The 144,179-nt window shown below is 40.7% G+C and overlaps 2 protein-coding genes across 8 annotated transcripts; both read right to left on the bottom strand.

Moving 5' to 3' along the window:
* Window positions 1-30,395: 30,395 nt before the first annotated feature.
* BBS10 (Bardet-Biedl syndrome 10) lies at window positions 30,396-32,622 on the bottom strand. Its single transcript, XM_074902838.1, has 2 exons — window positions 32,438-32,622; window positions 30,396-32,364 (listed from the first exon to the last, which is right to left on the bottom strand). The coding sequence occupies exons 1-2, from the start codon at window positions 32,620-32,622 to the stop codon at window positions 30,426-30,428; spliced, it is 2,124 nt and encodes a 707-aa protein (XP_074758939.1). The 3' UTR covers window positions 30,396-30,425.
* A 471-nt stretch (window positions 32,623-33,093) lies between these two features.
* Window positions 33,094-128,137, bottom strand: OSBPL8 (oxysterol binding protein like 8). Of its 7 annotated transcripts, XM_074902831.1 has the most exons (25): window positions 101,132-101,193; window positions 97,682-97,744; window positions 95,204-95,303; window positions 89,827-89,863; window positions 84,715-84,852; window positions 65,358-65,428; window positions 60,754-60,834; window positions 59,824-59,925; window positions 58,382-58,585; window positions 53,826-53,910; window positions 52,526-52,697; window positions 49,118-49,352; window positions 47,556-47,740; window positions 46,730-46,811; window positions 45,938-46,036; window positions 45,405-45,501; window positions 45,004-45,102; window positions 43,598-43,695; window positions 42,162-42,251; window positions 41,458-41,594; window positions 40,924-41,109; window positions 38,343-38,430; window positions 37,843-37,945; window positions 37,145-37,250; window positions 33,094-36,890 (listed from the first exon to the last, which is right to left on the bottom strand). In XM_074902831.1, exons 3-25 carry the CDS (start codon window positions 95,243-95,245, stop codon window positions 36,755-36,757), a joined length of 2,673 nt encoding a protein of 890 aa, XP_074758932.1. In that variant the 5' UTR covers window positions 95,246-95,303; window positions 97,682-97,744; window positions 101,132-101,193; the 3' UTR covers window positions 33,094-36,754. The 7 variants fall into 7 exon arrangements, with proteins under 7 accessions (XP_074758932.1, XP_074758931.1, XP_074758933.1 ...); XM_074902830.1 differs by lacking the exons at window positions 97,682-97,744; window positions 101,132-101,193 and adding an exon at window positions 128,028-128,137; XM_074902832.1 differs by lacking the exon at window positions 97,682-97,744 and having other exon boundaries at window positions 101,132-101,228.
* Between the last annotated feature and the right edge of the window lie 16,042 nt (window positions 128,138-144,179).

Raw genomic sequence — 144,179 nt, 5'->3', positions numbered from 1 at the left:
CCTCGTAACTGCAGATTCTTATTAGGCCTGGGCAGAAAAGTGCTCCAATGTAGATGTTTCAATAATTTTGCTTATTGCATCAGTTAGCAACAGCCTGAAATAAAATCCCACCTTACTACAAGAAGGCTGTTTCCATCCTGGCAGGCAGGAAGGGCCATTGGCAAGGCTGTACCCCCCAAATCCCGCAAAGCAAAGTCCCCTGGTGACTGAAAATGTCCCTTGGAGACACAGAGGCCTGATGTAAACAGCTGTACACAGCCAACCCTGGAAACACTGGAGGAGAAGTAGCTACAAAACTGTGATGTATGGAGGCTCTGGGCTACTCTTCTGCATGTAGGAACAAGATGAGTAAGGCTGCACTGGCCACCCTCGCTGGCTGTGGTTGATACTGCAGCCACGCATCTCAATGCCACAGAGGTGGCTTAGAGCAAATGTCCCTGCCAGGCTGGTGTCTCCAGGACTGTGGCACAAAGGCTGAGCAGCTCAGAGGCATGGGGTCATCAAATCCCTAATCCGAGTGCTTGGGACACCCCCCTTGGATGGCTGGGGGTTGGTCCAGCACACACACTAGCAGCACATCAAAGTCAGGCTGGGACCAGCCTTCACGGGCTGTCCTGTGCCAGCAATGTGGATCTTCCACAGCAGAGGCAACTTTGACAAAGCAGTGGTTGATATCACCAATATGGGTGGACAGGCAGCCATTGCCCCATGCCTGGTGAGCAACAGGGGCCAAATCACACACTCGACAAATTCTCTTCTAGAAACAGAATCCTGTAGTTACCCTAAATGGGATATTTCCATATCCAGCTGGGGGGTTTCTTTTAAAGCATCCGTATGCTCTGATCTGCAGGCAGCAGAAAGCTCTGATCGAGACACATCCATCATAAATAAGAGCTCTTTATTTTATGTCCAACTCTTCTTATTTATGTCCGTGAATGGTAATTTATGTCTCAAGATTTATTGCTTTGCCATCACCGATGCTGTACACGCAGCTGGGTGCTCGCTCTCCTGCCGCAGTGCCACCCAGCATCCGATGCTGGCACCCAGAGGTGTGCTGTGGTGTGCAACAGAATCAGACAAAAACAGGCTGGCTTTATTTCTGTGCTCATTATCACTTCAGACTTGTAGGTGGCCTTCATGTTGAAGTTAGAGCAGGGTTCAAGTCACATAAATTCAAATCCCAGCCTTGACAAATGTTTCCAATGTTCTCTGCAGGGAGTTCTATAAACTCCTAAGCTGCAAAATGAAGACAAACCCTCCCAAAAGTTTGTTGTCCCTAATGCTTTGTCTGGCTGGTCTGCTTAGACTAGTCCCTTTGGGCCATGAACTGCTTCTGGAGAGGTGTTTGTACGTCTGATCCTGAATATGGCTGAGATCTTGCCCTCCACATATGACCATATATGACAGATCAGTGAATAAATACCTCACTCCTTCTGGGCTTCAATAAGGTGAGAGGCTGCATAAAAAGCCTCTGCAGGGCCCAGGATGCAGCAGCCCTTCTGCCAAATGGGGTACAGCAGTCAGGCACCGCAGGCAAGCAGGCGACATTAAAACAGGTAAGTCAACAAATAAAACTGTGCTCTTGTGTAGCTGGAGAGCAAATTGATTGATGCTGGTCCTAAGCACCTGTGAGAGGACAGAAGGATCCTGTTGGGAATTTGCCCCTCCTAGATCCATGTTTCTGCCCTTGTGGATCACTAGTGCTGTTCAGAAACATCACCCAGGGGGATTTGCAGCTTGTGCCCATCAACTGTCAGCAACTCATTGGCAGTGCATGATGCCGAGGAGGTCAGGGTAGCTTGTGACAGCTAAAACTTTGTCCTCCTGTCAAAAGCCATACGATCACAGCAGCCTACCCCAAGCTCAGAGGAAACAGCAAGGCCATGCTCTGGTAACTGAGAGCAGAGGACAGATCAGGTTTGTTTGGGTTTTTTTGATTTGTGGTATGCAAATGCAGATGCTGCAGCAGCTGTTCTGTAGTCTTTAGACAGAATATGTTTTCTGAATGTCACATTAGTGATTTTTTCTGCTTTTTTTTGTCAGGTTGCTGATCCTCTGTATTATATTTCTTTTTAGTGCTTGTTTGTTATTTTGTGGCAAAACAAGCATTTATTCTTTTAGAGGTTAGTGTGATCCGAACATGATCTGGCCCATTTTATATACGTATTTTGTGAGAATATCCACAACCTTCTGCAAAGCTGATGTAGAGACACTTCTGGTAGTCATCAAGCCATGTGAAAAAAATTATTCCATTTGGGGAATTCCAACTGGAAAGATGACACAGACTGATGCATTTCACTCAAGTGTCCTTGAAAATGCTTTTTTTCTCATCGCTTTCATGTCAGGAAAGTGCTCAAAGCGCTGCTGGAAAAATTCCAGTATTCAACCTGCATTGTCTGAGAGCTTTCCAGCAAACATACGGGAGTGCAGCAGAAGTCTCTATTTTTATTTTAATATTTGCATAAAACTCCTTGTCAGAAATTAGTTCCAGATGTGCTCAGAGACACTAGTGAGCTGCAAGAGGGCTGTGTCCAGTTAGCAAATGGGAAAAACATTCCTTAGTGCAAAAAAACCATTAAATATGTTTTTCAATCTTCAAAAAACCACAGTAGGCCCTTTGGCAGATGGTCAAAAAGTTGGAACAAGGTCTGGATGCTTTCCCCTGTCTTCTTCCTGGGAAACCTATGAATTCAGAGAAAGAAGGGCTGAGGTACCACGTACAATATCTCCATGGGCCGTGAGTTTGTAGCAACGTGGGGAAAAACTTCAGCCAAATGTGAGTGAAATTTTCCCTGTAGGTCTGTAGGGAGATTGTGAACCTCCCCTTTGTGTGTCAGTTTGAGAGTTCCCTTGCTTCAGCCTCTCTGCTTGTCGTTGTCTCCCTCCGGGGTGCTTCTCCCAACAGGCTGTTCTTCCTCCTTCTGTGCTTCGGAGTCAATTTTGTGTCATTTCTGAGTCTCACCTGAGCAAGAGAAATGTAACAAGCTTCTTTGTCTATAAAATTATTTTAATTAGCAATAATTTATTTAATAGTTCTCATGTGAACAATGAGAAAGACTAATGTAATGCATTGAAAATACATTCAAGCAACAAATAAAATTTTTCATACTTCTTTTATTTAATGTTCTATAAAACAACATTCGACTGCACTTCAGTTTCAATGGGCACTGGAAGATTAGTCTCCAGTAAATATGGTCCTGATCCAAAGCTATATTACCAAAGGGGGGGGAAATGTCTGTTCATTAGAGTGAGGTATTCATTACTCTGTCAGTTGCTTAGCTAACCTGAAATCTTAATCATCTGAACAGATTTCTCCAGAAAGTTTGGGTGAAAAAGGTATGATATGTCCAGCCCAAGGGGCCTTCCAAACTAGATGTTTCTGAAGCCAAGCCACGGTACAGAGGGTCCTTATAAACTAAGATGTGGGCATTTTCATCCTATTTGCTGTGGCAATGATCAGGAAGATGTGCCTGGAGAAATTTCTGTTTGCCTGTGTGAACCATTAGCCAGGGCCAGGCTGCAGGAAGGATTGGGTGGGATGGCAACAGATGCTGGGAACGCATGAGGTGGGGCCGGGCCACAGGCTGCAATTTGTGCCTGCTCACCATGGCAGCCAGGTGCTCGGGTATTTGTGGGAGGATGTAGCTCACACACCACAAAGCCATTAGCACTAAGGAGAGGGAAGCGATGATCACAGCAAACTGCACCATTGCCCCCCAGGGCTGATCATACCCTAAAAAAAAATGGGGGAAGGTGGCCCCCACTGGTCCCCAGCCCCAGCACCACTGACCCCTCGCATCCCCATCTGCCTGTTGCAGCAAGAAGGAGGGCAGGCTGCTTTTCCCCATCCTGATTAAATAGATGCCATCTTTTCAAAGTTTCCTGCACAGTTCCCCAATTCAAGGACAAAGCCAGCCCCCTAAACACGGACCTTAAATCCCAGTGGCTCGCTTTGTCCCTGCTCAAGCTCTGCTTCCTAGCACTGCCCAGCCACAGATGGAGAGCCTAAACAGCTGGATGAGAAAAGGAAAGGGCTCCTCAGAGTTTTAGCAGGGATGGAAGAGGAGAGCTGAAGAGCAGTGCACATCGGTCTCTGTGGTCAGGGAGGGACCATCTGTGTCTGGCACAAGGGGACAGGTTGCAGGTCACGGTCTGTGTGCGCAAAGCATTAAGGTGAAGTGAAAACATCCCCAGCAGCATTCAGTGTGTCCCACCCCAGCCCAGTACCGCTGTTTATAGAGGCTGACGACTTAAAAATACAACTTAGTGCCTAATGGTTGCTAGCAAACATTACCCACAAGTCTTCAAACACCACCACCACCACCAATATCTGCTTGACAGTGATAGGAGTCAATGAGAGCAAAATGCCTCAGTCTTGAACAAGGACATCCCAGTTGTTCGGGCTTAGCACTGCTTAGTTCAGAGCAGGACTGGAGTCATCATTATGGACAAAAATAAACCCCGGTGGTTGTTGGAAGCCTTCACAACAAAAGCAACCTCGGAGCACAGCCGGTGCCTTTCTTCTCTGCTGTCTCTCCCCCAAGAAGCAGTGGGAAAGACACAGACAAGTGGGATTTTATTAATTATTAATTACTTGCAAAGGTGTTTCCCCTCCATCTCAGACTGTCCTCCCCGAGGCACACAGTGGGTGTATTTGCCTATCTTTTTGTTGTTTAGCACTACATATATGTGAAGAAGCATGCAATGCTAAGTAGGCTTTTGTTACTGCCATGGTCTAAGGTCAGAGGAGAGGCAAAATTTGCAAGGAGGGGTCATGTCTTTTATTAGAACAAATTATACACTCAGAAAAAAACAGACATCCCGATATGCTCCAAAACTTGCCAGATTTTTTTCTCCTGCCTGCGTCTGATGGCCTAATAAAAGTTATGAGCTCTCCTGACAGAGCCCGTCCCCTGATGCCAAGGGATATTCTCTTAGCCCTAATATTTTTGGCAAATGTAGAGACCACGGGGTACTTTGCCCCTGCGTTCTGCAGCCCCATGGGAGCCTTCCCACATGCTTCAGTGGGTGCAGACCCAGAATTCTTGAGCTGAAGAGGCCTCCCTGTTGTGCAAGACGGCCCTTAGAATAGCCGGATGTGTTATTGGGGTGCACCGAGCTGCCTGGTAGGCTAAATGTCTCCAAATGCCTTCCCGCATATATAGACAAACTCCAGAGCAAGGAGGCCCCATACGTATTTAGTGATGTGCTGTGGGAAACACACAACCAGCCAGTTGTCTTCATCACCGCTGGCCTGCCATGACAGCTAAGGGTGCAAAGACAGGCAGGTCCTAGGCACAAGACTTGCACTGTTGGGCTGGAAAAGCACTCGGTACACGGTCTGGTTTAAGTGCAGAGGACAAGCTCTGCAGGGCACTGCGTTTTTTCCACGCCGGGACTATCCTGCTTTGGGCTGCGCAGGCCAAGCTGGCCCCTGCTGAGTGCGGGCTGAGGTTCCTTGGCCGGGTGTCCCCTCCGCCAGGGATGGGCTCTGCAAAGCCGGAGCCCCCCGGGAGGCGTGTGGCTGCCTCGGGGACAGGGGCTGACGGCGAGGAGCAGCTGGGTGCGCAGGGACAGGACAGTGTCTTGTCTCAGGCTTTCTAGGCCCCCGGGAGCCTGGGTGCTGCGACTGCTATGTGAGCACTGAAGAGAGTCATTTCTCCTTCTGCCCCAAAGGCAAATGATTACAGCTCGGCAGGAGAAAGGAGCAAGTGCTGACACACTGTGGGTCAGTCACTGCCGAAAATGCTGGCTTCCTTGAGCCAGAATTAAATAGCTCACCAGAAAAAGCCTGCTGCGGCTTCTGACTGATTTCAGTTTGCAGAACTATCAAAAGAGGGGAAAAAAAGCAGGGAAAGAGTTTTCTTGCTCTCGTATTCAGATTGCTCTTTGGAGGCAGTGGGTGCACCAACCGCTATTCCCCAAGCTCCCTTCCCTCAAATGCAGCCATCTGGGTCCCTGGGCGGGTGGCAAGGGACACAGGCAACAACACAGCTTCTTTTGTGCATTCAATTTTCACACCCACACGTGAGAAGTTTCCTCTCACCCATGGTCACCTGTAGTGCCATTCAGTCTCAGGGCTCTGATTCAGTATTTCATCAAAATTATGTAAACGGACACGCCCCCAAGTAGTCTGAACTCCGGAAACCCAGTTGGCTCTTTCTGTTAACACACAATATTTGCCTCAGTCCCAAATCCCAATGAAGATGAGGAAACTGCAGAGATCTGCTAGGCAGAAAGACATGTTCTTACCTTTTTTCCAACCTGAAATGGAAAAGCCAGTGCAAGCAATCCTGGAGGAGACGTGCACTGAGGATGAGGACAAGCACTGGCAGAACAGCGAGTAGCCTTGGCAAACCACCCTGCAGTGAAACCCAAGTGCCAGGGCATGGCTCTGCTTTCACCCCAGGACTGCTCACACTTGCACCTTGCCTGGGGGGGGGAGCCCTGAAGCAGCCTGCATTCCCCCAGCCTCACCTCTGAGAGACTTTTTCCTTTTCACATGCTAAAGCGAAGCAGGTAGCCAACAACCCCCTGAGCCTGTCTTCTCATGGCCGGGGGGGATATTTTTGGAGGTGGATTAGAGTCTTGATGGCTGGACTTGTTTAACTGGCTTTTGCTTGTCTCTGGATCAGATACCAGTGGCTCATCTTCCTCGGAGCAGAGGGGCTGGCAGGGATAACTATGTGCTGGTAGACATGGCTTAGCCTGCTTTCCTCTCACTGGGAAACAGCATCTCAATGAGGGCCATAGCTGTGGGGCTGGCATGTGCCAGATAATCTATACTGCAGGATGATTTTGCTCCAGAGGTCCTGAGAGCAGCACTAAAACCATCAGCGCTTGGGCAGTCAGTCAGGAGATGTGGCTGCCTTAGTAACCTCCAATCCCAGCCAGGAGATGTCCCCGAGGAGCCTGCCCTCCAGATATATTTATTTTTAGGAGCCACAGTCTGGGCTGAGCTTCAGAGGTAAAATGAGAATGACTGTAGGTGACTCACCCTCCCTGAGAACATGATAGGTGGTTTCTGCACCTGTGGCCACTGCCTCTTGCTGTGGGTGGTGCTACGCCATGATTGAGGTGGGCCTGAAGCCCCTCTAGCCCTGGGCAGGAGCTTGGAGCCATGCCAGCCACACCACCATGAGCCCCTGGAGCCACTGCTCCAGGCTGGGATGCTGCATGCTGGAGGAGGAGGTTGCTCACCCTGATGAGGAGGACTCAAACCTGCTGAGGGCACATGCACAGGGAGCAGAAGCAGAGCTGAGACTTGGGGCTACATACCCAACATCAGGGCAGACACCCCTTTAGCATCAGCATCTGATGCTGCATCAACACCATCATGTGACAACAGCCTGTGATGTCAAGAAATAAGCCAGTTGATGCAGAAGAGCCATATTCTTCCTGAAAGCCCAAAAGACTTAACAAACCTGGTGTGACACTCCCCTTTTCATGCTCTGGATGAAACACCTGGACAGCTTAGCTGTTGTGAAGCACCAACAGCCCAGGCAGCTGCTTTCAGTGGGTATGTTTGGGACTGAAAGGACACTGAAGTCCTTTGGGTTCTTCTTTACAAGAAAATAACGAGGATGCTCAAGTAGTTGGGCAACAGCAATGGCGCAAGAGTAGCTCTTTAGAGGTAAGGAAGAGGAAGAAACAAATTAAAATTGGCAGTGGCAAACACCATTGGTAGAGCATCTGGACAAAGCAAAGCAAAAGTCAGCTGGGGCTCAGGACAGGTGGGCCAGCTGCTGCTTTTGCTCAGCTGTGATTTTTTTGGTTTATGCAGTCTCTGAAGCCAGTCTAGGCTGCTGGTCTTGGCTGTCAAGGACCATCAGCCCAGCTCTCGGGATGAACTGACCATAGAAAACAGAGGGTGAAGGCAAAAGATTCAGAGAAGACTGAGTGTCTGCTCTCAGGCCAGTACAGGCACCCTTCCACAGCACAAGAAGCAGCCAGAAGTTTGGTGTTATTTCTCCTGGACTGGCCTCCCAGGTGAGTGATGAGCTGCCAAGTACTTCCATTTGGGCACTCAATCCTTATCTGTTAGGCAGTTCCTCACAGGCCAGTTGAAGGCTGTCTTGGTTAGAGTCAAAGTTGCTGGTGAACAGCTTCCCAAGCTGGAGTCCGCAACGCTGGGTCTTTGCTGGGGCTTCATGACTACCACGGTGCAGTGGTATCCTTTGCTAATGAAGCAAAAAGAGAATTAAGGAGATTGTGGAAGTCAAACCTCCTTTGATGACCTATGTGTCCTCATCTAAAGAAGATGCAACATGAAAACTTCCCACACAGCAGACCTTACCTCCCAAATCACTCTCCCACTGCCAGATTCCAGCCCTCAACTGACTGACAATGGGAAATGAGAGATTAACAGTATTCAAATGGCTGTGCAGTTCTCCTCTCAGCACCATGGCACTCCTGGTGTTTGTTTTCTATCCAAAACGAGCCGTTAGCCTAGCACAGATCTCCATAGTGCCTGCATGGCCCATGCTGAACATCTTCCCGTGGTGACCTTCCACCTTTGCATTCCCACCTCTGCCACCAGGCACCAGTCTTCTCCCAAACCCCGACCGTGTGCAGAAGGGGTAGCTGTTCATCAAGACTGAGGGCACTGAGCTACGTAGCCAGTTTAGCCTGCTATGACACACATGTATATATATGTGCACATGTATACACATATATGTATACACACGCAGACTCTTCCTCTGTGTGGTCCACAGCAAGCAGAGAAGCTTGTGCCCAGAGGTGGGAGGCTTTATGCACACACACTGCTTGCACTGGTCCTGTCAGACTCAGGTGGGTGTCGAGCCTCTCCCATGAAAGCAGCACAGTGCTCTGGTGGTGCAGAGTCGGGGAGAGCTGGAGCACAGAGCTGTGAGGCAGCTGCTACCTGGCGTAGCGACCGGCACGGGAAGAGCTGGCAGGGCCCCAGTAGGCAGCTGCCTATGAACAAGCCCACACCCCTGCAAGCTCCTCTCCTGTTGCTTTGGGTGAACAGGTCTGAGTCTGCGTGCAGCAAACCTCAGCAATAGCAGGTGACAGGCCCATTGTGCCCAGTGGCCAAAGTGTATGATTCCTCTGGCTAATTTAGCAGCACCCGGTCAAACCTGGGTGACTGCATACCCCCATCCATGCTGCCTCGGACCTGCTGAGGTGTCCCAGGATGACCGCGCTGCCCATGAGTAAGCCCAAGCTGGCAGCTGCAGCCAGCTGGCTGGCTGCCGGAGTGCAGCATGCCCTACCCCTCTGCCAAGCCCGTGGCTCACTCCAGCAGTCAATTCTTCAGCAAAGCTGAGGTGACACAGCCAAAAGAGCAGCTTTCACTCATCTCCTTCCCCTTCTGGAAGGCACCTGTGACTTGAAGGAAGCGCAAAGTTGGATGTTCAGCTGTGTGACCGGACACTCCAGAGCCCTGCTGTGGGCACTGCACAGGCAGGGCCATGGGGCAAAGGTCCCCCTGAGCTTGCCTGATGTGCACCAACCATCAGGTGAACCAGGAGCACATATGGATCAGGCACCTATGAGCTGTGCAGCAATTTCAGTCTGAGGACTAATGCTTGTGCCATTACTGTGGCCCTAATTAGCAAACAGGAAAGTAAATCTGCATAGGTCATTGAAGCAAACCCCCAAGTCCATATTTCAATAAATTCACACATGTTCTTCAGAAGCTGTGTCTGTGAATGGATGCTTTTAATATGTGCAGACGGGTACAGACATTAAAACTGATGCAAGCACAGGGTAGAATAGGTCTGTAACCATGCGCAAAGAACAGGGAAATGAAAAGGTTTCCTGCAAGAGACCGCAATGCGAAATGTCCTTTGAAGTTGCCCTTCCCAGGTGTGAAGGACAAGATTTATTTTAATCCAGCTGGAGCAGGTTTCCCAGTGCCTGCTGCAGCCCTTCTCTGGAGATCTGGTGGGAGAGGTGCAGGCAGGGTGGGGGAGGCCACCACTGGAGCTCTGCATCCCTCCTTTGAGACCAAAACTGTTGCTTTGGGCCATGCAGGGTGTGGAAATGCCTCAGGAAGAAAAATCAGTGAGCAGGCAGCCTGGTCTGAGCGCTGGGCTGGTGGCTCCATCCAGCTCGTGCTCTCCACTACGGGCACAACGGCCCCTTGCGAATGTGAAGGCGAGCGCACTGCCTGTGTAAAGGACAATTGCTGTGGGTTTATTATAACCAAAATGTGCCGGCAGGCACGCTGTGACTGAACGGGTTTACCCCATCAAAGCGCTGTGAGGTAGAGGCAGAAGTGATTAAGGAGAGGATTTTGGGGGAGTCAAAACCTGCTGGAGCTGCCCTCCCCTGGAGGCCATCCCTGGGTGGACTCTGCGCAGGGGCTCCTCTGGGGTCAGCTCTCCCAAAGCTTTATTCCGAATTCAGTTTCATGGGATGAAAAAATTGTTGCAGCAGATGAGTGGACAGAGCATAACATCTGCATGTCTTCCCAGGGACAGGGGAGCTAGGGAGAGAAGGAGAGAGGAAGAGCTGTAGGTGCACAAGGCAGGTAAAAAGGAAAATAAAAAAAAAGCATAAGCAGCCTAGATGAAATCAAAAACCCCTAAACAAAAACAAAACCCCCAGAATTAAGCCAGTCAATCTGCCATTCCTCTCCCACAGCTGACCTCTTGCCAACCTGATGCCAATTGCTCATGCAGACATTTTCAAAGTAATAGGCTCAGAGTTTTCCTGGATTTGCCTTACTGCTCAGCTTTGCATGACTACTCTGCAGTAGCTGTGCCAGCGGCTACTTCCACAGCAAGGAAAATGGATCTGCATGTTCTCCTCTTGTCTGATTTAAGATATTGTAAGTCCTCAGTCTTGTATCTGGTAAGTCAACTGCCCACAGGTGAGACCCGTGAAGCTTGCTCCCACTTTTCAGGACGATTTTTGGTTGCAGGCCACACAGCTGACAGCTCATGACTCCTGCCTCTGTCTTACAGTCATCTCTGTGGAAAATGGACAGCAAGATTCACTTCTTTCACATTGTTTTCTTCACTATTTTCTATTAATTCAACATGGGCAACATTGTTTGTCCTATAACATTTCTCAAAGGCAAAGGAGAAAAAGCATGACAGTGATTCATTCATGCAGAGCAAATTTTATTTGGAAGTCTTTGTTTATTTGTTGAGAAAATGATTAAATTAAAACCAGAAGGTAAAGAATCAAAAGTAAGAAAAAAACCTCTCCAGAGACCTTCTCCTCCCTCAGAACAAGAGTAGTGAGTGTCCTTTCAATTTGCTACTTTGCTCTAATGACTCAGGCAGATTTGTGCTAGTGTAAGGGAGCTATTAATTAGCCCTGAAGATTTATTTTCCTCTGGAAGAATCTAGTGCCTGGCTTCATGCTAAAAGGGATGGGACACTTCTCTCTCTCTGGCACTAGGAAAGAGCCTGAATTCATCCTACCTACCACCAGTCATCGAACACACAGCTAGGAGAAATTCGTAACCTCCCCAGGCAGGGAAAGAGAGGTATCACTTTCATCTCAGGTGTTGTTGGAGGAGCCAGGGGCAACCCAGACCTTCATGGCAGAACCTTCTTGAAACGCTTTAAGTGGCAGCATTTAGTAGGAGTCAAGGTGTCCCAAAAATGCTCAGAGGTGCAAGAAGTGAGGAAGACAGGCACTGTATTGGCTCAGCTCTCATGTTGCTAGCTCTACAAGCAAACGTTGGCTATTTCTGCAAAACAGCTTCCGCTGCAAAAGGTGGATTGCTAGCTCAGTATTACAGCGATAACAAATTCTTGTCACTGAGCTGGTCTTGGTTTGTCCTGTTAGCTGGTGTGTTCTTACCCCATGGGACTTCATGGATTAGGTGGGAAGAAGCCAGGCTGTTGAGCACAGATGTGCTGCTCAGGGCCTGGAGGAGCAGTGCTCCTGCCTGTACAACCCAACCTGCCAAGCCAGGCTGCATAATTATGCACTGCTCATCAGCAGGTACCAGTTTTTCCTCAGCATCATAATTATTTCAAGATGTGCTCAAAGAGGCGAGCCCAGCAGCACTAGTTGGCTCCTGCCCAGATCACACGTCTCCCTTTCCCATATGAATCAGAGGGACTTCACTGTCATGTCACAAGCTCATCTGGCCTGTACTCCTCCCAGACAGCACAAGGACAAGGGACCATGTGTGACATTTTCATTCCTTCCTCTCTGGAAGATGATAAAACATCAAAGCACCAGGACTGCCTACCAGCACTGGTGGACAATTATCTGAATTCTCCTACTACTCACCAGTGTCTGCCCTCAGCAGACAGTGCCCAGCCTTTGAGGGCACAACACAAAGTAGGTCCTGACAAGGGGCTTGCTCAGGGACAACAAGGACTGCCTGCTCTGATGCTGCTGCCCAGGGAGAGCTGTGGATAACAGCCCCGTGGTGTCGAGGTGGGTACTGAAGGAAGGGTGTAGTTCAGCAGTGCATGCAGGGGGATGAACATTGAGACATAGAAAGGCTTTGTATGAGAAAGACAAGACGATTCTGTTTGGAAATGAGAAATGAAGGAGAGGAAGGGGTATGAGGTCTACAGAATCCCTAGTGCCCCTAGAAGGGACACACAAAGTGACCTGTCACTCAGGTTAACGTAAACCAGAGGAAGTGCATCCTCACTCAGTCCACCACTGCACTATAAACATGTTGCCCCAGGGGGCAAAACCCAAGTAGACAGACTCACTCAGGATAAGGGCAGTGATGGAAATTAAAAATAATGTAAAAAAGGACGACCCCTTCTCTAGACATGGTGAAAAAGTGGCCCTACAGACATCTCTCAGTAGAAGGTGAGGAGACAAGTGCCTGAAAATACCTGACCAAGACAGTTAGGAGGAATAGACAATAAGTCTAGAGTAAATGAGTAATTATGATTAAAAAAAAAAGGAGTTTAATTACTACCAAAAATCCAGATGCTGTGTGCTGGGTTACAGAGCTGTACCAGGGAGACACAAAAGACACTGATGTCCAGGATGAACAGGGACTCCAGCAGGAAAAGGGAATGACCAGGGGCACTGATCCTCAACTCAGTGAGTTAAGAGGCTTCAGTATGTGGCAAGCATATAGACAACTCAGTGTTTCTGCAGCTCTTTCATTGGCATCCCCTCTGGATCTAACCCTCCCCAGGCTACATCCCCTAATGTGGAGCTTTTCCCCAGCAATTCTCCAATTATCTGAGCGCCTGACATCCCTGCTGGATCCACGTGTTGTCAGGTAATGAGGCAGAGAGCAGTGCACAAGAGCCGTGCCAACCAGCACTGCGGGCTTGTCTGTGGCTAACCAGCTCTTAGGGGAGTCTCTCCTATGTGTGAGTGATCTCAGGTTTCCCCTTCTGCCCTCTCCAGCTGCCTCCCTTGAGGATTTAGGTTCGTTTCTCATTTTCCAACAAAATGAATGGGCTGGACAGGCAGCCTCCCATCCATCTGCAGGAGTACTGCAGGACACAAGCTGGTAATGGCTGGGGCTGCCAGGACTCTTCTGCTTGTTTGTGTCTCCCCAAATTGAGGCAGGACACAAGATACCCAACTACATTAAGGAAAATGACTAGAAGCTGTCCTCTTCTTGCCATGACTGTAGCCCTTCTATCTCTGAAGGAAAGCAGGAGATAAATGGCAGGTGAAGGTAAAGGCTGAAAGAATGTAATTTTCATGGCGTGGCAGAAGCTGACCTCACGATTTCAAAGCTTCAGGTAGTGACAAGGATGTGTAGGACCAGTGATGTTTTGCTTCAGGGGCTCTAAGAGGAGACTAGGAGGGCTCAAGGAGCTGGCTGTGGGGTTAGGCAGGGGTGGGATCCCACAGTAGGCTGAGTAGGGGGAGACAGGAATGTCATGAGACAGAAAACTGGATAGGAAGGCAAGGCACAGCAAGGCTTCTGCCATTAGCCATCAAAAATACAGTTGGAATCCACTTTCCATTTATTACACCATTCACACATACTGGACGAGGCTTAATCCAAGGCTTAACCAGAGGAGAGGCTGGAGATTTCAGCAGCAAACCTATCTTTGTGCTTTTCTAATGCCAAGGGTTACTGCAGCACAGCAACAAATCAAACACCCATCATAGCGACTACTTTCTCATCAGCCCATGTGGTGAAACACAGGGGACATCAGGGTCAGCATTTGGCCAGAGCCAGCTGTGCCACCAGGGCTGGGTTGCTAGCCTAAGTCCTCCTCAGGCCCAGCTCCTGAAGGCAGACAAGTCCAGGTGAGGTTTTCATCCTAGGCCACTTTCTTTGGTGGGGCACAGAGACACAGGATTATTTGAAGATTCCAGCACGAGAAACATAAAGATTTTTTTCAAATAGGTTAAAAAAAATAATGCAAAAAGATGGCTTTGGGGTCTTCCAAAGATAAGGCTGCTGCACTGGATACACCAAGAACAAAACCACGCATGGGAGAAGATGCCTTTTTCATTTGTATTAGCATCACAGGAGCTAGCAGATTAAAATGCTACAATAAATATGGTAAATCTATTTTAATAAGTTTGAAGTTTGGCTCTCTAACAGCTATTAGGAATGTACCTCTTTTGGCAGTGAAGAACAGGCCAGAGAGAGAAAAATATTTCCAGCAATAAGTTGCTTTATGTGTTTCAGTTGAGTAAAGAAAGGCCTAGTTTGTACCCTGCTGTTTAGTAACAGCTCATTTCTAGGGCTCTGAGTCACTCAGAGCACAGCAGCCACGTATGCTGTTTACTGAATTGCCACAAAATTGTGTGCGGCACTTACGGATAATATCTGATGTTTTGTACTATAGCAGGCAGAAAATAGCTGCTGTGGTTGGTTTACACCTCAAGCAAATCAGAGGCACACAATGAAACTCAAAGGCACTGTTGCAAACCTGCTACATGAAGGACTCAGGTTATTTCTATAAGGGAACAGAAACCAGCAAACAAATACCTTCTCTTGTTCACAGCTACTGGAGGTGCAGCTGGACCAACTTCACCTTTCCCAGAAGCATGACATTAGACAAAGCCTGTATTGAAGTCATGCACAGAGGCAGGCTTAAACAGTGGGTTGTGCTCTAAGAAGCTGGCTGAGGAGAACAAAACAAGGTGGTAATTAGGGATAGGGCCAGTTCTGAGGATACAATATGCAATATTTTAAGACAGTGAGTAGGAGTGCTTTTGTAGGATAATTCACAATACCTCTGTTGGGTAGTAACTCCTGCTCAAGATACTGCATTATTTTATGACAACACCGCAAAAAACAGGCTTGCAGAATGCATCTCAAGAACTGGAGTTATGCCAGTCATTTAAAGGTTATTCAATCCAGCAGCTTACCTGATGATTTCAGAACATTTGGAGCTTGCTGCTCCTTCACTGGCACTGCAGGAGTACCACACAGATAGGAAGGTGTGAAGGCGGTTGCAGCTCCTGAGTGCCACATGACATGGTACTGTTTGCCTGGTGTCGCATCACTCCACGGGGGTTTGGACCCTGCTCTGCCATCCTTGCTCAGAGCCACTGCCACCACCTCGATGGCCTGGAGTCCCTCCTGCAGTTGCTGCACGAGTCCACCTTCCTTCACCGATAACACGTGAGATGCAGTCATCTTGCTTAGGAGCACTGCTCTGCTCTCCTTTCCACCCCTGCCCAGGGTATCCAGCTTAAAATGCAAGGGCATCCCTTCCTAAATGAGACTAGAGGAACTGGGGACCCTGCAACCCAGCACTGAGATCTATTTTAAAAGAAAACCATGTGAAAATGATCAACTGCTAATAAATACCATAGACTCAAAGGGCTGCTCATAGTGACAATGTACCACCTCTCAGAATGGGCTGGCAGGCATTTAAAACACTGACAATCAAATACAAGCCATGGGTTTGGGGAAGACTTTCTAAAAGACTTCTTTGAGCAAATGACAGCCTTCTCACAGAACACAACATCATTTTCAACTAAAACTTTTAATACTTCAGGATTCTCTTAATTATCTTTCAGCCTTTTAAAATCCAGTTTTCAGCTTATTTATTGGCTATTATTCAATATTTCCATCAGTGTTAACTAAACCTGGGGAGCATCTGTAGTTTTAATCTTTCTTCCTCATTGTTTTAAATGCATGAAAGTCAACTGAGTTTTGTTTGAGGTTCTCCATGCCACAGCGCATTCTGTGCTGGTAGGACTGTAAATAGGCCACGTTGTTCATGAATTACTAATCCTCGTCACTCGCATTTTCTGGGGAACACATACCATATTTAGTCTTTATACTTGAAAAAATGAAGCTGGAGAACTTTGAGGCTATTTTTTTCTTTGAGAGTCTTGAGAATATTCCCTAAAAAAGTGGCAAGATAATTCAGTTACCAAGTATAAGTGCAATTCATTAACCATGGTGGAAATCAGACCCTTGAATTGAGAGGCTAATTAAGATAATAAGATCTAAAGCCTGGAAGGAAACTATGTAGACATTTCTTAAAATCTCGTTTGTACTTACGTAAATCTGCATGAACTCCACTCATTTTCTGGATTTATACCCAAGTAATTGAAATCACTATTGAGCTCTTCTAAGCTCTCAATATCAGCAAAAGGCACTGAAGTAAAACAATTAACAGATAAGCTGTGTTTTTCTCTGTAACTTCTAGATTAATTTAATATCACAATGTTCTCTTTCCAAAGGTACTTTGCCATTCTGAAGGATTACTTATTTAAAAAAAAATAAAAAACATGATGAATTTAGATGATCGTCATCAATTTAAAGAGCTGCCAGATTTTACAACTTTAGCAAATGAAGAGAGTCGAAACGTTTCAGCATCTACTACTTCCTCTTCCAGGAGAGTCATTATTTTAAATCTGTGGCTTCCCTATGGAAGGAACTTTCTCCTCCGATGTTTCTTGTGACCGCCAACTGCACCAAGACCACCATTTAGTAAAAAACACTAAATAAATGCTGTATACAAATCAAGTAGAAATGTGGACAAAGTCAGGGGGACACAAATGAATTATACACGGACACAAATTTTAACAGTGTGCATTTATGTGCAATTGCCTGCTATGCAATCATCAGGAAGATGAGCCTTTCTGCGTTTGTTTTTAGTAGGGAGCGTTACGCAGGTTTCTGACTGTATGACATGCTCTTCTCCCTCCCACCCCATCCCATCAGCAATACTAGCCATAAACAGCTGTGCCAGTCTGTCTTACAGGAAACTAATGTGAACTGAAAGGCAGACTGCCTAGACAGCTATGAAACACTGAGCCCTGCAGTCTGCCTCTCTCTTATATCCAAAGTCAAGATTACTGCACAGTTGTCATGAGAAATAGGGAGAGCTTGTGGCTTCCTCTGACCCAGCTGGCCTCAGACAAATACAGGAGGTGCGTATCCTCACACCTAAAACCTGGAGACAAGCAGGGATTAAAAAACCCGAAAATCCAAACCCTCTCCATCATCAAAAATACCACATTATTCTGTTCTTTGGATCTGGTTTTCCTCTCAACCTCAAAGAACTGAAGGAACTGGGAGCAAGAAACAGTCTGAAGGAGACCAGATGCTTCAGTGAGAGCTGCTAGCTTAACAATAAAGAAGGAAGGGGACAGGAAGAAGGGCACCAGAAGATAACAGCAGGACTACTAGCTCAGTCCAAGGGGCTCTCTAGTCCTTTACCTGTTGGTTGACACCTCCCAAGTAAATGCATGCAAAGCCTTTCAGGACTCCTGATTCCTCCATCATCATTTGGTGACATTTCAAGCAGAGCAGCAACGTGAGAAGTGCACACGGTCTTTACCTGGTCTCACATGTTGTGGTGTGGTGTATGGGATAGGAAGAAGGGCCTCCAGGGAAAGAGAAAAGAAAGAGGCTTCCCTTCATGTGGGGTAAAAAAGAGGTAGAGGGGAGCTAGGTTCATTTGATATAAATGTGCCTAAACTGCTTTTGCATTAAGGCACTGAAGAGCATCCAGGTTACCTGAAGTACACATGGCATCTGAGATCAGCATCTGTTCTCGTTACTAATACAAAGCGTTGTTCTTTTAAAAAAAAATTCTCTTCTTTGGAGGGTTTTCTAGAGCCGTGCGCAGCAGAGAGAGACTGCCAACCTCGGCACAGGAGGCTGCTGCATCACAGGGAGTGTTGGTAGCTTGCCTCTGGAAGACGGCCAGTTCTGGCTCCTTGCAGCTCTGGCAGCATAGTGGGAACTGGGAGTCATTGCCTTGCAGACAGCAGATATTCTTGGCTCACTAAACAAGCACGGTGCTCTCAATGAAGCCACAGACAAATGCAAATAAGCCCCCTCAGTCCCATCCCCAACTCCTATTCCCATTTCACATCACTTATGTCTGAATTCAAATTTGTGGAGTCAGTGTGAGTATTTCATCAGCTCTGTCGAGTTCAGGATCAGCCTTTCCCAGCCATCCCTTGCCTCATAAACCTGAACACTTCAAACCTTCGTCCTGTGGGAACCCATGTTCTGTGTAGTACCCTGAATTTAGTAAATAAGTTAACAAAACTTAAAACCTAAAAGAGGTCTCTGTTTCATTAAATGCACAGGGGAATTCAAGCTCCAGAACTGTACACTCTGTATCTTTAATACTTGTACTCTGGAATTTGATTTTCACGTGTTAGGAATTCTTTGCACTTTTTATGTGCAAGTGACTTCTTTCAGCAGGCAGTAAGGCAAAGGCAGATTTCCAGCTACGCACAAGGCAGGGCATGAGACCAGTCTGTCCCTCCTGGGCACACAAAGCTGAAAAAAAAGCTTCTGCTCCTTCCCAGTTCCATCAGTGCTCTGACATTTAATGTCACCCACACATTGGTGTTGTGGTTCTCCAGTCAACCTCCTTTGTGGAAGAAGTCAGATTTTAAGCAAAATCTGTTGCTTGTTTTATGAGCAACAATATGCATCAACCTTTTATTTTAACAGAAAATTGGGGTTTCAGTTGCTAATAGCATATGATTCACCTCTCTCTGAATTTCCCATATAACTTTCAGGATAATTAGTCAAATATTTAATACAATCGTACCTTTCTGCCCTTTTCCTTGCTGCTAGGATGCACTGCCAAGGTACCTGTGGAAATTACAGTTCAAAGTCAGAGCATTGTAACAGCCTCACTACAACTAGTATATCTAAGTCTGTGAATAAACATCGAATACATAGAAATGGCATCCTGTGAATTAGGTATTATACAGCTGTCTCCCAAGCAACCCAAAACATCTCTCATACCCAAAAGAAAAAAAAAAAAAAAGGTTGCTTTTGGCCCAGTGGGATAAAACCTGAGCAAAATTGCTTCTTTCTCCTGCGTACATTAGGGCTGATGAACTGAAATTGAAAAACTGTGGATTAGGATCCCAGATAAGTATCTTTCTTTGAACTAGAGGTTTAGGTTGGACCTGTTATTAGTGTTAACACAAAGTTTCTTGTCTTTAAAAAAAAAGTGATCTCCAATATCTAAGGAGAAAGAAACAAAATTCTATATAAATGAGAAAAGGGTAGGTGTTGGACTCATTATTTTAACGGCAGTAATAAGTCTTCCAACATGTAGACTATTTCATGAAGATTGCTAAAGTTTAGCAGTCAAAGGAGAATTGCAAGACATTTTTACCCGGGCTGGTGAATAACAGAAGCACATCTTGGAACTACACGACATGCGTAACCCACTAAATGGTCTCTGTCTCTATGGTTTATTCTAATATAACCATCCAGTGTTACACAGATAGCCTGCTGCACAATTTACGCTCTCTCCTAGCAAACCAAATGACACATTAGATAACAATTTGGTATGTGTTGTTCCCTCAAAAATTAGACCTGGATTAAGGAACTAATAAATCAAAAATATGGCTGCTCATGAAGAAGAAAGGGCTTCCCATGCAGTGGTTTTCCATACATCTTTCCTCCATTGCTTTTAGGAGACAGAGCCAGTGCCAGGCTGTATGACAGAGCCAGTCAGGTACGGAGAAGGTTGTATAATTGAACTGGACACCATTATACCACATACACGCTATGCTGGAGCTCTGGACAGTCGTGCAGCCCAAGGAAATGCAGTCGCATGGCTGCAAAGATGCTGAGTAGTGCCCTTGAGACCAGTCTCCCACTGATTAGCTCTCCAGAAGTAATGATATTCTCTACTTGGCTGTAAGCGAACACTGGCATCTTTTGATGGCAGGCATGAAGGTTTAGATAAAAAAGCCATGAGGCACTGAACCTGCTCCTTAGAGTGTTTCTGTGGGTGGGATGGGCTCCAGAGAGGCTCACGCTGCAGGCAAATTGCTGTGCTGTGCCAGCAGCTGTCAGGTCAGACACCTGGACCACCTCAACATTCACAAGGGACTTTGGGATGAACCCAGTGCTGCTGGGGTACAGTAGGCATGGGCTGAACAGCTCAGGGCCACCCAGGGAGCTGGGTGCAGAAACATCCCTTTGTCGATCCAGGTGACAAGGAGCAGAAGACTGATAGTTAAATGGTCTGTTCAGCTGAGATGGGAACCCACAGAGCACATCCAGGGTCATAACCTTATGCTTCCAGACATGTTTTCTGAGAAAATACCAAGCACCTCATGCAGATGTGGAGGCCAAGGACAAAACCTCTGAGTCTGCTGACTTTCCTAGCACCTCAATCCAGCTCTGTGCCATCTGCACAGGTCTCAGCACGAGCACCTCAGCATGGCACGACGTGCTCAGGGACGGCCGTGCTGCTCCTGGGACTGTGCCAACACCCCTGCCCAGGGCCAGGCCCTGCCACGCAGAGCGAACCACAGTGGGCACCCCTGGCTGGGGTATGGCCGCACCCCACTGCACTGCGGGTCTGCACCTGCCCAGCACATTAGGTAAAGGGGAGGGTTAGTTGCCTGTAACATAGGCAATATGCTCTGCCTGTATTTCTTTCTAAAAGCCTGAGGATTTATTTGGACTCTGGTGTTTGGAGTGCAGTAATAACCACAGGGGCAGGTGTCTACGGTGCTCGTATCGAAAGACGAAGCATACCCCCTGTCCAGCCCGCTCCAGAGGTGAGGCAGCTCACCCTTGAAGGCTGGCTTGGGGCTTCTCTTTCCACCTTTTGGAAGTCACAGCTACCTTTCCTGGCTGGACTATGCCAGATAATCTGGTTACCCCTTGTTCCAAGCTGCTTGGATGTCAAGTCATGTGCAATGGCTCAGGGAAACACAGGAACCAATATGGGGCTGCATCACGGGAAAGGGACAGGCTCGTTAAAACCATTGCATTTTAAGCATTTCACTGTTCTACATGCAGAAATCCTTTATATGTGAGGGAGTTTTTATTGTATTAGAAGAGAAAGCAACATAAGAAATGGTGTCTGCTTCCTCATTAACATCTCAGTTTTCATACAGTATTCATGGGTAAAAGAATAAAATATACAATATCTGCAATCCTGTTAGCAACAGTTTTCCACACTTTATAAAAAGATAATTGAGAGACTGAGAGGACATCCAATACATTGCATTTATTTTTTTTAAACACACAATGATTGCATCTGTATCCATCTTCGGATTCCCAGAGATTTAAAGCACAGCCTGAAACCTTTATGAATATGAAGCCCACTACTATCTCATGATGAAAAATTAATCACACAGGCATTAGGTGACTTACTCCAGGCTTTGCAGTAAATCAGTGCCAGTGATGATAAAATCCTGGGGTCTTAACCCCTGCCTCCTCCTCTAGCTGATGTCTTTACCCCATGATATTTAACAGCTATCCCTGCAAAAGACCAACTGTTAGTTATTTTTACAAGAAATGGGTTGCTGTATTACCGTTCCACTGACTAATTATACCAATAGCAGCAAACTAATTATACGGTGATACTGCCCAACTATAAAGTCATCCTGGAAATTTCTGTTAAATGAAAACCATTTTAGGAGAATCCAGCCCTAGGTATTAATCCTGTGCTGTTTGTTACTGTGAAAAGTTTAAAAAGTCCTCAGCACTTTCCTTCTTTAAATTGAATATTCATATCTGTTATTCTCTATTGAATCATTCAATGATTCTTATATTAAAATAATTTTTGAGCAGGGGGATTAAAATATATGTGAACAGATAAGAAGTAAGTCAAGAGAAACTCTGGCATCTAAGATTTTAAAAAAATGTGACAAGTCTCAACCTTGAGGAAAAAATATGGATAAGTAATGGCCATTGTCACATGGCACATCAAAACAGTGCAAGGGAGGAAAATTAGAGAGGGAAAATACATGTCTCATTATGGAAACTAAAGAAAAGTACACACACACACATTTCTTCCTACAGATGTGGGTGTTTTTACAAGTGGAACAAATTTATTCCAAGCTCAAAACTGGAGCATTTAGAAAGTTGACGATGACAAGTGCAATAACATTAGGAGCTGTAGAGACAGCATTTCAAGGCGGTAGCATTTATTCTACGTTCTGACGTGAACACCCACTCATTTTGACAACAGGAATCCAGAAGGAATAATGATGAGAAATTTATTTCTCTGCATTTCAGTATAGATTCAGACTTTGTTATAAACCTGAGCAGTGCCAAAATGTAAAGGTAAAGTTGTTAAAAGCTGTACAATTTATGAGATACTAAACACAGTTTGCAGATGCTGCTGGTTTGGGACCAAATCCCAACCTCAGGTATACGTTGTTATAAACTCCAGAAGACAAAATTCACAGCTTTTCTCCAGTGGTTCATGGTAATAGATTTCCAAGATACTCAGAGATGCTTGTCACATTTTTAGTATAATTTGATCTTTGCAGTTAAAATGTTACAGCCAAAGTCAGGCAGTTACTGAATCAATAAGAAGTTTTTATTAACCATATTTACAAAACCCTGGAGACACCACAAAACGAATGGTAAAAACTCCAAAATGTTAAACACAGTAGCAAGAGAATGATGTATGAGCTTGTTCATCTATTTGATTTCAATCATTTATTTCAGCGGGAAAAACAATGAGAATTATTAATTAGAAAAAAGCTGGTATTGATCATCTTCTGCTTCAAAGTACTAGGTAATTAGTTTTACTGGTCTGGTACCCTGTAAATTCGGTATCTTCTGTTTACAATCACTTGAATACGTTTGGATTATAGGTTTGGGGTCTGAACATGCAGAAGTGGAAACCTGCTATTTTCAGTGGGGATAGACCTTTGTCATGCTCCTGAGTGCTAGCTCTTAAACAAACAAGACACGATCAATAAGAGATTGGTATCTGAGATGCTGGAAATCTATGATTTTTAGAATAATTGTTTCTCTTGGAAATTTTCAGTCTTAGGAGAAGTTAGAACTATACAAGAAAATTAATCTTCCCCCACAATTCAATAAGGAGGCTAAAAGCACTGAAGTCCTGTTATATTTCACTATGAAAAATAAGCGTAGAGGTCCCAGACAGGCTTTCTACGCTTTAACACAAGTAAATTTAGATTAATTATCTAAGGCCTCGCATATGGCAAATTTATCAGGTGATGATTTATGACTTCAATATGGGTTTGTACAATTATTTTCAAAGCAGTGAACCCAGCAGCTTCCCAGTACAAACCTGGGTTTTTCACCGCATGACCCTGCGCAGTATTCCCCAGGCACAAGTAATGACACAATGACACAAGCTCAAGCCCAGAATCCCTTGTCACTGAGGCTGCAGAGCAAAATGAGTATTATTGATGACTCCAGCCTATATACTGGAAGTACCTAAGGATCAAAGCACATTCCAGAGGCTCAGGCCACTGACGGCAAGATGTGCTATCTAAATAAACGAAATCCACACCCAGTAATTTCTGCACACACCCCTACACTCTCTGAGCTTCAGGAACAGAAATGTGAGTTGTTATCTCAGGCTGTTGCAAGTTTACAGCCCAGACTGACTTGGGATAAGCAGACAGGCTGTCTCCACTGCTCCTAATGCTTTCCGAGGTAGCTACTCTCCTACACCAGCACAGGAGAAAATCAGTTTCATGGCTTTTTTTTTTTTTTTTTCTTTTGGCAGAAAAAAACTCTCTTTTACCACTCTTCCAAGGGGAGGGAAGAACTTAATGTCTTCCTTTTGCTACTGCATCTCCAGGGAAGGATGTGTGGACGCTGGGGCTGCTTCTGCCCACTCACGTATGTGAGACTCTATATTATTCTTTCTGCACGATGGCCCTTTTCTACGCTCTACTCCTCATTCAACCTTCATCCCTCCCTCTTTCTTCCTTTTGAACCGGGCTTTCCTATATCCCATCTTCTCTTATTCTTGTCCCTCCTTCTCTTCACCCACACTGTTATTACTGTATTACACTGTCATATGAGCTCTACAGTCAAGTGAAGAGTAGAAGCCCTCAGGAGGTCCTCAGGATTGTACTCTAAAAACCAGTACATTAAAAACCCCTCAGGCCAATAAACATCTCCAATACAGTCAATACTGACAACAGATTAATTTTTTTTCAGCACTGTGTAACAGTTCTGTAACTGTTTTTTCAGTACCGCACCGGCAATCAAGAGCCTCAGAGTATTTCTGGTTTTAGGAAACAGATCCCATGCAGTTTATTTGCCCCGTGAGTATAATCCAGCAGTTTCTACAATGGCTTTCATTGCTCCAAAATATAATCCTCATACATGATACCAGACACGTATCAAGCATAATGCTAAAATCTCAGTGGACGTAACTCCCATCTGCAGCTGCCTTTTCTCAACATACACAGGGAAATCCCTTGCCATGTGTTCACTCTCTGCATTCACATTTTAAGGTAATATGTAATCAGATGTTCAGCCTGGAAAATGAAGACACACACTGAAGTAGGTCATGATTATTATCAAAAGAAAGATCACCATGCTGGATTGTTTTACTGGGAATCTCAAAATAAGAACAGGTTAGAGATTCTGTTCAGTAAAACATACCTTTATAAAAATACCTTAAATTGAAATATTATCTTTTACAGTGAGTTCTGCTGTAGGTGGCTTAGGACACAGCCATACAGGAAGCATTAGTACTGATGTGCCCTTAATCCTCCACCAGACCAAAGCCTCAGTGTAACAGTTCTTTTATCTGCTGGTGATTTCACAGCAAATAAACTGTCTGCCAAAACAGCAGGAATGGTTTTCCCATGGAAAACCATTTTGAATTCTTTTTTTCAGTACTGTTTTTAAAAAGAGTGCACTGCTCTATCACAGGAAAAAAGCATCACTTCCAAAGTCTAGTCTTCTGTTGAATCGCATAATAAAGAAGGAGCTACTGTATATTAAATCCATTACATTTTTGCTATCATTATTTTTAGTTTTGGAATGCTAAAATTAAAATTCTTATTCTTGGAAGTAGTTATTAGTTTAAGATTCTCAGAGGGAAGTAATTTATATAATCCTAGATACAAACATTTATTTATAGTCTCATTAATAGAATACAAGTGACACCTTACACAAAATGCTACCACAAAATTATAATTGTGTTACTTGCAGCCAATGTGTCTCCAAAGCTAATGTTTATAAATTCAGACATTACTCTCCTGATTTGTTCAGAGTGAGTAGTAGTGATGTGATAAATAGTATAGTAAATAAAGCAAGTATTTAATTTTTGGGTTTATTGGTGACAAAAAAGGTTTCTTGGATTTCAAGATAATTAAACAGATTTTTGCAACTGAACACTGAAATAGTTTCTCTCTCTTAACACGACATTTAAAAGAACCTCATCAAAAAATACACAAGGGGACAGATTAACCTAAACAAGCATAGAAATAAATTTAGTAATCAAAAATGGAAGTCTCTACCACTAATAGCAGATTTGTTATGTAACAAAAAGCAAATTAAGTACAGGCTCAGATGAACACAATTCTAGTAAAGTCCAGGAGATATAGGCAAGTGAAGGATTTAATATTCCTTAATCTTCTCACGTGGTATGATTAGTCACCCACCTGTAAATTCTGGAAGATGACTGTTATAACAACAGAAACAATATAAAATTACCAGGTATGCCACTATAGAGTTATGCTTCTAAACAAAATACTGTATTTCCCCACTCCCTCTTGCAAATATGATTTAGCAGTGTGTGATTTGTGACACAACAGAATAATATTCCTTGTTGCGGCTGGTTCCTCTTAGCGACACTCTCTGCCAAAAAGGCTTAAATGTCAGTAATCAGCTAAGCATAGACGAAAATGTAAGGCCATATTTAGGTTGCGTAACTTTCACAAAAGAAGTTAAGCAATACCAATTTGGTAAACAGGGAATGTTGCAGCAGTCAGTGAGCAGGGCCCGGGAAGGTGCTGAGCGGTGAGCTGCCGAGGTCAGGCACTGGGGAAAGGCAGCTGGGGAATGGAGGCTGCCTCGGTGCCGACCCAGCACCCGTAAAAAAGTCTGTTGAGAGTGGATCCCCATCCAAATCAACAAATAAAAATGGTGTGTCATTGTCATGTAAATAGATGCTTCCCATTCTCAAGAGCTGTGTGCAGGATGCAGTTTCAATCTAGTCTCACTGTACGTTTCTACACATGCACCTCGAAACCTGTTGTTTAATTTAAAAGAAGAAACTACCTGCATTTATATGTGAATCTGCTACCTGACAAATAGGATTACCTTGCTTAAAATACACCTACACTCCTTGTGGCTGGGGTGAGTGCCTTCAAAACATTCTGATGAATTTCATGTGGGATAGAATGTAGGTTTGCTAAGGGCTGTAGAGAGGAGAGTTAAACACCAAGATTTTTCTAAAACCTTTCTTTTAATTTTAGGCTATTAACACTAGTATCCCTATACTTTACATCATACTTCAAGTTAGGACCTGAGTTCACACACATGTCTACATGTACCTGACTTTCACTTTGCATGGAGTTCAATTCATATTTAGAAATATAAAAATAATAGTATAATAGCACAAAATAGAAATAGTCTCTGGGAAACAGTGCAAGAAGAAAAACCTGAAGTCTTTTACAGCCTCAGTGCATGCCCAAACATACCACTCTCTGCAGTTTTGACTGAGTAAATATATTCTCCCAAGCTGCTCCAGGTAACCCCATTGTCTCTGTCACTCTGTCAAGAGCTCACTCTTAGAATCGTACCCATGTCACCTGTCAAAGGGCAAGCTACCTTTATGGATAGCTTTAAAATGTGAGATAGAATTATAGAATCATCACAGAATGGTTCGGTTGGAAGGGACCTTAAATGCCATCTAGTTCCACCCCGCCGCCATGGGCAGGGACACCTCCCACTAGACCAGGTTGCTCAAAGCCCCGTCCAGCCTGGCCTTGAACACTGCCAGGGAGGGGGCAGCCACAGCCTCTCTGGGAAACCTGTTCCAGAGTCTCACCACCCTCACAGGAAAGAACTTCTTTCTATCTAGTCTAAATCTACCCTCTTTCAGTTTAAAACCATGACCCCTTGTCCTATCACTACACTCCCTGATAGAGTCCCTCCCCATCTTTCCTGTAGGTCCCTTTAAGTACTGAAAGGTACTAAGGTCTCCCTGGAGCCTTCTCTTCTCCAGGCTGAACAACCCCAACTCTCTCAGTCTGTCCTCATGAGGGAGGTGCTCCAGCCCCCCGATCATCTTCATGGCCCTCTTCTGAACTAACTCAAGCAGGTCTATGTCCTTCTTATAATGGGGACCCCAGAGCTGGACACAGCACTCCAGGTGAGGTCTCACAAGAGAGGAGCAGAGGTGGAGAATTGCCTTCCTAGCCCTGCTGGCCACACTTCTCTTGATGCAGCCCAGGATACAGCTGGTTTTCTGGGCTGTGAGTGCACATTGCTGGCTCATAGTCAGTTTTGCATACACCAGTACCCCTGAGTCCTTCTCTGCAGGGCTGCTCTCAATCAACAGAGAGCTGCAAGATATCATGAATAATTGCGTACATAAGGCTTAGGTACCAAGGAGCAGTAACAGCCTGAGTAGGGTGACTGGGTAACCACAGCCTCTGCAATTGGCGGGCAGCTTCTGAAGAAGGTCAGAAACGGCACTGGCAGCGCCTGAGCCGCAGCCTAGAACGCAGTCTGCACTGCCTCTCTGGGCTACTAACAGCCTTTTTCTTTAAGAGTAGATGGGATAGCAGTGAATAAGATTAGGTCATGATTTCACTTCCAGGCTAATATCTTTAGGAGTCTTCTCCAGTAAACAGCGAGCTGAATCCAGAAGTAAATCTGATCTTCTCCCCAAAGACTAAGTTAATGTCTTTTCTTTCCTTGAACTGGTGCACATCTCATAGTGTGCTTAGACTCCAGGACTGGAAAACCAAGTAGCCACATCCTGAATAAGTGTCCACGCAGCAATCCAGGACAAAGAAAGGACATTCCTCTCCAGGGGAAAGGCGTACCATGTTCCCAGTTCTCTAACAGGGAATCAAATAGTTTAGAAAAAAACAGGGAATCAATAGTTTAGAAGGGAAAACTCATCATTTACAAAATACAAAAGGACAGAGAAGTCAATGAAATATAGCACCTGACTCAATGAGCCTTTGGACTCGAGAGGTTTCACCAGAAACAGCTCAGAAAAAGAAGTTTTATACAATTGTAATTTTTAAACTCTCCCTTGTATCTCTGGTTTACAAAAATATGAGGTTTGTATATCATAAAACGTTTACACTTTCTTCTTCTCAATAAGAACTACACAATTTAAATCAAACAGCCAGGTCATTCGAAACATACCACGGTATTTTTGTTTTAACTCTTTTCAAGAAACTGCAGTAAATCTGAAAGTGTGAAGATGTGTAAATGGTATAAAATAATGTGAAACGATACAACATTTTCTTTATTTCACTTGTATTTAGAGAGCACCCAGCTTCAGAACACAAAAGCAGCTTCTGCAGACAACCCCACTGCTGCCAGACCTTGTGTGCTCTAGCTGTTAGACTACAACAAAGCAAATCAATCTTTGGCCAGCAAGTTGGTCAGCAGTTTGAAGACAGTATGCAGAAACTCGTGCAAGAGCAAAACTGTCTCTGCAGCCTGTTACAACGCTAAAATACAGAGCCCAAGTGCCTGCTGAAGGACCAGGGATGGTGGAAGCTCTGGAGCAGCTCCACAGGCAAGCAGGGCACACAGCTCCGGAACACCAGCCCTTCCACATCGGAGACTTCTCTTCACTCATACTGGACCTGTCACATTAAGCAGCTAGTGAAAGCATGTAGTAACAGGAAGAATGTGATTTTCTTTCCTCTCCTCCGTGTTTAATTCTCCCCCACCTCTGCACCCACCAAAAATGATTCTAAACAAAGATTACTGCCCCTAGTCCTTCATTAAAGAAATCACTTCAGTGAACACTGAGTTTCACTGTTTTTCATATGCAGGTGTCTGTAAGAGTGTATTAGGAAAAAAAAAAATTGTATTACCAAGCAAATATATAAACTTTCAACAGTCAAAGCATTGCTGCCAAAATGCCTGAAAGAACTTTGGTAGTTTCTCCTGAAGAAACTGAAAAATGGAAAGCAATAGCATAAACTAATGGGGAAAAAAAATCTGATTTCCAGTTGTAATCATCTCAGGTATAGCAAATAAATATTATTTATGCCTATGATTTTAAGTATCCTCACCAAATTTTATTTAATGGCAGATTAAAAAAAAAAAAAAATCCAGTTATTCTAAGTCTTACACAATACTGGCAATGGCACATAGAGAACCAATGTGATCCCATTATCAGCTGCAGCTGTTCGGTTACTCAAAAACCTCCCCCACCAACCTGTAGATTTTAAGACATGGCAGAAAGGTAGGTATATTTTTTTGGGTGACTGAGCTTAAAGCAAATCTTATTAGGGTGAAAATTCTGGAGAAAAAAAAGAATAAAATAAAATAAAAAACAAAACCAGAATAAAATCCCAAATGATCAGCCTGAACTGAAAAACTGTCTCAGGTTTTTCACACAAAATCGCATTTTTCCATGATTACACAGCCTTTTATATTAGCACAACTCAACCCAGGATAGTTAAAATTTAGTTGTACTGTCACATAAACTAATTTGCCAGAGCAAATGCAAGCAGACATGATATAAAATTTTTCTTAACTCTAGTTTGACAGAAGCGAACTCAGTGGAAGATAAAAATGCAGCATCTCCAACCAGATGAGGAAGTTCTTCACTGGGATATACTGCAGTGGCCTACCACTGCCTGCCCCAGCGCTGAACGAGCTAACAAGTTATATTTTTCCTATTATCTTCAAAACCACAATATATGTATTTTTATTTAAAATAACATTCAATCCAGCCTGTTTCGAAGGCTAAAAACCCCCCTCGCTTTTAACTTGCAAGTTCAGTGGCTTATGCCATACTGGCAACTTTTAACATGCCAGAAGAGGTGAAGTTCACCCTCGGTTAGAACGTACACAGGACCCTCTGCATGGGGATGGAGACGGCATTGCACATCTCCTGCAGTGGCAGTCTGCTACACCTCCTCATGTCTGAAACTTCCAAGTTTGTGCTGTTCACAACCCCGTTTTCCACAAATCTCAACTGGTTAGCTGCCTTCTTCCTTTTCTTCCAAGAGGAAAGCAGCACATTAGGTCTCTGGGCCTAAAAAGATAACTTTTAGTCTCCAGCGCTGTGTTTTGAGACATATCGATTTGAGAGGACAGACACAAAAAAACACGTAATCAAAAACATTCTTTATTAATGATTTCAGAAGTCATCTTCCGAGTCACAATCCTCATTTTTTTTCAGTGGCCGTTTAATACCAATTATTAAATCTATGGAGAGAAGCTCTGTAACACAATGGAGGACTGAAATGACTAACTGATACTTGCAATACACTGATTCTAAACCTCTCTCGTTCACAGGAAGTGGCTGATTTCTTCTGAGCGCATTTATGGCTTTGAGATAGAATTTGGTGAAGCTGTCTTGTTCTGTTGTCCTGTACAAGGACTTGGGAATACTTAACAAAGCATCAGCAACTACATGAGCTACGACAGTTACCTCTGACTGCTGCAACTCTTTTGCATAGTGATGAATATAATAATGTAACAGGATTTCAAAGTAACCTCCTACAGGCAAAACTGATCCTGCTTCTATGAGACATTTGGAGTAATTCTGTGCAATACTTGCACAACTCTTTTCATGTTTAAATGGAACTACATTGCAACTTGTTTTGTCTAGATCTTTGTCAACACCTAGGCATTGACACACAACGCCTGTATCAGCATTACGTGTCGCTAATGCAGCAGTGCTGCAGTTCTGATTGTCCACAAATGAATCGCTTTCATAGTTCTCACGCACGTCACCCAGATGCTTGCATTTTGCATGCAGTTTCTGTACATCTACTGAAGAACCACCTCTGTCAGTGGCAACACTGAATTCTTCGATGTGTGAGATGACATCTGAAGGTTTTTGCAAGTCTGTTTGCACATGCGCTGGATTTTCACTTCCCTGCAAATCAAGGTCTCTAAGTTGTGTCTCTGCTTTATCCCTAAGTACTTTCAGTTGACGTTCAGAAATCTGACTGCTGTTACAAGAAGCATTTTCTGTTATGAGTTGCTTCTGAGTAGCTGAAGAAAGCCAACAGCAAATATCGGAGGCTTCATCGTCTGCTTTGCATTCCTCCCTCTGATCAACTGTTTTAAATAGCTGCTGCAGCATTGTAAATGCCCCTTGTAAAGCAGCAGCATGCTGCTCATTAACACCCTCCACCGGCCCACAAAGAATTAGGCAGTGGGGCTGAAAGGCGCACACGCTGGTGAAGCCAATGTGAACGCACCTCTTTGAGCCGAGCAGCAAGGGCTGGCAAAATGTTGCCACTGCACTTTCAGCGATTTCTCTGTGTGTGTTATCGCCAAAAGGTTCATAAGGCGAGACTCCTGTGATTTCACAGATAAGGGCCATTTCTTCCGACGATAAGCACTCTACCACAGACACGCCGTATAATTTTGCATAGTAGATAACAACTTCCTCTTGCTTCACGCTCGACAGCAATAGCTTAATGTCGTTGCTCTGAAAGTGTTTCATTAGGGCTTCTACCCTCCGTGCGATCCAGCGCTGGGAGGCCTGATACCGGCCCTCGGAGTCGACAAGGAACTCGACGCCGGGGGCCGAGAGGGCGGGCCGGAGGGGCTCGGTGACAAGCACGGCCCGCAGGTCCCCGCCCGCCGGACAATAGGCCGCGAAGTCCCTGCGGAGGACAATCCCAGGCAGGACCCTGGAGCTCGCCACGGGCAGGCCGGCTACGGCGGCGTGCAGCTCCGCGAAGCGGCGGCCGAGGAGGCGCAGCAGGGACGGGCGGGGGGCGGCGGCCGGGGCGCAGCGGCGGCAGTACTCGCAGCCGAGCCGCGCCAGGCGCCGCCGCTCGCCCGGCCCCAGCCGGCCGCCCAGGTAGGCCTCCAGCAGCGCCTCCAGGGCGGCCGCCTCCGCCCACCGCCCGGGGAGAGCCGGCAGCAGGTGCCCCCGCAGGCCGTGCGCCACGGCCCGCTCCAGCACCTGCGCCTCGAAGGCCCGCAGCGCCCGCCGCAGCCCGCCGCCGCCGCCCGCCGCCCGCAGGCCGCCCAGCACGCCGGCCAGCAGCACCACGAACGTCTTGGCGCCGTCCCCCGTCGCGGCGCGGTGGGTGCAGGCGCAGGCCGCCATCATCCTGCGGGCAGAGGGGCGGTTAGGCGCCACCGCCCCGCCCGGCCCCCCCGCCCCGTCCCGCCCCGCCGCGGTACCTGGCCGTCGGCGGCTCCAGGCTGAGCGCCTCCAGCAGGCGCCGCCCGTCTCGCGTGAGGAGGGCCCGGCCGCAGGGCCGCACCACCAGCGCCCGCCCGCCCCGCGGCCCCAGGGCGCCGCGCACCGCGCCCGCCAGCGCCGCCGCCTCCTGCGCCAGCCGGCCCAGCTCCGGCCGCCGCGCCATGGCAACCGCCCACACCACCCGCCCCGCCCCTTCCGCCGGCCGCGCGGCGGCGCGGCTGCGCGTGCGCCACCGACCCACACGGCCCCGGGCGGGGGCGCCCGCGGCGCCCTGAGGGGCGGGGCGGGGCCCTGGGAGCGGCTCCGCCTCCGCCGCCCCGTGACAGCTCCGATCCTTCGAAGCGTGAGGCCGGGCGGCGGCGAGCTCGGTGTCGCGAAGACTTATTTTCCCGCTCGGTCAAGCGAAGGGCCGGGGCAGGGGCGGCGCAGGTCGGTGACGGAGCGCAGCGCCGGGGCCAGCCCCAGGAGCGGCAGCCAGGAGCCGCTGCGCGGCTGCGTAAGGATAAAAAGCCCAAATAATCTGTGAGGTTCTTACGTTGTTACGGCTATTTCCGTAATATCACGGAGTAGTGCCGCTTCACTACATCAAACACCAAAAGTCCTCCACGCGGAGCGCACCAGGCACAAGAGGGAATAATTTAATGTGTTTTAATAGTTGATTTTTTTTTTTTCCCCCCGGAGTCTGACTAAGCAGGAAAGTTAGTTTTCAAACACAAAGCCCCTCACAAAAGGTCAGACGTTACATATGGCACAAACTTGACAAATCTTTACACGTCTCAGAACAGCAAGAAACCCATCAAGAAGGCACTGTTTACAATACTTGAATACCTGCTGAATTTTCGGTGATTTGAGGATACCCTTGAAATAATAATTAAAACTTGAGATGTACAGAATCCTTGTTATATGTTATTTACACAAACAGTGGAGAATTAAGAGCCGTTAAGAAACTACATGAAACACTGAAGCCAAAGTCTGTTTCATAAACATAAGCAAAAGAAAAATTTCCCAAAGGCACAGGAGGGCAGCAAACAAACAAAAAAGGGAGGAAACCACCATCACGACATTTTACGGGACAACCTTTCAAGTAGTTTGAGATTTAATGGGGGGAGGAAACAATGAGGCCCTACCCTCATTAAGTAATGTCAACTATTTAGAAGTAATTAACATGTGAAATGCAAGAAACATCATCTACTGTTGAAACTGATACTTGCTACATTTCACAGGACATTATTTACTTTTTCTTACCTTAGGTCATCTCTACCTAACTAGGCAATCTGTACTTAAATGGCAAATTATAGGCTTAAGAGTGCATTTGAAAAAACAACAAAGCCACACAGTAACAAAATCTGAAAGTATTTCCTGTGTAAGAAAAACCCCAAAGGATTCGTAAATCAGATGTTAAAACAAGTGCTGTTCTAAACTTTAAAAACTAGTAGGAGGCCACAGCTCTAAAATGTCTGCAAACTGCACAGCCAAATTTTGTAAGTATGTGCAGAACTCAGATCAGCTACACATCATGGTTAAACAGAACAACGGTGCTGTGCTAAAGAAAAGGCTTCATACACGCCTGTGACCAGCTGTACTGTAAAATTCAGGCAAGAAGTTCCTTTTTTCTATTCCTATGAGGGAACATTGTATAAAATCCAGCAAAGTAGGAATTACTAGGTTTTCAATGCACTTTTTGGAACTGAAGTTATCAAATACAGTCAAGCAGAAGTCTGCAATTTTACTTTTCAAAAAGTTCCGTCATATATGTCCTTTACCTTCCTGGACCATCACTAAAACCACTTTTGTAACACAAACTCTAAAAAAACAAGTTGAAAATAAGCACAGGCATTTGTCTCGCTCTGTTCAAGTCTTATCTTGAGCTGAGCATGAATTTCAGATAGGAAGTATGTGTTAGTCTGTCCCCCACACCGCGCCACCAGCCAGATGGATGGATCAAATCCACACTTACTACCACACCGTCCATGTCAAAATACGTGCAGACTGTTATTAACTGATCTTGAACAGAAGCAATTAAAAAATTCAATATGAAAGGGCAGAAGGACATTTCTATTTACAAGGGTGATAAAGCTTGTAACTATCAGTCAAGAGTTTCAGCACCACAAATTTAGCAGAGTATTATTTTAGGGGATTGGTGTTATTGCCCAAATTTTCACTCATTTTCTCTTGTACTACTCTCATGTACAGTCTGTTTAAAGGATTGTAACAGATCTTAAGGAAGGTGAAGCTTTGACACCTGAACGCAGTAATGAATGGCCAAATTCTAGCCCGAGAACATTAAAGTAATGCTGTATTATTCTGCTTGCTTTATGCCATTTTATACATGGCTAACAACTTCAGCTTCTGTTCAGAGACTTAATTTATGGATTTCTTCTTTTCTTTTCTTACAGAGGGACTTTTTACATTCACATATTTTACCTCACCAGCTACAGATATAATAGAAGTCCAATCAAGTTGGATCTTGCCCACAGACACAGGAACACTCTGGTTAAGGTGCCACATTCCAGAAAATGCTTCAAGACCAAACTATGCTAAATATGAAGCTGTAAGAAATAAGCTGAAGTTGACTGCTTAAGCAGTAAACTTTTACATAGGCTAGGCCTGGAGAAGGGGAAAGGTAAAAGAGAAGGGGAGATGTGTGAAGGTGTCAGCCACAGGAATATAAGAGCTAGACTGATAAACAACAAGTAAATAGTGCTTTCACTAAATACTGGTGAGACTGATGCAGAACAGAAAGGTAGATCACCTGGAGAGTCAGGGAGGCTGCCCAAGGCAGAGGGATAACTGGGCCATGGCAACAAGCCAAATGTGACCTTTGAACTGTTCCACTGCCCGGGATGGATTTGATTTCTGAGAGAATCCTCTGCAAACAAACTTGGCTGCCCTTTGCATTGTGCTGCTCATCCTGCTGTTGTCTCATGTGGGTTACTGAGAGTACCTTTGCAATACTACAGCCCTTTTTGACTTGCTACGCTTGACTGGCATATAGAATTCACCAGATAAACACTGGCACTAAATTTTTTTGCTGGAATTTTACAATTTCTATACATGCACATATTTCTTCAAATAAAAAAATGTTAGAAACTCCAGTTTTAAATGGAAACTTAAGCTTCACATGAATTTGTATGGCTACCGCATAGTGAACAGGTGCATCAGTGTGTTCTGTTAGGTAGTATATACAGCAGTAAGGAGGAATTTAACAAAGACTTAGGGTTTCATTCTCATTTGCTCTGATATGTGTGGTGTAAGCCATCCCACAATTTCTGAAGACCTCCCCCTTGTAATCACACATGTTTCATTTGCAAGTAAACTCATGACGGTGCCCAAATTCTACATCATCTGCCTTTTGGGAAGTTCAACTCCAGCTACATACTAAGAACACCTTTGCATCTTCACATATTGTTTCAAAAATAAGAGTCCTAGCATCAGCAGCCTGTCTTCTTACTGTGACATGGCCCTACACAAATGTAAATTCAAAGCTGTAGATTTATCAAGACTTACAAACATACCGTAAATCCTTGACATTTGCAATTCATGAGAGAGTGTGGACCAAGACAGTACCTTCCCGGGTGCTGTACTGTTAAAAATGTGCTCTGTACAGTAGATGCAGGAATGTTTTTATGAAGAATCTGAAGTTTTAAAACTATAAAAATAAAAGCTGGCTTACAAGCCACTATAGTAATTCAGGATAAAAACTAGTACTTCCAAAACAAATCAAGGACATTACATTGCAGAATTCCCAAAGACTTAATCTTTTTACCTGCCAGTTCCTACCACTCATGATTTTTGTATAATAATGTATTTGTTTGACTTTAAGCACAAGTTTACTTCCAAACACCCAACGCCATTTACAAAAACTGTTGGCTACTTCAAAAGTTCCTTTGTTACAAAAATCGTAAGTTTAAATGTAACAAAGTATGCTTCTTTATCATTCTACCACAACAGGAATCACATCCTACCTACAGGGTCTAACCTCTGAATTTTTAACTTCATCTATTCTGTGGTGAAGATTCATCAGTACAGTGTATGACGCAATAAACACAAGGCTGATGTTGTATGTCTGTGAGACAGAGGCACACGCCAGGAGCAAGAGTGTACTGGCACTTACACAATTCTTACTTCAACTGGGTAGATAGGAACATGATTCTGAACCATGGACATTGAGGCAAAGTTCTGTAAGTTGTTGCTACAGGGCTCTTCTAGATAATATTGCATCATTTAAAGTCCAACTTATGGTTCCCAGTAATGGTTCGATCATTCCAGCTCAGAAAGGCCCTTGTTCACACTTCCTATTTGAACAAGAAATTAATGATAAGCTGTAGCAGAACCACGAGTAAAATGAAGACATAGTGCTTAAACTGCAAGAAATGGTAGTCCATGGGTGGTGAATTAGAAGTGACTCTATTTCGCAGAGCCATAATGTCCCTGTAAAATAGAAAATAATATACTTAAATTACAATCTAGACAATTGGCATTTTCTAGTATGTCAGGGCTCCCTACAGAAGACAGTTTTTGAGCAAAATTCTGAAACATCAATAAGCAATCAACATTTGGGAAGAAGGGTAGTTTAAAAAAATTAAGGCTCTATACCAGAAAAATACATACCAGCCTCCAAGGGAAAAAAACCCTAGAAAATTAGTATTCTCTAAACCCTCTTAAAGCATTTTGTTTAGTACTACCTCTTAATGTCTTCTTGTGTTTCCTTTATAGATTCAATGGCACTCTGCAGTTCACCAAGGTCTGCCCCCTTTTTCCTTATTCTTGTATTATGTTTCAGAAGTTGAGCTAAAAAGATACAAAAGCCAGATGTAAATCACAGAAGTGACTGCTAAGTCAAAAAAGGAACAGAGTACTAATGACAAACTAAACCAGTTCCAAAAATGAGGGGAGAATTTTTAAACTAAGCTTCTATTGAAAACCAAAGCTTTATTTCAGTCACCTATAGCATAGGACGGCAAGTTAAACACTTGACATATCTTAAAACACTGTACTGTTTAATTTCTGCAAGCGCTATCAACAGCGAAAATCTGCCTTCTAGCAACATAATGATCGACAAATTAGAACCATTCAACTTGTTTTAAGAAAGAAAAGAGTTTACAAACATGATTTTTTCCCCCATAATAAATATGTGCATCGCTTAAGCCTATGACACTACTTAGTGATGCTTAAAAGAACGGGAAAGTTTGCAACTAAAACCATGAGCCATTCTGCTCCTTTTGTTTTTCCAGAACGTGCTTCACATTGGATAGAACTGTGATCTAAGGCATGCATTACTTCATAATACAAACATCAAAATATGAAGAGTGTGTGACTACAGAACTCTGTTTCACTGTCAAATAAGTTTATTATTTCTGTATGCAAAGGTATCTTTTCCTACCTTCACTCCCAGAGGAATCCTGGTTATCAGGCTCTGGGGATGAGAAACCACACTCTCCTTTCTTCTGACTGGCTGGCTTTCGTTTGATTTTTGGAACACTAACCTACAATTGATAAACTTATGAATTATTTCCAGAGGACCAGAACTGTAGCAAAGCAGCACCTTTTAAGAGCAATAGTTAAAAGCACAGGGTCTAATAGAAGTCCAAGTTAAAATTTTTGACGTATAAACAGTCTGAAATTTGTGTATCTTCCCATTTAAGGGAAAATGTACATTAAACTGTTGAGTTTGTCTATTATATATTCCTATTCAGTCAAGTCACCTCTACCCCTTAGGATGCAACACAGAAGTGAAAGGCTATGGACCAGGTAAATTACATTTTAGTAGGATAACAACAGAATTTCCCATCACTCCCAATGCTTTGATGACCTTTATACACATAGTGCAATACATGCAAGTCCCTGGATCTTGCTTCACCTGCTAACAGAACCAGAACATACCATTGGTGTCCGATGTCGAACTTTTGTTTGGATGGTGCCATCTTTTTCAAATTGGATCATATCATTCAAAGGGTCCCATGGTCTAGTACTAGACAAGGTGAATATAATTGATTAATACCACAGCAATTTAAATATTTTCCTGATCAGAAACTACTTAGTATGAACAGGTTAAAGCTCTCTCTCCCTATATAGAAGGCAGACATGGAATAAGTGATCTTACCTTCCACCTATAACCCAGTCCTAACCTGAAGAGCCAAGAGAGCCAAAAAATAAACTTCACATCCAGGTCAAACCCTCAGCCAGCTGGTAAGAGTACAAGCTATTGTATTAACCAACAATATCATTATGAATTTATCTGGCTAGTGATATGTATTTGTCAAACATGGAGAGGTTTTCTGCTTAATGTATGGTTATTATTTTAGAACTACAGGGAAATTAGGGGATTTTAAAATTTATTTTTATTTTGAACTGATTTTTTTCTTTTTTTCTTTTAAAATATGCCTAGGAAGGAAAGGTTAAGAATCAGTTACCTCAAACCTGATTTCATCCCAAAGTGGCTAATGGTAATCAAGACTGGTTTCAAGAGGCACTAATGAGCTATGATTGTTCTGATTTTTAACACTGCTTTTCCAAGTACAGGTTGATAAAGAATTTAAAATAATAAAAAAAAGAAAAAGACACACACCCCACTGGAGAACAAGCAGGCAAAGACCAAGATGCCCACTGATTACAGCCTTTGCAGGATAGAAAGCACAAGTCAGCTGCACGATCGTTCTGCTGCGCAGCTTTAGTGAGAGTAGATTAAGCATGGATTTCCTTTTGTCTCCTCCTGTATGCCTTTAAAACATTTGTAGCTGTTTCAGATGATGTGAACATAGACCTGCATTTATATCTTACCTTAACCTGACTTGAATCAAATGTCATCTAAGGTAACTGGGTAAGAACAAGGCATTGCTCTCCCAAAGGTCTTTTGTATCTCTATGCCAGATGCCCAAATTAATAATCCAGATACTTTAACAAATTCCACAGCTTTCATAGAAGCATAAAAGACTGCTCTCTACATGGACCAAGTGGTGAGCCAGCATTACTGCGTAAAAGGAGACAGAAGTTTCTTCCAGGGAATGCTGACAGTGCAGAGTGCTTTTTCTAGCACACTGTAAAATTTCCACGGCACATCCTTGAACCATAAGGCTTCAAGGAGACAAGAAATAACGCAGATTAACAAGATAGACTATCACCTGCAGCTTTAAGACCTAACAGATTTCCAGTGCAATACTTTTCCTGGTGGTTTTATGCAGGGTTCAACAGTATGGGCAGTCAATTCAGATGGACTATTCACAACTTCCAACAGGAAGAGGCATCAGAGCACCAGAAAGTTCAAAAGAAGAGAAGGTGTTTCACAGAGCCTTTAGTGTAGTTGGGGAATTCCCTGCTGCAGGATGTTTTGTGTGGTGAAAGTCTGTACAAACTGAAGAGAAAACCAGGGAAATTAATGAAAAATAAATCTGGTGAGAGTTGCTAAATAGACAGAATCCCTGCTTGGTTCCCAGGAAACCTCCGAGCTGCAAATTCGCTGGAAACATGAAGAATACACAGGATTCTTGTACTCTTCCCTGTACAAACACTTAGGCCACTGCCCCAGTGTTGCCATTCTTGTACTGAAAGGTGAAGGATTCCCAGGTTTAGCCAGGGGAACATGATTCCAGCATCAATGGTTTTAGAATTACTTAACTCAGAGTATATAATCTTTGGATATTTTACTCTTACAATCCTTGCAATATAGATGCGTGCTAGGTATCGGAAAAGAATCAGGAGAATGTGGGTGTTCTATGAAAAACCATCCCTAGCAAAGGGCCCAGCTCCAATCTGACTCTTGCAAGAGTTGGTGAGAACACAGAATGCATCCCAGCAGTTGGAGAGGCAGCTGCATCTTCACCTTCCAGTCCAGATCATCACACAAAGAGCTCCATGTGCATAGGGCATGTTTGAAAGCTGAGCTGAGCTACGTGGTCCCAGCATTAACCACTGCTGTAAACCTGTTACTCTCAGAGTCATTTTAACACATAACAAACTGAAAAGCTTAGTTCGATTAGCCACAGGCTTTTCCGATTTCCAGTTGTTTATGCCCATATGTATGACCATACTTTCCAGTCTAGACAAATTTGTGTAGTTGCTCTGGTCAGTCTCAGGAAAAAACCCAAAAGTACAATGCATCCCAAAGTGCCATGCCCAAGAAACTCTAGAACACAGCATGAATTCACTGAGGCACAGAATCATAAAGACAAAAAAGAAAAAGCCCATTGCAATGGTTACACGAAACATGGTTTCCTGCATTAGCAATCACTGCCTTTTCAACATGACATATTAACATCCTCTCTTTGGTGAAAGGCCTACCAAGTTCAGCTAAAAAACTACACAATTTAATTAAAACATATGAATAAAATATCAAGTGGCATTGTGCATTTCACAAGTCTGAATTCAGCTACTTATTTGAGTTCTTTTGCTCCTGAAACCACAGCAAGAGGCTCAGCGACACTACCAGCCATTTAACAGGTTTTGTTACAAGCACTCCAGGACTCACTCAGCATATTTGTAGTGCCATTCTCCTGTGACTGAATCCTGATCGAACAGTTTGCACATCCACTCTTCACCTTTAAGTTTCCTCTCTTTGGCACTCTTTCTCTGAGCTTCTTCCAGAATGTATTTCTCTTGAGTAGCTTCTGTTTGGTCTTTGTTATTTATTGCTCTTGTCACTTGCTGCCAAAGCCTGATGAATGAGCAATATAGAGAGTTACAATCTGGTTGACAGAAATAATTGCAAACATCTTGAGGATAAATAAAGGGATCAAGCTCTTATCAGAATACTACCATGTTGTAATATATGTTTTTTTCTACATTTCCATCAAGAATCTCCATGACTGTAAGGTTTGTAAATAATGAACTTGTATTTAACAATTGCTTTCTTGTTTTACAGACTAGTATAAGCAAACATGGGAAGGTAAGGGACTTATTTTGTTCCCAATTTGTTCAAACCATAACATTAGTTCATAATTTGGAGAAGATGATGAGTTTTATTTTGGCAAAATAATTACACGTGGTTCTGAAGTGAACTTACTTCTCTGACTCAAAGTCATCTTGCTCTTCAAACTTCACTGTGTATCTAGGTAGTCTACGCTGCTTGATATCAGATGTCGGGTTCCAGAATGTCTCTGAAACATCTGTCTTCTTGTCACTAATAGTAACTTCACTGTCCTATAACATATATAATTCAATTACCTTAATTGTAATAATCTCAAAGAGTGACAACACAAAAGGGAGGAATAAGCAGGGGTTTTCTGTAACGAGAACTTATTTTCTTTTGGATGCACGTAGTTAAGAATAATTAGATATGCTAACTTGAAAATTAAATTTCTACACTCTGTGCTAGTTCTAATTTGGAAGAGAGATGCAATGGAACCATTACAACAGCCAAAAACCACCGGTGCCAGGATCACCTCACCAGAACTAAACCAAGTTTAAACATTTCATGCATAACAATTCTTCATAGTACTAACACATACACTAAAAACATTTCACAAGCTGAAATGTATGTTCTTCATGAACTACGCAAATGTACACAACTTTTCCACCTTTTAACAGTTGCAAATAACACTATGTTGATTCTATAATTTCTAGAGAACAAACTATAGAGATATTTTCTATAAAAGTGGTACTTAATCAATTTTTAAACTTGAGTCTTTTTTATAACTAAGTGCTATTTTCACCTGTCTCAACTATTAACCAGATTTTATAAAATACCATCACTCACTTAATACTTACCCAGTGACCCTCCAAAATAGCCAGCACTTCTTTACCAAGCTTAATTTTCCCTGATATTTGGTTAACACTGTCATTGTTACCCAAAAAAGGCTGCAAAACAAAAATAAATGCTTTCATGTTTATTTTAATAGCAAATTATTTTTGCATTTATATTTAGCGTTAAGGAAAAAAGTGCATTTATGAAATGTGATATAAACATCCCCTGATGGCTTTTAATATTGTAACTTCTGCCTGTTTAATCCCCAAAAGAAGTCTAAAATCACAGTAAGTTGTTGTCTCATGCTGTATATTCTTAAAAAATTTGCTGAGCAAAGAAAATGTGGAAAGAGAACAGAAAATAATGCAGAAAACAGTGACACAATGATATCCTGGAGAACAAAGTCATTTGCTACACTAATTTCACCACTTAACCAAGCACCATTTGTTGCTAGAGATTAACTCTTGGAGTAGCATCAACAAAAACGATTGCCAGGGATTTATTCAGCCTTTTTGATAGTCTGCACATGTATCCATTGGGCTGATGAGGCAAAATATCAATTAATACCACCTTGTAACTTTTATGTTTCCCCTACAATTTCAACTGAATACAGTTTCCCTCTCCATGTGCACACTTCTTAACAACTCTTTGTTCAGTTTTAAATCAGTTTCTGCCTCAAAGATGGCAAATGTATCTTTCAGAAGTGCAAGCCATCTGTAAGTAGTTTAGAAACCTTTGTTTAGCTTTTGTGAGCGGGGAGGTGCTGCTACAGCACACACTGCTGCCAAAAATAGTCTATGTAAACTGTTGCTTAGCACCAGGCATTAGGCTGATATAAATGTTAGCCAAAGCCTTTGCATCACCTTATATGAGGTGTCATGACCAAATTAAATTTATCCAGGGTGGAAGAAGGGAACCTGGGTCTGAGTTCTCCTCCAAGGACTCTCCAGGACTTTAAAAAGATCATTAACTCTTAATTCTTAGAGAATTAGTAATCAGCAAGGTATATCAACAACACACAAAATATCTGAACCACTGGTGAGATCACTGAACGCTTCCCCTGTTCTTACACTTTTAGACACACACTGTTGCCAGAGCTGGAGAAAGACAGACTTGCTTTTTTTCTCCACTACAGCTGTTTATACAACTAGCAATACGTTTGCATCTCTTATCAGCAGAGATGAAGAAAGTACAGTAAGTTTCAGTCAAAACCTTCAAACCCAGAAGAATACATTAAGAAATGACATAATATAATTTCTTTAAAAAAAAAAATAAAAATCACTATTTGCTATATACATAGCTGGATTCATAGCAGTTAAAGTGAAAATTCCTCAGTTTCCAAAACCACAATTCTATATTATATTAAACTAGATCATATCTAAGGAGTGACCTAATATATATTTTTTCATTATCATTATGGTCATTCTTCTTCTTGTGCCTGCTCCCAGAATTTACTAACCTTGAGTTTGAATTCAATTGTTGCACTGTAGCCAGTTTTCTCACAGGTGATGTTGACTGTTCCACCAAGCTCTAAGGTCATTGTGCCATAAAGAATTCCTGCAAGAGAAAAAACCAGCTAAAAGCTAAAATGAATGTTTGTAACTGAACAAGACAAAACCTAAATTCTTTAGGCACAATTCCTAAACATGTCTGTGCCAGAGAAAAAAAAAAATTTTCAGATGACCTTTCCTAACGATAAGCATGCTCTTTCTGCCAAATAAGATAATGCAAATAAAACCAAAAAGATTTAAGTGAATTACAGATAAGCAGGAAAAATGGTTAAGACCTATCTTTGGCAGCGTATGCTGCTGGCTCTAGCAAGGGTGGTATTAAGTCTTATTGGAGGTGACTGGAGGAGGGAAGACAATCACGGACAACCAATATAAGACAACACTGATGACCTCCCTGAAGGCTTTTGGAAGTACAAGGTTGACAATGCTGGGTACACTTCCTTTCCAATGATCGCTGTCTTTCTCCTGGAATCCAGTGTTCGAAATGCTGAATTTCTTTTATATACAGCGGATGCCTGTGCAAATACGTCTTTTTCACCATGCACATTCTCCCTCTCTGCATATTATTCCACCTTTCTCCCTATCAGCTTTGTCACACTAGTTCTCCTTCTTCCTCTTTGATTTGAACGTGTTATGTGCTTTTTAATTATGTATTATTTTTGTCACCAAAGCCATAGAAAAAAATAATTCAACAGAATATAAAAAACATCCATGAACAATGGAAAGAGCCTGCCAAACTAATGTCAAATTATCTAATTCTGCTAATTGATCTTCATACTATAGTTCCATATTATAGTTGCTGACTATAAAGCTTCTGAAAGAGAACTCTGGCAGAGAATATATGGGTAGATAAACCTGAATAACCGTTTAGAAATACTATGTAGTTTGTAGTACTACTGACCTTCCAGAAAGCTTTACAAACTCCCATAGTGAAACTAAAGACAAATGGTCATGATTTAGACTCAAATCACAGTGAGGTGTAGGTCTACATTGCCTTTTATGTTTACAAGAGGAATATATCAGAAAAGCTCAAAACTGTTCTTTAAAAAAAAGCAGCTCAAACAGTAAATTACTGTCATGTAATTACAGATAGCTATATATATGCTCTTACCATTTATGAAAAAACCCTTCTTCTGTGCCAAAAAATAGATCATTGCTTAAACCACAGATGTATTTTTCTCCTGGTAAAATATGTGGAAGCCTAGAGCTACCAGTGTTGCTAATGTTCAGAATACTCTTCTCAGATGACAAGCTTGATTCCAACACAGTATACTATTTAGAATAATGAACTATTTAGAGTAATAAACTACTGTTCCCATAACTTTGCCACCTAGAGAATGAAAAAACTCACTACCTTTACAATGAGCATATGGCATTGTCATTACATAATCTTCTCCCCTATTCAGGAATGTTAGCCGTCCTTCTCCATCTAGTATGGCAGATAATGAATTCCCTAAAATTCAAAGACAGAAAATCATATTTCTCACCCTGCAACACAAAGTCAACATTTCCTAATAATGGAGCAATAAAATGAAGAACATCAGTATATTTAGCATTGCAATCTATCCTGTCTAGTGGTCCAAAACCAGATATTAAAATTCCAAAGACCAGAAGCAAAAACTTTGTAAGAAAAAGATAATACAATGATCAACCCCCCGATTCTTCTAACAGCTGCCTTTTTTCCACAAAACACAGCTCATCTGCACCAATTTTATATTCCTCAATAAAGGCACAACAAAAAACCCTATTATTTACCATAGAATTTTGATTTGGCCAGAATGCTACCACTAAGGCAAAACCCATCCTTGCGGTTGCTAACATAGAAGGCAGATATTGGAGGATGATGTGATACCTGTTGAAAAAAAACCACAAATTTGAAAAAAAAAAAAAACAAAGAAGAACATGCAATATAGTATAAACCTTGATCTAGTAATAACAAAATGCAAAATTGAAGCTGCACTATTTAGAACACAGTTAATATATGTCAAATATTACTATAATCTTTAGACATAAAGACCAAGCAAACACTTACTGAATTTCAATAGTTAAGAAAATTAGCACCTGACTTTTACTGGAGGAAGAGGGAACAGAAATGCTAGAAACACCTTTGTCTCTCTAGGAAGACACATTTAAGAGACATCTGCAAAGAAACTGCTCACCAGGAGAGCTTTTAGGATACTATTCATACATATAAAATACATTTTCTGAAAGTACCACATCATTTGGCTACCATGAAAATGAAATGCATTTGTTTTTCTTAACAATATTTTTCTGGTTGTTGCAGCCACCTGTTCTGCGATGTAAAAAGTCTTGCTGTTTGTCCTTGGATGAATCCACATGCAGCGGAACGTCTCACCAAGTATAGGATTGTACGGCTTTTTTAGTCCCTAAACAGAAATAGAAGAGCAAGTAACCATACAATGCAGGTACAGAACTCACAAAATACTTTATCAGTCTGTCACTGAAGACACAACACAAATAAAATATAATCCTAATATATAAGCTTATGTACATTGTATTTGATTTCATCATTTGAATATTATGCTCGGTTACTCTGCTCTACATTTTAAGAGAATTGGTATAGATTTAGTATATCTGCTGAACTATTCCAGGCTACACATAAGGACAAACAGAATGTAAGATTTTTTGGTAGGAGAATTACAGACCTTTTGTCTGAAGTTAGGTAATAAGTACTTTCTTCTTTCAATAAGTACTTTCTTCTTTCAATACTGTTTCCCACCAACATTACTATAAACAGTATTTAGTGTAAAGCTAAATGAAGTAGTGGAAATATTAATCTTCCAACTGCAGCACGTTATCACTGAAGAATGGTAAACACAGACCTGCTCAACTTTATTCTGCTCCAAAGTAAAAAAACTGTTGAAGATAGTCTATTTTAAACACGGCTAGGGACCAAAAAGGTCCATGATGCATTTGTGTAAAGAATAAAAACTTAACCTTGCTCTTTAAAAATGCAGAACAATATAATTTAAAAAGAAAAAATTATTCCAGCACATCCCCAAGCCCTCAAACTAGACACAATGACCAAAGTAAAGGCAAAATAATATGTGAGAGGATACCTTTGGCTTTTTGTAGAATCCAGACAAATACCACTTCACTACTTTTTTCATGCGGTTGTAAGCATTCTCTTCAAGAGCAGCTCTGAGAGACAAACAGAACACAGATCAAACACCAGCATTGTTTCAGTTACAATATGTGATACATCTTGAATCTAGGAGCTGACTAAAACAAAGGTTTTGTGATTTGCAGTACTGTAAAACTTTCAGCTCGATTGCATCAAATTCAAAGTTTTAAAATAATTATCTGAAAACAGAAATCAAACAAAAAATCAGGAATGGTACTTCCATAAGTGAGTCTGTTCTTTGCAACATTAAATACTGTTCCACCCCCACTGAAGTTCTTCCATTTATAAGATACTACTTAGACAACTGGCCTACTCATCTACAGAACTCAGAGTTGAATAATATTTCAATTTACAGTCTTTAATTTATTAGCTGCATTTGAGCAGGCAACTATAAATCGGAATAGAACTTAACACTGTATTAAAAAGGCTAACTGGTACTGTTTTACCATCTTAAATATGCCTCCTAGAGAAAAAAAAAAATATTTAAGAATATTAGCTCCAAAAGCTAAACCAGAAATGTCTGCAACACAGTTGCTATTAAATTACTAAGCAACTTCAAGATGTATCATATGAGCTCTCAGGCAGTTTATTTCTGAAAACAAGGGTATGTGATGACTGATACATTGTCAGACAAACATTCAAACTCTAAGCAGTCTACAATGTCCTTTAAGAAGACCAGATCAAATGTTTCAGTATACATTGTTACCCCATATTAATTAAAAAAATTAGAAGAATGAAAACCAGAGATAAGACTGACTCACTCAGACAGAAAGTCTGCATGATAGTAGTAATCAGACAGCTTGTCCAGGAAAGAACGAGGTTCCAAAATAAATGTAGGCAGTACAACCTTGGACAAGTCCATTCCTGGCCGCACCTGCTTCAGTAGTGTCCAAATCAGACTTTTGTTTTCTTCTGATACTACTTCTGTCTGAGCAGCCTCCCCTGCCTAGGATGAACAAAAAACTGCTTAAAGAAAGGAGAAAGAAAACAATCCTCCAGAAAACAGGTCAACACATTATAAGGATGCAATGAGAATGGAAAATGAATACTTAAAATGAACCAGTCATGGAAGCTGAAGCAACTGTGGGAGAAAAAGAAAGTTTCTCTGAATACACTTACAATACATGAAGTATGATAGATATACTATTCAGCATTAAAAGTTGCATTTGTTTCCATCAGCCCTAAACCAGAAAAGTTTGAGGTAGAACATTGTTCAGATATCCTCCTCCCTTAGCCTTTCTCTAGGCACCAAGTACATTACCATGTGTTCCCACATGCAGGAATTACATAGCAAAGGACTGTTCACTCTACCATCTTTTCCCCACCATGAAAGCTGCCACATTTATGCTTTTCACTGTCTCAACCAGTCAACAGTACCAGCGGTTTCCCTTAAAGTAAACCACTACTTAGGGGTAAGTGAGCAAAACCAGCAGTCACACTCCAATATGCTCCTTTCTGACCAAGAAGAGGGAGGTACTCTTCCTTACAGTTTCTGAAATCAAAAGCAAAGGTTGTAGGATAAGCATCCCTCTTTCCAGGGAGCGTTCCAAAATGCATACTCAAGAATTTGTTGTCAACTCAACTTTTCCTAAAATATTGCTTCTTCTAGAAAAAATACTAGAAAGCATAAAGCACAACACGTTTATGTCCTCTAGATCTGAAAAAAAAATAAAAATCTCAGAGTTATCACTTGAGAAGAATGGTAAGATTTGTGAAAAAGCTCATCTAAATTTCTGTCAAAAAATTCTTGGTATTTTTATAGCAAGTAAAACACACAAATCCCTGACATATTTGCCTGTGTAGATATCTAAATCTATAGAAGTGGAATGGCAGTTCTGGGGCATTATATTAGAATGCAAGGTGACATCAAAAACAGCAAGCCTTCCACTGAATTCTGCAGACCCCAAGACTGCTTAATGCCTTGCTTGCAGTAGAAAAAGAGGTGTCAGCTTGCATTAAAATCTTCAGCTTGGAAGAATTTTACCTGAAGAAAAAAACAGGAGTAAAATAATAAAAAACAAACAGAAATAACAACAAAAAGATAGGTAGACATGGTCAGCTGCTGCTGCTGCAGGTGATCCTTTCAAACCAAGAACCATCTGTCTGAGCAGTATTCCAGATATTATCATCTCTGTCAAAATCGCAGACACAAGCACAAGAGTGGCAATGCAGAGCAGAATATGGGTGAACAGAACTTTTTCACCCCACTATTGCTGAAAACATGAAAGCCAATCCTGCAAGTCAGCTTTTAAATGTAGTCTGACCGCTAAAATGACTTTCTGTTTGGAGAAGTTGCTTGCTCACTACATCAACAGCATTTTACCTCGCCAAGTTCTTCAGGACTCTGTTCTAAGTAAGTAGTTTCCTTAATATCAATTGGTTCTGGATCAATGTAGGAATCATCCTGTCGCTCTGATGTGTCGCTATCACTTTCTTCACTTTTCCCCAATCCATCATTATCAGATTCCTCGTGGTCATGGTCATTTTCCTTATCGGATTTGTCAGAGTACATATCTTGATCTTTAAAGTGATGCCTTTCAATTTCACTGTCATTTAACCTACAAAAAAAAAAAAGACTTCACATTTCCAAACCAGGATCTTAATAAAATACACACTAAAATTGCCAGTATCAAGCCTGATCTGGCAACAATGTCAAACTAGCTTCTCTATAGAAACATATAGGAGGTACTCTTCTCACTGAAATGTCAAATGCACCAAGTTTAGAATAGTTGCATTGGAAGGGACCAACGGTCTTCTAGTCCAACTGTCTGACCACCTCAGGGCTGACCAACAGTTAAAGCACGTTACATTGCCCAAATGCCTCAAACGCTGACAGGCTTGGGACATTGATCACCTCTCTAGGATGCCTGCTCCAGCGTTTGACCACCTTCTCAGTAAAAAAATGCTTCCTAATAGCCAGTCTAAACCTCCCTTCATGTAAATTTGAAACATTCCCACACATGCTACCAATAAATAAATACCAGGAAGAAGAGATCAGCACCTCCATCTCCACTTCCCCTCCTCAGGAAGCTGGAGAGAGCAATGAGGTTGCCCCTCAGCCTCCTTTTCTCCAAACCAGACAAACCCAAAGTCCTCAGCCACTCGTCACAGAACATGCCTGCCAGACCTTTCACCAGCTTTGTTGCCCTTCTTCAGATTTATTCAAGGACCTTTACATCCTCAGGTGAGCCTGAGTGTGTCTGAGGCACCCCAGGATGCAGTTTGCCCTCTCAGCTGCCAGAGCACACTGCATATTGTGCCTACTGCCAACCAGCACTCCTCGATCCCTTCCTGCAGGGCAGCTCTCCAGCCACTCCTCTTGCCATTTATACTTGTGTCTGGTGTTATTCTGTCCCAGGTGCAGAATCCAGCATTTGTTGTTAGTAAATTTCATGCCACAGATGAATGCCCAATGCTCCAATCTGTCTAGATCCCTCTGCAAGGTGTCTCATCCCTTAAGAGAGTCCACAGCACCTCCTTTGGTATTGTCAGCAAACGTGCTGATGGTGCATTCAACTCCTGCATCCGGATCACTGACAAAAGTATTGAACAGAACAGGCCCTAGGATTGAACCCTGAGGAACACTGCTGGTGACCAGTTGCCAGCCAGATGTAGCTCCACTCACTACATCCCTTTGAGCCCTGCCCTTCAGCCAGTTCTTCACCCAGAGCACTGTGAATCTGCTCATCTCACAGCTTGACAATTTGTCCAGAAGGATGCTGTGAGCAACAGTATCAAAAGTCTTACTAAAATCCAGAAAACTCCATCTACCACCTACCCTTCATCCACTAGGCAGGTGACCTTATCATAGAAAGATATTGAATTAGTTAAAACAGGATTTTCCCTTTGTGAACCCATGTTGACTGTGCCCAAGGATTGCACTGTTCTTTAAATGTCTTTCAATAGCACCCAGTACGATCTTCTCCATAATTTTTCCAGGTACTGAAGTTAGACTAACAGGTCTGTAGTTTTCTGGGTCTTCCTTGACACCCTTCTAGTAAATTGGAATAATGTTGGCTAGCTTCCAGTCAGCGGGGACATCTCCAGTCTCCCAAGACCTTTGGTAGATGATTGAGAGGGATTCTGCCATGACATCCACTAGCTCCTTCAGTACTCCGGGATGAATCCCATCAGGCCCCATGGACTTATGAATATTCAGCTGCTACAACTGGTCTCTTACAATTTCAGCGTCCACAAATGAAAAGTCACTGTTCCCACACTCATGTCCCACCAACTCAGAGGATCAGGCAGTAAGATCTACTAATATTATTAAAGACTGAGGGAAAAAAAGCAGTGAATGTCTCATGCTTTTCCTTCATCCCTACTTTTCCGGTGATCATCTTCAACGAGTACCAGTCCAACAATTCCCTTGGACCTCCTCTTGCTATTAATGTACTTAAGAATGCTACCTCTCAGTTGAAGCTAAAATTGCTTTCATCTTTCTTCTCCCTCTCCTTCCAACTCCATTAAAACTAAGCCTGCAGGTTTTGTTGCTTAGGTAGTTAAACACACTGAATACCCTTAGAATATGCTATATCCAGATATCTACTTAATTAAACCATTAGTCTTAATTAGACTTAACAGTTGCAGCTAATTGCTGTGATTGTAATCTGGGCCAGCTACTGATATTAAACTACTATTCATGAGTACACATCTCCAGATGAACCATACACAGCAGTTGTATTGTCTTCAAGAGACAACAGAAGAAGAAAAACTGTAGCTGAGCCTGCTTGGTTGTATGGATAGGGCCCTGAATCTGGGCCAGGGGCAATAACTTGCCCTTTCTGTACTTTTCTCAGACTACCTATGCCAGAAAGAATTGCACTTCTCCCAGTCCAAGTTCTCTGTCTCCCACATAGAGGCATACTCTTAACAGCCATACAAAATTCTTGTCCACCCAGAAAAGACAGATGGGCAGCTAAATCTCCATGGGTAGGAGGAATTATTTGAAATAAATTCACATCCACCTGAAAGTACATCGAATTGGTAAAAGATAACTGAGAGAAACTGTGCATAGTGCTCAGCTTCAGACCCAATTATTACAAGTAAAGGAATAAATCTTCTATATTTTCTAATGCATTTTGGTACCACGACTGAAAACACCATTCTTTTGAAATGCTCATTTAATAATATTTCCACAAAAGCTTATGTTCCCAAAAGTCTGGCTGAAAGTATTTATTGAAATAAATGGAGTTACGTAAGGCCACTCAGACATTAGATACCAGGTGACATCAGATAATTTCAAATTTTTTGCATTTAATATAATAGGGTGACTGAATCATTATTCATCCATCTGATGATTCGAAGCCAAGACATGATTAAACCATTTAAATAACAATAGGATTATTCATTTCTTTAACCAAAGAACAGCAACTTATATTCACATCTGTCAACTCTTGTCACATGTACTAAACTTCTTATTTCAGGTGAAGCCCAGAAGAAATCAATTTCAAGATACAAAAAAAAACACTTCTAACAGCTTAACCGAGTACATACTGGTGGGATACTCAACTTCGAGTTCCTTGGGCCAAACTTTCCTCTGTATCCACTTTGAAAAAAGATTTTTTAGTTTTATCCACATACAATATAAAACACAGTGCAAATAAGGCATATAAAGAGAATTCAGGAGCAAAAAGAATGGCAATCTTAGGAAGACATTCTCCCTGTGGAGAAGTTATCACTACAAGGTTCTGCTGAAAGGACAATGAGGTTTAGTAATTGATTCACTTACGGTAAGTTTTCTCCACTGTGCAAGTTGTTAGCACGAAGCAGACCATAGAGAGAGACGTGAGTACTGTCTGCTGAAGAGTTCAAATCATGTTCTTTACCTTCTCTAATCATTGTACGTTTAAGCAGACTTGAACATTTCAGTGCCAGCTCCAAAGCATCCATCCAACACCTCCCTGAAGACAAATTTATTATTAGACTAAAAATTAAGGATTTAACTGAACTATACAACTTCCATTTCCTAATTTCACAGTCCTTTTGGATCTGCTTACATTGCCTTTGAAGACACGCTTCAGAGTTGTTCCATGTTACATGCACTGGATTTTATAATCTGGTAGGGACACAAAAGCAACTCAGAACTACCCAGCTCTGGTACAAGGGATGCTTCAAGGTTCAGGACAAGCAAAGTAAATCATGATTCTGTTATATCATATTCCAGCATTTCTCCCTTAATGCAAGTATGGTTCCACCCAGGCCCTGACTGTTGAACTCCTCCAAAGTTGCCTGCAGCCCTCCTCTAGTTTTGATGACTAAGTAACTGCATCAGTTGGCAAAATTTGCTCACATAATACAATAACAATGTGGAAAAGGAACTATAATGATAGCATATAAATGCCATTTCAATATAAAATAGCAGACATTCTGAAGTTTTGGCAAAAAGCAACTAAACAAATTAGTGTGTTCTTCCCACTCCTTATTTCTTCACTTCCATGTGTCTAATCTATTTTCCAATACAAAAGGCAAATCCAGTCCTATTTTCAAAAGTCTGCAGCAGTATGCTTAATTAACAAGTAGATTGAAAGCAGCTGCTAAAAAGATTACACCACAGTCTTAAATTTTGTTTCCGCATTGTTACCTCTGAAGCTGGTTGCACTGATACTGACCACCACCTGCCCAGTAAGGAAGGGTGTTACAAAACTCTACTTTGAAGGAATTCTTACTACTAGAACTCTGTGTAACTGCTAGACTTTGTAATACACAAACGCTTTCATTAGAAAGAAAGTATGTCCACATTAGCACTTCAGAAATTAACTAACTCGAGTATGTAGACATACATTAATATAGTTAAAATCACAGGGAACTGCAAGGAGTTGAATGACAGTTTATTCAGGTCAAGATCTTCCTTTAAGAACCATGAAAAAGTACTAGTACCAACACAACTGAATGCACCAAGTTAAGGTAGAACCTTAACAATGACTAAACTGCAATCACAGTGCTGTAATAAGACATAGTAAGACAACTGAAACCATCTCTTTCTAATAACTAACTGCTGTCACTGGAAAAACACTGAAATATCTATTTACCATCTGATTCTGAAGCGGCTCGGATGATCAAGTAACTGCTAGGCAATGGCTGAGTTATAGAACCAACTGCTTCACCTTTGGGACCCTTGAAATACACAAAACATGAAACAGCATCAGGTATTTTAATTCAGTTTTACAGTTTATCATTCAACATAATAACAAGCTGACACACTGCAGGGCTATTTACTGTCACTCAGCAACATCTAATGAAGACATGAATGGAAAGATGGACAGCCCTCTTTTACTGGATTTCTTCTTCAAAGACTTCATTCTAAGTATAGTTCCCAGTTCAACTGCACTTTAAAAAGAATGGTCTTTAGGATTCAAATAATTTTTGGTGGCTTTTTTTTTTTTGTAAATCAGACTTGGCACAGTAACTTGCAAATGCTCTGCTGATGCTACTTATAGCAAGATGACAAAAGCATCAAAAAGAACACCATGGGGAAGGTTCTCTCACTGTTTGGGGATTCCTGCAGATGGGTGTAGAGAGATCACAAGGGACAAGCTATTCCTCTTCAGCTCAGTATTTCAGCTGAAGTAAGACTGAAAGCAAGCAAAACAATAGACATGTCTGTGGGGTGGTTTAAGAGCAATGGTCTCTTGATTAGAGCAAAGGTTTCTCTCAATTCCTATAAGGAATGGTTCATAGCACAGAGACACACAAAGGCAAGCCAAACCCCTGAAGAGAATGGGAGGCCCTCTTCAGTGATCCACTTCATGCTTACTTTATGTGACAATGTGTTTGGTGTCTCAGCAGCATCCTATACTCCAGAACTGCACGATTTTTGCCTGTCTTCAGAAGACAGATAAGTCAATTCATACTTAAATAAAAAGGAAATAACTTCTCCCATCCAAACATCAGGTATTGCTCTAGGAACCCACTCATCCTTTCTCCCTCCCTCCTTCCACTTCAACCTCTCTACCTATCCACTAGTCAAGCCCACAAAATATTTAGGTGCCTAAATGTAGGCTTATCATTTAAATAAGAAAAAAAAAGATGATGCCCAGGTCCATAAATGACATTTAGATGCTTAAGTCTCTCTATAAAGCTATCAGCAGGACACCTTGACACTAAGTTCAACCAGAAGACACACAGATGATGTAAAATGCCAAAATTTAATTTTGATTATTTCACAAATTTAAAAAAAAAATAAAATCCAAAAGACCTTTCCATTTCTTTTGAGCTTCATTTTGGAATAAAATGCTAAACAACCATTTTAAAACCCTTTCAAAAAAATTTTACCTATCGTAACTTTAAGACAACTGATAGGCAAAGAGGGCTGTATTAAACATACTTGAAGCTATTGTTGAAAGCTGGGTTAAGTCTGCCTAACTGCTGAGTTAATACATTTTGGTCATGACTTATTTCCCCCAGAGAAGCCTAATGAAAAGTCAGTACAAGGCTTAGAAGAGGGAATTGGAAAGCCAGCAGAAGTTTTGAGCAAAAGCAGGTAAAGGCAGATATTTTAGAAGCAAGCAAATGAAACAGCCAGAACATTTCTGAGAGTGAGAGGCAGGTAACAAGGAGTCTTGGTGACACTTAAATACCAATATAGGCAAGCTGGTGCTGGTGTAAATGATGTTCAGAAACTCCTGAATAGTCAGCAGGGAGTAACAGCAAATTGAGCGTTAGAAACAAGATTCCAAACCTCAGTCACCCTCTGAGGGAGCGGAAAGGTGCGTCTACAAAAAGTCTTTGGTGAAGTGGCAAAACGGGATTAGGAGTCAGAGGGTAAAGAGATCCTGGAGGGACAACCCCATGCATGAGCACTCCTGGCCCCGAGGGCGGGCAGGCAGGGAACAGGTCTCACTCTCACCAGGCCCCCAGGGAGGGGAGAGCACTGAGGTGCAGTGAAGCGCCAGGCAGGGGTGGGAGAGATGCTGGGGCGCTGCACAGAGGGGACCGTGGCACCGTGAGTGCACCTGTGCCATGCAAAGGCCTCAGCCGTCACAAGTCTCAGGTCACAGACTAAGTATGGGGCAGACCTCTGCCTTTTGGACTATATTGTGAGCACGCAGGGTACACTACTTACTCTGTGCCAGACAACTGTAATTTAGAAATGAAGTGTGGTTTTGGTGTTTGGGTTGGGTTTTTTAAAATGCAAAGAAGCTATACTCTCCTAGGTGCTTTGACAATACATTGATCGAAACAGAATGAAGAATTTGTAGCAAACATTTAAGTAGACTTGACTTATTTTGGAATAGATGCTTGTGTATCTTGATTTCCTCTGATTACTGTTCCAAAAGCACTGGATATTTCTCTTTGATATCACCCATTATGGTTTCAAAATCAATTTTCAGTATGTTCTGTACAAAAGAGACATTACTTTGCATTTGTTAGGGGACTTTGAATTGTTTCTGTTCCTGACAGAATGATGGTACAACTACTTCAATACAAGGTAACTGTCAAGTTTAAAATTCCACTAGATTAAAAAAACATTTGAAATTTACTTCCTACAGAATATTCATGGCAATAAAACTCAAATGCCGTGGACATTCAGAGGAAGCAATAAAAACTGATAAGCAGTCAGACTTGATGAAATTTATTCATGAGAAATTATTTGCAGTAACTCTTCTAGTTACTAATTTTAGAAAATTGAAATGGCATCAGGACTGGGCACATGAGAAAGAGAGGACAAGGTACAGCGTATCAGCTACCTCAGAGTGCAGGAGGAACATCAGAGACCACAGCAACAGACTTAACGGAGCGTGTGAAGTGACTGGCCACAAACTACTGCAGAAGAGAATTTGCAGTCTGCCAGAAGGACACACTATGGGATGTGTGTTTAAGTGAGAACATATCCTGTGGTACATGTGTAACTGTTTCTTGCAACATCACCTTCCTGAACTGACTGCAAACAAGGCTCATTTTGCCTTAGACTTCAGGCTCATTCTGGAAAATCTACTCTGTAAATCAATCAATTGCTATTACTCATGAAAGTTTGCCTCATGGTAATAAATCTGTAACTAGGACATTATAATTGACTAGGTAAACAAGGCAGAAAAAGGTTTCAAACTTCAAGGCCTTTTGTCTAATTAAATCCAGTAATTCTCAACTGCAAATAGCCATACCAAAATGAACAAACGCCACTCCAGCTCTCAGCACATTTAGAATGGACAATATCAACTTGTTCAGGTTCAAAATTTGACCTACCTTAAAAAAGTAAAAATCTGGTGGGGCATGTCCTCTAAATTCTAAATATCTAGTTAAAAAAACAAACAAATCCATTTCTCATTGCCAAGCAATAAAGAAATATAAGACTGATTTGTGATCTTCTGCAGGCAGGCCACCACTTTGCAATGTATGTATACATGATCATAAATAACTAAAGCACATTAACACCAAACCCTATGGCTTCGAAAAAGGATATGAAGTTTGTGTTCTGCAAATGTGAGATCACCACTAATTAGTGAAAAGTTCTCCTAAGCAATATTAAAATAAAGTTATTCAAAGGCATCTACAAAAGATTTGATCTAAGTTTGGTAAATTTAGATAACATTGATAATGATAACAATTCAGAAAGACCACAAACACACACCAGGAATTATACTAGCTGCCTGACTTCCCAGTCTGAGATAAGGAAGGCAAAATCAATGCAGCATATTCTACAGATGTGACAGTACATCTATATCCATTTAAGATTCAGAAAATGCAATCTCACAATTAGTAGCTCTCTTAAGATGTATGTTGCAGAGGGCATAAATAATTTATTATGACAAAGGTCCTAATATTGTACAGTATTTTCATCTAAAGCAAAATGTCATTTCAGGAGGTAAATATGTTCACTTGTGCTGTGCTTTCACACCCCCTCTCCATATAAACACAAAACAAGGACTACAATAGTTTCCTTACTAGAGTATAAACAATGAGTAATAGCAAATGTTACAGATTCTAACAAGAAATTGAAATAAACCTTTGCTGTGCAGAACACACTGTGCTTTTCAACACTTACAGATAAGAGCTGCTCACAATACTTCATATGACAAAGCAAACAGACATCAGAACTGAAGGAAAACATTTATCTTCCTAAAATTGTAGCCAACAAGGTACACAACTGGCTAACCAGTTGAAATATAAGCTATTATTGCACAAGGCAGTAATCTGAATTTCTACTCTTACAAGCAAATTGAACTAGGCTCTCATTTTATTACAGGAATATAAGGTTGGAAGCCAAGAAGTGTTTATAACACATCTCAACTCTTTCATTTTGGCAAATCACCTCCCTCCTTAATTTCTCAGGTTCAACTAAAATTCGTTGTAAAATACAATGTTATATGCTCATTCCTTCTGCTTACATGATTGCCAGTGATGGCATTAACCTCTTTAATGGCATCCCTCTGCACACCACACTTCTGAAGCTCTTTAAGTATACAGAGCAGAATAAATCAAATACTTCTGGTGATGAAGAGGACTAGATGTCGAAGGTTTATATTCAGAATAAACAAGCCATTAAAGTTCTAACAGAAAAAGCAGTTCAGCTTTTCATTAAGGTTGCCTTTACTCATAGCTGGCTAATGCTAGTCATCTGTTAAGAACCATATATGCTACCACTAACCTTTATAGCCCATATGGACTGCTCCAAAGGATGAAAAAGTTTGAAACAAAAGCCGTCTTTTTTAGAAGGCCTCTCAATGAGTTCACAAGCGTTGAGGAGCACTGTTCCTACCCACTGGCCATTTTTGGGGGTTTTGTAAACAAGCAACACTCCTGGTTTCAGTACACACCACAGTTTGGTCCAGCTTTTCAAGGTACCACGAATCTAGAAGATAAACAGTTACATCTCAGTGATGCCAATACCAAAACCATCCCCCTTCACAAAATGAAAATTAAAATTGAAATTATTTATTAGTTTTTATTTCAAACAAAGTTTCTGAGGTCTATCAAAAGTTTATCCAGGTTTATCAAAGACAATACAAAGGTACAATTTTCAGTGCTCACTCTTCTAATCTTTCTTGATGAATACTAATTCTTCAAATAGGTACACACATCCAGATATAGGAAGTATGACAATTCATCTGAAACCTTCACGAATTTTCCTATATGGAACATACTTTATCACTAGCATGAAAATAGGATAATCTGTGGAAAAAGAGTTCCTCTAAAAATAGGGGCAGATGTCTGATAAGAAAAACAGGATATTCACAAAATAATGCAGATATATTTGGATTTCTTAGATAAAACCTCTTATAATAGCTGTTAGCTTCAACCTGTATAGGAAATATAAGATCCTTTCAAGTCCCTGAATTTGCACATCTGATTAGACTGCTTGCATCAATTCTGTCAACTCTGGATTTTAATTACTTCTGTGACTGTAGGACTGAATGCCAACGACCTCAGAGCAATGTTTTAGCCTGTTTACATTGATTTTTGCAAAAATTTGAGAAACTTTTTCCAAACAAGCAATTGTTTGGCGCTAACTATAACAAAGGGTAACACATCTTTTTTTTTTTTTTTTGTACAATTTCCAATGAATATATTTACAAATTTAAAGAATTATATAAAAATATATTAACTGCACTATTGTTGATGACACTGACTGTTACCTTTGAAAAATTAATTCCCCACCTTTTGTATCAGTATTAGGGGACAGTTAGTTCTTAAGAGAGAAAAGGAAAATTACCAGAAATACACACAGAAATTTGTATTCAAATATCTTGTATGATTGAACCATTTTCACTATTGTTACGCACATAATAGAGCGTCAATTCAAAGTGTAAAATAAAAAAGACAAAAAAAGAACTATAAAGTCAACTAGTCTGAAGTTAATGGCTGTACACAGAAGATGCCTGTGACTATGGTGATTGCAGTAAATGGGAGCTAGGTTCCTCTTTAATTCCCCTAGGATTTGAGCACAGAGACCCTGGGATGCAATTAGTGGTTGCTATGCTTGTAGAAAAACATTAACAGCAAGTAAAAGATTGAGCCTTTTCTATTCTGGTCAGAAAGCAGCAAGCAGCTGCTACATCTTCAACTCAAGTTTCACACTTGAATTCTGACCTTCAACCAGTCAGCCATAACAATAACTGATGGGTCTGTGATAGTGCTGAGTAATTCTTTTGTAGCTCTCTTCTTTTCTTCTCTGTAATTTTTCTTCTGAACCTGTAAATAATAATAAAAATATGTACAATGCCACAGCCATAAGCCAGTAATCAGAGCACAAGACGACATCTATCAATACAAGTTGAGGAAAAATCTGCTAAATTCAATTGGCAGTACAGACATAGAAGTAGCTTTAGAACACAGTATTTGACTTCAACATGTGAAGAACTATTTCATACTGTGTTTTAAGAGCAGCTATGATATAATCAATTTCAGATTCTTCTGCAATTTGCTTTAGACTGAGGACTTTGAAATTCCTCTTAGAATCACAGGGGGAAAACCAACCAACCAAACCACCACCACCACCCCCCTTTCCTGGTGTAAAGTACAAAACCAAGTTTGGGCTTATCTGATCAGTAAGTAGTCTTTACCCACTAGTAGAAATTTGCAGCAGTGTATCTCCCTCTTTTAGAGGCAAATGATTTTATGATTCTCCTGTTGTGATACCTGCCAAACAGTAGAGTCTGGTCTTGTTACAACGCAGGGGGAAGAAGGCAGTAGAAAAACCACAGGTACTGCATGCAAATTTTAACTTTGATAATTCCATTCGTCATTTCATTGTCCTGAGGTCCCTGTCAGCCTGAATAATCCTACAGTTTTCTGAGTTATCCTATAACCTTGTGCCATCTTAAAGAGTGCATTATAGAAGCCCTTACTCAAGTAACAGTACAAGATCATCTGAAGAGAATCAACACCGCACTTCTCACCATACTTAATATTCCATAGGTCTCATCACTACTTGGCATTCTTGTCTTCTTGTTAGAGAACAGGGAAAAACTATGTGAACGCATTTATAGATCATGAGGAGTTACTTGGAAATAAATTCACCTTAAGAGATTCCTTTTTTGTAAGTTTGCTTGAAGATAAAGAGATGTCCTTCTCAGAGCCATTGAAAAGCTTGGATTCAGACTGAAATTCACAAAGCACACAGTAAATAAATGATAACGATAGATACAAGGATATATTACTGTTGAAGGCACCTTAGAAAGCCTTTGAAGTACACAGTTACGTTGGTAAGGTACCCATTCCCACCCGCTTCTCTACTGTTTCTCCCACTTAAAAAAACCCAAAAAGCCATCCAAACACAAAACCATCAAACCACAACTTGTAATATGAGCTGCTCACCACCTATTTGTGGAGTATTTTTTCATAAGGGTTTTATGGGAAAGAAGTCTGAAATTCCTCTAGAAGAAGCTGAACTATACACAGTAAATATTCAGCCAATGTAGCCTGTGATATGTGCAGTCTTGGCTAGTTAGGCATTATTTTAGCACAGAGGAAAGGTTTTAGGACAATCCTGGTGTTTAAACACAAGAGTCGTTCCCATGACATGAATCCCAACATCTTCGTTCATAACTTGACAGCTCCTCTGAATCCATTGCTATAGAGACACTTACCCCATGACCCATGAAGGAAAATATAGCCTCTTCAGTCTAGGATCCAGTGTTCTACAAATCATCAGAGTACAACGGACGACTAATGGCACTCGTTCTGCTCCTTCCTCCCTAATCCCATGCTCTTACTTTGCAAGTCATCTCTGAGAAACTCACAGTGGCAACAGACAGGGGAATAAGACTCAGGTTTGTTCATGAAACCCAAGTCATTGTTCATGGAAGGACAATATGCTGCCTCAGCACCACATGATTTCTCCCTCCCGCCTCTCCCCACATCTTGTAAAGTTCAAAGTTTATTCCTTGGCATCTGTTGCCTACTAGTTGAAAAGGAACTAGAGCCACCAAATATTCACCTTGGGATACAGAGCATTTAGAAAAAAAAAAAAAAGGGAAAAAAAAGTCAGAGAACACTGAATAGGTATCCACTATATATAAACTTCAAATAAATTACAAAGATTTTGAAATATAAGCTGGATGGACCCAAAGTTCCTGCCTAGTCCAAAAAAAAAAAAAAAAAAAAAAAAAAAAAATCAATGTAACCTTCTAAACTGTGTAAATTCAAGGACAGTTTATGAAAACTGCTTCTCAAGCTGCTCAACATTTCTGACCAGTCATTTCAAAGCTCAGACTACAATGCAAAGTCTATTCACCGAATTTCTATTTTGGAATACCATAAAATGACAGTCAAAAAACATTCAAGTTTTGAGAAAACTTACTCCAATAATAAAAACAGTGCACATGAACACTACTCTTCTTAACACACAAGTTGTTCAAGCCAAAGAAGTAAAAATTAAAGATTTACAAGTGGAACAAAGCAATCTAACTTTGATCCTATTTTGATGCCTTTAATTCAGAGCTAGGACTTTACAGGAGTCTAGTTAGATAGCTTGTGTCAAAAACATGTGCAGTAACTGGTAAAAAGGAATTTTATCTCAAAAATAATTTCATTAAGTAAATGTTCGCTAACTTCATATACATCTTGGAAAAATGAAGGAAACCTTTTCATTTTGTACTAAAGATATTTTCTTAACACTCAAAATTTAGCTTTAAGACAAGTATAGAACTTGAAATTTAATTCCTGTCTAGAAGTTAAAGGAAATACCTTACTTCAAATGTAATAACAGAAGAGGGAAAAACACTTATCACTGTCACATAAGAAGAGGTAATGAATTCGTTATGTAAACTATAATGGTGCAACTTAAGCAAAACATTCATAAATATTCTAGTTGCTCACTACAAAGCTAATGCAATCTAAAGGTCATGCATATGAATGTCTCGAATCAGCTAATGCAATCTAAAGGTCATGCCCCAAACCAGTAAGTATCACCGGTTACGAAACCTCATTTTCTCTCCATCTCAGTTTTAAAGCTCACTAATATGACACTGCATAAAGGTCTGTATTTACCTGTCCAACAGATTATGAGACTGATCAGCAATTCATATATTTTTAAGCTAGTAACCTTCTCGGTGTTACATCCACACAAAGTTGATGGGACCAAAATTTTAAAGAAGAAAACATTTTAAGAGAACCTACTGCAATTCCGTGTGAGGCACATTCAGTACCATATTCTGGGCAAGTGTCATCACTGCTTTTCCATCCTTACTTAGAAAAATGGGCTGCTACTTCACCTCCACAGCTGTGACAGACCATTACCATCTTCTGTTAGCCTGAAGTTTATTTGTGGGTTATAAAGGAACCACTAGTCTTATCAAGCCCCACATACAGCAATTGCAAAAATACGGATGAAGAAAAACATGTATTAGGAGAAATAGGAATATTGGTCTCATCTTTGATAACAGGAAGGCACAAACAAAAGCAATGGCACACAAAGACTTAAGATCCTGGAAAGACAAGAACCAAAAAGAAAAAAAAAAAAAAAAAGGAAGAGAAAAAACAAATTGGATAGTCAAAGATAAATGATTAATAGAGTCTGAAATAAATCCAAGTTAAAAGAGACAGTATTAACTTGATTTCCAAGTCAAAAATGAGTTAGAGGTTTCTGGACCAACATAAATATTTTGATCAGAAGCAAGCTGGATGGTAAGGTATGCTTCCTTGATCTCCCTGACAAGTGAAGCTCTAGGATGCAGTAAAAGGCTTAAAGTTTTGTGATTCCAAGTCAGATATAAGACACCAAGCTTGAAATGATTACCTACACATCACAAAACTGCAGCATCAGCTGCAGAAACTAACCTGCTCACCTCTGCAATTCTGATGACACCATTTAGGCAGGGAAGTGCTACTACAGTCTTTAAGTTACTTTGAGATCACTTTAATGTTTCTCTTTAAGGCTCTGATATGTGAAACATCACAGAAAAATTTCCATCAAGACCTCGAGCACAATCCCTCTCTCTCCTAGGGGTTCTGCTGGCTGTGCTCAGGGCCAGCACTGACAGACTGTAGGGCTAACCTTGCAGCAGAGCACTATGGAAAGAGCTATGTGTGAAAGTGGGGAGAAGCATCCCCCCCATTTCCCTCAGGTCATCACCTTCTCCTACAGAGGAGCCCATGCCTGCTGTGCCCTGACAATCCGTTTAAGTGTCTGTTACCACATTTGCCTCTGTAAAAATCAGTGGACATCCTAGCTGAAAATACAAACCCACACAGCTGGGTAATTTAACCTCTATCCTGTAGTGATGCTTAAGTAAGAAAAACAAGTGAACTTGGCTACTTTATTCAGTGATCAAACCATACATAACCTCCCACTCTGCAAAATGCAGTCTTTCCCTCTTTAATGTTTAATGTCTTGAAGAGATGCCTGTTTTATGAGACACCCAACTGAAAATATTTTTTTCTCGAATTCCACGTTCTAAATACATACAAATCGCTAGATAAAAATTCAGTGCATTGACATGCCAGGCGCTTTTGCTGACCAAAATGTTCACGTGCCTTAAGAGTTACAACAGGACAACAAATAAAGGAGTTGTATCAGAGAGGCCTATATGATGTCCTAAAACTGACAGCTTCTATAACTGTAACCTACAAATTTAAACGAATTTGGGAAAGGAAAATATAGCTATGGTAGATTTTTCTCTATGCTATTACAATGACTTCTTACACAAATCTCTCATCATGTACCTACTATTTCACTGCCATCAGAAAAGAACATTTTATTCTCAATAAGAATGCTACTGCAAACTATACATGCAAATAAGAAAAAATTTTTGTGACCAGAACAAAACACAGCTCTGGAGAGAAAAGACCTGGTATCGCAACATAAAAAGTGTCTTATTGGTTGATCAGGTAGTTCATGTTTCCTTCCTTTTTAAAGTTTACCCACCCCAAGATGCTATGGTTTTAGTGACTGCAGTATCCATCTCCCAACATCAGCCATTCTCAGTTTTCACTGCATCTCAGGGATCCTCTTTCATCTTGGGACTACACAATGATGATTATGAATTTGCCTGGGTCATGCCCTTTCCATTTCCATTTTCAAGACGACCAGAAAGCAAAAACATGCATAGCAATTATATCTAGTTTAAAATTCTACTGAGTATGCTTTCCCTTGCCCTCTCATTGCCTCAATGAAATGGGCCTTTATACTTAAATTCTGAGGCACAGAAGCCCTTGCAACTGACTACAACAGATTACACTTAACTATGTTTTATTCTGGCAATTTAAGACCTTAAACTAAAACTTTTCCCACTATAGCTTCCTTAACATTCTTGTAAAAAGATTTGCTACAGCTCAGTGAACAGCACCTTCACCTACAGCTTAAAAGGATTTTAAATTCTGTTCTATAGCAAGAGTCAGCCCACATCCATCCTTACATTTGGCGAGGCAATATCCCACCCCAAGACGACAGTGAGAAGACACCATGTTTCATTTTCATTAATTTGAACTGTAGATTTTCATGTGATGTCAATACTGAGACTATATTAAGAAATCCCCTTTAATCTTTATCTTTTGCTGAATCTGAAGAGTAATCTTCAAGATTATCTACAACGAAAATTAAATATATTTGCATTTAATTAAAAATGCAGAACTCCTCTGCATGCTGACATTTTTAAACCAGATTAGGAGTCTGCTTTCCTTACCTTGCTTTTTGACATAGAATGTGCTGCATCTTCCTTGTTTTGTGACACATCGTCCTTCCCTTTGTCAAAACCTTAAAGAAAAGACAGCATTGTTGTAAATTATTTGAAGACATTAACAATGAGCTAGCCTTTAAAATAAATTTGCAAATTATGCTTCACATTAAAAAGTACAAATTGGATTTTCAAACAACATATATATACACCAGTTCATCACATCAGTTCAAAACATACCAGCTACTACAATATAAACTAAGTTAATACCCACTAAGAGGCAAGAACAGTCCACTGTATTTGGATGGTGCTGCACCTGATCCAATAATGTGACAAACTGTAAATACCATGCGCAAACTTTTGTGCTTTTATCTTCTCATTCTCTCCTATCTGGATACATGCATGCACATAGCAGAATATTAAATAAAGCCTTTTTTGTTTGCTCATTTCTGTAGCTAGAAATAATTGTAAATACCACCGTCAGGAAAGCAAATCTAAAACACTGATTAAGATTGGAAGTAGATTTTTTACAAGAAAATGGAAAAGGTCGCTTTAGTTAGCTGTGAATTTAAACTTTCAACTTGACACTGCATAACTACAAGGTTTTATATTAAAACAGTCATCAAAACCCCACATTTATCTTCTGGGAGTGACTCGCAGTACAAACCCCACACTTTCCCATTATCCAAAAAGCAAAGTGAGACAATGGCTGCAGCCAGTACACATGTGACAAAGGAAAGGGGAGGTGGACTGGCGTTAGTGCTGCTGCACAGCTGCTATGTGCCACAGAACATATACTGAGAACCTAGCATCCTCTTAAGAAAAAATAATCTACTCTGGTTATGAGACAGAATATCTCAGTGATCCATTCTCTTTAAAGAGGTTAATGGTAGCACAGAGCTTCTATAAACCGGAATAAAACAAACTGTGCAACGCATTTATCTGAGTAAGTAAGAATGCCATCATGTGCATGCCCTCCAAAGAGAAGCCAGAGAATTATGAAGTCATACATGAATTTCAGAAATCATCCACGCAGCTGAAAAGCCTTGCATGGCTCCCACAGTGGTAGCTTAGAGCTGTACCCCACCAGAGGGCACTACATCAGCAGATAAATTGCATAAACAGACACTAAAAGCTCTTCTGAGCTTCCCTTTGAATGTGTTTGGAGCTTTGAAATAGAAATCAGTACTCAGATCTCTAAAATGAGAAGATTTATCGGAGAAACAGTTTGATTTCACATTCTTCAGGGGCACGTCTGTATGTGTGGGCAAACTATGAGCTTTAAAGTAATTATTAACTCTCTGCAGCAGTGTTGAGTATTTTGTTCAGGGTAGGAATTTTTGGTTTTTTTTTTTTTTTTTTGTAAATTAGTATTTCTCGCCTTCCACAGTTTACAATACCCAGAAACTCTAAGACAGAACCGATTCATCTATGACAAATATACATCTTGGGAGGTTTCACTGAGTTATAGAGGCATGAGGTTGGCTTCAGGTTACATGAGAAATGAAAGATTCCTCTTAGTTTTCGTCTGGTCATCAGTCTTTTGGGGGCTTTTGTTTGTATTTATTACCTTTTGCAGAGATTCTTTTTAAGACCAGGTTTTACAAAATTATATACTGCAGAACCATGATATTTCATTTTATGTTTACACGAAGTAAACCTTACATGCCTTTAAAGAAACCTTTATATGTCCTTATAGAAGCCCCTCTGTGCACAGTTCATTAAACCCTTTCTTTTGAAACGCCTCCAACACATCCATGATAGGTTTGTTCAGGTAAGGAAAACCTACAATGCAGAAGACTATTTGAATGCAGAAGAGTTTGAGTACTAGAGAATCAGGGGGAAAAAAAAAAAAAAAGGCACGTGACCATCCAGAGGCCAGAAGCTGTATTTCCTATATAACACAAAATACAAAAGCACATTTTCTACAGCATCAGTCACCACATGCTGAAATGACAAAGGTTGCTTCGAGCCTTAGAGGACAGACCTGCCTTAGCTCGAAGAGAAATTAGTAGATTTGATGTCAGTCTTAGGCAGTCAAACACACACCAGAACCACCCCATACCCAAAAGAAATTCCTCATTAGGAAAGAAGTTCCACTGAAAATGTAACACAGGCATTTTCTAATGTCTTTGCCATTTTTACTTGCTTATTTATAGACACATATAGAAGACAGTGATGGGAATCAACAAGGAAGTGCTAAATCAGGATTTTTCTTAAAGAAGAGAAGCTATAATTCACAGCTTGCTTTCTAAAGGACAACAGTTTTAAGAGCTTTACACATCCTTATCTAACAAACATATGTCTCTATTTTTGTAAACAAGCTTTTCATTGGTATCAACAAGCAGAAATGAAAACAGGAAGAACTACTTTGTCCCAGAGAATCAGACACCAAAACCAAGTTCAGTCATGTTTCAAAGAATTTCACCTCTTTGCTTCCAGCGTCTCAAGACCAAGAGGCATGCCTGTTTGCCAATTTAGAAATATGCTGCCACACTCATGTGGAATGTTCCCTTCCTTACAGGCACAGCAGAGGGTTTGCCTGAGGGGTTTGCGAGTAAACCCTAATCAGGGAGATGCAGAGTAACACCTTGCACTGCTCCATCTTGGTCTGTGAGGAAACCCAACCAGTCAGCTTCACATCCCACATCATTCTACTTTTAATGTCCATCTCTGTAGAAGGGATAAACTCACTCAGAACACAGACAAATAAATCATAGATCAGGTGCTGATCCAGACACGGACTCACCCAGTGTAAGGATGCGTTTTCCAGGAAGCCTCTAATTAAGATGGTGAGACCTCAATACCATAAGCAGTCTTACTTCTTCTAACAAGAACAGTTTGATACTAATACCTGCAGGGCAATTTGTAGTGAAGCATCATAAGAAGCTATATATGTGCCCAAGCTGAGAACAATATACACTTTGTAATGGAAATATTTGGTCAAGGAAACAACAACAGAACAATTACATTCACAGAATCAACCACAAGAAATACTGTTTCCTCCCTTCCTTCTACCACTCACAAAGAACCAATTTTTCTTATGAATTTCTGACAAAGACAACAGCAAAGCCAAGAAAGCTGCGCATCTAAGTGATGCTTTGTGTTATTGCTCTTTTTGTAGTTTAGTTCACCCCAGAGGTACTGAAAATTGCATGACAAAAAGTCATTGAATCAGTGTCTGAAGCAAAGTCTGCCAGGGTATGAGAGACCAAAGACAGGGTCTAATAAAAAGAACACATTCAATGTTTATCAGCAGTGGTTTGGAGTTTAATATTTTAGCTTACTTGCTGTTTCCTATTCTGTAATTCAATCAGGAACTCTTTAGTAAAACAATCTGAGCACATATTTTACTATGTAGAAATTCAGGTGTTGAAGATGCAGTCCCTTTCTGTAGCCTCCTCTCAATCAAATCTCTTGAATTTGTGTATCATTTTCTATACTTAAAATCCTGAAAGCAATCTTCAGAGTTAGATGAGAATGACCAAGTGCCATATGACTCAGTCTTCAGAGCTGCAGACTAGACTCCCAGTATTATTTAAGACACTTGCAGATTTAAAAGAAAAATATTTTAAACACAAGCTCCACTACTGTTGCCTCTAAAGAATTCTGGACATCAGGCACTGTGTTCAGAGCAACACTAGGTCTTAACAGACTTTCTCCCAGCTTGTCTTAAAATATCATGGGCCCATGGGCTCTGAAAACTGATCCCAACCCCAGTGCAGTCACAATTCAAGATGTGACCTTAGAAGCCAAGGGGGAAACTGTTCACTAGTACCTACTGTGAGCATTCAACAAGTCCTTCCAAAACTCTCAGGCAGAAATCTATGTGAAAACCCATGATGAGCTTTCAAACAGATGCAAGAACCTGACAACTTGAAGCAACTGAAACAGCCAGAACTCTATACATGCAAGATGTCAATGAAACAAAATCACAGTCATGTGAGAAAATAAATAATAAAAATTGAAGATTGCCCTCACTGTAATTATACATGAGTATCTTTCAGACAGGTAATAAATACTCCTTGCTTAAACCAAACTGAGAGAGTATACCTTCCACCATATTGTTTAAATTCTTCAGATATATAGAAGATTCAAAAGATAAAACATCCTTTAGTTGTATGTTCACACTTGATTTTTTTAATTCAAAAACTGTTCTCCATTTGTTCTGTGTTTTAAGAAGTCACTCATTGTCCACTTAGGGACAGTGACCAGCTTTAATGTAGAATCCTATACAGGAAGAAAGCAAATAGGAAACAAATCCCTTTTTGTTTCAGTAATTACCAAACTACACGCATTTATTTTAAAGGTAGGGATGATGTCTAGTTGTCAACTCCACTCTTTCAAATCTTTATTTCCTGAGGAGCTTGAATAAAACTCAGCATTAGATTCTCAGTAGAAGGCTAATAATTTCCTGAAGCAGAGTGAAAAGAAACATTATAGGGTAAAACATGAAATTTAATAGAACGTGGTGTCCCAAGCAACTGCCCCCACCTGCCTGAGGCTGAACATGCTGCTCCAGCGATTCTGCAAGCCAGCACTAGCCAGTGATGCAGAGAGCTCCCTAATCACCAGCCTGAAACCCCTATGCTCTGTACCCCAACTCTTTTCCATGGCTTCAGAGCCAGGGCTGACAAATTCAGTAAGCCTTTCTGCAGTAGGCATATAATAAAAAGTGAAGACGCTTATATTTTCTTGCTCCCACACAGCATTCCACAGGACTACGTAACTAAGTGTGTATGTGTGCATGCACAAGACAAATCACACATATAGAGTAATTCCAGTAAGAATGTGCAACTTCTGCTACGTCCCTTACAGGCAGATGTGACCTTGTAACACGTTTTCAAGCATCAAAGTTTCCTAAAGTAAACAGCTTAAGTTCAGGTATCTATATGAGAAGTGCACATTATGAACAATGAAACCCTAGAAAATCACCTCAGTACTCCAGTACTGATTTTCAGAAGACAACAAATCTGAGCAAAACAAGATTTAAGCCCTTTCTGTGGTTGAATGTCTTAAAAATCTTGCACTACAGAGTTTAGCAAGGCTATGCTTTTAGCCTTAACTCATTCTATCTTGTCATTTTTTGACAAACCACTGATGACAAACACATATTCTTTAGTAGTTATAGCTAAATTTAAACTTTCTGCTGTACCTTACTATTTTAAAGAAAGTCGGGGGGGGGGGGGGGGGGGGGGGAGTGGAAAGTACAAAGGAGGAAGGTATTTATAAACCACATCACAGAATTTCAGTCATAAAAGCCCAAACAACCAATATAAATATTCCAGTCAGTACCAAATACACAAATGCCTTTTAAGTGAGATTTGCTGCTGTATAAGCTTACTCACTTGCCTATCTGCAAATCTTGCCACTACAAAGAACTGTTATCTAAATGCATACAAGCAATATTCTTTCTGATTTCTACCAACATCTCAGTACATTACTTTCATTCAAGCTGAAAAATTTGAAGTCAAAATTATTCTCTTCTGTACGTTAAGAAATGCAAGACCAAAACAAACCTGGTAAAGCAGGAGAGAGTTCGTTATATCCTCCAAATGAAGCATTCCGGACAAGCTTTCGGCCATCAGCTCTTGGAGAAAACACAGATGAAATCCCAGCACATGAAGAAAACCTACGTCGCACTGGACCCTCTTCCTTCATGAGTTAAGGTGTTTGTGTAAGGATTATGTTCTCTGTAAAAGCTGGTTAGCATTAGCTGGTTGGAACAAGAGTGTTGCAGTAACAGCCTTTTACCTCACATTCTGATGAGTAAGATACAAAAGGAAAAAAAAGAAACAAACGAAGGGCACACATGAAAAATGCAGTGAAAAGACAGAAGCTGCCAAATCAGCAGCAAGCCAAGCAACACTATATCCCTCTCGCCAAACCCATTAGGATGCTTAAAGCAGAATGACTTTGCTTCATCTCCTCTTCTGCATCTTTTTTTTTACATCTGTTTTAGTCCTACTCATCTCTACCTTCTAAGCAAACAAAACCTGTGATTATTTAGGTTTTAAAGATCTATTAAATCAATTCTTTTTCCTGTTAGTCTTCCATGTCCCAAATTTATACTGCACGAAGCACAACTTGTGAGCTACGTGGCTTCACTATTTGATACTGTGGTACGTATGGGAATCTGAAAAGAGAGCCCATGTTTTGTGTTACATAGCTATGTTGAACTTTCCTGTTTAGGCACTTACCTAGCTAGTTTTCATCCACAGATTACCGTGGCTTCTACATCTTCACTTCTTATTTCTATTTAAAAGGTGAGGTGATAGCTTTTTCTTCTCTAAAATTCTTCCATATTTATATATACAAACCAGCCTGACTCCTGGAAGAGTTACACCAAATAAGCTCCACAAAAAGAGGTTTTTATCATTAATGGCCCAAATATTTTATGCAGTGAATAAAACACTTACATGAACCAACTTAGATTTTACATACAAAAAATCCCAGCAAATTGTGCTTCAAGACTAGAAATTAGCTGATCCAAACTGTTCTTGCTGATAGCTACCATAATAAAGTCAAATAAGCTCTCTCTAACCTACTTCATCCACTGCACATCTGACATTTTCCCGCACGACATCTTTGTTTCTAAACTGGAGACACATGGATTTGACAAGGGATAAGGAACTGGCTGGATGGTTGCACTCAAAGAGTTGCAATCAATGTCTCAATGTCCAAGTGGAGAGCAGTGACAAGTGGTGTTCCTCAGGGGTCGGTACTGGGACTGGTGCTGTTTAACATCTTTTTTGGAGTCATGGGCAGTGGGATTGAGTGTACCCTCAGCAAGTTTGCTGATGACACCAAGCTGTGTGGTGTGGTCAACACATTGGAGGGCAGGGATGTGCCATCCAGAGGGACCTGGACAGGCTTGAGAGATGGGCCTGTGCAAACCTCATGAAGTTCCACAAGGCCAAGTGCAAGGTCCTGCCCATGGGTCACGGCAATCCCCAGCACAAATGCAGGCTGGGCGATGAGTGGATTGAGAGCAGCCCTGCAGAGAAGGACTTGCGGGTATCAGTGGATGGAAAACTGACTATGAGCCAGCTATGTGCACTCGCAGCCCAGAAAGCCAACTGTATCCTGGGCTGCATCAAGAGAAGTGGGGCCAAAAAGTTGAGGGAGGGGATGCTTCACTCTCATGAGACCCCACCTGGGGTACTGTGTCAAGCTCTGGGGCCTCCAACATAAGAAGGACATGGCCCTGCTCAAGCAGGTCAAGAGGAGGCAATGAAGATCATCAGGGGCTGGAGCACTTCCCTTATGAGGACAGAGTGAGAGAGTTGGGGTGGTTCAGCCTAGAGAAGACAAGGTTCTGGGGAGACCTTAATGCAGCCTTCCAGTACTTAAAGGGGGCCTACAGGAAAGATGGGGAGGGTCTCTGTATCACGAAGCGTAGCGATAGGATGAGGGATAATGGTTTTCAAATGAAAGAATGTAGAGTTAGGTTAGAGCTAAGGAAGAAATTATTTGCTGTGAGGGTGGTGAGACACTGAAACAGGTTGCCTGGAGAAGTTGTGGCTGCCCCCTCCCTGGCAGTATTCAAGGCCAGGCTGGACAGGGCTTTGAGCAACTTGATCTAGCAGAAGGTCTCCCTGCCCATGGCAGGGGGGTTGGAACTAGATGGTCTTTAAGGTCCCTTCCAACCCAAACCATTCTGTGATTCACTAGATCAGCTGCTTCTTTGCCCTGACTACTAACATGCATGGCCACCCTCTTCCATCTGTGAAATTTCCTTCCCAGCTGGTGCTTCTCTGCTGATCTCATTTTCCCCCACCACACTTAATTTCTGACAAAATGTTTTGAAACCTATTCTGTTTGCTGGAAAGTAGAAAAATAAGACACTAACAACTGGCTTGAAAATCAGAACTTGCATTCTCCCTTACTCTGTACTACAGGTCTCCTCTTCTTACAAAGTGAAACACATCCCAAAAACGAAATTAATGGTAGTGTGAATTTGATTAATCCTCAATAATACTGTTTACACCAGCTCTTATGCAAAGAAGTTTACTTACTATTTGCAGCTCATTAATTTCAGTTCACATTGACTCAAGGATAATACAGTAGACTGAAGCATTTCATCAACCCTGTGAAAAGTTTAACTGTGCAGAGTGTATGAGCTTTAGTACCTACAGATACATACACTAAGACACATACAGAAAACACTGAAAATAATTTTTCTGATTATGAAACACAGTAGCTTCCAGCATCCTATGAATCACTAGAATTTCTTCATGTCTCTTAACAGACTAATATCCCAATACGTGCCAAGGAAAAATGATGTAACTGAAAAAACCCAAATATGAGCCATCAATAGAAATCATTATATGCAGTATGGAACTCACTTCTTTTGTACAAGAAGTGAAACACTATTCACTTGAGCACGGGGGGGAGAAACTGGATGAGCATGTCCTGTATTCAGGCCTAACTCCATTTATCCACTACTGTGTCTCATACTTCCCTCAGCTGAAGCAATTCTTGTCCAGATGTCCCAGAAAGAACAGAAAGGGCAGCTGAAAAACATAAGGAGTGGAATGGTGGGGTGATGAGGAGGAAATGCAAGGAGGGAGAACACCACTTGTTTTTTTGTTTTCTTGGTGGGTTTTTTTTGTTTTGTTTTAAATAAACACAGCTCCACATCACTTCTCCAAATCTATCTTCTTAAATAAAAAAGAGAGCAACTATCTTGGTCTGAATCTCTTCAGAAAACGTATCTTCTTTTTTCTAATTAAAATCAAGAGAGAGCTGCAGTAGAAAAACTCCCCTTACACACAGGAGGAACTGTATCCTCTCATTACAGACCTATCTTGCCCAGTTAATAGGCCTGTTATCTCAGCTTTCAGAGTCAGGGCTATGACCCTGCTCGTGAACACTCTGCTGACACTGGTATCAGGACATTTCCATGTCTTGTACCGTAACGGCAGGGTCGCACAGACTGGCGGGAGGGTCTAACCACCGGCCACCCACACCGCTTTGCCTGCATCTGCTTCCAGCTGCTGTGCCAGCCACTTCTGGGGCCACTACTGAGCATGACTCTGGTAGCCTACCAGGTTCTTCCACAACACAGACTTCTCCACCACATTACATTCATGTTACTAAGAGGTGGCTAGACATCCAGGGGTTTGAGGAAACAAAGTAATACTGAAGGCTTTCCCCTTATTTCTCTCTATACCCTCTCAGGTTCCTTGACACTGCTCATGTAGCTAAACTGTAAATGAGAACAGATTAAAAATCTCTTTCTTCTTCTTATGACCTTTTCACCGTTTAGAAGTGAAATTGAAATCTTTGGGTAGATAAAATTAAGAATGTCAATAAGGATAATGTTATGTTTCCCCTCTCTGAAGCTATCTCCCAACCAAGGAAGCCATCATTCTGCCTAAGTACCTTCTGCTTTAACTCGACAGCAATACAGGAGTGCCAAAAAGACATGACACTGTCTCACCACTGCAAAGGAAGGGGAAGGGAAAAGAAAAAACCCCAGCTAAATTTAAGCTTTCTCCTTCATTTCCACCCCCCCACCAGTCATCTTCATATTTAACTTAAATCTGCAATGGTAAAACAGTTAATTACATGATTTGGCTGTAAAAATTCACTAGTTGTCCACTTTTTCAACAGCTTGTGATTTATTATGCCTGCTAATACTTGTATACACATGCACTTCGCTTCAACTACTTCAGAGAAGTATATGTTACTGGAGAGATAGCTACAACTGAAAGCCTGTTAGATCAAAAGGAATCTGTAACATTCTTCCCCATGGTGTGATTCTAAGATAAAGTTCATTGTAACTCTTGAGCATCAGCCTGCGATATTAAAGGTGTTTCTGCTCTCTACACACTCAGCACCCAAAGCTCTTAGAAACCCTTTTAATTTAAAATTTGATTCCTGAAAGGACACAGAGGTACTTTTAAATAGTTGGAAGTGCTTTTACTTGGATATTCTGAACCTGACAATAGAAAGGTGCACTTCATTAACTAACACATATTAGACACACTCACACACACACAAATAGTCATTTTTCCTCTCCTCCCCTCCCCAAAATAAATTCAGACAGAATAGGCCAACCTACTGATAAAACCAGAATTAGTATGATTAATTAGGTGACTTTAGAGTAATGTCCCAGGAAGCCTTCTATCCTTCTGATATGGGTTCTCAGTGCCATAATAATTGATACACTTCGAAAATGCACTAACATACACAGCTTGGAAGTTTACATGGTTTCATAATAATCACAAATAGGACTACAGCCAAGTCCAAGTGTAGAAGTCAAGACACAGTGGAAAAGCCTGCATAAACAAGAATATCTGCACTCTAGCCTAAATGCATCAGGTGTGTGCCACAGTGTATCTGTACATGAAAAAATAAGATTCTTCGTAACAAAAGTTAAATACTTCATGAAAGCAGGCACTAGACTAAATATGTCACTGAAAGGAAGAAAAAGTCTCCTGGTTTCTGTTTTATATACTACCTGAATCAGTAGGAAGAAGAAAAAAGCATGACTGAAATGTTTAATTCATTTGTCTCAAGGAAGGGGAAGGTGGGATAAGAATCCATTGTCAGACAATCTGATGAATATTTCCTCCTCTAAAGAGATGTTATCTATTGTATTCCTTTTCTAAAGAATAGAATGCATTTCTCATATCAGCTACTCAATCAGGGCTTCTTCAACAGTAAATGCTAACTGAAAAACAAGTCATAATCCCGTGCTTAAGACATTCTTCCAGGATAATGCCTTGGACAAAACTTAAATCTCAGTATACAAAACAAAGACAAATAGAAGACACGTGCAATTCCAACAGTGCATGAACACTTTTGACAAAGCCTCATTTTAGTTTTAAAACATTTTTCCAAATGAAAAAATATTTACAGCTGAAAAAAACCATAGGCTTATCAAAAAAGACCTCCCTCAACTCTATGGGTATGAAATCCAAGCATGGAAACTGAACTCAAGTATATTCTGAACTACCCAACTGAGAAATTGAAAATGTAATAAACCGTTTTATACAGCTTTTAGAGATTTAAAATAATGAACACATTATACAAACTGATACTAATGCAATAATATAACTAAGTGTATAGCTAGTGACGCAGAATAAACAAAATATTTCTTTTCCCCTTAGAGGTATACAAGGAAAATACAAAACCTTCTTAAAATCAAACTCTGTGAAAGCTAAAGGGTGAAGAATTAGGAAGGAAAACTGATGGTGTAGCAGAGAAGACAGAGGCTTTTTGGACTTGCCTTTCAAGTCTGACAATAATTTGCCCTGACATCTTGACAACACTACATTTTCCAGTAGAATTCTTCCCCCAGTCCAATAAAAGAAAAGGTTATAAATAATTCTCTACATGGAGTATACACGCACTCTTTGTGGCATGCAAAAAATAGAAAAAGGAAACTGCTAGACTATCATACCTATAAATGAGTTTTATCCAACATCTGATTTTTGCACATGGACTTCAAGTGAAAGTGGTTTTCTCCTATTTAACAAAAAGGGTATTAAAGATATACTTGCCTTCAGGCAGCAATATTTGATTCAGAAAGAACACATTTGAACCATGAGGCTAGATGTTCTGTCAGTACTTTACAGTGGCAAACTTCTTTCACCAAATATTCTTCTGTTCTCTGGTATTTCCAAGTCAAGTGCAGTATAGCTGAGGAGTAATTCCAGAGGCACGTCTGAGAGTGGTTATGAATGAACACCAAAGGCTCGCAGTGCCTTGCTGGCAACTGTACTTAGCTGTACCTCCTCGCTTGCTAACATTCCTGCTCAGCTCCTCCCACCCAAAGTGAATAGGCTTGCTCACTGCTCAGGTTTCAAGTTTTCATTTCAGCCCCTATGAAATTCTCAAGGTCACAGTTCAGGTTCAAATAGGCCAGCTCTGCAGAAACTGTCATGGAGAACAAGAACTTGCTCCAGAAGTTGCATAGTAATCAGCCCTGCTGTGCCTTTTAAACCTAGTACCGTGCTTTCATAAAGCTGTAACCCACACAGAAAGGAGCACATGCAATTTACTCAAGCCACAAATACTGGGTGGAGTAGCATTTCAGAAATGACAAGTTTTAATAAACACACCATGACTCGCAGAAAGGAATGTGCCAGAGTATGCATTACAGTAAGAAAGCAGGAGGTCAAGATAATAGATTCAGGAGACGAACCACACAGAGCAGAACTCAAAACATTTCACAAGAAATTCAGTCTGGTAACACAAGCTAAAATCAGATTATTTAGGGGTCAAACGCCTTCCTTGATTACCGTGACTAGAACCTCACTCACATCCTATTTGAGGCAAACATCACTAAAAATACTCCAAATAAGTCGCAGAATTTTGCAGAACTGGGGCTTCACCTCCATAAGGTACACTCCACCGTAAAACTGAAAAGTGACCCCCTATGTCACTGGGATCAGGTCCCTGCAAAAGTACAATAGATAACATTCCAGAACTACCTAAAGAACAACCAGTCCACATGGCTCCTATACACTGCTGATTACAAAATACTTCCTCATCATCAAAAGACAAGATAAGACAAATTAAAACACCTCCCAAAAATAAGCGAGAGCAACCAACACTCTTCAAGTGCAGAATTTCCATGCAGCAGGAGAAAGTAACAGCATTAATGATTTTCTAAGACATTAGACACACTCTGCAGAGAAGGTGAGTACAGACTCTCACTTGCAGATTGACTCAAGAAGTAATATTTAATGTTAATATGGAAGTGTTGAAAAATAAGCTTGTCAGAGAGGCTCAACAAGCCCTCTAGCAGCTTCTTCTCTAGCGCTGAGAGAGTGAGACAGTCTTACAAAAAGATGAAGTGAGGTAAAAATGCATGACATGTTGAGTAGTAAGTTGCTCTGGATCAAGATAATTATTTAACCATTCTCCAGCTTCTCTATTCAAAGGACAGATACAGCAGAAGGAAGCAGACTGCATGAAGTTATTTCCATGACTGTCTGTCTAGATGTAGAGAGTAAAGTCAAAGGAAACATGAGACAAAAATCAGAAATCATTATCAAAAATTAGATATAATCCAACTATCCAGGAAATAGCTTGATTTGGAACCAGATAGATTGACAAGATTCTACCATCTGCAAGCCAAATACCATTATCAAAAAGAAGTATTAACACTCTGAAAGTGCTAGGTGAAAGAAAAGCAGGAGCTGGTATTTTACCAGTGGAGTTACAGCCTCTCCCATGCTCAGTGCATGCATCTGCTATAACCCCAGGCATGCAGGATTTCTCTCTCCAGCTCCAACGCAGTGCTCCTCCACTATGGCTTTAGTCTTGTGCACCCACATGAACCAACAGGTTCTTGTGACCTCCTGTCAGAAACATGGCCAAAGGACCGAAGCCAAGTACCCATCTCAGGAAGATTGCCAATACTTTGAGAGAGTTTTGAGTTCACTGACACCGGGCTGTATCTTTCTTTCCACTGGACCACAGTCATCTGTCCTCCCCACAGCTGGTAAGAGGAGATGCATGCCATGCCTCCATTGCTTCTTGCACACCAACCACCAGCAAGCCAGATGAGTCAGAAGCTCCAGACATTTCTTAATGCCTTGTCAAACAAAGCATGCTACTGCTGCTGCTGTCAACTGCGCCAAAGACCTGAAACAAATGTTTTTTAAAGGCTGCAAGTTGTACAGGTCTACAACAAACCACCTTTGACTTGTTACCTGCTCTGGGTAGAAAGTAATATCCAAATCTTGTATTTTCTTGGTCATTATGGCTCCAAAGTCATCTCACCCCTTCAGCAGGTAATAAGTGTTCTTTAGAACCTACTGATGGAAAACATCTATTTTTCACTCCCCACCTTCTCACACATGCAAAAATAATTACATCTATTTTCTCCCCAAATGCAGTGTCTTATTGATTAAAATCCTAGCATGTCCTTTAGAGGTTTACTATGGAGCAAATAGCCTTTCGTACAGTCTCTGTCAAAAATGCCCTTACTCACTGCCCAAATCAGTTTCATCTTCTTTCTGCTCATTGTGATCATCATCGTTACTGGCAGACATATAATACTGCTTCCACTGTCAATCCACTTCCCTGAATCTGAGCCACTTCGGTTTCTTAGTTAAGTAACACCATACATTTTCATCATGTTGCAAACTAAATTAAAAACTACTACTACTCTAGTGGAAAGGAGGGGACAGATCCTGTTTCTTAGCTCAGCTCAAGCTCCTTCTGGGCACATGCTTCCACTGTTTACCCTTGTCTAACAAGCTGACTTTACAAAGAAAAAAAAGACAGCAAGAAACTGTTAATTTAGCTTAAAGATATACATTATTGTAAAATACCTCCTCAATCTTCCTCATCCTAACATGCTTTTCCCAGATACTACCCACATTTTCACTCTATCTGCATCTCATCAATGCTTTGCTAGGAGAAATTGTGAGGGCTGATGCAGCTGAGTTCATGAGCCAGAAAATCTGCCTGCACAGGTCACTGTTACCCACATGAAATAAAATAACTAGAGCTCAAAAATCTTAATGAATCATCTGCTGAGTTGCCATCCTTAAAGTATCAAATATAGTATTGTCAACACAAGCACCACCGCTATTTGTTCCTCCAAATTTGGATGATGCTGTTAGTACCTGCAAATTAAGAGCCCTCATTCAAACCCACAAAACCCCTCAAAATAGCAAAATCCTTCTATAATGAATGTTGTGAATTTTATGATGTTCATGTGGATTTTCACCTACTCACACGTTTAAAAGTAAGACCAGAGATTATCTCCCAAGCAAATAAACACATATGTAAATTACTAACAAGTTAAAAAACTAGAAAAATGTATCATATATATTATACTTCGTGACATACACTCAAAGGCACACAAAGAACAACAGCATAAACTCTCATCAAACAAAGCTATAAACAGACAATATGAATACTGGTAAAAAAGAAAATGGTCAGACATTTTCGAACATCCTATTACAGAATTTCTAATGTTACTATCTTAACCAGATTTGTCTCTATCACAAGTACAGCTTATTATTTAAGCATTTATGCTGTTTTCATAAAAAATTTGAAATATGTTTAAACAGCATATTTATAAGTTAGAAAATACTGAAAACCCTTTCTGAGGAGACTTCTGATTTTTTTTTGCAAATGTTAAGCAATTGCTCTTTCTATATTAATCCATTTTATCAAATAAATAAAGCAGTATCCCAATGTAAGTCTGAATTGACAAGATTTACAAGAATCCAATTTACCAGGGATAATTTGTATAATGACATAAACAGCTTACATCAGCAAGCAGAGATCTGCTATACAGCTTTTGAAAATGCAGTCCTGGCCTCTATATTTTCCATGTCTATTTTTTAACTGTAATAAAATAGTTTTGTCAATGATTCCTTTTTGTCACACATAGGTAGGTTAAAAAAAGGAAAACCCCAAAAATAAGCTTGGTAAAAGTGCAGTAGTTTGCCCATTAATGGTTAATAACATTTTCAGCTACAGAATGCAAACACAGAAAATTAGCTAGATTAAGGCTGTTCAATCTATGTGTCAACTGCTAGAACTGAAAGATGTTTTAGCAGTCCTAACATCTATATGCGCTACACTTAGAAAAAACACAGGTCTTGATGATTGTCAAGGCCACACCACAGAGCCTAAAAACACACTTAACTCAATGTGGAGCTGCTCAAGGCCTCTTTCACATGGAGTTCTGTATTACGATCCCGAGAAGCTCCATAATCGGGAAGTTTTCCTTTGTGTAAGTGAGTTCAGGGCTTCCATGAAAAATTCTAGTGCTGGCTTACTAGAAATGGTGGTACCACGAAGAGCGTGAAAGGTTGTCAAATCAACTTTGTACCTTTATTAAATCCTTTTTTGGATGCAAAAAACCTAGTTTTTAGGTTTGTTTTGATGTCTCTTGAACCCCAACACATCCAAGTGTTACCAGCTTTTGCAGTGGATGGCACTTAGGTTTTGGTATTCTCCAACTTAAAGCTACTGATGTCTGGAGGATCAATAAGTATATTTTATATAACAAATTGTAATTGCAGCATTGTGATCTGGACTAGCTTATTCTGACCTAGTCAACTAATGATGGGCAAGGCAGAAATAAATTAAATCCACAACAATTAAAATCACAAGTTCATCTCAGGACCAGTGCTACATATGGCTGAGTTACCCTTTCAACACTAAAATTCTGAATTGGTTACTGGGGAGCATAATAAGCATAATCCCCAGCATCAGTTTTTTCTGTCAAACAACCTTGCTGAAGCTTTCTATGGAAGCAAGTCTGACCTCCACACCTTTAAAGACCAGTCTGTAACCAAAATGATAAGCTAGTCTTCAGCCTTGGAATAAAGGACAGCATATCTTCAAGAATCTTAAAAACATGATGTAAAATAAGAAGGTGTAACTTCTTCCTGCAAACATTATGCAGAACAATTACAGTGTAAACAGACTTTTGTTGAACAATCACTAGACAATCTGCCAGATCAAGCTGTACTCTACATTTGTAAAACAGATCTGTACTGGACTCCAAAAAGACCACCCCCCATCTCTGGCTCAGACACACTAAGTTCCATCTCACCAGAGTGAAAGGAGCAAGGAAGGAAGTAGTCGTGTTTTAAACTAAGAAACCAAATACAGGAAAACAAAAGCTTTCTGAAATTCAGAGCTATGGTCACATATTATTAAAACCCAGTATTTATACGTAGAAGCACTTAAAATAATGAAATACATACCACTTACAACTTCACAATGACATGTTACATGGTTCACCCTTGGTTCCAAATAGGAAGCCAATGGCCCAAACAGATGTTAAATGTTTACCTTCACTCCCTTGTATTAAGACTCAAGTTCTCACCTACTTTTATCATATTCATAATATTATAATTAGGAACTTACTTAAAACACAAGCAGAAGACACAATTAACCTTTCCCAGTAGATCTTCCAAGTGACGGGCACATGCTGCTCCCTGGACTGCTGCCGGCCAACCAAAGAATCCAGCACACATGGTAGTGTTTCCCCACTAACACCAAAGTGCTGGTTGCACCAAAGACTGCCTCGTCATTGGTTTCATTTCATTGAAACGCATTTAATTTTAACCACAGGCTCTCTACAAAACTGACTTTGCCAGACAGGCTCTTTTATTCAGACAGCTGGAAACATAACTTAGGTAATGGTGACCAAATAGCATCTACCAACATCCAACTGTTCAGCAGCAAAAGATAAGCACCCATTATCACAGCTCCCCTTTATATACAAGTAATCAGTTATTTGTAGACTGCATCATACATTTTTGTGTTTCAATTCTTTTATTCTGTGTCTAGCATGCTTTTGAGTTGTTTGCTCATGTTACTCATCTCCTAAGGATGCATTCATATGCCAGTGACTAAAAGTATCTTCATTTAGTTCATAGTAAAATGCCTTTAAATACTGCATCTAAATATTTCCTATATTTCTGCATATTCTCATCATAGAACAGGTATACTGTAAAGACCTTTGATAACTGGATTTCAGTTACAACAGTTATCCTCAAATACTCCATTGCCTTAAAGTCTGTTCTATTTCATATTTTTTAGGCTTGCACACGATCTCTTTTCCCCTATGTAATAAGCTCACATTTTCACCAGCACTGTAATTTTCCCATAGGAATAACTACCACAGAAGTTGGGTGGTTGTTATAAATGTGGGTCAACCCTCTCCATAAAAATCAAACCCGCATCTCCCGAGTGTACAGATAGGGTAGAAGTAGTAATTAAAGGTTGCTGAAGCCTAGCCTACATCATACCTTTTCACTACTGAAATTGACTGCAAGGCAAATTCCTTGTGTCATGAAACTACAGCCTCATTCCCTGTAGCACTCCTGGAAGAGTGAGTCAGTGATGACTGATTCTAAAAAAGGCACAGATACATATAACCAGCTTAAAATCCCTTACATAAGCCCTGAAATAATCAGAAGGAAAAAAAAAATCAGGAGAGAAGACTTAATGTCTGCAAGGAGTTTGATGTAGCCTTATCAACTCTTAGAGTTTAAGACCATTTTAATGATTTTCCTATGAGTGAAAGCCCTTAAATAGCACAACAGTTTGACTTTATGAACTAGTGGAAAGACCAACATTAAAAGAAAGAATTTACTAGAATATTCAAATACACTTATATAATTACAACATTTGTCTAGTAGAGGACACAAAACAGTAGGTAGAGAGAATAGCCAAAAATTTCTTTAAACACAATAAAAATTACAAGTTTTATATGTATATTCTGCAGAAAATGTTTCCAGACTAAGCACAATGCAAGCCAGAGAACATCAAGTGCTGTTCCAGTGAGATAACAGCACCTCTTAAAAAATATACCAGAGCTAGCTGTGTGTAGCACTGAAAATACTACCATAATAATTCTTAAAATACAGATTCAACATGGTAATGACTATCTTTGGTTTAAGTTGTTTTCTTTTTTTACCTGAATGGTACTGAATGGGAAAACAGGAAAATAATTCAAAGTTGCCTAAGACACTGCCTTTATTACTCTGACAGACTAATACCATTATTTTGACAAACCAACCTATGGGAGCTAGCGATGCTCATACAAAAAAAAAAAATAATAATCTCAGGAACACTACTCATGGCAACAACTAAAGGAAGCATAGATTAGCATGGCTGCCAAGAGTAAACAGAGAACAAAATTAATAAAAAAAGCTGAAGTTTTCACCCCACACACCCTAACAAACATGTCTAATGATGTCCTAGGCAGTAAGGCATCACAAACAGTTTCAAATGCAAATAAACACAAGGAGAGCAACTATTGCTTGGTTTTGGTTTTTAAACAGACTATCAACAAATCAGGTCTACTGAGGAGTTTCACTTTGCATCCAATCAGTTCACTGATGGTTTGTTTTCAATAAGTTTAAGCAAGGCAGAAGGACTGTTTGAAAGCTGACAAAAAGTAGTACTGAGACTTTTTTTTTTCCCCCTTTCCTAAAAAGAAGAATTTTTCAGTAGAAGTAATTTGTAAAAGGTCTTTACCCAAAGGTTCCAGGCTTAGATGGTGTATCATAACACTTCTGTGTAAAGACACAACTTAAATACCCGAGACATTAACATGACCATCATTTACAGGATTACAAACAGATAATTATTTACCATCACATGGACTGTTCTCCCACAAATCATAGCATGCTTTAATGAACTAGTGCACCATAAAATGCATATTTTTTTCGCTTTCAGATTAACACATAAGGATACAAAGAATTACATACAATATTTCAATATGCTTTCTTCCTTACCTCTTTATTGTAAAAGGCAGTGTTTTTGAACCAACATTTGGAACAGATAATTAATGTCAGCATTTAAGTTCTTTAAAACCTCTGTAAAAAAAAACCAACCAAACAAACCAAAAGCTCTATCTTACCATAGCTGTGGGCAGTTCCTGGGCTGAGAGACGGCTGGAGTAACTCTTTGGTTGGTGTAAAATAGGTTTCTTTCCCCTGGCGCTGGCTCATTCTTCCTGGAGTTAAAAGCTGCGATTCATCGCTGTTTGTTACCACTGCTGAAATACAAAACGGATGCTCATTCAATGATGTTATCTGCTTGTGCATAGATTTCTATTAACAACTTCACTGCTATTTATGAAACTGGTATTCAAATGCTATCTTCCAAAATTTTTCATTCTTGAAGACAAGGATTTCAAGCCAGAGATTCGTTTTGGAGGGGACAGCAGAAAGCAGCCAACAACACTGGTCTAAGACAGGAGGCAGAAGATGAAAACAAAATCTAGGAGGTAGGAAAGGCTGTTACTGAATACAGATACAGCATTGAGTTTTTACTTGCTTTCTGAAATCCCGCTTTCTTCACCAGTTTTGTGATAGTTCTTGGTTTAACTACCCACAACACAGCCAGCCAAGGACATGGCTTGGCACATCAACCTGTGCCACCATACCAGAAAGCAAAGATGAACACATGTACGTGCATCACAGGAAACAAGTCTCATAAATAAAGATCATGTATAGACTCTATCAAGGGAAAGGTTTAAATCGAAGTGTTACTCTCCTTGAACCTTATCAGTCTGAAAAGAGTTGTTTAGTGTCTTCTAGCTATTTGCAAGACCACCAGGCCATCCATCCTGTTTATGGTATCTGTACATTTCCTTAAATTGCACACAACAAAATCGTACCTTTTTTGATATTAGAAGAATGACTGACTCTGTAACACCTGCCCTGGTAAAGTAGATATACTGACAAGAAGAGATCAGAGAGGGAAAAAAAAGATGCTTACTAGAAGAACCTGCCTAAAAGATTGAAACTTATGATGCAGCTCATTTTACGATTTCCCAAGCTTTCTTCAGTTTTAAAAGCTCAGCAGAAGATCTAGTCTAAACAAACAAGTTTAATTTTCTAGAGGGAATCTGCAAAGTACAGAAGGCCCTCCTCGCAGCTTTTAGCTGTTGGGTTTTTTTGTTTTTTTTTTAAGCTTTCCTTCTACTATTATTACAGTAACGGAAACATATTTTCAGCAAAGGCTAGCATAAACTCAAGGCAGTACAAAGAATGCAAGGATGCTGGGAATCCCACCTGTATGATTTTTCTACATCAATAAAGCTTTGCTCCAGACAAACTATACCCTATGCAGACTGCTGCTTAGGAAAAATACGTGAGATCATGGACAAGAAAGGTAAAGAGCTCATTTTACCAGTTCAGACTTCAAGTCAGAAGGCCAACACTTCAAAGTAGTGACTATGTTTGCTCTTCCTCTGGTGCCACCAAACTAGCTTTTTATTCTTCTGCTGCTACAAGTAAGGGGAAAGGGGAGGAGCGGGGGAGTTGCTGAAGTCTTAGGAAGAGACTGTACCACAAGTGGTCTGGTAACTCAACTGAAAAATAAAAGGGGGGCTAGAAAACAGCTGCTTCACAGGCTCACACAAAACGGGTCCCTGTGAGAGGAATGAGCTATATTCACTTGTTTTAAAAACGTTTAAGGTGCACTGAAGTATCACCGACCTTCAATCAACTAGCTGAAAGCTGCTCTTGCCATTGAGCTCTACAGGAACAGGATTTCACATTCTGTCCAGCAGGTGCCTCCCGCCAGCCCCCTGCTGTGGGCAGCACTCCAGCTCCACACCAGTGGGCACCCCTCAGGTGGGCACTCCACGGGTGGGTGCCTTGCCTGCCACACTGCCAGCCACATCGCAGACCTGCTCTGCAGCAGGAATTGCTCTAACAACCCTGGCTCGAGTGACCTAGGCAAAAGGCTTGTTTCTGAACAGGCAGCATCAGCACTGCTAGGTTTTTTTGGGCTTTCAGCTTTGAAAATTCTGTAGTTTAAGCTGTTGAGATGCAACCATTTCTCAGATGGTCCTGGCCAGTAATTTGGAGTGTAAGCAAGCTCTGCATACAAGTTTCACCAAAGCATGAGCTGAACTCAGTCATGTTAACTTAGTAACCCACAAGGTCACAAGCTTCAAGTTCACTATTAAATTCACGTTCCTTTGTTAGTCTGGAGACTCAATTTGGGTCTTTCAAAGACTGCCAGCAGTGTCAGAAAGGCTCCTTTCCTAAAAACCAGTTTATGTATCACCTAACATAGAATATCCTGTAGTAAGCACTTTGCATGCCTGGTGATTCAAGATGAACTTCTTAAATTAAGTGAGCTTTTGAGAAATTCAATCTACAAAGCTGAAGAATGATTAGAAGGTGAGTTTTAATACCTCCTTTTTATACAAAGCATCATAAAAGTACTAAACGAATGGAAATAAATCAGTTAGGAACATAACTGTCTATCCACACTGCAGCAGCCACTAGGAAGTTGTCCTCCTCCTTCAAAATGCCTCATCCTGATGCGCAGACATCTGCTTTGGTGTGAGGGGGAAGACAAGGTAAGGTAGAATATACCTGTTGATTTGAGCAGGGCTTTCATCTTTTTTCTCTAAAATACTGACTAATGACCCGATTTTTACAGGTGACTGTGTAATCAGGACTGTGGAACCAGTAGGACCTTCAGGCAGTTAATGAGCTCTGTAATGATATGCCTTAAGCATCTTATGGCAGGAGCTCTTGAACCTTAGAAGGCAGAGACGGAAACCAACAAGGCTATTAAAATTAAAAGGGAAAAAGTGCTTGGAAAGGAGAGAGGAGCAGGAGAAGTTATGCTAGTAACAAACCTGAGTTTTCAAGATGCCATTAAATCAAACACCTACCAATTGGAAGCAGATCATTTTAAGAGTTCTAAGAGATTTTAAGATTTAATTAGTACATATTAATAGACAACTCAGCAATCTGAGGTGACTCTTTGGTTGCTGTTTATAGTTTCTGATAGATTTATTTTATAAACACTATAAAAATGTATGGTGCACACTTCATCATCCATTTACTGACAATTTTTGATGGTCCTACAGCTAATTTTTAACTCATTTGAAACAGAATGATTTTATCTTGGAATTTCTTACATTCACAGAATAAAATCAACAGTGATACTGAAAGAGAGCAATGGTCATTTACTCTAGTGACCTTACTCACTTGCGAAATAGAAATCAGCATGAATGAATAAATGACATTCCTAGTCAAACATGTTTTCTTATTTGCCCAAAATACCAAACTGAAACTTACTATTTTGGACTCACGTCCCAGTGTAACTGAAAAACTACACTCAGTTTCTGACTAATCTTCAAAGCACTCACACTTCCTAGTGAGTTCTGGTGAAGACAATCAAAGTATAATTTTTTTTTTTTTCCCAAATGTTCCTGAGGAATGCCTCACCTACAGAAACAAAGAGCTGGAATACCTCTCCTATGAAGAAAGGTGAGAGAGTTGATGATGTTTGGCCTGTAGAAGAGAAGGCTCTGGGGAGACCTTATTGCAGCCTTTCAATCTATAAAGGGGGCTTATAAGAATGATGGAGGAAGACTTTTTACTAAGGTCTGTAGAGACAGGACAATGGCTTTAAATTGAAAGAGGGTAGATTTAGATTTGACATAAGAAAGAAATTTTTTACAATGGGAGTGGTGAGGCACTAGAACAGGTTGCCCAGAAAAGTTGAGGATGCCCCTGGAAGCATTCAAGGCCAGGTTGGATGGGGCTTTGAGCAACCTGATCTAGTGGAAAGTGTCCCTGCCCACAGCAGAGGGGCTGGACTAGATGATCTTTAAAGATCACTTCCAACCCAAACAATTCTATGATTCTAATTCTTCTCAGGTTTCACATGCCATCTCCACAACTTGAAAGACAGATTTGGTAGGCATATGCTCAACATGTCTGACAAGACATACATTAGCATTGCCAACCATTCCTTTCACTCAAGGGCCTCAATGTGGTGATTTATTTTTAGGCTTTCACTCAGGGTTCAGAGCACTCATCCAAGAGAAGTATGAGCTTCGTTCATCCCTTCCTCTACCTGAATGAGTTTAAATCCATACCATCTATCTCCTTGAAGATGAGCAGAGGGTTATTTTAGAGAAGAAACATCAGTTAGTAAATATCAAAGCCTCTTCACAACTCTTTGGAGAACACATCTCAATACCAACAGACTTGTAGAGCTGATAATGCATACTTTATTGAATTTCCTTATATTGGCCATCAAATTACTAATATATAGTTTGTCTGGAAGATTCATGCATCAGAAGGAACACAAATTGAGGTCTTTACAGCCAATTTATTTCACCAGATAAAGCTATGAAAAAAAATATCTGAAGTTGCAGATTCCCAGTTGTTCTGTTTCTCTAATGAGCATGTGAAAGTGCCTACAGTCCTGAAAATAGCACAAGGATATCAGATATAGGAAAAGGTTTATTATAACTCAATTCTGCATTATTTTTTGATGTCTATAATAAGCAATACTGGCTAAGACCATGGCTTCTGCACAGATTTCTCACCAAAAAGAAAGGGTTTGTGCCTGCATCTTTCCCTTCCCCCACATACACAAACCCTTAATCCCATCCTAAATTATTCTGCCGATCATATTAACGGCCATGAACCAATAGCATTAATAAATCTTTGGCTACATGCAGACAGATACACACACACACACAGTTTTCCCTATCACCACATCAGATCCAATCCTTATTTGAGTATTACAGGGTATACACCTCTTCATTTCTGAAGATGTAAATTTATTGAAATTAAGTGAACCATATAGCACTATAAACAGACAAGCTCAAACATAAAACTGATTCTGAACCATTATTTCCACATCTTTATTACTGATACTACAGTAATATTTGAAGGTTTCCTTTCAAACTGATAAACACACCTTTTTCTCTTTCAGATAAGTAATTTTAAAGATTTTTTATGGTTTTTTTAACCATGACTGGGAGAGGTGAAGAATACACTTTTCCAACTAAAAAAGGTGACTCATTCACATGAGTAGTATGCCAGATAAAATACTTTTCCAACAGTAAATTTTCATTGTACTTCAGCTTCTCAATTACAATACCGAAGAAAACCTAGCGTTTAGCCCAACAGCCTATATGAAAAGATAGATGCTAACTATTATGCACATATGTGGAAACATACTGTAGAGGGGAAACACTTACTTGATGGTCCATGAGAGTCTCTGTTATCACCATGATGCTGTGTACACATACAATTGAAGAACGAAGAACAGCAAACAAAGAAATCCAGGCCAGGAAGAAGCAAGTGCACAAAAGCAGCAGCAGCAGTGGGAAAGAAGGACAATGAAAACTGTGTTAGTACATAACTAAAATACAACATGCACCTTAATACCAAAGGCAAGACCTCAAGAGACTTAGCAGTTCAGAAAAGTTGAAGGAACAAAACCAACAAATACGCTTATGGAGAAGTCATCATTAGAAGTCATCACCGTATATGGTTAGTAAACAGCAACTGCCTAACTCCAATCCAGAATGGAACATCTTCATTAGCAATTTAGTGTTCATATGACTTGATACACAATATATTTTAAGAAATTTTTAGTTGGAATGTTTTCAGAAGACTAAAGCTCTGAAGAAAGCTGAAATAACACAATACCTGTTTTCAAAACTGCTCCACTTTCAGGCAGGTGTTTTGGTAAGACAAAACCTTTTAAGCCATCAGCAATGTGCAAGCACCCACTAATGCCGATTCAAAGCCTAACTGCTTCTGCACACAAACACAAACTTAGAAGCCACAGGCTGAGTTAATCTACAAACACAGATAACATTTTAAATTGCTTAGGATGCAAGACAAGCAGTGCAGTTTTAAATTTAGAAGGACATTTTATATCAAAGTATTTCCAAAGAATCATGTTGTATAAAAAAAATCACCTCTGTCACACTGAATGCATTAAATACAGGCACTTGACAGGAGAGTAGTTACATAGTAGTAGTCTGTACTTCTTCCCGACATTTCATCTGGAATCCTTTATAAATCATTGCTACCCAAGGCCACAATCAGAGCTAAGTCCCCACTGTGCTCAGCCGTGTACAGATATAAGGTAAATTTCACCTATGTCTTAAAGGATTTACTATGTTTGAAATCCACGAATAACAGAAAAGGAGCAGAAAACAAGCATACTGATCAGTGTGAACATTTCCTCCTTAAAAATAAAATAAATCCAAACATGCTGTATCTTTTATATACCAAACAAAAAACTTCTGCTGCCTAAAGGAGAAAAATATTCGCCCTTCTTTAAAGAGGATCCAATCTTGCCTCTCTGTTATCAGGAATAAACAACAGGAAATGTAAAAAAAGAAAAATAAAAACCTTAGCAAGCAGGAGTCTTGTCTTACAATTCTGATCTCAAAACATGGATTTTTATCCTTCTCAGCTGCCTACGGGTGTTAAATTGACAGCATGCAAATGCAAAATACTGCAATGAGTATATTACAATTGCAGTATCCATCATTGGAAAGATGAGGGAACCCTTCTTTCATAATGTTGCACCTTCTGGAAGAGGACTTGATTAAACAAGAGAAGCTAAAATAAATTCTAAGTGCATTTGGTAAACAACCTTCTATTTCTGTCAGATGCTAAATTTAGTTCAAAGAGTGAAACACTGCTAAGGGAACCCCTGAACTTACTGGACAGGTTTAGCTACTAGTACATGAAATGCTTTCAAGAATCCAACGTTTTTCAAGACAAAGTGTTTCTTTTTAATGTACAGGTAATACTGAAGAGTAGGAAACAATTCATGTTCAGTCTGGAACTGCATTCCCTGTGCTGTTTTTAGGATCAATAGAACAGTGACTGATACGAGAGTAAGATAAAGGAGTCTGCAATAACTGTACAAAGATCCAGCAATGACTGAAGGACTGGGAACACCATTATTCAGCACTGGTCTGTTTTATTTCACACTAAAAGTTTGAAAGCAAGAGAAGAGAACTGGGAAAATAAATTGTTAACAAACATACAGGATCAGAATTTTCTGAGACTCCAACAGCATGTTCACCCGCAGTGCATACTTACGCGTTGAAGAAAGAGAGTGAAAAAGCAGCGCAGTAGGTCCTGTCTCATTGCCTGCCTCTCAAGCAGCCTTGACCAAGATACAACATGACACCCAGAGCAGGGCAACCGGCCACCCGAGACGATGCAGGGGCTTTTTACGTAAATATTTTAGCATTGCCTGGTTAATCCTATGAACTGCTACAAACAGCCCTACGCCAGAGGCTGAAACACAAGCCTGTCTAACTCTGTCCCTGATCTTCTCCAATAGACATTCTGTTTACACACCAAACTGTCTCTGTTGCTGGTCAACCCCATGTCTTCATTAGAACTATTTGGGCCTGTATATTTAGTTAGAACCTGCAGAATATATATATTTCTAAATATTAATGCAAGATGTTAAAATAATGAAAGGAGACTACTCTGGCAAAAAAGATCTCTTCAAGTTCCAATAGTCTATTGCACCTCTATCATCTGCAACTCATATGACTGCAGATCAGGGATTCAAACCCCTAAGGGAACAAAAAATTACAACTTCACGACCTCACTGTTTTCTCTGAAAAGAATGCCCCCTGGGCATTACTGTCCATCATCTCCCATGATTTTTATTGCAAATATACAAAATTAAGAGAAACATGCACTTATTTCCAGAGACACAGCCTGTCCTTATTTTCATATTTCTTTAATTGATGGCTTCGATTACAGATTACAGAACATGTCCTTCGACAAAGGAGGTTCTCAACACTACATGATTAATTTAGCTTCTGCTGAGGCACATTTAGTTAAAAATGTTACTACCAAAACATAAAAAACCTAGCCCTCCTCCCAGTAAAGTTTTAGAATAAGACTAAGGAATAAACCCAGCAATACAAACCTTCACATGAGACAGCACCCCTAACTCTGTTTTCATACAAAAGCAGATCTGTGCTTCAGAAGAGTACTACTTTTAGACACCCATTTCTCAGAAATAAAGCTTATAACAACTGCTACTAAACCTAGAATTATATCTGCCAACTTGTTCTATAAAAAAAACTTGTCCTCTTCCTGTTGAAGATTAGGGTAAAAGCAAAAATGTGTCGTGCTAGCATGTCTCAATCTCACACTACAGAGGATAAGTTTGTTAAACATACTTACTAGATTTACAATCTAAACTTACACCTAAATTCTTAATAGAGTTTAAATGCATGTTTTAAAACCAAGTTAGAGTTTTCACCCTGCTGAAGAAAGACTTCCTAAAAGCAGTCTCTAATACATGTAAATCACTAAGACTAATCATGTCACATTTAAATTCAGGACCACTACACCAACCTGCAAAGCTGATCAGTAAAAAGGACCTCTGTTCTATGCTTCAAGGGAAAAAACTATGTTTATGGCTACTGATGTATTTAAAAAGCAAGGACTGACTGAAAAAGTTATGTCAAAGGCAACATATTTATGAAATACATGTTTTGGTAAAAATTAGAGCTGACTTGGAAGTTTTATTTTTAAAATCATTTAAAAAAATAATGGTTTAAAGCATACATTCCCATGTAATGTTCTGAGTTTTGGGCAGTGGGGCTTGTTTAAATTAAGGTTTTACTTTACAGAAAAATAGGCAAAAGCTCTTCTCAAACAAGAACTCAAACTAAAGCATTTCATATTTTGCACTGCTTTAATGGTGCCACACTACAAAAATAGCTTGCTGAGCTGTCACAACATCTGTGTTCACAAATATCACATAAAAAAGTATATATCAACCTAATTATTAGACAGGAAAAGCATTTCATAAGACTTTTTATCCCTAGAATGATTCTGAAAAGAAAAGCCCACAATATTAAGTTCTGTGATTCCCCTCTGTTTTTCTTTTATACACACAAACCAAAAAAACACATTAGAAAGCTGACACCTCTTAAATGGGCTTTTTCAGAAACACCCCAAAGGACTTGAACCATGTAGCAAAATGTCGATCAGTATTCCTCATGCATGTTTGCAAGTCATGTATTTCATGAGTTTTAATCAGACAATTGGAACTTAAAAAAAAAAAAAATCCAGTTGCAGCTAGAAGTCTGTAATACTGAAAAATCTCAAACATGACCCCTCAAAAAATTTAAGATTCTGGGAAGTGTCAGGATTTGCATACACTTAAGGTCTTCAAAGTTACTGGGTCCAATCTCTCTTAAAACATATGCTTTTTTAAAAAAAATTTTCAGTTTCATTTTTTACTACAGTGTACACCAGGATCAAGTATATTAGACTCCCAGATAAGCTTTCAAAAATGTTGTTAACAGCTGTAATGCAACACACAAAACTTCACATTGCAACTGCAACTAAGACAATTACCCCACTAGATGGTATTTTGATAAGAAATGCTTAGCGTAGCCAATTATAGTATACCATCAGTTAAAAAAAAAATATTCTGAGATGACACTTCAGGTGTGCAAGCACATAGGATGAAAGACAGATCTATCCTTATGCTTAACCTTCGTCTGAAGCAGACTTGGTAAAACATATAGAGCCTCAATTCAAGATACATTCTTAAAATCATGCTATTGGGAAGGGATGTCACAAAAAGAAAACTAACACATTTCAAGTTCCTGTAAAGTTTTTTTACATACTGTTGCTGGAGTTTTTTTAATTTTAGGAAACAAAGATCACAGCAACTGAATTGACAGATGATATTCATAATATCTTACTCCTGGGATATTACAGAAAAAACCCAAGTATTTTCTTAATACACTGTAAAATAGGTTGTCTCCAAATTAAACACTTAAGATGAAAACAGTAACAAAACACTTGATCAGATTAATACCTCCATGTAGTAGTTGAACCACCACACAGTTTGTCATTAACGAGTTGTTAAACTTGAGCTTCACCTCAATTACAGAAAAATATCCTATTTTGTCTTTGGGAAGCAGTGCTTTGTATAAAGCAGCAGCTTCGGAAACTAAAAAACATTTCCTACTTCAGCTATTAAAGTGCTTCCGCATAACACAAATTGTGGAAAAATTAAATTCTTAAATAATTTCAACATTATTATGATGATGATTAAGTGTCATAGCAGCCACTAGCCTTTCGGGGTTTTTAATTGTGCTTAGAAAGAAAGAGTTGGTATTTTCAGTACTTCAGAATTTTTTTAATTGTAAGAGATTATAAACTCTTATACCTGAAATGACTCTGATATCATATAATTATCACTTAATTATCCTGCCTTTTCTACTTCTCATTCCACCAAGAAATACGTTATTTTTTCTTTTGTCCATAGTCACTAACTAGTAAAGTGTCAATTAGTAAGACTGACAGGAATACCTTTTTCTTTTAGGACTCTTGAGACACCAAGGATCAAATCCAAGAATCAAATGTTTTTTGACATACAGCCCTCTTGCCATGATAATCTAGCAAATGACAGGCAATACTACATGATATTTCAAATGCATTCACCAGAAAAGTATCAATTCAAACCAAACTAGAACAGATATAAGCCATTTAATTCTCTCCTTACAAAAGCATCACCACATTCATCTGATTACGTGAAGCCACATTGAAGTTACTCACTGAATTTCTATCAAGTTCCCCATCAACTGGAATGGTCTCCATGCTGAAAGTGCGTGTTGTCTGTCTCTCTCAGAGTTCTTCCATCTTGTTACTCAAGATCCTGAGGGAGGAAAGTAAGATATAATTCACTTCCAATGGCCAAAATCTATTAAAAAGTTACGCTCTCTCTCCTCTATGTTTTAAGAAGGTAAATAGTTTCCTATCGTAAACTGTATATTACCATTCCTTGCAAAACGTCCTCCCAAAACGTGCACACTAGTGATAAAAAGTTTTTAGAAATTGAGAGGGTGGCTTCATATAAAATGGCCAAAACAAAAGCTACTCAGAGGTAAGCGTTTACTTTTAACTATGCTTGCATCACATAAACAAGAGTTACACTGGAAGAACACAATGGGGGGGGGGGGGGGGGGGGGGGGAAACAAAAAACAAAACCCCAACAACCACAACCAAAAAATCCCCACAGGTTTTGCCCTGTATTTCCCCTTGTTCCAGAGTCCCCAGCAGCACACCACTCCCACCCTGCAGGCATGTGCACACAAACTGTGTGGATACATAAAGCTATTCTGTAACAGTGAGAGTTCAGGGCCTCCCAGTGTAACTCCAGAAACAGCCATGTTTCGCCTTGTGGAACTGACACAGAAATTAAATCATTCGTGCAAACCAGCACCCTCTCTGGCAGAGCCAAGTGCTCAGCCGGCAGTCAACACAACACAGCCAGAAAGCAATGTCTCATTGTCGAGACATTTCCTATTTACTTTCTTTTCTAGAGAATGAAAGCTACAGTAAATCTTAGTATTAGCCATCACATTTGAAGTTACCGGTGAGACAAGAAAACAGCCTGGAATCAAGTAAAACTCAGTGAAAAAAACATGCCTGAACTGTTCATTCATTTAGTGGGTTTCAGGAGAGAAGCAGATCAAAATGGGATGCCTACAGAGATGCCCATCTACAGTCCATTGCTCTGGTTCCTTCTCCAAGGCTCCCATCAGCAAAAGATACAAGTGGACACGACACCTGTAAACTGGCCAGTTCAAAACTGTAAAACCAGTATCCCACAGAGAGAACACCCTGTGGCTGTACCCTCCATGAAGCCATGCTCACACTGCCTTTCCCTCCAGCCAGAGCAAGTGTTTGATTAGAGAATTAACCCCAGGACTTTTTTTTTTTTCTTCCTCTCTTCCTTTTTGTCTTGGGTGGGGTGAGGGGGCAGGAAGCAGCTAAATTACAAACCAGGTTGCTAAACCAACACTTGTGTAAGAGCAGGGGTAGCATGGAGATGGTGACTTTTTTTTTTAAAGCTACGACGTTAGCATACTGTGCTTAAGGTATACATAAAACTACAGCTTCAGCTCAAGCTTTAGCAGACACAGATTAATTGAGGACAGAGGGGTGAGGTGGGAGGAAGGATCCCAGCCCTCCAGGGAGCCTGCGAAGCATCCTGGAAGCAGGAGGACAGAAGGGCAAGGAGAGGACCAGAAGAGTACACAAAATCTTGTGATTCAAAGCCTGCCTCAGGAAATACACACTCATGAAAACATCTCAGTATAAATAACAACCGGTTGTTCAACTGTTTTCAGTGTTTTTATTGTAATACAAGAACAAAATATATTATGTAAAGCACATCAGAACTAAAAATCCCTTAGGAAGGACATACAGAATTAACACACTATAGCAAGTTACCATACCATATATGCCACTAAAACACAAAAGGAAGCATTAATAAAAAGTTTAACAGAAAGACTGTGCACTGAAGAAAATGCAAAGTTTATAGTTCCCTATGACTCAGTTCAAAGGACTGATGAGGATCTTACTCAAGTACCTGACTAACTACCAAGGTGGCATGTAACTGGGAAGCCTGTGGCTAGATGTTTTCACGTAAATTAGCAGTAGACATCTGAAGGGAGATGACTACAAGTGATTAATTTGAGTCAATAAAATGAAAGATGGCTTTGCCACAGAAAGAGGAATTTACCCTGAAAGCTCTGTTTCCCAGGGCAGCAGGCACTACAACATTGCACCTTCCACACACCAGCACAAGGATGCAGCATCGGGTAACTTCTCATGGAGACTACTCCTTGTCATCGCTCTCCCCACACACACACACATTTTAGGTTCTATTATTAGCATGCAATTCAGCAACAGCAGGCTGCATACATATGCAATTTATGGAAACACTAAACTCTCTTAAACAGGATGAAAAATCAGTGGCCATGCAAACAGATGTATACACTGATGTTTAAAGCAATTAGCTTTTTTAGTTAAACAAACTCGTAACCATATTCAGATATCCAAATAAACAGATCCTTTCTGACACAGGAACATTCCCCTTAAAGCAGTTTTAAACCCATCTTTATTTTTAAACTCATTGTTTTTATTGTCAACACTCCTGGTGTACTCTGCTCTTCCATTTGTTCACATAACTGCAGCCACTACATCCTCCTCATCTCAGTCTCAAGAGTGGTATCGTCAGACAGGTACCTTAACATCTTCATGGTTGCCCATGGTCCCCAAGAAACTCATAATCCAGCTGGATCCCAAAGCCTGCAGAGAAATTATCTGGGAGAAGGAGGGAGAAAATTCTGCCTGCTCATACCTGAACAGACATGCAGAATAAAGCAGGTGCAGAAATGGTTAAGGCCTATCTTTCCCCACACTGTTTAGCTTATGAGTAGACAGCCATCTTGGCTTATTTCTCTTGGCAAAATGAAGGCTGGAAGTGAACAATATTGCTTCCGAAATATACTAAAATAAATACCACAGAAAGCAAGGCAAGGCAAAAGGATATTGTCAAAAAGTCAAACAAGTATAAACTTGGAGAACAGATTTATTATGAAAATTACAGAATGTTTTCAACCATCCAAGCCCCAAGGCTCTGAAACAACTTTCCAATTGGTGTAGGGAAGGGGAATTTACAACTTTCCAATTGGTGTAGGGAAGGGGAATTTATTTATTTATTTGCTAATGCAGCCAGGTTATTATGAGGGGTGCTTCCACAAGTGAGCTCTTTTCTACTTCACCTAACCCAAACATTAGATTGGAAGACACAACCTCAAATTTAAATTTTTTTAGCTTTTGGGGGACTTTAATAACATGCCTTTTCTGCTCTCTCCACATTCACAAGGGTTTGCAGTTCGGTTGGTTTGAGGCTCTAATTGACAGATGTTCCTACTTCACAATCACACTTTTAAGAGCTTAAATTGTTCAGAAAGTCACACACAAACTGAAATTATTTGAAAAGAATTATATGATGGCATTCCAGCTAATCACTTATGTTTCTTTTATAGACAGTGGATACAAACTGGCACTTAGAAAGATATTGCTCATTTTAAAGCACCTGTACCAATGGGATAAATCATGCCACAAAATAAGCTATTTCTCTCCAACTGTAAAGATGATCTAGGGTGATCAGCTCAGAAGCATGTATTTAAAGCAGAAGGGAAATACATCCCACTTATCACATGATCAACAATCTGTCCCATTAACATCTATATTTCATCTTAATTTGTTTTAATAGATTGCTTTAGCCATTAGTAGTTTTAGTAACAATCTTATTTTAAATTAGCTGCACCTTGAGAATAGGAAAATCCTGCTTGGGTCTCCCATAGAAGCAAAGGACAGCACGCTTCAATGAAAGGTACTACTCTGCGTGACCAGCATCTTTTCTACCTATATACATGCATACTCAGAAAAAAAGTAGGTGTCTCATGTGACTTTCTTACCTCTTCCCAACTCCCACCCATTAAAAAAAATAAATCTCAAAAGCCATAAAAGTATGCCTCAATCCTATAATGTTACATGATTTTCTCTTAGTTAACAGTTACAAAGGCCACAGAACAAAAGCAGCACAAAGCAGATGCCTTGGCCATGTCAGAAGCCTATGTGGCAACAAGGCTTTGTTGACACTCTTAGAGATCAGAGAAGTGGATTTGGCAATGTTCTGTATTGACTTATAAATTTGGTATGTTAACCAGATTATATGAGTGTTTAAGGGATATGTTAATTTACCTGAATAAAGGGGCTATTAGGAAAGATGAGCCCTTCCCTTCAGCATAACAGAAGCTCCTCAAACATGTAACTTGTTCCAGGCATATAAGAGTTTAGCCCCGACTCCATGGCAGTAAGACCCTACTGGAGGTATGTTTCTAACATTAAAACCATCATTCAGTTCACAGAAGGACTCTTCTTCCCCTTCTCCCACATACTAGCTTCAGTTCAAACACTTGACTAATTGGGAGAATTTGATCAAGATCTTCGCCCGAGATGCTTGTTATGCTACCTCCTGTATCCTTGCTGCCCCCCACCCAAGTTCCTGAATTTCAGCCAAGGTGCAGCCACAAAGTGAAAGTGGTAGAGATGACCCCTGAATCTAATACGTTTTCTGTTTAATCAATGGACCAAGTTACTCGAACACCTGCATACTGTATTATATAGGCAGGTTTTAGCTTTCTCCCTAAGTACTATCACCTACCGTCATTAGATATGGCATTTGCACGGTGATACTGTTCTGTGATCTGTTATAGTACCAGCGTACCCTCTTACACTCCTGCATCATACCTCATAGGCAAGGTACAACCTCCCCTGTGACCTGATAACGGGCTTCACCAAGCACATGGTGAAATGCCTACTGCATGCTGATCCAGCCTTTCAAAGGTGAAGCATTCTCCAGAACTCTGACCTCCAAACTGATCTGCTAAACTCTGCTGGGTGCCTGCCTTCTTTCCTTAAGGCCTAAAAAAAGTTAATGCATTTAAATTGCCCAAGGTGGGTATCAGCTAAGAGTATATAGCAAATTTCTTCAAGATGACACAGGCATAATACATTGACTTCAAAGATCAATGTGGCAACAAGCATGGGTGAGGCATACTAGGAGAAAGGAAAGCTAGTTGTTTACTTTGGTGTTAAGAAGTATAAAAATTCACCTATATTCTTGCTGAAAAGTAGAGTCACAACAGTACCAGAGAAATGCTATTTACCACAGGGAATCACAGAATAGTTGAGGTAGGAAGGGACCTCTGGAGGTCGTCTTGTCCAAACCCCTTTGCAGGAGGACATCTAGGTGGCTTTTGAGTATCTCCAAGGATAAAGACTCCACAGCATCCCTGGCCAGTGCTGTCACCCTGACAGTAAAAAAGGATTTTCTGACGTTCAGAGGGAAACCTCCTCTTTCAGATTGTGCCCACTGCCTCTTGTCCCATCACTGGGCACCACTGAAAAGAGCCTGGCTCTGTCACCTTTACACCCTCCCTTCAGGTATTTACACACATTGATGAGATCGCCTTGAGCCTTCTCTTTCCCAGGTTGAACAACCCCTGCTCTCTCAGCCTTTCCTTATCTAATAAGTGATCCAGCCCCTTGATCGTCTTCATGGCCCTTCACTGGACTCTCCCCAGTATGTCCATGTCTCTCCTATACTGGGGAGCCAAGAAATGGGCCCAGCACTCAAGGTGTGGCCTCACCGGTGCTGAGCAGAGGGCAACAATCACTACCCTTGACCTGCTGGCAATGCTTTGTGTAATGCATCCAAGGATAGCATTCATCTTCTTTGTGGCAAGGGCACATTGCTGGCTCATGTTCAACTTGCTGCCTGTCAGGGCCACCAGGTGACCCCTAGGTAAGCAGTTCTCAAGTGCTGTTATCAGTGCATTCAGTTCAGTAAGGTCCATAAGGGAGTTAAGGTACTACTCTTCAGAAAGGTATCTACGTGCTTAAAAAAAAAAAAAAAAAAAAAAAGGACTAATGGGGATAGGATCAGTTTTAAGAGATTAAAGGAAATCTACATCCTAATTTAACTGGGGTGATCAAAACAAGGGTCTCAAATAATCTAAGTTTCAGTCAGCAGTCATACGACAGGGTGAAGGCACTTTCACTTTGCTCCATGCAGCAGGGAAGCAGCAATAGCACAGAAAGCAGTAAGGGTACAGGTCTTACTTTCAAGGCTCTTTGAACCCAGTGCGCCAGAGGGAATACAGCTCCCCAGTTGTATTGTGAGGCCACAGATCATTTCTCTCAGTTAGTAAGTCCACACACCAAGAATGCTTCATTAACAAGCCACATATCGGGCCAGCTTCTTGCACGTGACACAATGTCACTGCATGCCAAGGACCCCATGTTTGTTCAGACCAGTTCCGAGAAAGCAGGAACTGAGGCTGAGTTCCTGGTAAAAGTGGAGTGAGGCCAACAGGGTCAAATGATTCAGCAAAAGATCTGGTACAAAGAAATAACAAATTTTCTTCAATTCTTGAGCTAAGTATCTTACACATGCTAACAAGAACTTGGAATAACTAAGAAGAGGTTTTACTCTGATATTCTAGAAGATAAATTTGAGAGCTCAGTAAATCTCTAAGTTCAATTCCTTCGGCCGTGAAGTCAGGCCAAACAGGAGAGCTTGACAAAACCAGTAATAATATAGGGGAGGTCATAGATGACAACTGCATTGTTACATTAACTCTGAATTGCATTGTTTGAATGCTCAAAAGTCTGCTACAAGTATAACTACATCAGACTCAACAACTGCCTCAGGTATGTCCCCCAGATACACTATGATCACTTAATGCTATCAGCCACCAAATCTACCATTATGAAACACTTCCTTCCACCTTTTCATCACCTGCCTTCTCATTTCCTGAATAAACAGTACACATATAGAAAAAGTTGTTTCCTCTGTTTCTGTATTGCTGTTTTCAGAAAGGGGAAAAGAACAAAACAAAACAAACCCAAGCCACCCCAAAACCCCAGAAATGTTGAAGCACTTAAGAACAAGACTTGAAAACATCTCTCATCTAGAAAAAACTTGGAAATGAGTCCAGATACCTCAGCTATCTTTTGAGAGTGATCGATTGCAATGAATACCAAGAAAAGAAGAGCTAACTTCTGAATACCCACTGCAACTTTAATAATTACTACCTTCAATAGGTGTTCCACAGACAAACCAGCTCTGATAAAAATGAAGGAGTACAGAAGAGGTGCTAAGAGTCACCTCCAGGTACTAAAACCCAACATCCTCTCAAAAAACCTCAAGTCCCAGGTGTTCTGGAACTTCAAAGCTCCCCAACCAGTCCCAGACTTCATGACGTAAATTTTGCAAGGCTACTCGCATGATTCAAAGGAGTTGCTGGTCTTAATGGTAAAAACACCCATTCCTTCACCTACAGGTGTCTAGTTACCTGGAGCATTATCCACTTTGCCTCCACAAGCCAGTTTTACCTAGGGCTCAGTCTAACTTTTGAGCATAAGAACAAGAACTGCGACTTAAGGGCACATTCACTATTTGGGCCTTGCATTTTTCCTGCCCAAGATGACAAGCTAAAAAAGCTTTAAGAAAACAACATGACAAATTTAATAATTGAAAGTCAGAGAATCCTGCCTTTCTTCTAACAGCATCAGAAGTTTTCTTTCATAACTGTACAGGTACTACTAATAGATTCACACATACACATCCTCCCACATATCTAATCAACTCATGGTCTTCTCAAAGTAAAAAATAAATGTTTTGCACTGTGGTGGGGCCAGCTGGTACTCCCTGTGATTTCTTATCTCTCATTTTGGCAGCTGTATGAAGCTGCAGTGTGACACGCTCTCCTAGACACAGCTGAAAGGATTTAAGAGATTATGAGTCCTCCACACCTGGTCCTTGACTCCTCCATCCCCACTACAGCTGCTGCCTTTCTGACCTGCCCACAGGCCTGTCTGTGCAGGTGCTTCCCCTAACCCTCTTCTCTCAAAGAGATCCCCACTACTGCAAATTATTTTAAACAGATATACTCACACACAGATTGTTTAAACTGAGCTAGGCCATGGGACTTCGCACCTGCCTTTCTGCTTGCAGGTCTGGCATAGCAGTGGTAAAGCATGACCAAGGGCCGCCTCTTAACCCACCTCCATTCCAACCATAACAGCCTGTGCAAGCATGGACTACATCTACAGATACGGACTTGCCCAATGCCAACTAGAAACTACTGCAGGAAGTGAAGAGAGTCAAGCCAGGGCAAAAGAAGAAGCAGTGTTGTTGTTAAAGGTTTCTCTGAAGTGAAAAAGTAAGGTAAGTCAGCAGAGATGTTTCCACAGACAAGATGGATAGGTGGCAGAACAATTCCTTCCGTTTCTGATGCCAAAGTGGAATCAGTTGCCATCCTGAGACGAGACAGATCTGGATTTCCTCAGTGGAACTTTCCAAAACAAAATCCAACCTTGCTTAAGGCACATTTTACTCTTTTTCCCTTGACAGACATTATGGTCAAATACAGAATCAAAGCATTAAAAAAGAAATAAGGACACTTACTATTTTAAGCCTATGAAAAACATTTTACGCCTAAAAGAACTAATTCATTGTGCTGAAAAACCTGGGGATGCTGAAAGGCTACCTGAATACTTCAAATTTATGCAGAATACTACCTTCAGTGATGAAACCCTCTAAATATCTTGGTTATAATGTGATCATAGATACTGAAATATTTCACTGCCACATCAAAAGGTATTGCAGCTGATTTCCTACAATGCTTCTCTCTGAGCTGACTTAAGCAATCACAAGCAAGATTCCAGCTTGTCACAATTTCAGAATATGTACCCAATCAGACAGTCATTGTAAAACATTTTGTTCATAAAGACTTTACAAACAATTTGCAGTTTTAATATGAACACCAAGCAACTCTCAGGCATTACAGCATGTATTATTTATGTTACAATACCATTTCTGTTTAAAAAGTCTCTATTGTTGGGGGATGGACAAGAACATTTTTCCAAGACTGTCCAAAAGACTACACAATCCTCCGCTTGAGGAAAGCCACCCCCTTTTCTCATGTACCGTCTCCCCCTCATTTTTGCAGGAGTTAGACACCTGGAGGAATAGGATGACTGTCCTCCTCAAAAGTGATTAAATCTGTCTCAGTACATTCCTTGACAACACAGATCCAAAGTTACACTAAAGCAAATTCAAATTAATACAACATTAGTTGCTATACATACCCTCTGATTCACCCAGCTATAAAAGTCAAAACTCATAATATGAAGGACAGACCATACCCAAAAACAAACCCCAAAAAATCTCAAAACCCACACACTTCAAAAGAGCAGAAATACATAAGGAGGTGACTACGAGTGACCTACAGTATCAGATTTTTGGTATCACATGAGGTTTCACCACAGCCTTCCCAGAAATTACAGTAACCAAAGCAGATACTAATCTTTACTTTTCTTACTCTCTCTTAACTCAACCAGTAATTGTCAGTGTTTGACTGTAAGCTCACAAGTACAAATTATCCTTTCGTTCTGTATCTGTATGCTACCAACTTCAATTTGATCCAAATGTGACTAGGGTTCTCAAGTTCAAAGCAATATAAATAGTTACTGTTGAATAGAGAGCTGAAGGGGAGGAGAATCATCTTAATGAACATCTACAGCTGAAGAAGAAAACCAAAGAAAACCAAATTCATAAAATGAGTAATATACCTCCAAAACTGAGTCAGTGCAAAGGACCAATTTTCCAAGTGGCAATTCTACTGTTTTTAATCTCTGCTTTGCATTGTGCATATTGCTGCTTCTCAGAACTGAAAAGGACAGCTAACTCATTTTTAAGAAGCGAAATACACCTTAAGAGCTCTTTTAAATTTTCATACCTGCTGAAAGGACACTTTAAATTTCATAAAGGGGAGAGGGGCAGCTGGTTCTATGCACTAAAAAAACCCACCATCTTAGGTGACTCACTAAGACCTGCCCAAGAATACAGTGGTTCAGATTCTGAGTGTGATGTGACTTAAATGCATTCATTTAGAAAGAACACTGGAGAATATTTTGGTTTTCTTCCACAGGTCTAACAGTGGTAATATTTTTTTTTTTTTGTCAGCAAGCACTGTTGAGAAACAGCAATAATGTGAAGTGAATAAAATAGACCATCTTTCCTCATTCAGAACTCCCGAAGACCTATCCGTATAGAACCGCTTTTCTATACCCCAATGGCTTAGTTTCACCAAAAAACTGAGACTACCTCTCTGGCTCCTGCTAATCAGAACCATGAACACACTTCATAGGGCCTCAGCTAAAAGAGTAACTATAATCCTAATTTCTGCTCTAACCTGAGATACATAAAATAGAAAAAACAATGCAAATTCTAAGATTAAAGTTGTGAAAGACAACTTAACACAAACAAACAAGTCTCAGTCGAGCTGTGCTTAGCTGCAATACAGTTATATTTCTATATTTGAGAGGGTTTTATGAAATGGACTTTCTGCAGGATTAAACATGGTGGGTATTTCAAACAGGAACGTAATGTTTATTCTCATGCACTTATTTTTCTTATCTTGGCTGCAGTGTCTCTTCTTGATATTAAAATAGAGTTGATGACATAAGATATGGCCTTTGTTTGGATTTCTTTTGGCTAGTGCTAGAAGGTAGCTTCCACAATTTCAAGATACAGGATATCTGTATGAGAATTTAAGAACAAAAGGTCAGAAAAGTCTACCGCAATAGGAAAAACCCTAGAAATTCTAACTTAAAGTAGCAGCAGGTTCAAACAGGCAGCAATAGTATCTGGCTTACACATCATGGTTTATTAAAAAGATTTAGAAAGTCTAATTTAGATTTCCATTGTTTATGCCAAGTTTAGTTTTTTTCACTTTATTGCTTGCCTAGTTAAAATGAGCTGATGAACCTAACCTGTTTTTTTAGGTGTTACTGCTATTCTGCATGTTTGCAATCTTTCACAGTTTTTTTGGAGGTGGTGTTTTTTTGTTTGGGATTTTTTGGTAATGGTTTGGGAGTTTTTTGGGGGTATTGGGGGAGGAAGTCGGGTTTTTTGTGCGTGGCGTTGTTTTGTGGGGATTAAGTCACAAACAAATATTTCAAATAGCCTTTGTACAGGCTTAACGAGGACTAGTGCTTTTAGCACCAAACATCCAAACCTGTCTTTCTGAAGCTACTGAGTAACTGCTGGTCAACTTTAATTTGGAACTGCTGCAAGAACCTTCACATAGCTTTTTCAGGATGATGAACCAATAGCATTTAAACAATATAACCTGATCTACAGGAACTGTAAAATATTGTCACATTGCATACTTGGGAAGTGACCTAGCACTAGACCTCTTGTTTCCCCACCCATTTCTATTCAAAAGATTACATGCTCCCCCATGACATTTCTTTGGGTGATGAGAAGCACCTAGCCTGCCACAACACACAGCTATGGAAAAGATACAAACATAATCAATGCAAATACAACTGCAATTCATAGCCCTCAGAAATCAGCTCAACACTACTGCCTAATCTAAGGTAGGCAATCATAAACAAACAACTTATATAAAAATTATTTTTGCCATAGCTGAAAATAGAAGCCAAGCCTTTCACGGCTCAAAGCCAAATGCCCTCAAGCCCAGGAGTTAAACATATTTGTTCCCAAAGCTATCCATTTCTGAAGAACAGAATGCATTTTACTCCTGGTACTGGGAAGAGACAAGAAGATTCTACATAGCAAGAACCACACATTATCAGGGTACATTTAACATTCTGCTTCAAGGACCAGTATAGAAGACGGTATATTTATTCAAGCAGAAAAGAAAGTATGTGTCATAGTTAGGATAGTAGGGTTCTGTTCCTTGACAGCAAGGGAGTGGTTTTAAGGTCATGTCATACAGCACAGCCAGGAAAACAAAGTCTGACACTTCCTTGCAAGTTCTTTGAAATACTTCAGAAAAGAAAACAAAGAGAGAAAAAAACCTAGCATCCTGGACACAGAATTATTCCATTCAGGGCCAAACAAACATTCGATGGACAAGGCACCTCCTCCTGCCCTTTCACCCAGTCTCAAGTACTGGGAATTCTCTTTCCCATAAAATGGGCTAATGGGTGCCATCAGATAGCTTGAGCATGTGATTTAAGATGAACACTACCCTCTCAGCTGTGCAATCCCATAGGACTGTGTGATACGAAGTTTAGAACCCTGCTTCCTCACCATCTTCTATCCATCCCCCTCAATACTCAGCTAGTTAAGGGAAGTCAGAACAGCATGGTGCAGGTTGTGAGAAACATCACAGTCTGGGAGTCCGCGGACAGTAAGACGACAGACACAAACACCCAGAAGAAAGAATGCAACACTTAGGAGCTCCAGCAAATTCAGTTGGTGTTTTTACAATAAATATGAGAAAGAATACTTCCAAGAGATAATGTATTTTTTAGAAGAGAAAAACTACATCCTTCCCATCACAGCATTACCTCATTCCAATCTTGTCAACAAAACTGACAAGAGTTATCAGTTTAATAGCACTTCATAGTTTACTTTCACATTTAAAATCACACACAATACCAAGATAACACTAGCTTAACCACCAAGATAACATTAGCATAAAGCAATTCAATACCCTATCTCTGACACAACAGATAACTACACCTCTAAGTATCACATTACACATTTTATTCCCTTGAAGGCAGCTCACTCATGTAATTCAAAGTCTAGTATTTAGGAAAAGAATGAAACACTAATTTCTGTGCTTCACAATATAAATGGAGCTAGGCAGCAACAGCTCAGGTCTCAGAGCTCTAACTGAACAGAAATGTATGTCCCAACTTACTCCTAGCCAGCCCTCCCATCTCTGACACTCATTTTCACACACTGCACTGAGATGTCAGGAGAAAAATTGAATGTACCTGTTTAGATTTCTTGCAGAAGTAGCTGTAAGAGTAACTGTCACTATGCGTTTCCAACCATGTGCTATGCTAAAAGGGGTGACTGCTGAAATCTGGTGTTCTGTATTTTCAATGCATTATTAACTGAGTGCCCAGACTGAATATCCAAAACCAGTGGTCACAGCTACAAACCAGTGAACTTCAGGAAGTACACTGTACTTACAACTAGAAACTTTAACTATTAAAAACTCGTATTTCTCCATAAAGTCCCATAATGAACATATCGGAAAACACATGTAAATTGGTTTGGGTTTTTGACCCAAAATTGTCAAGCAAAAGCACATGTAATACTGATTTCAATGAAAGCAACAAGCGCACAGAGCCCCTTAACCTCAAAAACACCTTGGCATGTATCATTTTTCCTATAAGAAAGGATTTCATTGTTTTGCAGCCCTCAACAGAATTTGGAGAAGGATGAGCTGTCCTCTCCTCATAATAATCACAACTTGAGGAAAAAACACAAGAAGCCAGTAGTAGTTCTTAATGCAGTGGCACATTTTACACTCCTCTCATAGCTTTTAGAAAGTCTGCATCATTCATAACTTGAGGTTTTTTATATCCAGATTGTCTACAACGTGCATGAAATATGAAATTAAGACCCAGTAACCCCAGGAGTGCAATTATCTTAATAAAATTTAAGTGAATAGTCACTTGGATACTTCAATGCCATTTATAAGCACAGAACTGTAAAATAACCGCAAAGCTTATCCATCAAAACCACCTAACCAAGATAAGCACAGAAGCATTCCAGTTACATCATGAAATTATAAGCTTATTTTCCCCCCAGAGAAAAGCACTGTGCCAACACTTCATATACAATGAGAATCAACTGTCTTCAAACGTTGATAAGTATAATTAACCTTCATAACCCTGTCTTTGGCCTTGAACGTTAAAGCTGAATTCAGCTTGAAAACCAATTAAAATGCTAAGCAGTCTATCCACTTTGGGACCGGAGAACGACATACTGCATTCAATTAAAAAAAGCAGCAAAGCACAATTGTCTCAGACACCTTCAAGGATCTGTTAGTTAGTAAAAATAATAATTCGTAAACAAATTGCACTCTAAAGATAACTGAAGAACTCTTCAGTTCTCCACGAACACTGAAATATTTAACGTTGATGAAGGGTACTCTTTGATTCTTGAAAAACTGAAGCTTTTACAGAAAAACTAGGCATAGAAACAAAGGATAAAGATTAGCTATGAAGTTTGATTTTACTTTCTCATGCTTATCTATAACAATAGATATTAATCCTATCAATATGGGCCAGAATTCGTTCTCAGCTTGCATAGCACAGTTCACATTCACAGAGCTTAACTTCATTCTCCCCCAGCAAGGTATCCATATTTATTCTGCCTTCTGGATTGAATATTGACAAGGAAAGTTCTTTCCGATTTATGTTGCCAAACCTGCTTTTTCTATGGTTGCTATTTCTAAATTAGCAGAACGACTAGACAGGCAGATGAACCTGGAATTCTCATTTTTCCTCTCTAACTGCTTCTTTCCTAGATGTGAAAAGCATGGAAAATCCCGGGCTACAATACTTAATTGCAAAGCAAGGCTTCAGAGAGACCTCACAGCCAAGTAAAAGCCTACATATTGAAAGCTTCATTAAAAATATATAAAAGAACATTTAAGAGTGGTAGAGTGTCCTTTGAGATCACCTCTGTAAATCTAACTGTCTTTAAAATAATAAGAAACACCATAAAACTACAAGCAAATGCCCATTTTCAAGTGGCAGCATTCTAGTTTACACACACGGAGTGCTTTAAACTGATCAAAGGTGGTTCTGAACTTTTAAAACATTTTGTTGAATATTAAATTTTTCTTCATTGTTGAGACAAAAACATTTTTAGCAACTTTCCAATTTCTTCTCACAGAAGAAAATATCATGTTGACCTGCCATGAAATTCAGATGCATGTAGATCTCTAGCTGATGGATCAGGGCTTTTTTCAACCCCTTAGTTTTGTTGCAATCACTGTGTTATTCTATTACCACACCCCTGAATAATGAAGGGCATAAAAGATTATAGTCACACGCCTAAATAATGAAAGGAACAAAAGATTATAGCAGACCAATACCCAGCCACTTACAAAAGCCTTTCAGAATATCCCGACTCTGAACTAGAGCTATTTTGCATGACACATACTGTCACAGGTGCAGACCAAAAGTACTCTGCAGCTTTGCTTAGAAGTAAATTACTATCATTCCTGGTTTCCACACTTTACCACCTGAGCTTGAAATGCACATTATACTAAAAGATTTTAAGCCAGGTATGAAACTCTGCTTTCTTAAAAACACCACAATTCTTCCATGCTATTCTGTGTATGAGGCTGTCACATCATGACAACAGAAGAAAAGTCTCCATCTCTATAGTGTCTTGTTGCATCTACTCCTTCACGTTAATCATCATTATTAGTGTTTAGTGTCAAAGCAAATAAATCCATGGGGTTTTTTTCTAGTTAAAACACTAGGTAGAAACATAACTTTTTCAATGGAAGGAAAAGTAGGTGATTTCTGATTCTCTAGTGAATCTGAGCTGATTATCACCATTTTATAGTTATTACTCAGTTTTAACATCAGAATTTTGTTTCCAGTGATCTATATGCTGTATCTTAGTATAATTTCATTCACTACTGGAGTTCAGAGTGGCATTAATTATTTTTTTTTCCATTTTTTTTCAAATATGCACAATATATCTGCTCAGCTAGCATCTGTCCAGGTATTTACACAAGCTTGAATTAACTATTCATTTTGAAAGCAGCTCCTTTATAAGGTGGCTAAAAGCGAGAATCATCTTCATGTCAAGTTAAACATATTTCAAGCATTTCACTCCTTGACCGCTATTGTACATAGCCGTGCTGTAGATGGCAGTATTCTACACAGCTCAGCTCTCTACCTTAACCTGCGGCTAAGTAGTACGATATACAGAAAATACTGTAAGGTTGCCGCAAGAATCTTCAGCTTAAGCATTTGCAAAACATACTGTATTTAGTAATAAATTATGCAAGATATATTAATTTGAAAACCAAAATCTTGCTCCCTTCTCAGCCAACTAGCTAAAAATATGTACCATCATGCCAGCTAAACATAAAAAGTTTTAAGTTACTGTACGTGAGATTAAAACAGAGGCCCACAATAAAAAACTCTTCCTGTGTATGGGATTTGAGCACAATTAGACATTTTACTTCAGCTGATCAAAATCAAAGTAAGTTTTATGTAATAGCCTCGAATTCCTGACTAGAAAGTACTGTTCTGGTGTAGGATACCCTGGGCTTCCAATCTGCCTGGAACCAGGGCACAGACCTTCCAGAAAATACTGGCCTGCAAAGCAAACACCTGAGTTTCATGCTAATCTCTCCAACTCCTTCCTTTAAGATGGCCCTAGTCCACCAGCAACAAGCTCTCTGTGTAGAACCTCCCAGAAGGAGTCATTTTTGTCTAAAAGGCCATTTTGCCCACTTCATGACACGCTGTTTTGCTGATTAAGGATACCAATTAAACTTGGACAGCAGAGTGAAAAGAGTAGGCATATTTTATTGGGGATAACTGAATAATGTAACAGAGTAACATAGAAAACATACAGTAAGACAGAATAGTGCACTTAAAGCAAAAAAAAAAAAAAAAAAAAAAAGGAAAATAGGAAAATACAGAGTAATGCATCAAATCATTACTACCTGAGAGAGAGAATAGTGATTAAGAAAGATCCATCACCACTTGCATATGTTAGCATCATCCAGATCCGCAGGTGCTGGGCAGCCCCGGTCACAGCGAGGGTTTGGGGAGCCTGTCCCGGCAAGTGGGAAATCCTATGCGGTGCGTCCACCCGTAGGTGAGGCTGCCAAAGTCGCTGTAAACTGGCCCAGCCTTATATACTAAAAATGAGCAAGCCAGAATAAGTGGCACCTTTGCTTTGAGTGGAAACATCTGGTTCCACTCTCACACCTGATACGCCCAGAGCCTGGCCAGGGCTCAATGGAGAAGCTAAGGGAGTTTCCCTGCTTATCTAATTTATTTATAAGCAAGGTCACACATCTGATCATAAGGCCACATAACTGGCTCCATGGCCTTGTTAACTTATTCACACACAAAGAAGGATAAAGATATATTCAGGATAGACATGTTTTATGGCGTTTAAACTACATCTTTCATTAACAAGCATATATATTCCAATAATGACTGCCTACATAGCAGCTTTAGCTCAGGGCCTGTTGTTCAGGCTTCAATACTTCAGCAATTTAGCACTTTTTACATCAGCATAGGTGGTTTGTTATAGTCTAGTACAATACCTACTAGCAACACGGTTATCAGTTATAAAATATATAGGATTCATCTACAGGTCAACTCTGGCTTGGGCCTGTTGTCCAAGCCTTAGCACTTCACATGCATGGCATGAGCTTCACAAAAATAAAGTTTTCCATGTGCAAGTCGTGGTTCAAGTCACATGCATTCAGGTCTATACAGCCTTGACCTATAACTCCCCTTCTTTCTAAAATTTTAACTGAAGTTCTTTGAGAAGAGGAAACGATGCTATATTCCATTGCTATAACTCTTACAGATTCTGCTGCACAGATTGAATTAAGAGCACAACTATGAAAATCCCATGCTGCCATCATGGTGGGTTCATATTTATTTCATAATGAGTAGAAAAATGGCTCAATTACTAACAGATCAATAGTTTTAGGAACCACCTCAAGAGCAATTTCAATGCTCCCCCAGCTAAAATCTCTCTCCTAGCTGTCAGCCTCATTAGGCATCTCAAGTGAAGTACACAACACTAGCTCAAACTGGTTCTCCCAGGACACCAAGCATGAGAGCTTCTCATGATAAGGCTCACAAATCAGAATTCATAAAAGACCAGCACTTCCTATGAGAAGGGACGGCCTGCTTCTCTTATGATCAAAATTACTGTCATCGCTACTCAGCAAAACATTTGCTGGGACCTACAAGAGGCATGAGAAACAATGATGAAGGAAGAACAGAAGCCAAGACACAATAACACGGCATCTTCGTTAAGTCTGCGAACATAAAGTCCAAGGCTGCCTCAGGTATCACTGCATTCCACCAGAGTATCAGCAGTACGGCTCCTACAAGTAAAGTCCTAGCAAATTAATTTATGCTGATAACCCTCCCAGACACAGTACTGGGTGGAGTAGAGTGTTACTATATTTCCTTGTACAGTAATTTGTTTGAGGAGGGAGCTGACAAACACTTGCTGACATAAACAACTCCACTGCAGCTTCTCCCACACTGTTACAATAGCATGATCTTCACAAGTTAAGCAGCAAATATTGCCATGCACAGCATTCAAGCAGAGACATTTATAATTTCACAACAGCAAAATATGCATGTATGTTGGTAAGCTTGAATCAGTGAACACGTGTATTTTCTCCAGAGAAAGTAAAGCAGAACAACACTACAAGGTTTCTGAGCTGCTAAGACAGGTAGGATAGCAGCCAAGAAGAAAAACAAGTATGCTATCATATGCTTAAATGAAAGAAGAAAGAGAGAGGTACATGGCGTTAAAGATAAAACGATTATGAACATGGAAGAAGACTGTAAGGCAAGGTAACTGTGTGTGACGCTAAACAACATGGTTATCCAAGCAGAAACCTGAGAATGAAAAAAAGGCATTTAGAGGTGTCAGACAAGTATAACCGAAACAGTTAATGACACAGAGGAATTGTCTAAAAGATGGCTACAACAGACAAACGTGGAAATTTAAAAAAAAAATCAATTTTTTATAAAAACATAGAATAAATTTCAAGAAAACATGATCCTATATATCCACATAATGTGTGGAGAAAAAGCCCACCAGAGCTAAAGCAGGCTTTCATTCCCTATGGATGACAGCAGCAACATTGTGTCACAAGAAGAGAGCAAATGCTGAGTGAAGGTGGAAAATTCTATCTACTACACACTTAAGTCATAATAGGGAAGTCCCATCATCTCTTCTCTTCTCCAAGACTCAACTCCTGGGACACTTTACACTGAAGAAAGAGGTGAGGATTCAGTGATGGCTTTCAGATTGCAAGTTAAAACCCCAATAACGTACACACACCTTCCTTCACTCAGGTCTTTTTCCAAGTTTTCACCAACATGAAACTTGTTTAGCAATTACTTTTCACTACTCTAAAATTTCAGCTCTCTGAACACACAGTATAGGCTGCAGAAGGTCAGGTATTGAAAGTTTCAAGTCATGAAAATACCAGCTGCTTCCTGACCAAAAACCCACACAGCCAGAAAACCACGTCCCTTTTCTCCAACCAAGAATTCACAGATAAAGGCTCAAATTCAATCATCTTCTTTACCAAGGCATTAAACTATATTCAGAAAATCATTCTACAAGTCAAGAGCTTGCTTCTACACCACTTTCCCCAACACCTTAAAGCCATATGAATCACAACAGATGCTACTTATCTTGCAAGAAAGACAACCCAAGCTTCTTAAATCTGCATTTTTAAGATAGAAGTATCTGCTAAGCAAGCAGTTTACATTTTAATCACCTATGAGAAACAAACAGTAAAAAAACCCTGATGAAATTAAATTGATTGTTAATACTGGAAATGTAAGCATTTTTTTTAAACCCACAAAAAGGTCTACAAAAATGCCTACAATGAATAACAGTCCAGACTTACGTGCAATATCTCAGACATGTTTCAGCTATCGCTTCCGGACACTTACACACCGAGAGTAACGTCAGGTCTCTGTCATTCTAGTTTCCCTTTCCTTTACCATGCCTGCCTGCACAAATGCTTTTGTACATACTCTTCTCACAAAAGGTCAACTGCCAGACAATGTTCTGTATTTAATTTTTTTTAAAAAATACTCACTGTCTTTAGTCTATAGTTCTCACAAACAATACACAGTCAAGTTACCCTTTACACTGTTTACTTAAGATGCAACAAGTCTTAGCTTCCTGAAGTTTATAAACAAAAACCCAAGGTGCTGAAAGAGTTGGCTGATGTTCTCGCCAAGCCGCTTTCCATATTTTACCTGAAGTCAAGGCTAACTGGGGAAATCCCATTGGACTGGAGGGTGGCAAATGTGACACCCATCTACAAGAGAGGCAGAAAGGATGATCCAGGAAACTACAGACCTGTCAGTCTGACCTCGGTGCCAGGGAAGGTCATGGAGCAGGTCATCTTGAGTGCCATTAAAAGTCATATAATGGACAACCAGGGGATCAGGCCTAGTCAGCATGGGTTTATGCAAGGCAGGTCCTGCCTGACAAACCTGATCTCCTTCTATGACAGGATGACCTGACTATTGGACGAGGGAAAAGCTGTGGATATTGTCTACCTGGATTTTTGAAAATCATTTGACACAGTTCCCCATAGAATTCTCATAAAAAAACTGGCTGCTCATGGCCTGGATGAGCATACGGTCTGCTGGGTCAAGCACTGGCTGGATGGACGGTCCCAGAGAGTGGTGGTCAATGGAGCTAAATCCAGCTGGTGGCCGGTCACAAGTGGTGTTCCTCAGGGCTCAGTGTTGGGACCATTTCTTAACATCATTATTGATGATCTTGATAAGGACATAGAGTGTATCATCAGTAAGTTCTCAGATGACACCAAGTTAAGCAGGAGTGTCGACCTGCATGAGGATAGGGAGGCTCTACAGAGAGACTTGGATAGATTGGATTGGATAGATGGGCCAAAGTTAACAGGATGAGCTTCAACAAGGCCAAGTGCCAGGTCCTACGCTTGGGCCACAACAACACCCTGCATGGCTACAGGCTTGGGGAGCTGGAGAGCTGTCTGGGAGAGAAGGATCTGAGGGTTCTAAATGACAAGCAGCTGAACATGAGCCAGCAGTGTGCCCAGGTGGCCAAGAAAGCCAACGGCATCCTGGCTTGTATTAGAAATAGTGTGACCAGCAGAAGTAGGGAGGTGATAGTGCCCCTGTACTCGGCACTGGTGAGACCACACCTGGAGTATTGTGTCCAGTTTTGGGCACCTCAATACAAGAGAGATATCGAGGTGCTGGAGCCAGTGCAGAGGAGGGCAACAAAGCTGATGAAGGGCTTGGAGAATAAATCCTATGAGGAGTGATTGAAGGAGCTGGGACTGTTTAGTTTGAGGAAGAGAAAGCTGAGGGGAGACCTCATCACTCTCTACACCTACCTGAAAGGACACTGTAGAGAGGTTGGTGCTGGTCTCTTCTCACAGGTAATTAGCAATAGAACAAGAGGGAATGGCTTTAAACTCAACAGGGGAGGTTCAGACTGGACATTAGGAAAAAAATTTTCACAGACAGAGTGATCAGGCAGTGGAATAGACTGCCCAGGGAGGTGGTGGAGTCACCATCCCTGGATGCGTTTAAGGGTCATTTAGATGAGATGCTGGGGGATATGGTGTAGGGGAGAACTTTGTAGAGTAGGGCTGATGGTTGGACTCGATGATCCCAAGGGTCTTTTCCAATCTGAATGATTCTGTGAAAAACTAAAAGATACAGAGATTTGAGAGGCTTCAGCCTCCCATTGCTACTGAGCAACACTGAGTCACCACTGTGTTGTAGAAGAGTTACTGGTCTCTTTCTGAAAGCAGACTAAGCCATGCAGTAGTGTAATTTCTCTGCTGGATCTTCAGCAACCTGAACGTAAGATAGTGTATGAGTTCTGCTGAAGAACAACACATGTATCGGACAGAAAGATAGTATTTTTAATTGTTCATGAGAACTGTCATGCTGGTAAGAATTTCAGAGGCATAAAGAATTCTTGTACCTGTAATGAGGAAGAAGGATTCAACAATTTATTATACAGAATAACTAAGGAACAGAGTTCAGAAATAAATCCATGTAAGGGAAGAAAGAACCACTACATTGCAGGAAGGTAAGCAGAGCAACATCTGCAACATATTTTTCTGAGCTTCCTATTGGAAAATATTTAATCTACATAGGATGTAAAGATAAGTAATTTATTCTATTTTTGAGAGAAAGACGACAGGCAATACTTAGAAGCATTCACAGAATAGAGCAACTGAAACAATAAGCTAAATGTTGACTTTTGCATAGATTCCATCTATGCTGCTTATGACAATTAATAAAACAGAGGTTATTTCAGTATATTTACATTACAAGGTAACACAAGTCCTGTTCATAAGTGGGTTGTATTTACAAAAACATGTCACAGAGGAAAGTGGCTTAAAATATGTAAAACACAACTAGTTTTCTTCATTTCATAAAGAGAGATTAAATATTATTTGATAGTTAATAAAACAGTAAAAAACTATGCATAAAAACTTTGTTCTAGTCACTTTTTATTAATAAAAATAGATACTTATACTCAATAAATGCTACAACATACATTCACTGGTTTATTACGCTTGAAAATAATGACCACTTAGCAGACCTTTAATCTTCTTTTTGATAAAAATCGAGCTCTGTTTGGGAAGAAAGTAGAAACCAACAATAAGATGTAAAAGGAAAACTTTTTAAAGTTCACTGAAGACTTAGTTCATATGCCAAAAACAGGGGGAAAAAGTACTAAAGGTTGTTTTAGTCCAACAAGAACATGCCTCTGAAAACCAAAGTAGCATGATTTGTAACCTGTGATCCAACAGCAAACAGAAGTCTTCTACAAATTTAAAAAATAAAACAGCAAAACTACCAAAATACAAACCCTTTCACATGACAGCCCTCATTTTCTTACACCAGTTTCTAGTTTACACAAAAAGAAAGCCCGTTTTCCTGTTCGAATCTGAGAACCAAACCGAGTTGATACTGAAAGGAACCAATCATTAAGCTTCAAAGAAAATACTACTCTTAATGCACAAGGAGGAATATCAAGTGCTGTTCTTTAAAGCACTGACAGTAAGCATGTATAGTTAATATTTAATTCAAGCAGCTGACATGGTACAGACTCATCTGTACACTCAGGTTTGTTTTTCATCAGTTCTCTCATTTTATAGGGCAGTTCGTTGCTCTCCATTCTGTTTTCTACCTTGATTAGCATGTATAAGCTTTCTACTTGGTGCTTCTTTGCCTCTGCAGGCTTTCTTTTGTAATGAAAGGAGAACTTTTTTCATCAAGGGAGAACATTCATTCCTTATGATTTCAAAAATCTATCCTAAAACCTCTCCTTATACACAGTAATTTTGTGTGTTATTCAAATAGATAGAATCAGCATTAGTGTAGAGGAGGTTTCTTTTCACTAGTAAATATCACATGCCTTAAGCACATTTTTGCTAATGGTTTTCTATTGCTGGTATTTTAATGTAGTTGTTTGCATTAAGGCTGATTCAGTCTCTTTTCAAGGCAGCACAGGTTAGTGACAAGTATAATAACAATCCTATTTTCAAGTTAGAATCAAGGTACTGTTTTTAAAAACAGCAAGCAGTAAATCTTTACAGGTAGGTTAGTGTGGGGTCCTTCTTTCAGCATATAAAATGATTCAAAAGTTAGCTTATTGCCTTTCTCTACAATCACAAAGACTACATTTTAATTACTGATGAGATTTTCATTTCATTACAAAAGAAACATTATAAAATTGGAATTTCAGTACAGGAAATATGTACTAATACAGGAATCTTTCAGTCTCCAACAGGTCATAATGGACAGCTTAGCAAAATCTTCAGTATAAATTCTGAAGCTAGAATCACGGGCTTAGAAATGCAACTTCTCATGTGTGGTGCAGACTCAACTTCAAAATTTTTTTTAAAACACACTAATCAAAGCAAAAAGGTGCCTTCAAAGTCTACGATTTGCATCATACAGATTAGCCATAGTTGCTTTTTCTAAAGGAGACTGCAAATAACATCAAGGATTTCAGGTCACTGCTACCCCTACTGTTGCGCCAGCCTTAAGACCTAGCTGAGAGCCCTACACTGACAACTGCCAGCTAGCACTTTAGAGGAGGTCATCTGCTTCTAACACATTACTAGTACACTTCTTTTATACACACAAATATATACATGCACACTGGCAAATTATGTTCTACAGGTTAAACAAGTCCTTGCAGTAAAGCAGATACTACACAGACAGCACATATTACTTTAACATGGCAAGCATATCACTTAAAAAAAAACCAAACCAAAAACCAGTCCCCTAGCCCAGCCAGTAGTCCTCCACAGTGTCTGAGCTATCTGGAGGGAATGCAAAATTATGATCATGGCCTCTTCTAAAACTATAATCTTCTGAAAACAGCTAAAGCCATGCTTAGTCAGATGGTACCTAGAGTTAGAAGAAATGAGACAGAAAATTCCCTGCAGCATCTTAACCACAATCGGTGTAGGAGACCAAGGCAGGAGAGAGATGGTAAGTAACCAAGGAAATAGGTACAGGCAGTGCAGCTAGAGTTGCAGGAGAAAACAGACAGGTCATGTATGACAGGAAAAAACAGTAATCCCAGATGTCTTTTCCTCAATAATGCTAACAAGCAAAAGGCCCTCACCATCCTACTTACGCAGAGATGGGGTGGAAGAGAAGCAAAAAGGCCACCTCAGCATTGGCAGAGAAGAAGCCACTATGTTAGGAAAGTGATGCAAGTTTTCTTCACTCACAAAAGATACTCCTCCATTAGTACTGGGCACATGACATCCACCTTACAGCTACGAACAACTACAAGCAGCATGGCCAGATTTTCAGTCATGCTAAATAAACTCTAACTGCTGCTTCAGGTAAGAATTTAACAGTCTTCCTCGATCCTCCTTCTGCCCCCCTCCTTCAACGTTACCATAACGTTGCCTGAATTGGAAATGAGTATGACCAGGGAGGAAAAAAGAAGGCAATACCACAAAGAAGCACAGAGCGTTGTAAGCTCTCCCCACAAGAAATGGAAATAGCAGAAGAGCACATACCTTATTCAGAGCATTACTCACGGTCCGGCATGTGGAGAGCTGGATATTACACAAGTCTAAGCACTATTACTGATCCCAAAACTTCTTGTTGTAGACCTTGGATCTTGGGTCCCCAATATAAGACCTAAATGACTTCCCCTTCCGATCCACAGACCTCTCGCTTCCCACCCCCCAAAGGGGAAAGAGAATGTTAAGAATAAGCATTAAGGGAAGAGAGCATTTTTGCATTAACTTCTGCTGCAGCATAACCTCTTACTCAACTATACAGCCCACATTACCAAAATTTAAAGTCTTATCCAAAATTAGATAGAACCTGGTATACTATACTCCAAATAAATGTATGTTGGCTGTACAGTGCATGTAACAAGCCCACAGAGACTAGTCAAAGCCAAATTATCACTGCATTTGCCTCAGGTTTACAGTGCAAAGACTGTTAACAAAGTTTAGCTGAAGTGCTGTACTTCCACATGCCAATGTTGGTTACAAAGAGTCTGAGCTATTAGGAACAATGAATTCACACTGAGTTGATGCCTGATTCTGACCCAAGCCTACAAGAACTTTTCCTCTGCAGTTTTGCCTCACAATCACATTAACTATTATTTGAGATCTTCCACAAACCCTTCTAAAGCTTTTTTTTTTTAATTTTTAACTCTGTTTCAGCTTCTGTGCAAACTCTGTTTCCTCCAGACTCGGATTAAATGTGATTACTCAAAAACTTTTTGCTAGAAGGAACACAGCTGTGTCTCTTTTCTTCAGTTCTTGCCATTTTCACATTAGTATTTCAACTCAGGTCCACCTATTTATTTCTAGGACTAGTATATTAGAAAAAGTTCAAGTTTCCCTTAGTTTCCCTTGATCCTATATGCATCATCCTAATGTCTGTGGACACTGTATTCTGTATTTATACACTGATTACATATTAATAAGATCAGTGCATTTTAAATATTTGAAGTATATATTCCTTTTTAAAAGTTACTCAGTCTTGTAGATTGTAACAAAAAATAATTCAGTAATCCTGAGTGTCCAAGAGTAAAGAGTAGTGCAGCAGTTACACAGTAACACTGGCACTAGTCATATTAGAGCATAGAGCAGGTGACTTCTTCCAAAAATGTTATACTATTCAGGGGAAAAGAGGCCCACTTTCCGAAGTGCTTAGTGGACTTCACAGGCTCTCTTCACCTGGAAATGACCAAAGCCTGGAATAAAGCTTCCCTGGTCACTCACACCACCTCCACCCAGCACGACTCGTAGCAATTACATTTAGCTTAGCTCCCAGTTGTAACTCCATGGAGCCAGTGTTCAGTAAAGCACACATACAAATGCAGCTTCACGTTCAGCATCCAGGCTGGGGGTGGCAATGCAGACGTAAGAGTCGGCACTACTGCCACCTTCCAGTACAAGAAGCACAAAGACTATCTGTGCCTGTCTACAGGACTGGAGATACACCAATGGTAAACCGCTTCGGAAACAACAAACAAATGAATCCATCAAGAAAATGAGCTGTCTCATCTTCATGTTACACATGTGAGGGTGGGGGATGCAGAGGAAGAAAAAGTTAAATGGCTCACACTCAGAGTCAGGCCCAGCTAAGATAGACTGCATTATATACATCAAGTCATAATACATCTGTTTCAACCAAAACATTTTTCCATGCATTATGCAGTTGATTGCACTCCTCTAAATGGGTATATAAACTGGCTCAGTTCAGTTCTGAGACACAAATGAACCTGCTCTTGTGATTGCTTTCCACTGGAAAAAATACTGAAAGAAACATCATGAGAGCTCTCAACTGGGCAAAAGAAACTGTTTACATCAAAAGCCTTATAACAGACCCCTTATCGGACAAAGGTAAAGTCACGCAAGGAAGGAGACTGGTGATCTTCTAGAGCCCTGTTAAATATTTGTTTTCAGGCTGTAGTCCTTCTCTTAGCCTAGTTCTCCAGTGACAAACAATGGTAAACCCACTCTCCTGGTACAGTACAACACTGCAGGATTTGACTCCTACAACTGCAAAACAACGAACTGCAGTTTATACAGACTCACTGGTTTAATGTCTAAACAATATCCTAGCTATTCCTTCTGTGTTTAAGAACAGCATTTGCTTTATGCAGCCTAAAGGTTCACAAGTTGCACTAAAACCTCCACTGCGCACAAACCGTTCCCTGCTCTCCTCTCAGCAGCACCAGTGTCTGACCGCCCGAGGAACAAGACTCCTACCCTGCTCCTTTTCACCAAGGGTCCCCACACATGAGGAGGAGCATGTCACAGCAGGTCCCTCGGGCAGCCATCTCTGAGATAGGTCTGGAAGGAACAGCTTGCACAGCGAATGACAAACTCATGCAGATTTAAATCAAAAGCTGTATGTGACTGGGAGCGGTATTTTTGCTTAACTCCAGACATCCACTCTACAGTATTTATGTCACCTGGAGAAACAGACCATGGAGGGCCTCTCATGCTATGGCCTGCTTCAAAGAAAAAACAGTGGCCCATAAGCAGGTATTTACATCAGAATTAAGCGTGCAAGAATGAAGAAAAAAATATGCCATTTAGTACTGTAAAGGGCTTATATCTGTCACCACATATTCTCACACTGAGTGATCTTTTCCACTATACCACATCTAGACAAGGGAAGCTAAGCTTTCAAGTAAACATGTTTCTTAATTCAGTGCCACTTGAGGAGTATCTAATCACAGACTTACAGCGTGATCATACTTTTTTTTAAACTTGTGAAGACTTCAAGACCATAAAATCTGAATATATTAACTAAAAAATAAGATCAGTCAATGCAATACATAAGCAAACATTGCCAAAGTTTTACCTAAAAAAATACTCACTTTCCCTGTAAAAGCATCCTTTTTACTATATGTCTTAACTAGAAAAATTAATTGTAAACATGTAAAATTTCAAGACAAGGAAATTGCTGTGTACCTGGCAAGAAGTGTTTAATGAATCTTAAAATGTCACAATTTTCCTTTAGAATACAGTCGGTAGTCTTTTATAATTCATGAACTAGACAGCAACTGATCCTATAATTTACCACAAAAAGGCAGTTTTCTTTAACTTTCTAAATCATCTATAAGAAATGCAACATCTAAAGAACATCTTTTTGCAGAAAAATATGCTGACTGAAATGAGGCCTTCTGTGGGTACATAGAAAAAGACTTACTGTACATGAGAAAGCCAGGTTTGGAATGATGCTTCTGCCATTTGAAGAGTCAAGTAAATCATTTACAGGTGTTATGTGTTACTTTGAAAGGGAAAGAAAAGGTGAAAAGTATCCTTTAGTTTATTAAAGGTACTCCTAAGTAAAGCTCAAGCCACAGTCAAATAAGTACCCAACTCCATTCACTAGACCACCCATTTACTATCAGCAGCTTTAAACACATGAATTTAAAAATCAATCTATTTTCTTCAGATGCATAATTCCTTAAATAGCTAAAACTGTCAAAGAAGTCACCTACAACATGCATGCTTCCCTAAGTTGTGCAAGAACACTAAATTCAATAAAACCATTTTTTCCACATGTTTAAATGACCAGTAATATAGCTGCACTCCCAAGTCCAAGCCTTTTAAAAATCAGCCCACTCAGCTTTTAAGAAAATCTTCAAAATACCATGGCTTCCGTTTGCAGGGAAGCAAAAGATAACTCTAGAAGAAACAAGCTGTTTTCCCTTATCTCAACTGAATACTCATATTAACAGCTTCTGCAGTACTACAAACACTGGGTGACAGGATTACTGCACTGGAAAATGTATGAACATACAGTTAGCATATGAACCTGAGCTTAGATGCAACAAGAACACTCCCAAATGGATGAATGGTTGAATGAAAAAAAAGGAGGAAGATCAGATACACACTAGACTCTTGTATTGTGTCAAAGTCACTAGAACCTTAGGAACTTCCCAAGAGACAGATGTAGCATTTTTAGTGGATGAAGGATCAGTGCTGCACCCCGTGCTGAGGGAACAAGCTGAGATAAAACCTCACATTCACAATTAAGAGTGTGAAGAAAACGAGGTTTATTTATTCCTCTCCTAACACCGTAAGTCCAAGCTACGTCCTCAAAATGAAAATCTCACATCCCAAATGCCTCTTACCATCTGTCAAACGCTTTTAGCTGCTCTCAAGAGGCTTCTTACACTACTATATACATTACATCTGCAACAGATTTTCTTTTTGTAGAGTGCAGATGGAATAAAACATTGTTTTATAACAAAAAGAACAAAACACTGCACTGGATTTCAACTGTGTACACTCCAGAACCAGTTACTCTGAATAAAACACTTCTGAGGAATATATCTGCTGCTAATCAGTGCCCTATTACGAGCGCTGCTTCCTAAACACCACTTTCTCAGTTTATAGGGTTCAACACTGTATATATTCCTTCCTTCTAAAAGTCAATGCCAGTCCTCAAAACACCAAGCTCCACCAAGCCCCTCTTCTACTGTGGTATGAAATTACAAAAATTAATTGAGACAAATTACTGGAAAAGCATGCAACTTGCTGTTCGCAAGAGCTGCCCACATGTTTGTTATAAGATAAGGCTACACAGAGCTGCTTCTACTGTGTCTACACTGATGAAGTTTCTTAGGCAGAGAAACTGTCTCTTAGATAAGTTAATTTATGAAAACATCCCCAAAATGATTCAGGTTCTTCAAGTCCAGTGTCAAAGTGAGTCCACAAAGCAGCAGCAATATATCTCAATCTCTATTAATTCCCAATATCATGAAAGTGAATATTAATTTTGAAAAGCAAAAACTTATTGTTCTCCTTTCTGGTTACAGTTAGACCCTTCAACATCTAGAAAACCTGCAAAACTAACATTAGTCTCAATATTTGCTCATAAATTTTCAAGAGAAGCAAGAGGCTTATAAAGGCCTTTACATTGCTCCAGCTATAAACTCTGAGTATGACTCTCCACTCTGTTAGTGGAAGAGCTGTAAGCAACAGAAGGAAGGAAGGAAACTATTGACAGGCTGAAGTTAAACAGGACAACAGCACAAGAAATCACTCAAGCAAAACCCAGAAACAGCCCTCTAAATTGAATCAACGCCTTTGACAAAAACTTTGGTTGTTGTAGGTTTTTTCTTAAAAAAACAACCACCAAGACTGTGCCCATCCCCTTTTAAATCTTAAAAGAGATGTATTTCCAAACTGTATTACCATCAACTACCTGTTATAACAGAAGTTAATTGAAAAGGCTGTCTAACAAAATAGAAAAGCTTTATTAATTCAACAACATTATGACCACATCAGAATGGAAAGTGGGAAAAAAAAAAAAGATGACAGTTCACTCAGTAAAGAATTACTTTGACATTTAACAGTACTTTTTTTACTTCCTCACCAATTTACCGTAACAGTCTAGATGTAGAACTATGCTGTTTCATTTCCTGCGAAAACAGGGACTGCATAAATGCCTGCCTCAGAAAGCTTTCAGCTACTGCTCCTCTTGTCCCCAAAAGCACATCTGCCATTAACAGCATAGTGTATTATGAACCACAATTCACCTGACCAAGACATTACAGTTTGGGGAATAGGATCATCAACTGCCGTGTTTGTACTGTTTCTATCACATTGCATATACTGAAGAAAAACCCATGCTTTTAGGTAGTAAGATTATCCTGTTTCCCAGAAAATAGCTGCCACTATTTCTGCACAAAGGTCTTTAACCTGTCTTCTTTCATGATTCTCTGTTTTGTTGAACACTAAAAGTTTTTCTTCTGTGTTCAATCATAAATCTGATTAACCCAGAGCTTGATGTAGGTTCATTTAAAAAAACGAAAAACAAAACCCCCCAAAAACGTTGCTTGGCCCATTGGGAAGTTTTAACTATATGATGGCACGTAATTTCTGCAACAATTTTATTTTCTGTTCCAAAAGAGAAGCACAGGAGAGGAACAGATAAATTATTTGACAGATAGCCTAAAGTGACAAGAGTTTCCACAGCACAGGAAGGGAGAAAACCCCTTAGAAAACTCCCCTGCAGGCTCCAGGAAACAGAAATTGTGGGAAATGGGGACACACACACACACCATAAAGAGGTGAAAGCCTAATAACTGACTTGACACTGTTTATTAAATCTTGACTGAGTGATCTATGCAAAGATTTACTGGAGGGAGGGGGGGCTGGAACACAACTACTTCACAGAACACAAAACAAGCATAGTTTCTTGTACTAGGTAATTGCACAAACATTTCTTTTGAAAGTATAACAGGATAAGTACTGTATCATCCAAGATCCTTCTTGACCACTCTAACAGAAATAAAAAAAAAAAAAAGCAATCTAAAAAAGTTCAACCTTCAATAAACTTATTTTGCCCCAAAATTACTTTCTATTCATTTCAGCATTTTATTTCCCCTTGGAGTAAAACCCTGCAATAATACAGTAAGCACTCATGAAAAAACAGCACATCAGCCTGACTTTCTGTCCCAATTCAATACCCTGTAGAAAGTGTACAAGTCCAATATTTTTTCCTGCAACATCAGAAAATTCCACCTTATGTTGTAAAAGTTAGAAAGCATTTATAAGACAGAGACGAAAATACCCAAGAAGTTCACATTTATGGACAAAAAAAACAACAAGCTGGGTGGCCCTTTTCTTAAAAGTCAATTTTCAACTAATTTTACAGAACAGAATGTTTAAAAGGAGCTCTTTCCCCGCCCCGTGATTGAAGTGGGAAAAAAAGAAAATCTACTGATTACTAGATCTAGGTTAGATCAGTCATAACAGATTCACTTATGGCATCTTCATAACTACAGAACAATCGGAAAATTGAGCCAAAGAGCTCAAAAGTGACCACAATCACACATCTCTTTGCAAGTGGTTTCGATTTCGAAGCAGACTGCATTAAATGCACATCTGGAAAGGAGGGCTCTACTGCAGAGTTTTAGAAAGTTGTATAATCACAAAACAAATTACTTCAAAGCTCAGGAGTTTTGAGGAAAAACTACTTCATGTCTAAAACAACAAACATCCTCACAAGCTTTCCTGGAACTCTGAAGTAAAGCAGCACACAGATAATTTCGCCACTCTGTTCTACAGTGATTTGATAAAGTGAAATCATGTTCTTCTTTTTCCCCCCTTAATCTAAAACCGGTACTACATCATTTCTAAACTCTCACTAGCTGGAGAACAGACCTGACAAAGAGAAGCAGGGAGCAACACTCCATACAGACTTCTCCTACAGTCCATAACGTTTGCTGGGGACTAACAACTCAGTATCAGTTACTGTATTCTCACAATTTCAAAAATCAGGTTGGTATTAAACAAGCGTCAGCAGGGCCTGAACTGTGTTAACACTCAATGGATCAAACAGATTTATATTTCCCGTGATTAAGTATAAATGATTGAATAAAACTTGCAGATGAAAATCAGCAGTTTTAAAAGGTTTCTTGCCACCAGTCCCAAGAACTCTGTTTTGTTTGGACAGTAGTTCACGAGCAGCAATTCTCATGTTTGAAAGGCATTCAGCGACACGCAGGAATGGATGGCTCTCCTCCTTTCAGAAAAGGAATTCTATACAGCAATTTCATAACATACAACTTATGCATATATTATTTCAAGCAAATGCCTGAAGCTCATCTGAATGAAGTACGTTAAGCAAAATGCCTGTAGACAACAGGCGCATGCATTCTTTTGGAAGCGAGCCATTTATAAGGCCTGTTAATAAAGATACAGAAGAGCGGCTGGGGCAATAAGGGACTAGCGACAGTAATAGGGATTTAGGTCTCATTCCCCAGAGCATTGCTCAATTGGAAGATTATTTTCCCAGTGCGAGGGGAAGGAGGTTACCGATAATCAAAGGAGCTAAATTTTAACTGCATTCGGTACTTAACCCGACTGTTTCCAGTCCGGTTTATGGATCCTCGTGGGCCCGAGGCGTAAGAAAGGCAATCAACGCAGGTCCATCAAGAAGTGGCTTAAACGTCCTAGCCGAGATACATGGCTTCACGGCGGCGCGCTACCGCTCGAAAATAAAGCCGAGCTTTAATACAGCGCTCGGGCTCGGCCGCAGCGCCCAAGGAGCGCTGCCGCCCCGCGCCCGGACGCCGCCACCGCGGAGCCGCCCCGGGGCTCAGCGACAACCACCCCCCGGCCGGCCGCAAGGCCGAGCCGCCGCCGGCGACCCCGGGGGGCTGCCACAGCTCCCCCTGCGCCCGCCCAGCAGCCCGCGGGGAGGCGGCACGCGGGCACCGCCGTGACGCCGCGCCACCTCCTCCGGCCACCGCCGGCAGCGCCGCACCGGCAGGGACCTGAGCGGCACCGCGACCCCCACATCCCCCCCCCCCAGCTGCGGCGCGGGCGGCGGCCGCGGCCCAGAGGCGCGGCGGGGGACCCCGCCCTCCCCGTCGGGCTCTCACCTCTCCCCGCAGCCAGGTCCGGCGGGAGGCGCGGCGGAGCGGAGCGGCCGGGCCGGGCCGGGCGGATGCGGGGGCGGGGGGTGTGCGGCACCCGGGACCCCGCCCCGCCCCGCCCCTCCCCGCACAGGCTCCGCCCTCCACACGCGGCACCAGCCCGCCCGCCCCGCCCCGCCCCTCCCCTCCCCTCCCCTCCCCTCCCCTCCCCTCCCCTCCCCTCCCCTCCCCTCCCCTCCCCCCCCCCCCCCCCCCCCACGCGCGCGCGGGCGGCGCCCGGTCGCCGCTTGATCCGCTCATCGGCCGCGGCGGGCGCGAGCGCAGGCGCGTTCTGGCCCGCCCCGCCCCTCCCCGTCAGGCGGTGGCCGGCAGCGGCACCGCCCCTGGGGCTGCGGGGCGGCCCGGGCCCGGGTTGGGGCCTGCGGCGGGCCCTGAGGCGGCGCGCTGCGGGGGTGGGCGGGCTGCCGGTCGCCAGAGGGGGCAACAGGAAGAAAGGAGATGTGGTGGAGGCTGCGGGGACTGTAACGGCTCCGGGTCTGTGCAACGGACGAGGGGAGAACGGTGGTCCGGACGTCGTTCCGAAGGAGCAGAAGGCACCGTGTAATCCCGTGGGCAAACGCGAAAGGAGGCCTGGCTGTGAGGGAGCAGCTGAACTTCGCAGTGTCAAAGCCGCGCTTCTTTCTTACAGAAAAAGAACCTCTTTCTTCCAGCCGGAAGCTGTGAACACAGTGCAGGAAAAAGTACAGTCGCAAATAACCTGGCAGCATTGTATTAATCATCAGGTGTGGTTCTGAGTAATAACTTTGGCAGCCAAAAAGTAGTAAGAATGGAAATCAAATATGCTCTGAGCAATACCCATAAATCAGCAAGAGACATGGTCAACAATTTACACACCAGCAGCAACCTTGCTTTGGGTGGTTTTTTTCCATCTCAAAATTAATCCTCTCCTAGCAGTTTTAAACATATCCTTGGTCACAGGAAACCACCGTGAGCAGCTTACATATGTTACCATCTTTTAAATAAAGTCAGCATGTACCTCAGGTTTTCATCACCTGCCAGCTGACATCACTGAAAAGAGCTGCAAAATGCTGAACAACTTTTGGAAATGCTGAGCATCTTCTTTCCACTTATTTAAAGGGAAGGTACTGTCAGTACATTCAGAAAATGTCTGGCACCTTCAGCACTGACATGCTAACTAATGACGCAGAAAATCCTAGTCAAAGGATTGTTTCCAACTCTGAAAATAAGCCTGCTAGCTCAATCTATTTTTCATGGAATTATCTGCTGTACCTCAATTATGTAGCAGTGTCACTAGGAGTCCATTATCTTGAGCTAATGTTCCACTCACGATCTTTTCATTCTGTCCTTGAATAATCTGTGATGATTAAAAGACTGAGTATTCTTTCCTGAGAACTTTTTTTAATACTTCTGTAGAAAGATATGTGTATATTTCTGACTACGGAAGATTGCTTTTTCTACTCAGTAATGAGGTATAAAATGTGAAGAATACAGAGAATAATTTTGTTCTCATTACTAGGTATGAAGTTGCCTTGTACAAAGCTTTCTATAATTAAACGGTACTTCTCCCCAAAGGAGGGCCCTGGAATGAAACAATTCAACCAGAGTTACACATGCAAGCTTTCTCACTGTAGAGCTTTAATTCACAAGGCTGGTCGTGGTCTAGCAAATGGACTGAATCTAGCTCTGGGAAGCAGTCCTGCTCATGTGTGCAATTCATGACTCATTTATGTCTTGCCTTGTGACAGAGCAATTCTGTTTTCAACGACACCATATTTTGCACTTTTACACTTCGAGAACTCCTGAAAAAACGTGGAGTTCTTCAAGTCATGCTAAACACCCATGGATGAGTCGCAGTTTCATCAAGAAATGTGATACCAATTGTGGGCAGCTGGGAATTGGTTCACTTAGGGAGTATGCCAGGTGAATCCATGCTATGTTTTTTGCTTCTCCTGAAGTCACCAGTAAGCTCCTGTTACTCAGTCCTTAGAGTGCTTTCCTAGCTTTATAGAGTTCTTGTCTGTGATAGAAGGGGGAGGCTGGCAGCACACCACAACCAGCAACAGTTTACAGAGAAGCTCAGGCCTCTGCTCCCATGGCTTTAGCTGAATCACATAAATGCTGATGTTTTAATAGGTTGCACAAAGCTGAATTCTATCACAGAAACTTTGCATTAAAGGACTTCTTATAGGAAAAATGTGAAGAAATGACCACAAAGTATCACATTTTCAGGTTTGAGGATCCAGTGCAGTGATGAGGAGTAGGAGCTTGTACCTCACGCCTTAAGGCTGTCAGGTAGAAGAAATACCGTCACCACAAATACATTTGCCTGCATTGTATGCATCTGTGACCAGCTATAAAACAACAGGAGGCCCACAGGCAATAGGAAAAGAATGATCTGTTTTTCCTATAGGAATGCCACAGCTACCAACCCCTGTTAATGTGGAAGTCAGGAAAAGGATGTGAAAACTGCTGTGTGAAAGGGGAGAAGTTCTGTTCCATCTTTTAAATTTAATTAGGGTATATTTCTACCCTCTTAAAAATAGTAGGGATTCAGGTAAATTAAGGGTAGACCTGATGTTTGAGGTTGTCAGGGAGCAGCAGGAACAGGATTGTTCTCTGAGGTGAAGGGGAGCAGGGAGCCAAAATGGACCATTTAGCTGGCAGGGCAGGGACCCCACCATTCAAGACCTACTCTCACAGCACCTGAGCAGGACAGACCTAGAGACAGAGGTCACATTCAGCCAAGAGTCCATAAGGCAATATCCATGAAGAGAGTGATCCCAGGTGAAGCCAGGGAGCAAATCCCTCAGTCATGGTTAGGATCAGGTGCAGTAATTACTAAGGTGGAGCTATACCACTGAGACCAGGCTGAAGTTAAGCCAGGAAAGCAGTCCTCAAATGGAGGCCCAGATCAAAAATTGCTATGGCACAGACACAACCAAACTGAAAAGCAATATTCTTCCAATACAGCTTAGGTGAGGACTGAAGGCCCAGGGCTGAGCTTAAATAGAGCTCCTGGGCTCATGGGTGTGCATAGAAGCTGCAGGTGAGGCTGCTCAGAGCCATTAAGGCTTATTAGTACACTAAGGATCCACAAAGAGTTCATCTAGTCCTTCTCTTTCTTACAGCATAAAATTTGCAATAATATATTGAAACAAGCCTTTCACCTTAGTTCCCTACAGCTGCTCCTTCCTAATTCAACTTTTGCAAAAGGAAAGGTGAAATGGTGAGCAGCTGTATGCTAGACATGAGGCTTAGCGGCAGGCAGGAACAACTTCCACCTGGAGCGTGGGAGCTTATGACAGTGCCACCATCTCATGGTTCCTTCCCAAGTTCATGTGGTCTCTACTGTGTGTTCAGAAAACAAGATAAAGCACTTTAGATTTGAAAGTGAACAGCAAAAAGGCAGACGGTTTTGTTTTGTGCTTGTCTTCGTGGGCTATGTTTAGAGCTGGTAGATGCTACAGGAATACAAAAAAGCTCTGTTCAGAAAAGAAGATAAAAAAATTTGCATTATTCTCAGATAACATTCTTGCAGAGTCACTGGAGGATTATTCATTGTAATCCTGCTAGGTGTTATCTTATTATCTAGTGGTAACACATACTACATGGGGCTTTACTGGTAAAGGAAAACAGGAAGACTAAAAGCAACAGCAGAGTCTGAAGTACAGTGAGAATTTTGCAGTCCTGGCAAAGGAGCCTTCTGTGCCCCACCCTACCCCCTTTTATTTTTTTTAGTTTCTCTGAAGTGGGTAGTATAGCTTCCTGCTACATTTGTAGGCACAGACAGCTCTGAAAATTAGGGAAAAAAAAAAAGAACAAACCAATACCAGAAATAAACTAGAAATATTGTATTAAAAACATTGGTATGAAATATACAGCAGTTTTATGTTTTCAGGGAAGCTGTAATTTCTTTGCTCTTCCTGGAAGTTTCAGCTCCCCACATCTCTCAGAGAAGAGAGACTTTCATTCTCAGCTTGGGAAAAAAAAAAAAAAAAAAAAAAAAAAAAGGATAAAATTGGACTCTTAGTTAGAATTAACAAAGGTTGGTTATAGTGAAAAAGCAGCTGGAGTTGGGGAGAACAGCAAAAGACTCCGGCTAAATGTTGACCTAAATGGTTTTATCCTCTTCTAATGGGAAGAAAACCGTTTTGAGAGGTCCTCCGTTGCCCTCTGCGGGAGAGCCTTAGCGCTGCTTGGAGAGCCGTCAGCTCTGCAGCCACTGAACACTTGCCTCACTGAGTTGCTCTGTTCTGTTTTGGAGAAATCATCTGCATTAGGACGTTAGTAAAATTAAAATTTTAATTAACATTTAAAAGGATTGTTACTTGGTTGTAAGTACATTGTTTATGGTAGAAGACAACGTTTTAATTTTCATTACAGTAATTCTCACTGTCTTCAGTTTGTTCAGTTACAAATGGTATCCTTATGAAATCACTTTTGTCCACAGTAATCCATAATTTACTCCAGTCATTCATGGGACTAACATAAAAAAATTTCAAACTTATTTTTCCACTGTTAGATCACATTTTTATTTTGTAATATGCTAGAACTACTCATTCTGTCAGATGCATTGGCACTCCAGAATGACATTTTATATCTTCCTCCTTCCTTTAGAACTTAGCTTGTCTCTATGAAATATGTCAGTCCTGCTCTTCTGCATTATATTTAGTTATTTAGGACAAGATGTTACAGGATTTTTAATTCAACTCAGGCATTTTTCAAGTGCCAGCATGTTTTTATTCTTTTGCATCCCCAGTGTTGAAATATTTTTAGCCCTGATCCAGTTTGTCATTTTTGCAGTTTTCAGTATGCTCTTGTCTGACAAGTTCTCTAAATATCTGCTGTATCAGCTCCTCTGCTATCTTCGACAAGCTCCTTCTCCCCATGTGTCTCCTTTTAGCCTCCAGCTTTCATGTAGAGAACCTCACATTTCTCATGTACAAGGAACTGAACTTGATAAGATTATATTTAGCTGTATCAGTAGGATTTTAATCCAATAATCCTGCTGAGAGGAAGTTCTTGGCATCAAGGAGACCCATGCACCTCTTTCACCTGCCACTTAGCTTGCGTACCTTTGCTGTCAGTTTTCTCAGAACTCTTTGTGTTAGTATTTGGTACTATGAAGAAATGGATAACAAAAACGCATCCACTTTTGCACTGAAAGGTAAATGTACATAAAGGATGTAAAACATTCACATGTCATATAGAATGTCAGATCTCTCCTGGGTTTAAAATAACCCTTGCCAATAATGAATTTCATAACTCTTGTTTATAAGGCTCTCTGCCAATACCAGGTGCATCGGGCTTAAGTGGCACCACCAGACTAGCTCTTCCCCAGATATGAAACATTTCTTTTGTTTTGGGAAGTTCAGATTGGCCAAGGTCTTGGAGGGGAGGAGGGGAACGATGAGGGAGAAGGTGAAAGGCCCCAGTGCTCTTCTTAGCATGCAGTTATATCTGGTTGGCAGCAATACTGACCAAAACCTGTTCAGACCAAGAATACACAGTTGTTAATGAATCCAGATCTGAACTTTGCAGTTGAAGAACATAGGGCTGGTTCTGCACCGTCACATATAATTTGCAGTTGTTCCTAGGTAGAAATGTAGAGAATTCTTCCTCTGCCTAAAAAGAATTGAATGATTATTACCATCCCCCACCTAAAAAAGTGAAAATATTGTCCTTGTAATGTATCACAGAAAACCAAAGTGAGCTGCTGAACTGGACCACTGTAGGGTTGAGATCAATCTAAGTTCTTTTCAGCTTGTTAGCCGATGCTGACAAGATGGAATTCTTGCAGGTGCTGCATAGGCCTCTGGAGTGTTTGGTCAAAGTCAACTCCACTGCTTGCAAGGGTATTTTTATGTCATGACTTTGTGGTGCCAGGCTTCTCCTTGTCCAGGACCTAGAGGCACATCACAGTGACTGGGCCATCACAACTGGATTTCTTCGCAGAACATTTACTACAGAAGCACCACTTTGTTGTAAAGGTAATGAGCCATGGCTAAAGGCAATAAAGCTGGCGGCCCGGACCACACCTGGGGGACTAAATGGTGGTAGTCTTCTACACAGGCTATCTCACCTGCCTGCCTGATGTCATCGATGTGTTCTGTTTTCAGATTGATACTGTGATCAGGGACTCTCATCTGATCCTAACGTTTGCTCTTTCAAAGCTTGCCATTAAGCCTCTCACATATCTGCCACCACCTGACTCCAAGTAATAGGATGTTAGAGTAGAAGGAATATAAGTGATCCAGCACTTACTCCATACTTGCATGGCTTGTCAAGTGTGTAAAGCAGCAGCATTTACAGAGACCTGTGGGATTGCTGGAGTATCATTACATACAGGTTTTGGCTAAGAGAGAGTTAATTTTCTTCGCAGTAGCTCTGATGGTGCCAAGTTTTGGATTTGTGACCAAAACAGTGTTGATAACACAAATGTTTTAGCTGTTGCTGAGCAGTGCTTACACAGTCTTTTTTGTTTCTCAAGATGCCCTGCCAGCAAACAGTCGGGTTCCACAAGAAGCTGGAAAGGGACATGGCTGGGACAGCTGACTCCAGCTGACCAGAGGGATATTCTGTTCCATATGACATCATGCTTAGCAATAAAAGCTGGAGAAAGGAGGAATTTGGGATGTTTGGAATTATGGCATCTGTATGCCCAAGTAATCATTATGTGTGATGGAGCCCTGCTGTCCTGAAGATGGCTGAATACCTGCCAGCCGAAGGGAAGTAGTGAATGAATTCCTTATTTTGCTTTGCTTTGGTGCGTGTCTTTTGCTTTACCTGTAAAACTGTCTTTATCACAACCAGCGAGCTTTCTCACTTTTACCCTTTTGATTCTCCTCCCCATCCCACTGAGGGGGAATGAGTGAGTGGCTGGGTGGTGCTGAGCTGCTGGCTGGGTCTAACCCATGGGCACAATTCCTCCACCACATGGAAGGAAGGGAGGAAGGAAGGAAGGAAGGAAGGAAGGAAGGAAGGAAGGAAGGAAGGAAGGAAGGAAGGAAGGAAGGAAGGAAGGAAGGAAGGAAGGAAGGAAGGGAGGGAGGGAGGAAGGAAGACATGAGCACATTAAGATCAAGATGCTCCATGTTGAACCTTCTATTCCAGAGTTTCTCGCTGCCATGTTCTCAAGTGTGGACTCTTGTACAGAATGGAAGAAGACATACTCAAAGTCATAAGCCTGTCTTCTAAAAGGAGATAACCTACTTGAGGGGGAAAGAAGGGACCTCCATAACTGTGAGGCTTCTTTCTGGTCCCTTGTCAAGTCAGTGGGCAATATCTGCTGGTCCCTCCATAATAGGATTTTTATCGAGGCTCTGTTAGTCTTCTTCTGTGGTTATTTTTGTTCCCTGGGATGATTCTTTTCCCCTATTTTTTCAATAGCTGTCTTCTATATTGGATGCAATAGCATTCTATGGCCTAAATTCGGACAGGAGTGAATGCTTTTAACTCAGAGTGCGTCCAGGACCTCCTTTCTCTCTGACCTGTTATCAGTTGCTGGCTAGGCAAACCCATTCAGCTAGACCATGACAGCTATAAATATGGTCCCCTTGTGACTAGTTGTTGAGATCAGTGTTTTAGTTGAAGCAGCAACAGCAAGTGGTCCTTAGCAGATTGTAAATTAAAACTTGTGTCTTGATGTAAGCCTCCTTCCTGACCCTTGATTGCTGGCCTGATTCATACCTTTAATGTATGTAGTTTTTATGTCTTTACGTTGTATGTCCTTAATGCGTAATCCTCAAAGCATATTCTCTGTTCAGGCCTCATCTAAACCTTAAGCAAGGTTGACCATGTCTCAGTTCCTTCATTTTCTTGGTAGATAGCTAAGCTCAGTTAGCTTGTAAATGCTTGGTCTCTAGCACATTACTGGAAACAAAACTTACATATTCACTGTTCAGGGTGGTTATCTAGTCAATGCTTGGGGGACTTTGTCAGAAAAAGTCTACTGTCACATTTGATTTTCCTCTCACAGACAAACATTCGTTAATTCAGTGCAAAGCACAGGCATCTTTCAGAGTCTTCTTAAGATTTTTATTTAGCAGTAGGGCAATTGAATCAAGATTCCATCCACCTCTGCAAATGTGTGTTGTGACTGTGTGGTCTCCACCTTGTCAGAAGCTTATGAAACATTTTCTAATCAGGGAAAGGCAACTCAATTTTCCCTATGTTAGCTCTTGTGCTACACAGCTCCAGTGTTATCTGACACTTTATTTCTGTCATAAGAAAGCCTGATGCATAGAAAACTATGTAAAAGCAACTTATCCTATGTGTTTTTAGGTCCTTTCCATGTTATACAATGCTATTTTTCATTGTTCAGCATGGTTTTTTTACCTTCTTAATATGTTAAAGGCCAATATCTCACATCTGGACCTTGACAGGCTGATCTTGGTAAGTTGAGAGCTATGCCCTTTGGTTTTGGCATACGCTTAATAGCTATAAACATCACAAATGAAATATGATGTGTATACTCCTCATTGCCCCAGCTACAAGAAACTTCTTGTCATTCCTCTCTGCTGTAACCTTGCAGTCTACAAATCTAGTTGGAAGTTGTCTAGATGGTTCTGCATTTCTGTCTCATGAAATATATGAACTGCCATTTCCTTTTCGGTTTTATTTGTGTGAGTACAGTTGTCATGAAACTTGCCCGTGAACCACAGTCCAAGAAACCTCAGCCCTTTATTTATTTGCAGAAAAGAATAATTGTCATCAAGGAAATGCTTTAAGCCTGTAAAATGGAAATCACAGTGGCCATTTTTGAAAGAATGGAAGGGGAGAAGACAACAACCAAGGGAATTACACTCAGCCCACTTTCCTAGAAATAGACAAGGAGAAATTATCTATGTGTAAGCACTAGAAGATAACAAGGTAATGAGCAACATCTGGCTTTAATAAATCAGAACAAATCATGTCAAATTACCCTAATCTTCTCTACCCGAGGAACTTTCTGAATAGGAGGAGGTCAATATGACATGTCCTAAATTTAGTAATACCTTAGGAAGTATGAAGATGCAGTCTAAATACGATGCCTGTAAGGTTGGGATATAATCTACTTTTATTTCTCTGATTTGAAAAACAGAAAAATTGTCTGCAGTTCCTGTGGGTTTTAGGAACAGGCTAAAAGAGACCTGATAGTATCTTTAATTCCTGTCCTAGTTTTGGCTGGGATAGAGTTAATTTTCTTCCTAGTAGCTGGTACAGTGCTGTGTTTTGGATTTAGTATGATAGTAATGTTGATAACACACTGATGCTTTAGTTGTTGCTAAGTAGTGCTTATCCTAAATCAAGAATTTTTCAGTTTCCTATGCTCTGCCAGTGAGGAGTTGCACAAGAAGCTGGGAGGGAGCATGGCTAGGACAGCTGACCCGAAGTAGCCAGAGGGATATTCCATACCACAGGGGGTCATACTTAGTGTATAAACTGGGGGGAGTTGGCCAGGAGGGGCTGATCGCTGCTTGGGGACTGGCTGGGCATCAGTCAGTGGGTGGTGAGCAGTTGCATTGTACATCACTTGTCTTTCCTGGATTTTATTTTTCTATCTTTTTGTTATCTTCCTTTTCATTACTATTATTATATTTTATTTTAATAATTACTGTTCTTATCTCAACCCATGTGCTTTACTTTTTCTGATTCTCCTCCCCATCCCATCAGTGGGGAGGAGTGAGAGAGCAGCTGCATGGTGCTTAGTTGCTGGCTGGGGTTAAACCATGACAATTCCATGTTCTCTTTTGAAACTATTGTGAAAGTTTATTGGTAGTGATACTTATGCTGGCTTTAATTTTTCTCTGTCTTTAAGTTTAAAGTATGGATAACAGCAATCTAAACTGAAATTATTCTTGCAGAGCTAGCACACTGGGTGGGTGTTGCTGTGAAAAACACACTTTTGAATGAGTTCAGGAGTAGTCCATGAATTGAAATTATTGTTTAGCTTGAATAGAGAGTCCTTCCAAAAAGTGTAATGCAGTGAAATTCATAGTTAAATCATCAAACTAACATATTAAAACCAAAAATATTTTGAAAGCTTCCAATAGTATACAAAAATCTAGTGAAGCTAGTAAATACTCTTGCTACTAAGGTGGTCCATGAAGTTTATTGACATAACAAAAAATGCTGCTCCCTTCTGAAGGGAACTCATACTTTATGAATGGTATTTCTGTATCCATGAGAGTTAAGATGATATCTAGAAATCAGGCATTCAGGAATGTGATAGTGTTTCATCCCTCAGTGATGATTCCAAAATTATTTTTCTTAGCTGACTTATTAAAGCTTAGTACTAGGTCTAATGGGTAATATTTATACTGTGTTAATCAGCAGTATCAATCTCTGTATCATTTGGTAACTGGCTTACCTATATGGGTAATTTTTCTTTTGAGAAAACAGGAAAGCTAGAATCTATGCATTGTTTTTCTACTGCTTTTGAATGTGTTTCATATTAAAGGTGTTATTCTACTCAAAGAGAAATTGTCAACAACTAATAGGGCCAATTGCTTTCAGAATTGTGTCCACCAGTTACTTTTCAAGTGGCCCCTAGTCAATGTTCAGTTGGTTAGGAAATGTCTTTAAATGATTTAAAGAAGAAATCATTGCAAAGTTGTGTTTCATTCCAAATTTTGTAGACTTAATTGTCTATAGTCCCTAGTGACTTTTACAGCAGTTACGTTTTGATCATGTTTAGGTGAAGCATCTTTTGTCTGGCAATGGATAGGACTGTCTTAACATTTTTAAGGGAACTGAAAATGGTGTTGATCATCTAGTTCACCAGAGGTTTTTACTCTAGTTGGAATGAAAGATTTTTTTTTTTCCCCTCAATTTAGTTTTGTGTCATGTGGTACAATGATCTAGTCAATGCTTATTATAAAAGCAGAGAGAATTACATGTCCCTGATGCAAAGAAATGCAAATTATTAACTCTTAATTACAGTTCAGAGTGTTTAATAATTTCTCCACAACAAAGTCTATGGGAAACAGGAAGACATATAGGAATCCACCAATCTTAATTTAGCCCTCTGTGTCTACAATGGAAGAAGATTGGAATGTGCTTAAATGTTTTGTTGAATTAAGGTAATTTGCTAACATAAATGAAGCCAATTTCTAGCAATCAAAATTTTCCAAGAGAGGGAGGAATGAAAAAAATACAGAGGAATACTGAGAATATTTGCCTGGCAGGTGGAGCTACAAAATCTCACACAGAATGTTGGCACTGTATTCCTCGTTTTGAACAAACTTGTCTATATTCAATAGAAATGTTAAAAACCAAAAAATATACATTAATCATTGCTTGCTTGTGTAAAGGTGACTTCATGAAGTCCAGCCTGGACACAGTGTTTATTTGCTAAAGGAACACATTTGCACAGTTTCAGTTGTCTTCAGTAGCCATGAAAACATATGATTTAAAAAACCACTGTGGCTGGACACGTTATTCCTGTGTGTGTTTCTGACCTGATTCAGCCATGATTTCTGACCGTGATACTTCTGTACCACAGAAATTAATTCACCTCTTCCAGTTGAGTTGCACCAGTGGGGGTGGGTGCAGGTTCAATCTTATTCCCTTCAGAAAGCTGAAAAACAGAATTACCCTGATTTTTTTCATGAAAGTTTTAACCTAATAAATAGCTCCATTAGGTAATGCTTCTTATCACTAAAACTGGCTGGATCTGAACCTAGTTGACTACTTCTAATAAATTGTAGTGGTCCTGAATACAATCCTGACTTTATGAGTAAGATTCTGTTAAGTCAGTGATCTTTGCAGTATAACTATGAGTAGGATTAAAATTGCCTGCCGCTTCCCCAGCACTTCCCATGCTCCTAGAAAGAACACTGCCTGTTAGGAGAATGTGTTTTGTTCTGGCGGTTTGTGCAATACTTCATACAAAAGATACAGTTGTGAAGTACAGAATAAAAATTAACAGCAGAGGGAGGCATATGAATAGGCACAGGAGAAAAAATGTGGATATGAGGCCTGAAAGCAAATGAGAGGAAAAGAGAGAGTCGGCATGACAGCTGGACAATGAGGGGCAGGACTGCACAAGTAGGACCAGGAGAGAATAACTGCAGATAGGTACCCCACCTGTGAGTCTCAGCAAAACCAGTCCATTGGGTTAATAAAAAGGAGGTGTGGGGACAGTTTTGAACTTCCAGGAATTGCAGAGGGGGGAGATGGTTGGGTTTGGGGGGTTTTCTTTTGGCCCTGTTGCAGGCAGAACACTCTCAACTCAGGGAATTTTTACTTAATTCATTGACAGCTTGCACCAACTTCTGATCATTGAGTCAGGTTTTGGGAAACAAAAGAGAGAATGTAATTAAACAAACTCTTCAGGAAATTACTTTCCTTCTGCAGGCTCTGCTTTGGCCAAACACTTCTCCTGTCCCCATCCCCTGTTTTGCTGGGGGTCATGCTTAATCATCCCAAGTGGTGGTGGTGGTCAGCTGCTCTCTGCTGCTCTTCCCTTCTCACTCCTTCCCCTCAGGTCTCCCTGCAGCTGCATGTTCCCAGCAGCATCTTCCATGACATCCCCAACTGTAACAGAGCCTTGAACACCTTTTCCTTCTGGTCAGTCCATGGTTTGATATGGTACCGCAAAAATGGCTAGGCAGGCTGTTTGTAAAATTGTTGATACCACTCATCATGTGTGTGTGTGTGTATATATATATATATATATATATGCAAAAAAAAAATTTTAAGAAAATGTTCTTTTAAAAATGTTTAAACTGAAAAATTCTGAAAGGCTACAAATTTCATCCAAAGGAAATCCAGGTGTAATTGCGTGTTTTCTCTTCTGTCTTCCATCAGGTACAACTCCTGTGTCGGCTAAAAGCAGGCATCAGCCTACTGATGATGGCATAGAGACTGCCTCTTACTAAACCTTCCTGCAGTGTATGGCTTAATGAGGAGCAAGCCAAAATCAACGCAAAATACTTCCAAGTACTATGCTCCTGTTAGAACACTCACTTGTCATTTAAATACAGCATTATATAAATAATATAATCAAGTGGTGGCTAAATTTATTTTTGTCCCCGGAAGTCTAGGTCCTTTCTTGAACAAAGTTCTTGCTTGACCTGCTTTCTTCTATCTCTGCAAACCATGTACTGCTGAAAACATCAGTTGTGATAGCACTCTTCCAGGGTGGTGACTATTTGCGAAAATACCTTGCCTTCTTAAGTGATCTTAATCTAAAGCACCAGAGGCACAAAACTTTTTTGTTCTGTTGCTTTACTTGCAGAGAACCCAGGTGAAGGACAATCTCAGAAATCAGTTTGCCATTAGTACTAAAAGTATACTTTTTTTTTTTTTTTCTTGCTAAGTTGGCATCTCAATGCCACCATGTCTAGATTTAAACAAAATTTCCTGAAATTCATTTCCTCAATGTCAAGACTGTCCCACGCTGCTCAGGATTTTTCAAGATGTCCCTGAAGATTTGTCTACATCAGTGAAGTGGTGCTTTAGTTCTGGGCCCTCCTTTTGTGTATTGAATTAGGGGACAAAATGTGTCTCTGATAAATGTTCACATAATTATTGCAGCACTTTCTAGCCTGTACTTTTTGAGAGCTGTAGGGATGCACCACAATAGTCCTCTTTCTATTTTAAGTCCAGAACATAATATTGCTTGCCCAGATCCATGGGCTGAGGTATAACAAAAGGATGTTGTCAAAACCTTTCATCTCAAAGTGCTAAAATGGGATAATTGTCAAATGTCTGATTAAATTCAATGGGTCCAGGATTTTTTTCTTATCTGGATACCATGGGATTTCTTCTTTATACTCTTTTTACCCTTTCTACTTCCCATGTAAAAAGGTGGTTATTAAGATACTACTTTTTCAGAAAGATGTCATAACAAATTTCACTGTCTGGATGGACAGAAAGAACCTTAAAACACTTCTGAGCACCCAGATAATCCCATTTGATTATTATTTCCCAATAATATTTCTAATACATCAGCACACTGTTATATTAAAAATAATGTCTATATTTCACTTGTCATAGAGTATTTTTTAAAGCATGAACAGTGTCTGTTCATAAGAGGTAGACTGGACCCTGAACTCCAAGTCTAAATACAGTATTTGGTAGAGTGTGAGCCTTTTCTGAATTGCTACAATCTGGACCCACCTCTACTGTTCTTAAGAACAGTTTTGAAAAACATGCTTCATGTGTCCTAAAACATGGGCTGGTTGGCCTTTCAAATTAATATGCACTGTATTGCACTGTAGAGTGCATTCGCATATTAAAAGCAATATAGAAATTAAAAAATGTCCTCACAATATCTATATGAGATAAATAAATATCCTCTTTTTTCATAGGTGGAAATATTGAGGCAGAAAGTCAAGGGCTTTGACCCAAGTCATAGAGGATAAACCTGCCATTATTTATGACTTTGTTTCTCAAACACAGGAAACTTTACCCTGAGAAGACTAGCATGTCTGTGAGGGATGCCTTCAGCAGGAGCTTCCTTCTTCAGCAAAAGACAATTAAACTACTCTTTCCGGGGAGCTCAAAATCTTCATTACAACTGATCTTACTACACTTTCACTATAGTTTACTGCCGCTTGTGTACTGAAGGGTCCTCTTGCTTGTGTCAAGCCCAGATATAATGAATGGACTGTAGGATCAGTGTATAAAGGTGCAGATGGCTCCTATAAACACTCTCATTTATCCTCCGTTCCCGACACTGCATAAATCACTAGCTCCGTCTGCCTGCTATTTCTTTCAGCATCTTGGGCATTATAACTCATCAGGAGGTGGCAGGGAAACTCATCCCAAACTGCAAGGGTTTTGCCAAAAAGCACAAGATGCTGAACTTAACTTGCAGGAAAACCCATGCCTCAGCATTTTGCTGATCACTTGCAGGAAGAAATGCCTGCTTTATTTTGTACACTTATCAAAGTAGAGAACAGCCTATTTGAAAGCTTGGGGTATCAGGCAGGAAATTCTCGTTCCCTATTTTTCTGTGCTTTACAGTGAGAGGGAGTGGTGATGAGCTCATATCCTGGCAGATTTCACCCTCATTCTGTTTGGCCTGGAGTCACTTGCAATCACCCCTGAGCTTGCCTGCTTACCATAAATAACATACTGTCAGAAAAAAAAAAAAAAGAATTCACAGCTTTTTACTCTGTTACTGGCAATAGGAAGCTATTTTCATGCTGCTTGTTAAGTATTTGGGGCTTTGGCTTGGATTTCTACAATCATGTCTAGAATAAACGATATTAAATGTAGACTGGTTGTGCTACATGCTGAGTTTTGTTCAAGGAAAATTTTAACTTGAAGGGGGGGTGCAAGACACCAGGTGAAGGAAGTGCCTACAATTGTCTCAACTTCAGAGAGCAAGCAATATGGCACGATGCAGTCTGAGCGAGTATAGGCTATAGGAAAAAAATAAGGGTTTGGGAGGAAAAGAGCCTGTGGGTGAGGGGAAGACATCTATAGATGGAGCAAGGCTAATCTTAGTGGCTGTGAGAGATGATGGAGCAAGGCTAATCTCAGTGGCTGTGAGAGACAGTGACTAACTTGTTGATTTGATAAGAATAGGCTTAGGTGAAAATTCTCATTTCTACTGATCAGTGCATTTTTTTCCTAATTAAAAAGCTTTACAAATCTTTAACGATGGTTACCTTTTGAACATGATTTGGAAACTGAGTGAACGTTTCCTGTGTCTGAATGTTATTACTAGCATATGTTACCTTTAAAAATATGCCTGTTTTGATCTCTGAAAGCACCTACTGATTATTTACTCTTGCTCACTGTTTGTTCATCCCCAGGGCAAGTACCTCCTTTTTTCTGTGTCAGGCAGGAGTCCTGATCCAAAAGAGAAATCATACTGGGTGAAGACTGCATCTTGCCACATGCATGCACTGAAACTGGTCAGCACAGGTACCCTTCTCTTGGTCATTTCCTGGCTCTTACTGCATTTCTCAATCACTGATGTTTTTCTAATGCCATTTTTTTGGGATGTGTGGCCCTGCATGGATAAACCTGAATGATGTTGAGGTTCCTAGGTGTCTCAATGAGCAAGAGCTATCAAACAGCTATAAAACAAGGATATGCTTACAATCATTTCACTGACAGGCCTATGAGAAAAAAGACATTTTTCTCTAACCTTGGTTTCCAGAATGCTGGAACTGATACTGGTGGATTCCCCAGAAG

The sequence above is a fragment of the Athene noctua genome, chromosome 3 (genome assembly GCF_965140245.1).
Source record: "Athene noctua chromosome 3, bAthNoc1.hap1.1, whole genome shotgun sequence".
In the NCBI taxonomy this organism is placed as follows: Eukaryota; Metazoa; Chordata; class Aves; order Strigiformes; family Strigidae; genus Athene; species Athene noctua.
Note: the sequence above shows the minus strand (reverse complement) of the source record. Positions and strands in the feature narration are given on the sequence as shown.

Coding starts and splice junctions, on each gene's coding strand:
- BBS10 (XM_074902838.1), bottom strand. CDS start 32,622: ATGGCGCGGCGGCCGGAGCTGGGCCGGCTGGCGCAGGAGGCGGCGGCG. Junction 32,365..32,437: donor CTGGAGCCGCCGACGGCCAG/GTACCGCGGCGG, acceptor CTCTGCCCGCAG/GATGATGGCGGCCTGCGCCT.
- OSBPL8 (XM_074902830.1), bottom strand. CDS start 95,245: ATGGAGACCATTCCAGTTGATGGGGAACTTGATAGAAATTCA. Junction 49,353..52,525: donor CACAGTGGAGAAAACTTACC/GTAAGTGAATCA, acceptor TTTTTTTTGTAG/GTTAAATGACAGTGAAATTG. Junction 37,946..38,342: donor TTCGACATCGGACACCAATG/GTATGTTCTGGT, acceptor TATCAATTGTAG/GTTAGTGTTCCAAAAATCAA.